The sequence below is a fragment of the Melanotaenia boesemani genome, chromosome 12 (assembly GCF_017639745.1).
Source record: "Melanotaenia boesemani isolate fMelBoe1 chromosome 12, fMelBoe1.pri, whole genome shotgun sequence".
Lineage (NCBI taxonomy): Eukaryota > Metazoa > Chordata > Actinopteri > Atheriniformes > Melanotaeniidae > Melanotaenia > Melanotaenia boesemani.
Genome location: NC_055693.1, coordinates 23,624,407 through 23,768,585, shown reverse-complemented (window position 1 = coordinate 23,768,585; position 144,179 = coordinate 23,624,407). Strand labels below are relative to the sequence as shown.

The 144,179-nt window shown below is 37.7% G+C and overlaps 3 protein-coding genes across 4 annotated transcripts in view; 2 read left to right on the top strand and 1 right to left on the bottom strand.

Moving 5' to 3' along the window:
• Nucleotides 1-24,183: 24,183 nt before the first annotated feature.
• asic4a (acid-sensing (proton-gated) ion channel family member 4a) lies at nucleotides 24,184-125,072 on the top strand. Of its 2 annotated transcripts, none has more exons than XM_042001963.1 (10): nucleotides 24,184-24,860; nucleotides 103,856-104,000; nucleotides 106,399-106,526; nucleotides 106,653-106,806; nucleotides 110,985-111,038; nucleotides 113,949-114,102; nucleotides 115,036-115,127; nucleotides 115,310-115,389; nucleotides 115,905-115,991; nucleotides 122,508-125,072. In XM_042001963.1, exons 1-10 carry the CDS (start codon nucleotides 24,285-24,287, stop codon nucleotides 122,661-122,663), a joined length of 1,626 nt encoding a protein of 541 aa, XP_041857897.1. In that variant the 5' UTR covers nucleotides 24,184-24,284; the 3' UTR covers nucleotides 122,664-125,072. The 2 variants fall into 2 exon arrangements, with proteins under 2 accessions (XP_041857897.1, XP_041857896.1); XM_042001962.1 differs by having other exon boundaries at nucleotides 115,905-116,018.
• A 3,584-nt stretch (nucleotides 125,073-128,656) lies between these two features.
• On the bottom strand, nucleotides 128,657-137,049 carry chpfa (chondroitin polymerizing factor a). Its single transcript, XM_042001961.1, has 4 exons — nucleotides 136,573-137,049; nucleotides 134,661-135,225; nucleotides 133,024-133,206; nucleotides 128,657-132,846 (listed from the first exon to the last, which is right to left on the bottom strand). Exons 1-4 carry the CDS (start codon nucleotides 136,857-136,859, stop codon nucleotides 131,584-131,586), a joined length of 2,298 nt encoding a protein of 765 aa, XP_041857895.1. The 5' UTR covers nucleotides 136,860-137,049; the 3' UTR covers nucleotides 128,657-131,583.
• A 2,868-nt stretch (nucleotides 137,050-139,917) lies between these two features.
• Nucleotides 139,918-144,179, top strand: part of LOC121649907 (pyridoxal kinase-like) — a 9,190-nt gene continuing 4,928 nt past the window's right edge. The window contains exons 1-2 of the mRNA XM_042001028.1: nucleotides 139,918-140,191; nucleotides 141,060-141,114. Of these exons, the coding sequence (XP_041856962.1) occupies nucleotides 140,111-140,191; nucleotides 141,060-141,114 (136 nt within the window). The 5' untranslated portion in view covers nucleotides 139,918-140,110. The remainder of the gene's footprint in view (nucleotides 140,192-141,059; nucleotides 141,115-144,179) is intronic.

Here is a 144,179-nt window from a genome sequence, read left to right as displayed (position 1 = left end):
AAACATAAAGATAGTGAAAATAAGCTGTTCATATGCTTTGATTTTAATCTGTTTATATAGAGACTAAAGGCTGGACATGAAAATGAATTTCAATAATAGCAAAACAAACCTGGATTATAAAGCCTCTGAATGGCTATGGCTCAAAATTTGAGCCTGCAGCTGCTTTTTTTTTTTTTTTTTTTTTTTTTTTTTTCCTTTTGGTGGGGTGGGGGGTTGTTTTTTTGTGTGTTCTTTCATGCTAGAATGGCTGCTAGAATGCTTTCAGTACCGCTCTGTGGTAAAAATCCAGCTGCAGTAAATTACATCAAAAGCAAAGCACACAAATTTCTCATAAATAATTTTCTTTTCATTACACTTGATAAAAACTGCAGATTACAACTATTGGAACATTGCAAATATTTTTCCTTTAAATATCAAACCATTTGATTTAATCTGATGAATATTCAAGAGCACAGTAAACTAATCAAAATCTGTTTCATAATTATGATTCAACAAAAAATAACCAGACATTGTTAAAGTAGCTTTAAATCATTTGGAGTAATGTGACATTAAATGGCCTCTGGCTGAATTCAGCACAGAAACTAATGTTTTGTTTTTGTTTTTTTGTTTTCCTTTGTTTTTTTAGTTTCATTTAGTGATTTATTCTAATTTAGATTCAGACTGCTTTGTTTATCCCAGACTAGCAACTAATTTTCTTAATATCAGTCTTATTGAAATGGAACAACACAATTAGCTCCGACATATAAACATCATGTCAGAGGTAACTCATTGGCAGCTTAACAAGACTTGAGACAGAATGAAAAGTAAAATGCTTCACGTAGTCAATAAATAGCAGCAACATTTTGCTCTCCTGGTCTGCCTATTATCAATTATTGCTGTGAGGAGCATTTAAACATCTAATGACAAAAAAAGATAAGAAATTTGAATATTCATATATAAATTTCTTCTACTGAAACTAAAATGCCTCTATCCCATCTTACCAAGAAGTCTGTGCTGTAAAGTTTGTTTTGTGTTTGGTCTGAACGTATACTGCTACAACTTTATGACCAGGATGATTCTGAAGAAAGATTTCATATTTTTCTGTTCTTTTCCCAACAGCTTTAAAGGGGTAGTGCACCCAAAAAAAATTTGAGCTGTAAACAACACAGTATTACTTAATTGTGATGAAAATCATATACTGTTAATAAAATTAGTATTTTTTGTAGTGTATTTTTAAAACATGATTTTGTGGGTAAAATACTGACTTATAACGCCCTAAACAGGGTAAAACCTGGTTATGTTTTTCGTGACATAGAGAGGGAGGTTATCTATGTCATGGGAAAATTTTAAAAACTCCACAACCCCTCCCTCCAGATACAAACAGTTGGGACCTCACCTGCAGACATAGAAAACCAATGCATATGAAGGCATGTGAGCTGAGCTGCTGTCTGTCAATCATTTCTTCCTGCATATTTTACTCTCCTCTCTCCAATCACCCAACACCTTCCCCAACCCTTGCAGTTGCAGGCATTTTTCAAATTAGGCAGTAGGTGGAGTTACGCAAAAAGTAGGAGCTGTAGTTACATTTTAATATAAGACTGTGTCAAATACAAGCGGCAACCTCCACCTGTGAAATGTGGAGCCTATGAAGAAGTGCAAAAAATTGTAGTTCCTCATCCGCGAGGGGCTGGCTCCAAAACAGAGTCAATCCCCATTGACTCCAATGTTTAAAAGACAAACTTCATAGCAGAAATAAACATGTTTAAAGCCTGGTACAAAAAACATTTCAGGATTAATAGGTCAAGTTTACCTTCATGACAACTGTGAGGGGGATGAATTTTTCTAACTCATCTGTTTGGATGTACACTACCGTTCAAAAGTTTGGGGTCACTTTGCCATGGGATTCAATAGGGAAGTGACCCCAAACAACGGTAGTGTAATTTAATCTTGAAATTCGGCATAATTAGGGGCGTGTCCTTTTGATTAACAGGTATCCAATATCCGCAGCAAGAAGGGAGGGTGCAGCACAATCACAGTTTTTAGCCAGCTAACAGCACGCTTAGCTTTAGCCCGCCTACCTCCGTTAGCTGGTTAGCTACCGTTAGCTCGGTTAGCTCTTGGCTACTAGCAGCTCAGAGTTTTATGGGTGTCAATCATCCACCCTCACCTTTACAGTCCTGCTTTACAGTGGGAACCGCCCAGTGAGCTTCAATTCAGCTCTTCAGAAACCTACGGGAGACGCTACTCTGACCATCTTCTATATAGTTACAGTCTATGGTCAAATCTGTGAACAATCAATAGAATGACTGGTGAATATGAGATTAAACTAAGCTTGACTGTTGATGTTTTTTTGTTTTTTTTGTTTTTTTTTTTTTTTAAACTTCAAATCCAGTAGTAGAATAGTTAATATTAATGAATAAGCTATATGGAGCGATGATTAATACACTGGATATTATCATGTAAACAGTTTTGTGAAAATCATAAGGAATGTTGAATAATACTGAGACAGAAGGTGCTGAGATAAAATGAGGTCTTTTTAAATCATCCACGGTTGTTAGACTAAATAAAAATAAAGACGATAAAAAAAAAAAAAAAACATCTTCATTTTTTATGAAACTCTGTCAGGAGTGCTGTTAAATGTTGTTGGTGCATCACGGTGGAATATTTGTTCCTTCATTGAAAATCAGTCTTAACCTTGGCAAGTAGTCAATTCTTATAATTACTTCAATCAGCATTCACTTTCTTGAAGACACATCTTCTAATTAAAAATAAGATTATAAATTGCATATTTCCAAGAAATGACCCAAATGTGAGAGCTGTGAGGCAAACTCTTTTATCCTTGTGTTCATGGTGGTAAGTGGTGTTAGCTGGGTTCCATAGTTTTGAAGGCCTGTGTGTTGTTGGTGTCTTCAGTGGTGTGTAAGCAATACCACAGCAGCTGCATTAATCTTTTATTCAAATTCTGACTAAGCAGTGTAATATGTGCAAAACACATATTAGTAATATGTTCACTACTGACCACCATTACTCATGTGTTTTAATATTAATAGAATTAATTATCTGTTATGTTTTATTTTATTAGTCTTATTCATTTAATGCTGGTATAAAGACAGTTAAAACTGGAACATACATTCATACAGGAATGCATTAAAATCTTTGTCAGTCCCATCCATGTTGGGTAAGTACCAGGTGAAAGAAAAGAAACAGGTAGTAGTTATTCTGGGCTCTCCATAACTGCAGCTTTGCATAAAATCAACGTCATTAAACACTTGTAAAAGTGTTTCACGTCAGTGTAAAGCTGCTTTGTTGTTGGTAAAAGTGTTTCAGCAAAATATTCAGTAGTGTTTGCTCGTGTTAGTTTGCATCACGAATTGTAAAACTATTTCACGTTTTGTACAGCAGTTTTTTTGCTGAAATTATAAAGTTCTTCAGACACCGTTCTCTGGCTGCTCTTTCTTATATTGCTCGGTGTCTCCTCCCTCTATCCCTGCACACCTGTCCCTCATCACCCCATCAAACTCTACAGTTTAAAAACCAGGGGTCTCATTTATAACCGTTGCGTACGCACAAAATGGGGCCTGAAACTGGCGTACGCCTCTTTTCACGCAAAGGTTGTGATTTATAAAAAACAAACTTGACGTGAAAATGTGCGGTCTTTCACGGCAGCTCTGACCCATGCGTACGCTGGTTTTGGAGGCTGGGGGAATTGGCGACACAGATGGAGAGGTGGGGAATTAACAACACACTGCATCCAGAGTCCTCTTGTGGCAGCGTGGGGTCCTGTCACCATGTCTCCAATTAATTTTGCGCTCTGGCTGTATGACCGCAGATGTGATTTCGGCTCACTGGTCAGCGTGCATGACTTCAACCCGGCAAGAGTTCATAACCCGTCTCCGCTGTCTATGCGTCCTGCTACACTCTTCCACATCTAATTTCCCTAAATATCAAATATTAATAGATAGAGAATAGATATACTTTAAAGTATAAGAAAGATTCATAACAGCAGTGTTATATGCTGCACAGGTGAGCTATAACCACACAGCCTAAGGACCTTCCAAATAAATAGAAAGCTAAGAAAAATAAATCTCCTATCAACATATAATCAATTTGCCCACCAACGCATTCTCCTCCCCAGTGATCACCAAGGCTCTGTCCCGCTCACAGAGTTAACTGAGGTAACTATGTGTTGCCACTCACGACACTTACTCTTATTTGTCACGCCACTACTGTGGCTACCAAACAAAATAATTTTTCGACTCTCCACCTCACTCACTAATGCATCGATTTCTGCCTCTGTGAAGTTGCGTTTTTTGGTTCGCTTCCCTGCGGTTGCCATTGTTCATGGATCACAACATGGATCAGCTGGCTCATTTTAATACACGCTGAGGTACTTTGCATTGACCATTTATGGTGGAAAGTGGGTGTGTAGTGGGCGGAACATGAGCCAAATTCACCTGCACAAACTTCAAGGACGAGTGTGATTTATAAAGGGGAAATTGCTTGCACCTGTGCGTACGCACGGTTTTATAAATCAGAATATTTTATGGCTTACGCCAACTTCCGGTTTTGGGCGTAAGTACACTTTTAGTAAGAATCCTATGCACAGTTTTATAAATGAGACCCCTGGTGTCTCATGTCACTCTTCACTAGTCTGTTGCAACTACTCTGCCTGTTGCCTCTTTTTTGGAATTTCCCTTTACCAAACCACACTCTTGTTAAATAAACATTTTTGTTTGTCTGAAGATCAGCCTTCAGGTACTTCTTCCATAAGAGTGTGACACGAATTTTAAGATAACTGAGCATGGATGAGTTTCTTGTAATGTAAAATGCAGGAATGGTAACAACTTTGACCACAGAAAGTGAAGTAATCAAACAATTTTGGAGCGTTTTTTGTTTTGTTATTTTTTTTACTTGTGAGCTGTGAACCATTGTTACTATTATACATTCTAGAATGAGACCGTGTTGGATGTGATTAGCAAATTACTGGTAGCTTTTTGATCTGATGGCTTCACTGTGATGTGGTGGTGAGCACTATTGACTCACAGCAAGAAGGTTCCAGTTTGTAGTCTCGATTGGACCTTTCTATGTGGAGTCTGCATGTTCTCCCTGAGACAGCTTTGTTTCCTTCCGGGTACTCCGGCTTCCTTCCATCTTTCCAGGGTGTATCCCAATGGTTGCTGGGATAGGATCCTGCTCCCATGAAACACTGCATAGGATAGAGCTAGTATGGAAATTCAATAAATGAATTTAATTAGTTGAAAAATCAAACTAAACAACATAAATCTCATCATCGTGTGCAAGAAATATGCATCATGTATTCAGCAAAAACACAATGACAGTTAAAATCTTCATGATGAAAAGTAAAGGAATAGGATTTTAGCAAGTCTGTCCCTGCTGTGGGCGTGTTTAATATGAGTTAATCAGCAACTAGTAGCCCTGTGTTATCTTACACACTGCTTTGACGAACTGAACGAGCCATGGCAATACTTTAATACAAAGCATTATTGCTTTCTTTATCTGTCCTCAGCAGAACAAAACAAGAATCAATGGACATTCATAACCTGACTGAACAATGTGGGGTGTTGTGAGATTGCTGCACAGCACACAGTGAATAGCCAGTTTTTGTTATTAACAACTGGACTAAAGAGTGAAATTGTTCAAAGAAAAAGCAAACATCACCGTCTTCAGGGCTGACACAGACTAGAAATCTACATGCTTGGCAAATAGTATAAAATTGATCTGCGTATATTTACAATTGCAAGAAATTCATTATTGGTTTGAGTGTTCTGCAGTATTAATGCTTTTCACCCCTCGTTGCCCTTGTTGTAACAGAACTCCTTTCCACCCCCGCTAAGCTTTTTGTCAGCCTATTATTCACCTGATGCTAATCACCAGATGCCAGCTCCACTGTCCCTCAGATATCATGCCTGAAGACTGACATATTGATCGGGCATGATTGATCAGAGCAGAGATGATACAGCAAGATCACATGATTTATTCAGTTCCTAATATCTTGTGTCAGGACTGCTCTCTGGGATTTGGCTGCCGAGGCCCAGTTTACTTTCATCTTCTGTCCAAGTATCACACTCTCTTTAAAGGCTGGATCTTCAGTCTCCAGCAGCTTGATATGTGAGATGGACTGTTTAGATAAATCCCAATGCACACACACTCTCTCGCATAGAAGTTTTTTTTTTTTTTTTTCTTTTGAATATGTTTTTTTATGGACTGCTTTTACTGTCTCTCATTTTACTTTACTGATTGACATTCTGCAGACAGACATAAAGAAAGAGACAAAAAAGAAGAAAGTGTATTTTCATTTTTGTAACAAGAGAAAAAAATAGCCTTAACCCAAACAAGAGCCTCTCAAAATAACACATTAGTATTCATCAGTTTGGAAAAGTAATTTGTGATGCATTAGACATACTTCCTTCACATGTGGATGCCTTACTTACACCATTTAAGGAAATCCCCCCCCCCCCAAAAAAAAAACACCAAATCCCAAACTGTCTCTGAGTGGCAAGCAGTGAATTTGTTAAGGTTTTAGCAGGGCAGCGACTTAGACTGGAAATGATTTCAGGGTTTGAAGTAAAAAGAAATCAAATCTAATCTGATTCAAAATTCTTTGTAATGAGCAAACAAAAAGGCAAACATTTATGTCTATAATTTTGTTTTGTGTTTCAGGATGCTGCTTTTATTTACCTTATACAACATGTTCACCGAAGCAGACACAACTTTTTTTATATTAAGCTCATAACAGGATAAAATATGAAATAATTATATTTGAACATTCATTTTTTATCTATGGTGTATGAGTAACTAAATCTACCCAATATGTTCAATAAATCACCAGCATAAAACTGCATTTAGACAAATCTGAGCAAACTGTCCTCATGCTGTCTATGAGCTTACAATCCTCACTAGCAGATCCTAAGACATGCAGCCTTTATCAAAAATGCGTTTTAATGCTAATACAGGAGGGTGCCTGGAAAACAAAAGGAAGGAGAGATATATTGTTTTTACATATGTGTGACTGGTATATAGTACAGTTCATTGAAAGTCCCAGCCCGGATGAATGAGAAGTATCCCAGTCATGAAGGGAGACTTTCTTTAGGTCTCAGTGGGCCAGTGGCACAGGCTGTTCAGCACAGGTGGCAGGAGAGCTCGCTCTGTTGTTGTCGATGCTGGAGGGCAGGTGAGCTTCTGTCCGAGGCGAGGATGGGTTGGATCCATGATGCGTGCCACGTGTTGTCGGTGTAGCTGACAGGGTCAGCAGTACTTCTTACGCTATCTGACTTCTCTATCTATCTTCCATCTGTTCTTTAGAATGAATGTATGTCAAATAATGAGTCAGCATCTGGCCAGTAATGAAGTACCCCTTTCAGGATAAAAATGTCAAATGCTAATAGATACATTAGATTTTTTTATTTATTTTTCTTTTGTATCAACCGAAGTAATTTAAGGACAATACAGTTTTAGCATGACACTTGCGTTTTTCTATAGCACACTGTACAAACAACCATCAAACGTAAATTTAAGTCATTAAAACTGAACTTTAAGCTTTTGATGCATGAATGATTTAAAAAAAAAATAATTTTTTCATATACTTCTACAGACATGTGCAGTGATGATGTTTGTTATTTTTTATATTGTTGAAGTTTTTATTTAGTTTATATATATATATATATATATATATATATATATATATATATATATATAAATTCTAAAATATGCTGCAATATCATAAAAAATAAAGCTCTATCATTTTTTGTTCCCTTTATCACAAATGTAAACTACGTCAATACAATGTCAGTGTGTATATTGAATTATTTACTATATGTATTTATCATACAGTAAGTAGGGGTGGATGACTATATACTAGCAAAGGGTTGAATTTAAGAAACTTAAACTAAACATGTATTCACCATTAGAAAATATCTTTAATAGAAATGTCTTTACAGAAACTATGAAAATACGTTCTGCACTTTGTAATTTGTTGGAAGAAAGCAATATTTGAAAAATTTAAATAAATAAAAAAATGATTTCGTCCATAACTTTTTGAATTATGTTACAGACAGGAAAGGCACCACTGAATACATGACCTCCACCTTGGCAGAGGTAACAAATGGTGTTTTTCTGGACCATCCTTATTACACTTACTGTATCACAGAAGTAAAGTTTGGGAAAAAGGTTTGGGAAATAGCATACACGTTAAAAAAGTTATTTGTCCTGTAATTGTACCAAAAATCCATCACCTCAAAAGTGAATCTCAACCATTCAGCACACTAGTACCTGTGAAGCCAGTTTAATCCAACTGTTGCCAGTCAGGACAAGAATTTAAAGCATTTTTTTCAGGCCTCTGTTTTCTTATTTTGGTTCTGTGCCAGTAATACTTCCCAGTTTTGATGTAAATAGAAAATTGAAGCACATGCTAACATCTGATAGATGCTGTATCTGTCCACACTCCAAAAATAACCCTGTGCAGGTCTGAGATACTTGCCCATAACCTGTCTTATAATCACAATCTTGTAATTCTGGTGAGAATACAGATGCCCTTCAAGGTTGTATGGCATGCAAGTCAAGTGAATATGGATTCAGATCTTAGTGTTACTGATATTTATTCACGTCTTGCAAAGTGTCATGTGAGCAATTTAATAGATTAAGACAACCCTCTGCTGGAAGTTTAATTTAAATTCAGCTCAGTTCAGTTTTATTTGTATAGCACCAATTTACAACAAAGTCCTTTACCTTTACATGTATAACTTTACATCAACACTTTACATACATTGTGATCCAATTAAAACAAATCCACATTAGTCCAAAATTATAATCAATGTCTTCATATTATGCAATTCATAAAGAAAATGATCGCCTAGCAAAGGAAAAAGCAGATTGTATTGAATCTTCTCTTAAATATGATGGGGTTAGCCTAGCTTAGACCTGGTAGCAGGTCAGTTCCACAGTGTTGCTTGGATCACAGGTTTATGGTATAAGCCCCTCAAGATATTGTAATCAAAGTTGAGGGTTTAGATTCCAACTACAAAATTAATCTGGATTAGCCATAACCTGAACAGTGCACAGTTTTGATTTGACATTAACTGCTTTCAAAATTTACACAACCAGAACTGATTGACACAAGATGTTCAGATATTAGAAGAAACTGAAGTCATGAGGAGAGATTTAAATTCTGAAGCCAGCTTGAGGTTGCTGCTATGATAATATTAGTACTAATACATTTTTTACAAAGCACTTTACAAGACACGCAGATGTTTTTACATAGAAACAAACAGGTAGTAAAAAAATGGAAAACTAAAATAAAACAATTAGATCAAATTCTATAAGAGTAAACAACAACATCCAAGTAAATGTCAAATATTAAGCAATAAAATAATGTTTTAAAAGATGAGCTTTGAGGAGTTCTGTGAATATTCTGATGAAAAGTATCAAAGAGTTCCAGAGAGAGGGGGCTGCAGTGGAGAAGGCTCTGTCTCCCCAGGTTCTGTGCTTGGTCCTGATAGGAGGATGAAGGAAGTTGGAGTCTGAGGACCAGCAGCTTCAGGATGGAATGTAGGGGTGGAGGTAGGAGGTAGCCTGGATATGGAGGGCCTAAAAAGACAATATGTCCATCTCTGTATGGCCCTGCCAATACTGGGATACACTTTCTTTTATTTATTTATTTATTTATATATATTTTTTTCAGATACTTTTCTCTTTGAGCACTTGATGTTAAAGATGGAAGAGCATCATCCTTCGCAAGATTTCTTACTATTAAATCCATTTTGTTAGTCAGCAAACAAAACAAAGTCCCTTGTGATTATCCTTTGCTGTTGATTACAGCAAAGGATAATCAAAATAATAAATTGTACATAATTCTTATTGTCCATACAGTCTTAGCTGCACAAGACTTTCTAAACATGAGGAAAAACTTACAAATAGCATTTAAAAAATAATGCTAACTGCACCCACTCATTAGTAAAACAGCATGAAAGCAACTGTTTCCTTCAGCCTCACAGAAAACCTAGAAACAAAACCAGGAGGAGGTGCAGAAATGTGTTCTGTTGTTATGAAATGCTGAAAGATTATTATGGATTTTTGTGCCAGTGATTACAAAAAATTGCTGCCTACCTCTGCCGTCCTTAAAAGACGAGCATCAGCCTTTATTTAAAAAAAAAAAAAAAACTAATCTGAAAATTAAAATCCTAAAGTTTTGCAATTAGCTGCATTTTGTATTTGCTTTGCATCAATGTGTGTGTGTGTTTTTATTGGTCAAATGATGTCGTCATTGGTTTAGAAAAGTAAACTTCTCTTTGATTTCTCTTGTTCTGCTTGGAGTCATTTGTCATTAAAGAAAAATCACAGAGAAAACAGCAGCCATAAAGAAGTTATGGCAAATAACACAGAGGTCAAATTAACTGTTTACATTTTCCTTTTATTCATCTTTTTTTTTTTTTTTTGCATAAAAATATTGGTGATGTTTGAGTTTTATGTTGCATTACTCCCTGGAACAGTTTGTCGTGTGTGTAGTTCAAGACAAGCAAGCCTGAGGGCTATAAAAAAATCACTGAACCCTGTTCTTTGCACTCATGTGCAAAGCATGGCAATTCCTCAGTCCACTGCACAAGCTTCCCATATTTCCCCTTCCCTTTGGGCAGTGTGTTCTTACATATACAGGAAAATGAGTACCCATATGGTCCTTCAGAAGATAGTACAACCTTAATAATGAGAGCTCTCATTAGGCGGTGGAACCTCTGACTTTCATCTACTGTTATAATATAGTAGCAGAATTTGTGCTCACAGAAGCTGAACTAAGCTAGTGAACCACACCATATCCAGTCTCAACATTAATGCAGGCTGATATGTTACCTAGCAAGCTACACCATTTATTTCAGCACTTTTCTAAAGATGAAAGTCTCAGTATAACTCAAGTGTTGTGGTTTTTCAAATAACAAAAGAGCCAGACTTTGTGAGTTCATATGAAAACATCTTTGGTTTTCTTATTTATTCTGCCACTGTACATGTAGCACTGACAAATCTCACCACATGATGAAAGTTTAAGGCAATTAAATGTAATTCTTGGTTAATTCATAGCAATAGATGTCAAACTAGCAGAAAGGTGCCCCTTGGATGTATTGACCCACTCCAAATGTAAAAAAATTAAAAAAATTGCAAATATTGTCAGTCCAACTGAAACATGTTTAAAAAAGATAAAAATCGTACTGAATCAATTTAGTCAAAGTCCGACTAGCATCCCCAGTTAATATTAGGAGTTGGATTTCTGTAGCATGTGAAGTTCTATGTCCTCGCTCTGCAGTTTATGCCCCAAGCTTTGACCAGGAGGTATCAAAAGAAGCTTATGCACAGATGAAGAAAAAGCCAATAACTAGAGAAAATAACCATAACAGCTAACACGCAATGGTCAGCACATAACAAAATTTATAAAGCTGTGGTGTCATCCAATCCAATGCTCAAAATGGTACTTATTAGCAAAGAGCATGTTTGGTCACTTGTTTTCATCTGACTTTTGTAATACATTACCATAAACATAGGGAAAAAATAAACAATAAAAGGCTTACCCTGCCTTATTATGCTCATTTCCATATCACTAAAATTCAACTTTTTAAACATTTTTTATATTTATTTACTAGAATTGTTGATGACTACATTGTTTGGCTTTAAAATGGGATATTTCAGAAAAAAACTTGCAGATCTGAACAAAGTTTGTGAAAAAGCATTCACTGCCAAACTGTGGTAAAAATTTATGGGAGCATTATTTCTAAAAAAAAAAAAAAAAAAAAAAAGTTTTAGTTTTCAAATAATGCAAAAGGTCTCAGAGCTACTGTATGTAGTGTATTTAAAAATGAGAGATATCACAGCAGCCCCCTTTGGCAGGAGTTGCTGCTGCTCCTTGTGTGGGCAGCTAGGATAGAAGTTGCTCTTCCGACGTCATCTGGCTGCAGAGCCACCGCTTTTCTGGTGTTCTGGCCCATGAAACCACGATGGGGCTTGGCAGCAGAACAAGCGTCCTGGAACTGCCACCTCAGCCCTTTTAGCCTTCCTCATTCAGCTCTGACCCCCTTCACCTTTGTCGGTCTGGTTCAGCCACTGCTTGATCCTCTTTAGCCACAGGTATCTGGATGCCGTCTCAGCCTGCTTTGAGATGTCGTTCACCAGGTTCTTACAGGTTGCCCTTCTGACCCCGAGCAGCCACAGTGTTTCCCAGAATGACTGTCCAGGAAAGCCCCTGCAACCAATCTCAACTGGTAGATTCCAGGTTCTCTAATCCCTCTGATGGCTCTCGAAGACGAGGGACTGATATTTCCCCAGTTTACGCTTATGCGCCTCCTCAATCCTCTCCTTCCAGGGTACCGTCAGCTCTACTAGGGCTACCTGCTTTGTTGCCTGGCACCAGATCACAATGTCTGGTCGGAGGCTGCTGACGGCAATCTTCTCTGGAAACTTAAGTTGCCTTCCAAGGTCAACTCTCATTTCCCAGTCCTTTGCTGTGCCGAGGATCCCTACACATCTGTCCTTCTTGCCTGCCTCCTACCCAGGCCTGGGGACTTCAGTTGTGTTACCTCTACTCATGGCTTTCAGTTACAAAATTTTGAGAAAAAAGAAGTTAATCAATCTTCTTACTAAAGATTTTAAGCAAAAATGAAAGAAATACCACATGACTTTGCACTAAATGTTATCAGTTCAGACAAATTCTTTGTAATTAGAGGCACATGTATTAGTATTAAATACTCAGTTGTACAGCAGGAGGGCATTCTTCAGTTTATGCACATTTCCAGTTTGGCAGACTAACAGGACACCTACATGGCAGCCTTAGTACAGACTAATTACTCAGTTACCTTCCTGTAGCAACCCAACGTGATATGTTAATAAACTCTCAACCTGATCAACCCCATCATGAAAAGTGATACTGCTTCAATAAAAGAAAAAAAAATAATAAATTATAATAAAGAGGCAGATGGCACAAGCAAATTGTGTAGGTGGAAGTATTTTCACTTCTCTGTGAATTGTTTTTTTTTTTTTTTTTTTTCAAGCTTATGATTATGCCAAAGTGTACCATCTGCATAAGAATTCAGACCCTCAGATCTACTTTATCCCACTTCTATCAGTGGACCTTGAGATGCTTCTGCAACTTGAGCAGAGTCACCTTCTTCCTATTGAAATTCATTGGCCAATATCTGTAAAGGCACAAATCCACATATCTAGTTTCACAGTAAATGTATGTCAGGGTGGAAACCAAATCATGAAACAAAAAAACTCAAAGAATACGGCGGTGTTCTAACTGAGACAAACTTATTACTACAAAATGTCAGGCAGTGAGACAGGTTATGCAATATGTGAGACAGTCAAATATGTGTCAACAGAAAATATAACCACCATCCAGCTCACCCCATTTCCTCATCCATTTATTCCAAACACCAGTGAGCCGACATTCCCACAGCACCACACTCACCACCCAGATGCTATGCTGCGCGTCACCTGTGCCACCTCATGAATATTCAAACATACCAGTATGGCTCCTACAAGCACCAAATGTGTCTAAACACAACAGCCGTCTTTCTAAAAGATTTTGGAACCATCAGCATTTCCAAGATTTGGTTGCTCAATCAAACCAAGTAATTAAGGACTAATGATTTTAGTCTGACAGGTAACAAAGCACCCAGTAGTCAATGTGATTGAAGTCTTTAATAAAATAAACCAAATCTCAGAGTTAAATTATTCTGAGACCAGAAAGTTTTCTCTGATATGATGGAACACAGCTTGAACCGTTTGGCTAAAAGTCCCCATAATCCTGCAAGGAGGAACCACCTTGTGTGCTTCACCTCATTATAGTCAAACACGGTGCTGGCAGCATCATTCTGTGGAGAGGTTTTTCTTCAAATTGCTCTGAGAGATAAGTCAGCATGAAGAGAAAGATGGATGCAGAAAACAACATAGAGCTATCAAGGGTAAAAAGGAAAAAAAAAAAAAATGGTTCAGGTTCTTAGGCTCTGGTGAAAATTTACATTTCAACAGGGCAACGACCCAGATCATGCTGCCAAAAAAACACAATTGGCTTCAGGAAAATTCTTTGAAATTCCAAGAGTGACCTAGACAGAGTCTGGGCCTGAGCCCAGCCGAAGATCACTTAAGAGACCAGACAGTGGCTGTGCACCAGTTCTTTCCAACCTGGTTGAACTTCAACAACTCTGCCAAAAAGAATGGAAGAAATGTCCAAATCAAAGGTGTGCCAAGTTTGTACTCTCATTACAGAGAAGACTTCAGGCTTCAGACTGCCATTGTCAGAAGGTGTTGACATGTAGACTTCTAAGTTAAGCATATGAACATGTATGTTAAATATAATTGTAGTCAGATTTAAAATGTGATTTCCATGTAGGATGCAATACGTTACGTTTTCTCTAAATGTTAAGAGCTTTTTTCTTCATTGCTTCTCACGTTTCCATATTTAAACATGAAAATACTTTTTCCAAATAAAGATACATATCAAATTAGCCCCTGTCATCAATTTCATATTACCTCAATGTGACATTACCAGGAGAGTGAAATGACCTATTCTGCAAACTGTGCTACCACTGTGCAGGTGCACATCAAATAGAGTTGCTACTGCAACCAGAACAACAACCCTCTGAGGTTTACCACCTGCAAATGGATCATTACATTCATTTACAACAGAGAGCATGCACATTAAATTGTATTGGAGCTTTCCACATAAACCATTATATAGCAATAGCCTCTGCATAGACATCATAAACATCAACATGCACATTTGCACACCAGGAGTTCACAAAGCAACAGACTAGCAGTACTTTAAATGGGCTATTTCACTTATGTACATGAGTTATATTAAATAAAAAGTGCTGTACAGTGCATTTTTAGGAGAGGGGCAAAGCAAGTCCTCTGTGACCTGATATTCAGCTGGAGGGAAGGAGAAAAACACTGTGGTCAGTCTTTAACAAACATACATAACTCTCCTGTGAAATTGTACTGTTTTGGTTACTGTGTTAAAGCAAATATATGGTGCAATTTGGGGGCGTTCAAATGTTTTTATCCAGCATGCTGAATGTCATAAAGTTGTGAATATTTTAAAACGACAGGTTTTTCCAAAATATAATTAAATGGTTGAGGCTAGTATTTAAAAAAAACAAGCGAGAAAAAATGGCCGTGTTAGCTTTAACTTGAGTCTTGGTTTTCTAAGACGTGTGACTTACTGTGACTTTCTTTCTAGCTAATTTTTTAGGACATCGTTGCCTATATGTAATTGTCTGTTATGTTATATATCAAGCTGTAAGAGCTGAACCAGCCCTCTGAAATGTTTGTGTCACGTCTGCGGCTGACCGAGCAGCAGCCGGTTACCTTGGCAACGCGTCACAATGAAATAGTCCACTCAGCCACTTCTTGTGAAAAAGTACGATTTTACCAGTAAAAACCAACATTAACACATAAATAATTAATTTAATTTTTTTCTTTCTTAATGAACCATGGTATAAGCGGGATAATGCCCTCTGAGGTGGCCCTTCACGTCAGGTCGGACGGTTCACGCCTCAGTGTCGTCCATTAATTTATGATAATAGCCACCTCGTCGGGTATTATCGGGCATTATCCCTTACATATATATATATGTATATGTGTGTATATATGTATATGTATATATGTATATATATATATATATATATACATATATATATATGTCCGCTCTCTCGCTCGCTCTCTACAATATAGACAAGTTCTTAGTTTGGAAATGTCTTCCATTTCTCAACTTGTATTTCCATGTTTCTGGCATGCATTAAAGACAAAGTCATGGCAAAAGAATATAATATGCATAGATTTTCTTTAATTAACATTACATTTTATGCAATGTAGAGTTTAATTTAAAACAGGTTTTTCGAAATTAATGGTCAGTCTAGGCAGGAAATGGAGGAAAAAAGTACCATGTGAAGATGCAGGGAAAGAATTCCAATAAGAAGCTTTGTGGATACAGACATTAATGACTTAATTCACTCTGGTAACCTTCAGTACATTTCCTCATTAGACTGAAACAGTTCAATCGAAATCTTCCCTCAATGAGCTGATCTCTGCTGTTTGCTCAAGGAAGAGAGGACAAATATCAGCCCGCTGTCTGCAGCCTCTTCAATTCCACTCCTTCAAATATGAAACATGTAGAAAAACAAGAAATACAATATTTTGTGGCTTTTATGCAAATTTGACATTTCTGGTTCCATAAGAGCCAGGTTTTCTGTTGACCACAGATACCTGCCTGTGTTACTGCTGAGGCAGTAGTAGCCCCCCTTGTATTGGGTCTTCATTATTTGTTATCGTGACATTCAAAGCATGTCAATTTAAAACTATATGCATGCAAGTCTAAAAGCTGGATTGTATCTGTATTTTAATCTGAACAGGTGGAGTAAAAAGGAATATCTTTTGGATGCACCTTGGGAATTTGATCGGATGTTTTTTATTTCACTCAGTTATATGGAGAAAAGGGCTTAATATTCCACTTTGCCCTATAACAAAGTAACCAACGATTCCAACCTGTATCAACTTGCTCTTTGAGTGTAAAACATTTTCTCGTTTGATCCGGGATCATTTGCTGAAAATAAATACAAAGCTATCAATAACATTTACTAATTCATGTGCTATTTACACTGAAAAAGGAAACTGCTGTGTTCAGCAAACCAATGATGTGAAATATTCTTCCCAACAGCTTTTTGAATGGCATTTACAAGTTTCCCATAAATTAAACCATAGCTGTTTCATAGCTTATATTATATGTCCTCATATTTTCCAGCATTTTATCATTGAGAGACATCACAGTACAACAGTGGAGTCACTCCAGGCAGTCATTATCAGTGGATCATCAATAAATCATAATTAAGGCTGCATTTTTTATGTCTCTCTTATGTTAAAAGCTGTTTCTAAATCTGTATTTTTATTTGTTGATCCAGAGCCACAAAAATGCCTCAAGCGGCTCATACATTTCAAAAGAAGATCAAGGAGAGAAATACTGTAAAGCTTCTGCTTTAGTTGTGGTAAATGGCCATGTTGATTAATTTGTCCACAGGTCCACACCATACCGTGGGATTTAAAAATTCCCAAAGGTTCATTTCATGCATTCATACAATTAATATTCATACCTGCACAAACTGGCAAGAGAAAAAAAGAGTGTTTTTTTTTTTTTTTTTTAATCAATAATCTGTAGCTATTAATGCTCCATGTGATTTGCATTTTATTTGACATTAAAGTTAAATATGTTTTAAATTGAGTAACGAACATATCAGGTAACCATACTATGAGTTCATCTAAATTTATTCTGTTCTCTCATAATTAACTTAAAAGACCCCAGTACACCACGATAAGCCATAACTATCAAATATTAGTTACTTTGCAAAACACTCTGTTCCCTTTTCTTTTCTTTCTTTTTCAGCCTGCAGCATTATAATTTATGAATTTGTTTTTGCCTGCATAAGAAAATAGTCCCATGGTCAGGAGACTAGGAGACATGACTGCAATTAAAACTGAAAATGAATACATTTGAAAAAAAGTCTAATTTACAAAGTTTAAACAGGAAGTAAGCGATGTGTGGGTTTGCACTGTTAAAGAAATTTCACATTGCGAGCTACAGTATAATGCTTTAAAAACCTTTTAATCTTTGTAAGCCTTGCTCTGGTAGCTTACCTTATACTGCGCTGTATGCTGCTACAATGTCATATAAGCTTTTTTCTGAAGCTTTCACTCTTTGTTCCTCCACTGAGGCTGCTCAGATACCTATGAAAACACCCCCAAAAAAAAGCCATGAGAACCATCTGTTTTGCTGTTTCCTTGCTGTATGATTAACTAAATGATATGATAGAAACTGCCACTTTTCTAACAGTAAATCAGTCCAGCTGAAAAAAAAATTCTAAATCAGTAAAGGTGAAGAAATTGAATTAACAATGCTGTAAAACAGGGGGGAAAGAGAATTTGAGTTGAAAGACTATGTAAATAAAAATAGGAGTAAATGCACTTAGTATGTAATCGTCACTAAATCACAAAAAGCCTACTCATTTTTATTAATACACTGGAAACTTTTCTGATCTAAAACATTAACATGGCGTTAACATTAGCATTATGTAAACATGTTTTTTGTTTGCTTTTTCTTTTTCTTACAACCATTTATTTTGTTTAGAAGATAAATACTTTTGATTTTAAAGACCTTTTTATGGGTTCAATTAACGCTTTAGCCTCCAGGGAAAGCTAGTGAGGCTTTATAGGTCTGGGAAAATTTGCTGTCTGATCATTAGTGGGATCATTCACTGTGTGGAAAAGCTGCATTTTTAATCACTTGAGGAAAATTCTCTTTGTCCAACAGTTTCCACAAACACATCCAAATGCTGCTAAATTTATTTTTATATTTAGCTTCTCTCTCAATTTAACCAGTTTTTGCACAATGTTTTTAATAATGCTAAATACTTTCCTTTACCCTACAGAATTAGGAAAAACAATAATAATATGGAAATTATTGTCATTCCATCAATGTCTGATTAATTTTCTGCTTCCCCAAAAGCTTTCTGCCAACAAGTGTATCAGCTCATACAGGTGTGTGGTGCTTAGTTAATTAGCATTCTTCTCTGGAAATGCATGCTTATGCAAAGCCAACAGCTCAGTTGTTAGCTCCTGCTGAAAGTCAAGAGCACATTTAAACTGTTATTCATGTTGGCTGGCAAAGATCATGTGACATACCCTTTACTGAGGGTCTGGTCTCACATTTGTCACTGGTAGAATTTAGCAGTGCAGGACATGGAGGGAAACTAATAGCCTGCAGACATTTTCTACAACTCTGTTGGATCCTGTTACGACCACTGAGATACCTGAAGTTAAAACCGAAAATAGCTACAACTCCAGTTAATTAAAATGTAAATATTTATTTTATGACGCTTAGTTTTCTGTTAATAGTCTGTTTTTAGTTTCAGGCTCAGCACATTTTCTTTTTCTTTTTTTTTTTTTTTTTTTCAAGCTCCATTCTGTTCAGTCTTTATTCAACCAGTGTGTGTATCTGCTGTATCAGGCTGGAAATCTCAACTGTTGATGACATCATCTCTAAGGTAACAGGTATAAACACAGTTTCTGTGACGTTACCAAGCTAAAGTGGTGACTTAAGCCCTAATCAACCTTGAAACCTTGACTTCAGATTGCTAATTTTAACAACAAAACTGCACTTTAAGCTGTTTTTACTCAGACTTCAGCAAAATATTTATTGTACAGATGGAATAAGTGCTGAAGAAGTAATTGCAATCTTTTCTACAACTCATTGCAGAACTTAATGGGGTAATCAGATATATATTTTTTTTCTTTTAAATGGGGTTGTGCAAAGCATCTGTAAGTGTCTTGGGAACAGTGGACACTGCTCACACACCTCTCTGTTTAGAGAAGCTGGCAGCTTAATCAAATCAAATCAAATTTTATTAATAGAGCACTTACTTAAGCAATGATAAACAATTCAAAACTTGGATATTTGAAGTATTTTAAAGGTGAAATAAGTAGCATTGACACCTAGTGTTTCAAATCAGAACTGCAGTCGAAAGAAAAAAAACAGAGAGCATTAATCCTCCCGTACCCCTTCCCCTCAGAGAGTTTCGTGCAGGTTGCCAGTTTGTGAGAGGACGGCTCTTTTATATACAGTCTATGGAGGATGGAGAACATAACACCAGCAAACAGCATTATTTTTTAGCAGAATGCCGAGGCTTTTTAGGTTTTTCTGAAACTATTTCTGGTCCGCATCTTTTATTAGCTTCGATACCTGCAGGCTGTTGCTCTTTTGCCGACATAAAAAACCAAACGATGCATTGTTGTTTGGCAACCGTGGGGAGTCGCATATGATTGGTTAAGGAACCAGGAAGTAAGGAAAGAGCAACGCAGTGCACCAAAGTTATTCCATCATGTAACTCTTACTTTGAAGGGAGAAAAGTTTGACAAAGACATTGTTGATGTAGAGAGGCAGATTGTTTATAGGGAAGCTTCCTTTTATCTCTGGCATCAAATGAGAACATTTTAAATTATTTTTAAAAGCAAAATGTTATTTAGCCTTTAAGCTAACTATTAGGGGTTAAAGTATGAAAACAGGAAAAATACAGTGAGCTTGCAACCTTTTTAAACCTTCAGCCCCATCCACACCGACCTCCATATTGTACCCAATGCTTTGCACCTTTTTCAAGCTGAATCCATATTACTCCATTTATTGATACATAAATGGAGGAGTGCAGGAGGTGGTATGCTAATAGAGCAGCACACTGAGTAAGGTCATCAGTCACCGATACACATCAAGGATGTTTAACTTGCATATTATATTCACCCTATACTATACTATAGCCTTCAACCAACACTTAATAGGTTACAGCTGTATCACTGTCCTGCAAAGTTATAATCAAACCTGGCCTCTATTTTGATCAGGACTCACCCAAATACCCTGATGATGAATACAAAGTCAAACTGTGGCAATCTCTTGTCACCACATGATTCGATTTGATTACGACTCTGGGCTGAAGTATTATTTATAAACCAGTTTTTGATGCACATTGATGCCTCATTATGTGACATCAAGGTACTTTAAAAACAAAGTATTTGTAACAATCGATATTTAAGTCCAATATCTTTTTTTTATATGAAAAATGGAAGAAATGTTTGCACTTTCCTGGAAGATAACATTTACCAACATTTTTTAAAGCACTGAAAATGATTACCAGAAAAAGAAAAGCTTGCAGTGGATTCAGACAGAATACTCAGTCACTAACATAAAAATCTGAATTGTAACCAACATCCCTTTGTCAGGTGCAGTGAGCAATATAATCACTCATTCATTGCTCTTGTTTGGAGGACATGAGAAACTATCTGCCAACCATCTGTGATAAAGTAAAGACAAAAGATTCTGTGGCAATGACACACACATCACAGGTTATAGATGTGCCAGCTGTTTCTTTACGTAATTATGACAACGGTTTTGGTCTTGTTGTAGTGTAGGGATAGTGTAGTGGGGTGTATCTTAGCTCCAATGTATGAAACATAGAGCCATATCCCTGGTTCTCAAACTCTATGTGAAAAAGTATCTCTGGTCTTAGTCTTTCCAAGCTGGGATAAAGAATTGCTTCCAGGACGAATCTCTGGTTGGCAGCAACTACTACGGGTTGTATTCATCCTCCTGTGGCCAACATGCTTCTACATGTTAACTCTTCATGCAGAAGGTGCTGTTGGTTGTATTTGTCTCTCTGCCATCATGTGCACAGTATTGACGGTATGAGCGTTTTACTTCCACTTTTCCAACTTTTTTATATTTAGTCAACATTACCCCAACACTCAAATATGTCAACCTGATTTTTTTTAATTTGTTAATCAATTCAGAATCTTTTATATTTATATATGAATGTTTAAAATTTTAGATTTGTTCCACTCCCACGCTACATTACAGCATTATACACTGCTTCACTTTGACCTTGGATATGTATTTAAATGGGGATGACCAAGCAATCATGTTGCATCAATACCCCGCTGCCACTATGTATGCAATCATTGCTACGTGTGATCTGAGCAACACAGATGTTCTTGTTTTGAGGAAAATATTTTGCCAAAGAAAATAACTGAGATGCAAAAGTTCACTGATGTTAAATAAATAAATAAATAAATAAATACAATTTAGTGTTTGCTCAAAATGCTGTTTGAATAGTTTCAAAAGACAAAAAAAAAAAAAAAAGAAAAAAAAAACATAGAAAACAGAAACTATCAACTAAATTTAAGCTAAAGCACATTGTGGACCAGCAGTTGTGATGGAATATTGGTATATGGCAGCGTACACAAGACCTACGGCTCTGATTCTTTCAGAGTAGCATAACCCCACCAAATAAAACCATCTCTTGTCAAAGAATTCACGACAGCACACCTCGTCAGGTAACTCACACATTCAGTGTGACGGTATAGATAGTTGCAGAGACGAGTGAAAAACAGACATTCACATATTCACTAGTCTCATGACTCATAAATACATTTAACATTTTAGTTGAAAAACCTTCTTTAGACAAAGAGAGCCAGTTCATGATCTCATGTGACGATGACCTCCCCTGACTTTCGGTTAGTGCCTCAAAATAAAATGCTGCAGCTGAAATGAAAGCAAGCATTGACTACGCACACATCCAATAGATGGAGCTTTTGGACAAGATGATAAAACTGCCAGGATTTTATTCTAAAGGAAAACATCACTGATCCACATCTTTGAGCTAATTTTATTTCTCAAAGAGACCAAAAGGAGCAATTTTCAACCAATCTTCTTTGACACATTTTAATTTTCCATTCTCATCTACGCCTTGAAAAAGAAAAAAAAAGCGCCTACTTACTGTATGCGACCATGAGGCCCTACAGTTCAAAGAGCCCCAGCTAATGCACTTACAAAATGAGACATTATTCATAGTGTCAAAAATAACTTGAAGGTCAGTGACATTTAATTCATAGTATTTCGTTTTTAGGGCATCAAACACAAGGCGGCCCCTGCATTGAGTGTAATTGGCTCTGACAAACTAATACAATGCTATCCACTCCTTGAGCAGTTTTCATCTGCCGGATGTGTCTGCATGTTTTTTATTCACATTTGGTATTTAGTCATGGCGTGGACTGTGAGCTTTCAGTCCCTCTCTGAGACTGTAAATAAGCCCAGTATCCTCTGGGGATGACTACATAAAACACTGTGGTTAGCAGACCACAGAGCCTGCCAGAGGCATAGCTAAACCAAGGATGCTTCACTTCTATCAAGCAAAAGCAATATCCTATATGTCTCTGTTTATCTAGCTCGAAAACACCATCAAAAGACGAACCTGCTATAAAAATATAAAAAGCATTTCTGAAGCACTGCAATGTACAGTTAGAAGGATTTTATTGTCTTTATATTTATTTTTCTTTTAAGGAGATGTGTTCTATAACTAAGTTTACATCCTAACATTGAGATTTTGTGCAAAATGCTCCCTTATTTATTGAAAAAAATATTCCTTTCCTCAGGTGTTCATCAGGGAAACCATTTAGAACAGTTAACAGAAAATCCTGTCTTTTGATCCCTTAATTTACTCTCCATTTTTAAGCCATGTCACATTTCGGATGCTCTCTCTGACTTGGCTTGCCACGTGTGTTTAGGGTGGTTGAATTTGCTTTTAAATATGCCTTTTCTCTAGAGGTCCCAGCCCCTTGTGATGTGACCCGCATGACTAATTCCATTTAAAGGGAAATAACATGCATTAGGGCTCTCACTTTCCTGCCTTTCATTTGCATAATTTTGTTTGGTAACTTGGAAAAGGGCCATTAACAGCACTAAGACACACACTGTAAAGGATAGGGACAGAGGCAGATCAATACTATATTTCAACATCTTTAGCAGCATCGGGGTCCAGATCAGGATACATTAAATGATTCAAACTCATGCAGAAGCCCTGTGATGCTACCGTTAGTTTCTGATAAAGAAACACCTTTTGTACCACCTCACTTAATCTCTAACAGACACATTTGCTCGATCAATAGTCTTTTACTTTTTTTTGTAGCAAAGAAAAGATTGATTGCCAGCAGTTGGCTTGTACTCAGTCCCACTTCTTGTACTCCTCATTATTGTTTCAATTAGGTATTCTCCTGAGAGCTTATTCAGGGGGGCAGCAAAATGCAGTGACCTCTTGTGATTCACACCAAATGTTTGGCAGAATAACCTCTGACACCAACTCTATTCAGGTCAACAAGAAGAAAACACCAGTCAAACAAGTGGATTAAGCAGGATGGGAGGGGGTCTGTCAGCAGGACGCAGTGGGATGACCGGGGGAAGTTGTGACTCACGCCAGTGAGGAGGAAATAATCACAATGTTACCTTCTCATGAAATATTAATTACCCTGTTCTTATTTTAGCCTGCTTCAAAATACTAAGGGCAGTGCGGGAGGGTTTTTTCTTTCTTTTGCTGTTATTTTCTTTTTTCTCTTTTTTCCTCTTTTTATTTTTGACAGCTGTATTACTGGTGATAAGCGAGGCTGTGTGAGCTGATCAAGTAGGGAGACAAGCGTTCAGAGCAGTAGCAGCGCAGCAGCAGTGCTGTAGTCACTAGGAGCCGTGGCAGCAGAGGCAGCAGCACTATCAGTCAGAGCACAGGCAGCAGCGACAGCAGCAGCAACAAACTCTCTCCTGTCTTTCTCTCTTCTTTCTGGAGTTGTTTCCTGCTCAGAGGACAAAAGCCGGGGAAGTGGGAAGGAAGTGATCCAGGGCTGATAGCTGCCACTGAAAACAAAACCAAAACGCAGACCTGGCTGCCCCCATGCCTATCGAATTTGTTTGCAAAATCAAATTTGCAGAGGAGGATGAGAAGCAGAAAAGCAAGCAGGATGGGGACAAGGAGAGCCTGATTGAGGAGAGCTGCACGCCTCCGGCCAAAGACTTGGCTGGGTTTGCCAACTCCTGCTCCCTCCATGGGATTAACCACATCTTTGTCTCTGGTCGCCTGGGTATCCGGCAGACTCTCTGGGCTCTTGCCTTTTTGACTTCACTAGCGCTGTTTCTGTACCAAGCAGCTAAGTGTGCCATCTCTTACCTGGAGCACCCTCATGTCACAGCTTTGAATGAGGAGGCGACCCCAGAGATGGTTTTCCCTGCTGTGACCATCTGCAACATCAACCGCTTTCGCTTCTCCGCACTCACTGATGCTGACATCTATCACCTGGCTAACTTGACAGGTCTGCCTCCCAAAAATAGAGACGGGCACAAACCTACCGATTTAATGTATCCTGCTCCTGACATGCAGGACATCTTCAACAGAACAGGACATCAGTTAGAAGAGATGCTGATGAGCTGCAATTTCAGTGGACAGAACTGCTCAGTGGACGACTTCTCTGTGGTGAGTGCAAAAGTTTCTTCAAGTTCTGCTTTTGCCCGACTCTTTCTTGTGATGTTTTGGCTCCATCAAATATCGTTTTAATTTTTTTCTGTTTTCTTTTTTTTAATTAAATTAAAACTTTCATGATTTGTAATTAAGTGTAAGAATCTAACTTTACAACAATATCCCTTTTCAAGCTCACAAAAGCAAAATGAACACTTTCAGAGAAGAGGCATAGCAGTTGTCTTTGTCTTTAAGCTCATCTCCAGGGGGCATGCAGTTCCCACGGTACAATTCTCCATGCAAGATTCATGGCGTTGGCTCAATCATTGAGCTGTATCTCCGCTCACTGAGTTCTGAGCAGCAACAGTGTTTCTCTTCATCCGTGCCTGTACCACAATCTGTTATGTCAAAGAACAAAGTCTGCTCCCACAGAAGAAAAACAGAGCGCTGTCATATGTGGTTGTGTACTTTTCTAAGGCAAACTGTGCTTTAATGCTGCCTCCAAGCCCAGCAGCTGAGAGTGCATGGCAACAAAATTGTCAAAGAAAATAGCCGAGTCTCTTATTCCTCCCCTTTCCATCGCTCTCCGTTGCTTCCACTCTCCCCGCCTGACATTGCAGCGCGCCTGCCTCTCTCTTGCTCTCTGAGCTCTTGTACCTTTCAGAAGGGAAGGAGTAATGCTTCTTCAATGTTGTATTTCAATCTTGCTGCTGTTAGGATTAAATATTTAAAGACTGACATACATGATTTTTGCATTAGCTAGATTGACTAAAAGGAATGAAACAATTTCCATGAGAGGAAAAGTGTGTGTATGGGTGTTTGAGTCTGAGACAGAGAGAGGGGATGAAGGGATCAGGTGAAAGACGAGGAGTTTGTGCTGTGTTCTGTTTACTATTTATTAAAGGCACTGTCCTTGCAGGAGATGGATTCCCCCATCTCTCCTGCAGGAAAAGGAATATGCAATTGCTTTAGTGATGATAAAGTGCAGGTGTCAGGGCTTAATAGGATATGTTGAACACTGATATGCTCACCTTCCTGAGACCCAGAGATTTGTTCCTATCATAGACATGGCAAAATATTAAGTCTGATGTGCCAAATTACACCAAAGAAAAAGTGACATTTCACTGCTTCTCTTTTAATTCCTACAACACTGCGTGCAGCAAGATAGTTATCTTTCTTTGTTGTCATGGCAGTGTCTCTTAAGTAGTTGTAAAATTACCTGTGACATTAGAGCAGATTCCCCTTCAGGAAAATTTTCAGTCGCTCAATAAAAAGAAAGAAAATGTCATGCTCCTCAGGGGAGCTGAAAAGTTTGATAGAATTTTATCTGGAGCAACAACATGATACAGAAAGTTTAAAATATGCTTCCAGCATGCTTGATGACAACACCCTGTGACACTTTGACACTCACCCCTTCCAGAGTACATTAATTAGCAGACAATTCAGACATCCGGGAAATGTCTGTCCAGTGTCAGTCAATGAAACGTCTTGTAGCGCTCTTTGGACACTGGCTGACTTCATCACAGATTAAGATCCTGTTGAAAGTTCCCTTAGCTGCTGTTTCCTCTCTGTCAGCTATGTGATCTGCATTTTCTTGGGCTGTCAGTTAGATTTGTTACAGGCTGCTTGCTGCCTCTACGCATGACAAATCACTCACTCTTGAGTCCTGGTGGGGGAACACAAAAGGGAGCATGTGCAGAAGGACCGGGAGTTGCAGTACCGGGCCTGAGAGCTACATGAAGCTCACACACACATACATCCCTTCTCATATGTGTATGTGGTTTTGTTTGTAACCGAAACTCGTGTGTCATTTGTTACAGCAAAAAAAAACATTATTACAGGTGATGTGTTATTAATCACATGCACACATGTTCAAACACACAAAAGACTACTGTACAAATCGGTCATTATTCCTGCTCTCGCGGGGCCCTCCTTCAGCATTGGCTCCTTGTAATGTTTCCTTTGACTGATCATACTGGGAGCAGCAGATGTTTTTTGTTGGGAATGGCCACATGGATGTGAGGCTCTTGGGAAAGAGGTATGATGAAATATAATTACAATATTTTCTGACATTTTAGCTTTCTTGTGATCTGTGCAGAGGACCGCTGCTTTGCATTTCTTTTATTTCATACAGAATCCTTTTTGTTAGATGCATTAAGGATGCAGATCAGGATCTCTTGTTCCCAATACTGATCTGAGTAATTTGCATTTTCTACACACCATTAATGTTACTCAAACCATTTAACACAAACAACCTTATACAATTTGTATTGAAATGTTTTGGAAAGAACACTTTTCATGCAGCTTGAAGGTTTAATGTAAAACAAAATACCTGTAACAAAATTCTACTGTGAATTAAATAAATGTTCTTCCTAGATAATCATTAAGTTTGGTACTGATTGCAGAAGTAAAACTTTAAACATATACAAACAAAAAAATCAAACCATAGAAAAATATCAGTATATATAAATTGGTATTTTTTGTGATGACATTGAATGCAGCCTTTTGTACCGTGACTCAGGCCAGTGAATATAACACAGTTGGGCTACTGGGACATGCTTGTCTCCCATTTATTCAGCGATACTGGTGAGCTGCAACAATTTCATTAATAAATATGTGTTAGCATACTGAAAAATATCTTTTAAAAAATTCTTTTTTACAGTACAGAGACAACATATCAGTGTCTGTATTGATATTAGGGCTGAACGATTAATAATTTCTAAATAGAAATTATAATTTAGAGCATTGCAATTAGCAAATCACAAATGAGCAAACTTAATTTTCATGTTACACAAACCCTGAGCCAAGTTTCAAACCTGCAGCATCCACGGTTTTACAAATCCACTCTCTTCAGACGTAATTCATGTCGTCTTTGTGTAAAAACTACATCATGTAACTGAAATACGGCTCAGAAATTACAACAGCATCGACAGATTCGGTTGTGTTTTCACGATAGAAATGAAGTTCTCAGCAAAACACAATTATTTCCATCTTTGCATCTCTGGGGGAGTTTGATTTTCTTTTTTTTCAATATTATTTAGGCTAAATTGATATGTTATTAGCCATGTGTTGGTCACCAGAAGTTGGCCACTGTAACTTGACTTAAACAAATCTCTTAACAGAAACCAGGAGCTGGGCTATATTCAGTTAACCAGCTACGAAATCATTTCCAATTCTGAGCCTGAGCCAATACTTGAGATGGAATTGGGACATCCCTACTATTTATAATTGAGCCACTGTAAATGCCCTGATTTGATTAGTCATTGTATATAAATATTAATGCAGTGCCTCAAATGCGTGTTGTAAAATACTAAAGTCTTTTTTAAATTATTGTTTTATCACAGAAAATCTTATATTGGCATGTGTGCATTTGCTGCTCATAAACACGAGTCTTAAGGCCAGAGCACAACAATCTGACTGCTCTAATTAATGACAGGAAAATACATAGTCATAATGGAGAAATTTGTTTTCCTCTTCCAGCATCGTGGACCCGGCGTGATTATTTGACGTAGATAATAAGGCCATTCTTTATAATTAAAGATTACATTATTGACTTGGATTAATCACAGAAGATAAAGCTGATTCAACAAGCCATGAATGAATAGATTAATATTTTTCTCCCGGTCTAACTCTGAATGATTGTTCATCTATTGTGTGGTGCTGTGACAGAGATGAGCAGCAAGCCCTTTGGCTTTTTTTAAACAGAGCTATGAATTGGTTTGCTCTGACTCTCAGCTGTGTTTGCTGCTGCATTATCAGATTTTGCTCTCAGCAAGGACAGATCCCCTCTGCATATATTCATGGCGATAACTAAACAGCTATAGGGTGGCATGTGAAGTGATCTATAAAAACCTGGGTTAACGGGGACACTGAAGAGCTCTTCGCCTTCAATTTGTCATTTCACTGACTGAAGCCTCTGTTGTGTATTTTATAGATAATTGAATGTTTAATGGTGTTACCCAACAGCAATGTTTACCCCCCCTTATTCTATTCTATTCCTCATAGAGGGAGGTAATCGTGAACCCCATGATTGTGGTTTCATATTATAGGAAAAATGCACAAAAGAGGCTATCTCAATAAGTGCATTCCTTGTACGTGGTTCATCAGGAAAAAGAAGATGAACAAAGGAAAACCACAGTTCAGTGTAAAGAGAAAAGGCTATGTCAAGTCTCAATGGTAGCAATTTAAGGAATTGCGGTACATTCCTCTGGTACAATCCAGAGTTTGTAACAGCAGTATACATCATGGGACTCATAGGTGCAATCACATAAACATGAGTAACAAAAATATCTGATACAGAGCTCTGGCTTCACAACAATCTCGAAGGGTACCATGCTGAAGCCACACACACAGTTTGTTTTCAATTTTCAGGCACAAGATGCAGGATCAGACCTCTACGTTTGGCCTGACAGGGTGTGTTAGAAGTGTTAGATGTAGTTTTGGCATTGCTGCATGTGTAGACAGACACATTTGGCAGAAGTGTTGCTTGTCCATGTTACAACAAGAAAGACATCCCCAACCTTTGACAGTGTTTGTGAGTCTTGTGAAAACGCAGGTCCAAGCTTTCATTTTCAGTGTGCTTGTGTGTGAAAATGCGTTGTGCTCATGTGTAGATGACTGTGAGAGTGACATCCACTTCCCTAGTGGGTCCAATGTCTGTACTCCACTTAGCAGCACACCCACGCATCTACCCACATGTACACACACACACACATACACTTGTCTCCCCCAGCTACCACCCTTCCCCCTGGTGGAGAGCACAGAGTGTGGGAGCGTGAAAGTGACTGGCTATCTGGACTGGCTTCGTCTCCAGCATCCTGTCAATTAAGCATCTACAGTTCCACTGCTGTGGGAGTCCCTGCAGCTTAACATGCTGTCTGATATCTGATCCATACACACCCAACCCTGGAGGCCACGCTGAGTGTTATTACACCCCTCACAACCCATAAACAAGCAAACACACAAAGCCTTTTCTGGTCTTTTTTCCTTATGTTTTACTCATACTGCAAATTGCAAAAGAAAAAAAAAACTTTAAGCCAATCTCATCTGTTTTGGAGGTTGGATCCCACCTCCTCCTGCTTCTCCTCGAGTGCAACAGCAAAAGATAAATAGCAGTACAGTACAACTGGTCAGCTACCCCTTCTGATATGCATCACTACCTTCTAATCAGATGAAATCCACCTGTGACCAGCTGCTGGATAACACCAATATGCAGACAGTTTAGGTTTGGAATGGTTTACCTTTTCTATCACTCCCTCACCGCGCCTCAGCTTGATGAGGAGAATCTGCAGCTTGGGGATGGCTTTTAACTCTGCAATAAAGGCTTCCGATGTTGTGCTGCTGCTAAACCCCCTTCTCTAACCCCTGGGAGTCTTTTACTCACACAGACATTTGTCTCTCTCTGACAAGTCATACACCAAGCTGCTGGTACTGTTAATGTGGCTGCACACACACACATAGCAGCACAAACCTGTCTTCAGAGTGTATAGTGTAGGTAGAATGCTTCCCCGTACAAACGCACAGGTCTCATCACAGATTGAGAGAGTTGGCCTGGAAGATTGATCATGACTACTGACTGGGTGCCCCTCCCTCTCTGGAGGATCAATACATCCTTCAGTCAGATTGCTTCCCTGCCCTTCCTACCCCAAGCCTGCTGTGACTAATTATCTTGTGCCTATGTTTTGGGTCCAGTCTCAGCTACATTTGTGAATGCTGCCAGAGCTTGGTGAAGCATTTTAACTTTAGAACAAAATATCTGTTTTAGCGTATTACCAACCCAAATCAATCAATATACACTGTCTACCTTTTCCCCAAAGGGTGCTGAAATTATTGAGCAATATGAGATGACTCACAGTTTGTGTTGTGCAGGAAAGTGGAGGAAAGAGCATTTGGGAAAAGTGAAATACGATTCAAAGTCGGATCCAAATGTCAGACTAGAAGTCATTTGTTCAGTTTTGTTGTTCCCCAAGCAAATAAATATGTTTCCTCTTCAGGCTTGATTATAGTCAAACAAAACTTCACTTGTCAGAAATTAATTTGAGTAAAGCTAAAAGAGGATTTCACATCCAAGTTTTTTTCACTCAAACTGGTATTCTTCACTCTTTTTACACATTTGTCACAAAGTTATTTTTCTTACACCTTGCAGCAATGATGAATGGCACCGACTGCACAGAAAACTATGATTATGAAAGTCTTTGGCCAAGCATACTATAAATACATGTCTTCTTAGCTGCCAAAGTGAGCTTTCTATTTGTCATGTTTCCCTGTCTCTGAATGCATTAGTGAAAATTCCTCTGAAAAATTAACCAAGCTTGCTCTTAGGCCGCCACATAATGGGTTCGTGCTTCTTTATTCGCCTTCACACGTAAGATTTAATTAGTTTGTGACAGATAGCATATTGCAGATATTTTTTTTTTTTTTAAATTGCGACAACTTCTAAACTAATATTGCCCTTAAACCTTTCCTATTGTAACCTTAGTGTAGGACTGCAGTCAAATCAAACATGTAAGACATGTAATTTTACTAAAAGAAAAAAGAGTGAAGTATAGACTAGAAAGTATTTAGTGTAACTTTTTAATGTAATCTTGCAGTTGTTTGTTTATTTAAAGTCAAAGCAGTCCACCCTTAATAAAAAGAAATACACAACTGAGCTTCTACAATAAAAGAAAAATACATAAGCTAGCATAAGAAAGAGGAAAGCTGTCAGCCAACTGAGTATCCTGCCTTAGTAGAGCTGCTGTGTCCAGAGAAGTCTGTTGAATACAAGATAAAAAGCTGTTGTGGTGTTTATGTATGTTAAGTCATGTCAACCAAATTATGTGTAGCACTGACCTTCAAATGCTATTCTAAACCAGCCTTTACCCAAAATGTATTTAATCCCCAGTAGCATGTAGTTGTCTTTGTTTACTGCAGTTGGGGTAAAACTGGGGAGAAATGCATTTCTAAATAATGGATTAGCACAAAAAAAAAAAAAATGGTGATGAGACTATGCCAGACATGTTAAATCCCTTCAGTAAATATTTCGGAGACCCAGAACATCATACAATCAATTGTTAGGTGGTCTCGGTCAGTGTTGTCAAACTCAGTATATCTAGAATGGCAATGCAAAAACATGGCCAGTGTGACTTGGATGAAAATGTCAGTCGGCTACAATTCAGCCGATAGAGATTGCATACAGCACAAATGTCATAGTGAATATTTACCCATGGCACAGTCTGAACATGAGGGGTTTGTCTGTCTGCTTGGCTGGACGTTTGGCCCTTATTCTGAATCATGTCTAATGTCACACACTTGGCTTTGCACTGCTGCTTTTTTTTAGTTAATTACCACATTTTCAAAGTTGATGAACGATGAGCAATCTTTTAATCATCCCTCTGTTGCTTTTCTCCCCCTGTATTCTGTTGTTCTGTATCACTGTTAGCTGTTCTTAACACTAGCAAGGTTAGAGGTCTAAACACTAAGATATCATGACAGGTGTGATATTTGTCTGGATACATCTGACTTGGTTGTGTGAGGCGCTGAACAGCTGCATGATGATGTTTGACTCTCAGCTTTCTCTTGGGATGTGCACACAATGATTGGCCAAATGACATCTAGGCCTGCTTACTAGCAGATGCACTATATGCATTTTTCCCTGGTGTGTTTATTTGTTGCATTCTATATTGTTTAATAATGTACACCACACTTATAAAACAATAAGAGATGATAGAAAATTTTAAATAATTCAAGCTAACACTTTCCTAATGCGTGTAGCTCTTTCTGGCTATTGAGGCTATGTGGTGTGCAGGGACTTGTGCTACGACTTCAGACTATTATATAAAGCCTTTTTGAATCAATGCCTGAGTACAATTTTTTCCCAAAATGACATTTTACTATTGCTGGTTAAACAGCCAGCGCTATTTCATTCACTCAATAGCAAATGCCCGTTTTCCTGAAAAAAGTGCCCGTTCAGCTGGCTAAAGGTCTTCTAGGGCTTAATAGAGAAATGTTTAACTACAATTAGAATGTCATGTCTACACATACTATCAAATAATGGATAAGACAAATATAACTATAGTATATAACCATATATAGTATATAGTATATTTATATAACCATAGTAGCAACTACTTTCACGGTCCTCGTATATATTACAGTAAGAAAGGCCATTTTTCTGTAAACACATTCATATGTAGCAGCAGATCGCTACAGTCTCCTTTTATGTAGTAGGTTAATGACAAACTGCTGGTGAGTCACAATAAAAAATGTTTTGATTTTGGCTGAGACAAAATTTTAGCAACTGTGCACTATAGCAGCCTAAGCTAAAACTTTGATTTAAAACATAATGTTTCTCTATTACAATATATGAACAATTCTTCAAATTTTGCCGTTCATGTGGAAGAGCAGACTATAGCCACATCGTTTAGACAGCTAAGAACAGGTAAAGGTAAGGAAATGAGAGGCAGATGTTTACGTTAGCATGAAACACTGGTTTTGCTGGCTCCAGTTTGCAATGGATGATGGTATTTACTGAGAGGGAAACCATGAAGGATGTCTTACACGGATTGTTTCTGCAGCCAGAACACAAATGTGCTAGCTGCAATAAAATGGCTTAGAAAACACAGTATATGCTTTATGCAAACCAGCTGCTAGCAGCTCATCCAAAGTCTGCGTGAGGCTGGTACCGGGATTGTTTATGGACTATAAAGTTAACAGTAAAATATGGTTCTTTCCACATTTACCTCATTGTAAGAACCATAAGTATAGCTTACAGTTCTCAAATTATGTTTTGTAATGGTCACTTCTGGCAAAGTTTTATTAATACCAGGTACAAGCAAACAGAACAGAAATACTTGCTAAGCAAGATTTCCTTTTTTTGTAGTTTTGCAAAGCCAGCACTAATTCCCACTATGAGATACTGCAGTCCAGAGTCAAGTTATGATTAAAATAAAAAAATCAGTGTCAAGTTCAGTGTCAAATTACTGTTTGAAAATAGTAAAAAAAAAAAAAAAAAGTAATGACATTATTGTTGCATCCTGTTTTTCCAAGAAACAAATTTGTATCTTTGAACTGCACACATTCTCTGCACATTTGCATATTTAGTCTACCTCCACCTTGCAATATAGCTACATTTGCTCTCCTTTTCCCACTCAAGCTGCAATCACCTGCCATCCTTCAGGATTTCCCTCCCCCTCCGATGTGATGTGTTCATGTCTTGTTTGGGTAATATGTGGACATTAAATCTTTCACCTGATGTTGGCAGCCTTGTCATCCGGCTTTGTCCTTGTTGACAAAACACTTGACCTTCAGGTGCAGTGAAATGTCATGTGATTTAATGTTCGCTGTATAAATTGCTCGTTTCTCTTTTTTTTTTTTTCTTTTTTCTTTTTTAATCCAAGCATTGCATTTTGATGTGGAAGATCTAAAGCAAACACATTAGAGTGTGATGAGTCTTCTTCTTCTTCTCTTTAATAGGGCGGTGTCTCTCACACATCTGTATTTCTTCTGTTATTGCATCCTAGTATTTTCACAGCAGCCGTATTTATATGTTCATGTCTCCATGTAATGATACAGGAGAATGTGTTTAAGAAAAGTGATGCTACTCCTGAGCTTTGATCAGTTTCAAGTCAAACAAATGTGAAAAATCTCGACCTTTTTTGCCCTGCATGACAAAGAAACTAAATTTATGCACTACAAATCTTTGAAGTGGCATTCATGCTGAAAACCATGATTTTATCCAAAATGACAGTGAGGGTAGTTATGATTCACTGAGGTCTTGAAAGATTAAAGACATTATCATGGATTGTTTTATGATGCATCGTTTCATTTATATTTAGAAAACTGGCTACTGTTTGCATTTTTTCTTTTGTCCCCATCTGAAAATTTCTTCTGTTAGTACAATATCTTTTTTGCTCTATGTCTTGCAAGCCTCATTTACCCACATCCCCCATTTCTTCTCCACACATCAGCAATAAGTCACTGTTAGGTATGTTTGCTTAAACAAGCATGTAACTGCAGTCATGTTCCCAACTGGTGTTGTCAAGATTAATTTGGTGTTTTCCTAATGCATGCTAATGAGAAAGTTGTGTGCATTTGATTGTCAATAACATGAAATACGGCTCTGCTCCCTAAATGCTGGCTTCGTTCAATATCCTATTAAAGTTGAATCACAGATAACTTGGCGCGCATCAGGAAAGCAATCTGAAATTTGTGCTGACATTGATCCAGCAGGAAGGAGACCTATTGCTCCGATTAACGCCATTGCCCCAGGAGAGGAGTCCCTTGGCCATTAATAGCCCACTGTCCCAGATTTTAGACCATCTAAAATGCTTTTATTTATGAGATACACAGTAGCAAAGCAACATGGACACAGAACAGTACCAACCCTTTTAACCATCCCTAGGAGCTGTGCTGTTTATCACAATGTGTTCCCCAGTAATACTCCAGCCCATATTATTATTCTTATCTGTCAACATAACGTATAAGCTTATTGTATAACGCTTCTTCAAAAAATGAGTAAAAAAAATTGTAAAATATAAGCATAAACTAGGTGAAATGATTTGAGGGTAATTTAAACCACTTATTTAATATTTATTTGACAGTAGATAATAACTTCCACATTGTTTGCAATTTTATGTAGAAACACATGACTTGTTTTCCCTCTTGAGTGTTGTTGTGAACACCTCTCCATCCTTACCTCTGAAAACCTCTGGATGCTCTTTTTTTCTGGCGACTTATTTACTGACCTGATGACAATTAAATTTATTAGTCCAGAGCAACCCACTTTAACTCCCAGGGTATCAAATAGTGCCACTTTAATAGATTCGGTAGTGTCTTCTGCCTTGACATATCGGTCTCAGCACCATGGACCTCACACCTCACTGAAATCTGATGAAGTCCATATTTCAGGGAATATTTTTGTTTATCAGTCGAGTTGTTGTTTTTTTTTTGTTTGTTTGTTTTTTGTTTTTTTTTTTGATCTGACCAGCTAACTTTTTTTTTTTCTTTATATACAAAACTGCTTGTGTAGGGCAAGTTAACCTGGGGAAGTACGTTAACCTGCACTGCATCTCTTCACATCTAACTAACCAGACATATGGTTGGTAAATTCAAAATGTTTTGCTGCAGTAATACACAGTTCCTTGTGACAGAAATTTTAAAAGGGTGCTGTTTTTGATTGGCCTTTGTTTCATAAAAGGAAGAATTTGGGCCAAGTAATGCGAACCCAAAAGCCATGTATTTATTAATATTTAAGCTTGACTATGTATTTTTTGTATACCTACCTGAAGAAACATCAACTGACAGCATAGTAGAAAAGGTAAAACTGTTGTAAAATATCAAGTTAGATGTGACTCAACTTTGCTTATGTCAGTAGTGTATATACTTCCAATCCTCTAATAAATGTTTTGAACATTTAGTAATTGTGCAGTATCACGTTTGTGACAGTTTCCAGTAATGCCAAATGTCAAAGAAAATGTAGGCATTTAATGCTTTCCAAGCCTTAAAAATATGACATTTTCATCATTTTGAGCATGGATGTCAGTTTCAGATCATGTAAAACGTAGACATGTTATGGTTTTGAAATGCAGGAAGAAGAGACAAACTGAAAAGATGTAGGGAAAATACATTGATGTAGAAGAGTGCATTTGAATTTTGTTTGAAGATTGGACTCTGATGCTTCATCTCTGTGCGGTGACATGAACAAAGGCAGAGGATCGGAAAAGACCCCCCAGAGTCTAGACACTGTTGGTGGATGAGCAGAATAGGAGGTAGCAGGTACTTTAGATGAACATCCTCTGGGATGAGGAAGAGGTGTAGATAGGAAGGAGTCAGGTTACACGAAAGTGAGCCTGGAAGAGGAATGACAACACCATTTTAAAGTACGGGGTCAAACTGGCTAAAAAAAAATAGGTAGCAGGCAAAAAGACCAAATGTGATAACAGAATTAACTGTATGGAAATCTCAAACACAACAGGATGTGCAGACCTGAGGGAAAAGACCTTCCTTGCTGAACTTACAAATAAGTTTAATATGCAATTTTGTAGCTCAGAAAGTAGTCATAAGGTCACGTGGTTTATAAAAATGCAACATGACAGACCGAGTGATCTGTTTCTTAGAGTATTTTTATCATCCATCTTTTCAGTTGTGTCATTTTGGTAGATGAACAGATTTTCAAACAAATTTCTATCAGACTTCAACATATGACATTTAGAGCATCAGATTCAGCATTTGATTAGAAAGATTATTAAATTCCTTGTTACAGTCTTACTCATTTGGTAATCACCTGAGAACCAGCTAATGGGTGCCTTGACATATTTTAAACAGTGCACATGAACATCTGTAAAATGCCATGGACCCATTCTAAGTGTGCCAATTACTTCAGTACCAGATGTCCGTGTGCTGTAGTTTAGCTCCAGCTCACGGGAGGCTGCTGTGATTACACCCACTCAAAATGTGATTGTCTGATCTTACAGTGCAATGAAACGTACAGTATGTAATATGCATCATGAAAAGACAAGTAGCTCATCTATTAAGCAGCCCCCAGGAGCTGGGAGAAAGCAAATGACAGATCTTAGATTTCGGTTTTTTTCTTTCTTTTTTTTTTTTTTTTTAAGCTGGTTTCACCCATTTGATTATAAACACTATGATAAGGGCATCTCCTTAGAATAAATATGTCCAGTAATGAGCTATGGCATCACTGTTTATGCATGTCCTTGACATTCACTTTGAGAAAGGGTTAATAGCATCCTTCCAAACAGATCTTAAAAGTCCACTGAAAGGGATAAATGTCAGTGGGCCTCCCTGAGAAATCACTATGCTTTTTTTTTTTCTTCACTGACCTTCAGTATGTCTACCCTAAAGAGAATTAGCGGGATATTAATAAATAATCAGTATGTATACTATGATGAAAGTGATCCCTAGAGACAGATTGGATATGTCTTCCACAAAAGCAGGCCCTTAAACTGACAATTAATTAGCGCATTTAGGTAATGATAAATAATTAATTAGCATGACATTGAGCAACTTCTGGGACAGTACGACAATTGGATAAATAATCAAGCTTCAGCATTAGCTAAATAAACCTGAGACTAGAGCCTGCACTACATAAATCCATTATGTATTTGAATATCAGTTTCATCTAATAGGTGTGAACATGTCTCTCTTGGCAAGTTCTTTTTCTCAGGATGCTGTTTGGCTCCTTTAGTGGAGGTGCAGATCGATAAATGTTGTGCACACGATTATGATACGATTATACAATGAGAGAGAGAAAGGTGATTCAAACAGAGGGGCCACACCTCTTGGCGCAGCTCCTTTGGCTGAAAAAAGCTCAGTGGGAGGCAGAGTGGTCAGCGGGCCTGGCTGCAGCCCTGCTTTAGTACCAGCTGGCTTTAGAACAAAATTAGAGCCTCCCTCCTTGTTTCCACCTGCCGTATGCTGCTCAAGTGTTCCAAATCAGGCCATTATCTGCTTCATTTCCTTGCTGTCCAACTCAGCTTGCAAGTAAGTCAGCTGCTCACCCCTACAGCATGACATCTCACGGCTCAAAAGAACCAGTGAGAGAAGAAATATTTATTCGACCAGCACATTTTAAATTATTAGTATCAGAATTCATTCTTACTGGCACAGCAGTAAGAGTGAAACGTCAACATGAATTTTTCTCTTTCACTATTTCTTTTTATAACAGAGCTTGTTTGCATCCTCATGCCTCTAGATAAGTGAACTTACCACACTTTGAATTCAGTTATGATGAGGAAAATAAATGAGAAATGATCGTAACAGAGCTCATAATGATTCTCAGAAGAGGTCACCTTTAACCCAGCCTCTTTCTAATGCATGCTATGAAAGACTAGGTCCTGATCTCACCAGACATTGGCTATGTGAGAAATACATAGATGCCACTGAATAAATCAAACTCCTCATCCTTCCAAAAACAATTGTGAGATGACTGGCTTAGCATCTCATTACCAACACTGGTGCTTCTGCAATGTAAACAGACACAGAGGGGCCTGTGCACACTTTGATCTACTTTTTTGTTCTTATGAGCTTCTTACAACATTCACAAACTTTTTTTACACCATCTGAACAATAAAACGTTGGTAATTTTTCTAAAATGTTATTTGATCATTTGCATAACCCTTAATTTAAAAACAAGTACAAAGGAAATAATTATCAGTGTCTTCATTGACCAGCTTTATGTATTTAAAAAGATATAAACTAGAATCTGATGCCACCAAACCATTTAAAAAGAAAGAAAAGAACTACAGATGAGCGTATTGATACTCTAGAATAGTTACTAATATACGACACAAGTAACAGCTTCGTGGAACATTTTTTTTTTACAATGAGCAGATTATTGTTAACTGGTGAGGGTGTCAGGATTGGATATAGAAGGAGACGCTATTTCATCTCTATGCAAAAATGCAGTTCTTTGGATACCAGCTCATCTAAAATAAAAATTTAAGCACATCTTCTGTGGTCAAATAAGTCCTCGATTTAGCTGCTTTAGTAAAAAACTGATGCCTGGTTTCACATTCCAACAATTAGGAAAACCAGCCAGATTGCTATCAGCAAAAAATTAAAACACCAGCATAGGTGATGGTATGTTGGTGCATCAGTCTTTAGTCCATGGGTGACATACATATATGTTGGGGTTCCATCAAGGTAGAACTAATTCTGAGTCCCAAGGGCCACTGTCCTGCAGATTTTAGATGTTTTCCTGCTTACACTTGCCAAGATTATTAGGTGAGAACTTGAGGACAAGCTGTTGAGGAGGTCCATTTCCTTTGACTCAGGTGTCTAAGAGCAGGGGAACAGATAAGTCAGATCTGTCTCCTACTGAGAATTTGACAAAGATGTCCTCAAACTGTTGAGCTGTTAACATCTTTTACTGATACTGATCTTCAACACTTAGCAAGGACACAGATTCTTCTATTAAAATTCAGATTTTCTGAATAGATAAATACTTTATAATCCCAAAGGAAGATTGGAGTATATCCTCAATGTTCAAATTAAAAAGGAAATAAAAGGAAAGGTTGTGTAACACAATGAAGAACAGGCCAAACATCCACATTTCTTTTTTTTTGAGCATGTATCATATTCTAGATTTGTGGTGATCCCTTTATGGTCTCGAATATAAAGGCACTCAAATCATTTCTTTTGTACTTGTGTGTGTTCAATGACGATTCAAACAATAGAGATCTTTTTTTTTTTTTTTTTTTTTTTTGCATTGTAGAAAACTTCCCAGCTTTACTGAAAATGTGGTTTGTTTGATGGTTGTATTTATAGAAACAAAATCTACCCTTGTGCGGGAATATTGCTTAAAGCATGCACCCAGGGAGAGAATGCTTGCAATGAAAAACTTGGTGACAGTTTGCTTCTGAGATAAATTGGCCTCAGCAAAAGTGTCTCCTGCTGGTGGCCAGTCCGTGTTATCTGTGCCATGAACATGCAATTTCCCCTTGATTGTGCTCCCCACAGATAAGTAAACACATTCAGCAGAGCAGTAAACTATAAAAGACAAGCCCAAAAAGACAGTGGTAATAATGTGCATGAAAAGACATATCCAAAACACAATTTAGAGATGCACAAGATTTTAGATATTCAGTATAAAAAAATAACAGTGATTTCCTAGTTGTCTCGCAGAGAAACGCTTTACCCGTCTATGCCTGGATTTGCCAGGGAGGCATACCCTTCACCACCATCTCAATTTAGCTGCACAAACAGAGCTTTGTAGCTTTTAGATGTCAAGATTAAAGTTGCAGACTCACATTAAACAAAGTTGAAATGGTTTTTCAGGAGTGTTTTTATTCTCATATGCAATGTGAAACATACATTTCAACATGTGCGATAAAAGGATTTTTACCACATTCTGAAAATAGAATCTGCATTATGTACTTTGAAATGGTAGCGATGTTTACTTGATGCAGGCAGAGTCTGAAATTACCTTTTTTAGCTCACTGCTGAGGGCTGTAAACTGAAAAAGAAATTACCTGCCAAGAATACCACCTCTTATCAGCCAAAATAATGATTTATTCTACTTTTATTGAAATACATCACTCTGAAAGTTTTTTCTTTTTAAAAAAAAATGTAATTTTTCTTTTATTACAATCATGCATAACTGCTCGTATTCTCATTATTTTTTTGCCATAACTGCTGTGTGTCCTGTGCACAGGAATCATGGTGTTATGCTAGAGGTGACATTAATTTAATAACGTGACATTTGTTCTTAATGCTTCACTGAACGGTTGGCTTTCGGTTGTTTTGATTTACTCAAATGTCTCACTAGTATATTTCACTGTGAGAAATATAAAGCCCGTCCTTCTGCTGACAGGTTAGAAAGGGTTTTCTTTAAGCACACACAGAGAAGTCCATTAAAGATTTTTGAGGCAGATATAAAAGGGCAAACAAAGCTCAGAAACAGGCAGAAACACAAAGTAACTGTTGTTATGCTGTTTGGACTGCTGTATGCACCATTAAGTAGGCTGATGAAAATGGTTATTTTAGAAACTAAATTTCATTTCATACAAGCAAAAGGAAATATAAAGCTAAAACTGACTTGTGACCAGTTAAACTTTGATTTAGTTCCATTAAAGAGGAAAACCAGCACCACAGACACCTCCTGTCACTTTGTTCAAGTCTACAAGAAGCAAACAAGAGTAACAAACACTTAACAATGAGAATACGTAGGTCCTGGTCTGCTTTGGGGTCAGAGTGACACTTTGGAAACTAAATGGGCTGAACATGAACTTAAACGGACTAACAGGTTACTCTTATATTGGACATTTTTGGCAACTTGCCCTGCACCATGAGCACCACTCTGACCTGCAAGAGAAGATCAAAACAAGCTTCATTTTGGTGACCAACAGGAAGCCTTTGCTGTGAGGTTTTATTCATCTTCTCTGTTGTTCACCATATAGCTCACAAAAGCAGTAGTTGGTCGTGGGCGTTACAAATGGTAGATGCATCTGTCAGGAATAATGAGGAACACGCACGGCATGGAACCTTTACATGAAACTGCAGGTTGTATCTTGTGTCTCAAATATTCTAGGTTCAGTATGTGTGTATGGATGTGTTTTTGGGACCGATTTGTGCATTTTTGTTTAAGTTTATGTGAGGGAAAATATCAAATCCAGTTGTTATTGTTAAAAAATATTGATTGCATATAAAGCAGAATGTCCCATTTTATTTTTGCTACGGAATCAACACACATGATTTTATCTTCTGTTCATTTCAGAAAACTAGTTAGCTTTCCTATTCAAGTCAATGTTTTGTGATTTTTAAGTTAAGATTTTCTGCTTGAGAATACATGACTCATATCTGTTGACAAAAAAAGGTTGATCAAAGACAAAATTAAAACTGTGCTGTTAACCATACAAAGTTCAGACTTATGGGAAAATGTTTTTTTTTTCTCATACATGTTTTACAATTTCCATTTGGAGATAAAGACATGAGGATGATGGTGAAATTTGTCTTTATCTATATGGTCAGCACTAGTGAGGATGTTGTTAGCAGAAACCATTTTTATTGTCATGATGGAAAAGGAAAGGGTGAGAGCATGATCATTTGATGGAAAAATAGTTTGAGACAGCATCACCCTTTCCTGACCCCAGACATGTAATTTCTTTTCTAGATTCACAGACATAGAAAAATCTTATCAAACAGAAATGAAACCAAAAGGGCTTCACTTGCTTAACACCAGCATGCAGTGTAAAAACACAAGCTTAAATGTTAAAGCTCAGTATAGGCTGAATAATCGAAAACTACATTATCTAGCTATGATGTAACTTAAAGACTGTGTGAAGCTTAAAATATTGTTGAAATGACTGGGGTAATTCCACTAGATTACATGTTTCAGGGTCGTGATTGACTATAATTGTTTCTTATATTTTAAAAAGCATAATTTTATATATATATATATATATATATATATATATATATATATATATATATATATATAGGTAGGATATATATGCAGGAACTGCTCCATCAGATTTGTTTTGTGGCGCATGTGAGTATCTTTCAAACAATTTTTAAAACTGGGAGCTCCTCTTATGAAATATTGACAAGCATGTGTGGGAGCTGGTTTTCTAGCACCGTGCCCATGCAGCAAAGTTAAGACCATTTGATCATCCACCTCTCACACATCTATATCAGTGATTTACTCCCTGTGTTCTATCTAATAATTTCATCTAGCTATTCATCTATCTTGGCCTGGCACATGTAGTCTGGATTTGCCCTCTGTATTCTGTCAACCAGACTACAACAGGCTCCACAGCCTGTCTGCCGCCCACTACTCATCTGAAGCTTTCTGCGGGGCCTTTGGGACATGGCCTGGTGCCGATGATTCTGAGATGTTGCTGTAGGTTTAATCCCCACTCTGTGAGAAATGAGGTTCTCCTGCTCTAACTCTTGCTCTTGCAACTTTGATCAAGCCCTAATGTGATTAGGCAGTGACCCTGACATGACTGGCCCAGGAACTTGTAAAAAAAAAAAGCCTAGAGAGAAAGACGGGAGGTGGGGGGTGGGCGAGCGAGCGAGCGTCTGATCTGACCAGTAAACTAAGAGAAGAAAGGTATTATTCCGAAGGTGTCTTTTCTTGCTGCTCTGCCTTGTGGGTAATAAAGGTTTCATGTATTCACTTTACCCTGGCAAAAAATGCGATCTATAATGACCTGACATTTCTTTTTTTTTTTTCAAACTATCCAAGAGGTTCATGATTTGAATGGTAACTAAGGCTTTTCTTGACGTAAGGTGCAGTCCACTGGGAGGAAGCTCTCTTTGAATTCTACTGGATCTAAGGGCCTTTCAGTTGAGTCTTCATGGTAAATTAATGTAAATCATCCCATGCCTGTATTACAGGGCAAAATAATTGTAAATACATACTGCAGTGCAGCTGTAAAAAAAAAAAAAAAAAAAAAAACATTACAGCATACTTGAGTTATTATCACGAGGCCCAGGCTGCGATATAACCTCCTCACAGATATGTCTTGTCAAAAATCATGAACTGAGCCTGTTTTCTGTGTCGTGTGCTGGACTGCTCCCATATGCCCCCTGCATTCTTCTTGCTGTCAACTTGCTTATGATTTACGGGGTAAAATGTGGGGCCTTTAACTAAAGAGGCCAAATGTGTTAAGTCTCGATATATTAACTTCACTCTTATAGACTTTATCAGCCAAAGTGCAGAAAGTCTTGAAGATTACAAGAGGAGAGGATGCTTGATTATTTTTATATTCTGTTTGGTTCCTCATACTGCGCCAGCAGCCCTGTGAGGACACTTAAAATTCCTGTTGGGAGCAGCTGAATATGACATTACCTGCATTTCATGTGTTTACACAGAGGCTTACTGCCACCTCCACTTGTAACCTGTTCATTGTCATTTAAGGCTACTTTTACTTTTTTCTATGGTAGTGACCAAAGATTTTTTCAAATATGGTGCTTTTAAGGTGTTAACAAACAGCAGGCCTAAAAAAGTTAAGAAACATTTATGAACTACTGTTAAATAAGTATTCCAGTCAGTGACTCCAGCTTGCAGATTCACCTATATTGTGTATTCGTTCCTTGTTTTGGCAGTCCTAAAGGGACAACGTCAAAGAAGAGACAGAAAGTGAAAGATGTCCTGTACAATTGGCAGTGAGATGGAAAAAGATGCTGCACCACTAGGGATCTTTTGCTATTAGACTAGAATGGGGGACCTGGTGTAGAATTGAAAAAGGCTGATTTACAGAAACAGCGATGCTTTAGATCAAGAATTAGCTGTGGAGTCGCTCACACTGACGATCGCTTGCAATGTTTGGTTTTGAACAAACATTGAGATGCATCACACCTCACCGTTTTTTTTAGTATGGATGTCATTGTAACAAAGTAAGTTTACATAATTACAATGTGAAACTAATATAACAGGTTACCACAAAGAGCATGTGGCAAACATAAGGTAGGTCATTACCATTTAAATCTAACTATCAACTATTTACTGTAAGTCTTTGGCATATAACAGGGCTAAGAATTGAAAAAACACTCAGCTCAATTCTGCAAATGTAAATCGCAATTCCCTCACGTGCAAAGCTTTATCCTTAGACAGAGCACACTGCCAGAATAGGAATGAGTAAAATATCCAATTAGGGGAAAAAAAGTGTAGAACAGAAATATATTTGTTGGATCTGTTCTGTCAACATTTACAGGCACTAGACGGTACTGTTACACTGAACTAAGGGTCAACAATGACTCTACAACTGACTACTGAATTATTCCATCTGTGTATAAGTTTTACAAAAGTGAGCTCAACTTAAAATAGGATTGTGATCATTAATTGGAACATTAAATGATTTGGAGTAAGTTAAGCAGGTTGTTTATGTTTTTGTGTTTATTATATTAACAATATATATCACATGAAGGCTTTTTCTAACACACCCAATTTAAATGATGCAATTATCTTTTTTCTTTTACACATAAACTCAAATCATCCTTTACACTGAAGGATCTTAGTTAATTTTTAACAACACCCAGTGGCAAACTTGCATATTGCAACCGACCAAATACCTTTAAACCTCAGCCTCCACCTCTAAGCTCGCAAAAGCTTTAAAAACACAAAGGCTCTCTGCAGAGCAACTATTTGATTTGCTCATTCTGGGCTACTGTAGAAACATAACACATCCATCACAGCTACACCTACAAGAGTGAAAAGTAAAACCAGGAGGAGCAGACTCAGTCTCAAAAGCACATTTGAACAACAGCTACATGTATTTACTATTCCAGCAAAGCAAAATCACAATAAAAATGGCAAAACCCAAATAAATGTTAGCTTGCTTGGTTGAATCCAGCACGCTAATTGAGTAAATAAAGTTTATGACAGAAAAATGCCTATTTACAGAGAAAGAAATACTTTTGCAACATTAAAAAACAAATTAAAGTTCCCATTCAAGTTACATACGCATTTAAATGGCTGAGACCTGAAGTAATAAGTTTCCATCAGCAAATGACAAGTACAGTTAAAATATTCATCCATGAACAACAACAGTAGCAGCGACTGGAACGGTAAGACCACTAAATGTCAACCCAGGTTCACAATCCCCTAGATGCATGAGATGACTAAATGGACATATTTGGTAGGTATCATATTCAGAACATACAGTATATTAACACAAAGTGGCTGCTGCACTTACATGGCTTTCATTTGCCTACAACAGAACACCCACTGACCACCAGCTCAACATAAAAGTCGACATAAGGAATAAACACACATACTCACAACCATCCAAGCAGGAATAACTGAAGGAAACCTACAAAAGCATAAATAGCTACAATAAGCTAATGATATATGTTTAAAATGCATCAACAGGTGATTGATGGCAATAAACTCTGAATAGAGAAAACAGGACTGCAGTTCAATTCTGCTACACAATGGTTCCTAATTTCATGTGATTTGATACCAATCAAGAATCATTATGAATATTTTAATTCATTTCTACCCGCTGAATGTTACACTCAAGACATTTAGTGAGCCTTAACAACAAATCACCATAGTCATGTTTTCAATAAAGCATTGTAATGAATTAATAAAGAAATCACAGGAAAGATATTTCATATGTGGTGACATTGGTGCAATCTGTGCCTCAAAATCCCTGTTTCCCTTATCTGTTTGCTTCATAAAATCTCACCATCTTACAACAGAGCATTTACAGTCCAGGACACGGGTAGTCCAAAGACCCTGATGGCCTCGTTACATAACCATCCCTCTGCATTCAGTAGCGTTATTAGAGGCCGGGTGGAGCCAGACAGGAACATAAACTAATACAGATGTCTGTTTGGTTTCCTTGATAGGTCAAGCAATAAATACATCATTTGAGCAATTTATTTGCCTCACCCAGTTTAGGATTGTTTTGCATGCTTGGTAAATGTAAAGGATCATGGATTGAGTCAATTACACTGAGTTATCTCTCGTGGTAAGTACTCACGGTGCTGTGACACCATTGCACGCTTTCCAGATTTCACTTGTTGGTTGTTTTTAGATTAAACAGGGTGCTGAGTGGAATAAGTGGAAATGAGTGGGTACACCTTCAGTACAGAAGCAAGCGGAGCTAATTCGAATTCTTGTTGACATTTTGTGTGTGTGTGTGTGTGTGTGTGTGTGTGTGTGTGTGTGTGTGTGTGTGTGTGTGTGTGTGTATGTGTGTGTGTGTGTGTATTTGCGAGCTTTAACAACCTATATTACAACTGGAAATATGAAGGAATAAAGTGTGGTGGCAAAATGAATGAAAGGGTTGAAATGGCTGTGGCTGTGGTCTCCTTTATTTCTTCAAATGTTGTTTCACATGCTTATTTGTTTAGAAAAATTAATCCACATTTACATGCCTATTTTTTTTTTTATCTTCAAAGATCAGAAAAAAGAAATGACAGATAGTACCATGTCAGTGAGGAGAGCCTAACCTTGAAGTACCATCATGAATTCAGGTCTCTACATGCATCAGAAGATGGTCAAAAAAATGGAAAAAAGCTAAGTGAGCAGTTTGTCCTCAGGTAATTTAGGTAATTTCTTTTAATTTAATTGAGCTGACTGCTGGTCAAAGGATTACATTAAAAAAACATGGATTTCCCATGCCAAAGAACATTCTGCCTTGCAGCTAGTATTTCTGAAGCCACACACTGCACATCCCACCCCACCTTCACCCTTAGTCATAATTTAAAATTTACTGCCACAACTTAGAAAATAAACATAACAATTTGCACACACCTTTAAACTAATGCCAGCCAGGATGGAGTAAATACCATGAGACTTCTAAAAGCTTAGTTTGGTGTTATTAAGCAATCTCAGTGATTCACAGTATACTAAATTACAACAATCCATATTATAGAACTAGACATCTAGGGTAAAATATATATAGTTGCACAAAACCTTAAAACCTGATGATATTTATCTTCTAAGCTTTAATTTTTTTGCAGTGAACATTTACTCTTAAACATTTACTGAGTCTAAAGCAACTTGTGTCCAGTCACAGGACTAGTATCAAAGATAATTTGTGTCAATTTGGCCCAAAATGACTCCCTCTGTAAGCCATCTTTGACCCAGCTCCAACTGATGACCATTTTGATAAGCAACCTAAATCACCAAACAGCTATGACATCCAACTACCTTGTTTTCAGACTGCTGGTAGCCCCCTTTTGTAATTAATTTGATTCATTTCCCCTCGCCATGTCTCCAACTCTCTGCTCTCATGGATCATATAGCCTCAGTGTGAAAACCCCTTTACTTTAATATCACCAGGTGTATTAGTTTGAATAAATGATAAGCTAACATTTTGTTTTTAGAGATGAGTTTTAGACTTGGATATTACATTTTGTTCATATGTTGGTATTCAGCTCTTGTTCAAGTTTGAGATGTGGCCTCAGAAACTGTATAGAAGGCAGCTTTCAAATCCGCCCAGAATAGAAACCACTCTTGTTTACATCCTACGCAGAGTGGGCCAGACATCCCACCTTCTCATGTGTTGGCCTTTTGTTACTCTTGTTCTTCAACATTACAACAAAGACTAGCACAAACTTGCACCTGTTTCAGCTACATTTTGGACTAGTGCATCAACAAAATGCGTAGCGTCCTCCCTGAGGGAAGTCAATCAAAGCCTCCCAGCGGTGAGCCATTCCTTCAAGTCTAGCTGATCATTTTCCCTCTAATATCCTCAGTCCCAGCAGCTCAGAGGCTGATCAATGTTGTTGAAAACAGAAAACTGTCTATTCTGTCAGGGAGCAGAGGGCCAAGTGAAAAACACACTGAATTGATGACTTTGTAAATGGAAGCTGGGGTAAACTTTGTGACATCCACGGCTTCCCCCTGAAAACATGTTCCCCATCGCCTTCATCACAAACAAATTAGCAATTCAGAGTGTGCCCCTGGGGTTGCCAAGTGTTTATGTGGATGCCTGGTGCGATGAAGGCTCACATTTGTTTCTTGTCGCTGACCTGTCACTCATTCAGCCATTAGAGCTAAAGGCAACACCGATTTTTAACCCCAAATGGTTGGGCAGATGTTAGCTGCGACCAAAGAGGGAAGTGCGGAGAAAAAGAAATAAAGGAGAGTAAAAAAGAAACGTTTGCCAACCTCATCCACTCCCCCCAAATCACCCCCTTACACTCAAACAAAGCCGGCATTATATCATCAAGGCTTTCAGGGAGAAATGCCCTTCACAAAAGTGGTGAGCTGGCACACTTCCTCTGCAGGATACATGGTGGGAGACTAGCTCCTTGTGTTTAAACATTGTTGTATGGAATCAATATCCCTAATTAGCACTTCTAAAACAGTCTAAAGTACTTGCCAGATTTTTAGATTATATTTTCCTACAAGGGGATCAATTAAGGGTTTGAAGTGTCAACTCACTTGTACTCAAATAATTCTCACACTGTGCACAGTTGTCTTAAAAGGAGACTTGTGGCAACTTCACTTTACTGAAAAATGTGACTCAGCTAGGAAGCAGACCAGACTGTGTTTAGTGCTGATAAGATATATTTATCATGACATTTAATGCTGTTCATCAAACTCATCCATATACCATAAACAGGTGTTAAATGAGATTCAGTGTGAGGAGCGTTTGTGGGTTGATGAGGGGGAAGTAACGCCTTGTGTCATGCAGGATTTCTTTATATATTCAGAATATAGTTTCTGATTTCAGCCTTACAGTATATCTAAAATACAAGTTGGCTTTTACGCACTCAAATAAATTTAAATAAGACACTTTTGTTTACTGTGTGACAGTTGCGTCCTTCTCTAAATTTATCATTTGTTAAGTGGGCTCTTTGTAAAAAAGCAGAAAAATATCTCCACAAACTGGCATCTCCTAGTTAGATTTTAGAACAGTCATGTTTCCACTTGGCTTAATATCAACAGGTTAACATTTTTATGAACAGAACAACCAATTTCCTTCATACAATAAAAAAAAAGCACCCAACAGCAGTGGGTGATATTTCCATAAAAGTTATATCATAAGAATTTTCTAAAATGTCTTGATAATGATATCACAGACAATATTGATGTTTTGGCCACATAGTGAAATGAGTTGAGGACAAAACATAAGAATGATCAATGGAAATCAAAATCATTCACCCCTGGAGGTTTGGATTCAGTCATACTCAAAATAAAAGTAGGAAGATCAGATCACACGTTGGCCCTACTTGTGTAAAAGTTTCTCAAGACAATTCAAAATGAGTTTCAGCTCCTGAGGGATCTCGACCCAGACCAGTCAACCCCTGAGCCGAACTTGGTGCTTAGGACACGCAAACCCCTCCACCGCCATAAGGTGTAGGGAAGAAGATCATATGGATATATAAATTCATACTATATAGAGAACACTCAATATAACCCATTGTTGACAAAGAATAAGCTTAAGAAAAAACACAACAGTTTTTGTGTCTTGGAACCATGGACTGTATCAAGGAGGCAATTAAAATTGCACTCTACAACAACTCTCTTTTAAAAATTGGGCTTTATGCTATTTTCCTCTCTGTAACCATGGTGTTACACATTGTTTAAAGTGCAAATCCATTATGTTTTTTTCTCCACATCCTCTGCCCTAGAAGACCTTTTTTTTGTTCTTTTTTAAAGGTAGCACTCCTCTGGTAGCGATGGCCTGACTCACCTGCTCAAAACGCAACTGCTTCTGATGATGACAACACAGCTGGATCAGCTCTGTCTGCAGGCGTTAACAGCGTTGCATGCTATGGTGTTTGTATTAGCATGAATAGTTCAATGTGCTTCCCAGATAATAATGAGTGTGCATACTTATTACTTCCAACACTGCTGTGTGTGTGTGCTTTAACATGACAGAAATTAATAAGAGCATGTCTCCCACTTCACAGTAAATAAGCATCTGCATTAAAACCTTTATATTTATGTCATGAACTGATCAAACAGAAGAGTTTTTAAAAATATTGCCCAAACACCAAAAGCATTTAAACAACAAAAACTGAATTAATGTGTTTGATGCATTTATATTCTCTTTGTAAATACATGCATTGATCCAAGTTATGATGAGAATTTTTCACTTATAAAAATGTACTTAATTAAAATATTTGTACTGCTGAAAGGCAATAGACTTATTTTCTCCCTGAGACTAGGATTATCCGTGATGCTAGTTCAAATGAAAAAATAGCTTATCATAAAAGTAAAATCCAGTCTGATTTTCGTCAATGTCACTTTTGTCCCCGAATTTTTTATGAAGACATGCATCTCTAAAGTATTGCAGAGGGTGATCTCTTGTATACTAATGTAAACCTCTACTGGGAAGCCTCCTCTCACAAGCAACTGGGAATTGAGTCATCCTTCACCAGATTGATTTTCAAGCCACCTGTGGAGTAAAGAAACATGAAATAAGGCAAATGAGGGAAACCAATTGTTTACATCCATGTTTGCATGTTATCCACCCTCTTTTTCCGCACCCTTGTATGGTACATTACCATCACCAACCCCCAGCAGAGTGAAACCATCAGCAAGATCCTGCCATGTTAGACTGACATCGTTTGAATGTGTGATTTACAAACAGTTCTGCTCAAACAAAGGGCATCTTTTAAGTCTCCTTTTTTGTTAACTTAGTTGCAACATGAAAAACCTTAAACTTTTTATCATTTTTGCTATTATTTCCAATTATATTTGAAATTCCTTATTTGATGTTCACCAAACACCTTGACAGCTTATGGCTGTCCCAGCTGGCCTAGCCACAGATGCTCATGTCTAGCTAGCAGCAACAACTGCTAGCAATTGTGACAGCTAACAGGCCAGAGCCACAGCTACTAATAGCTGCACATTTGCTTAACTGGCCAGCTCTGTGTCTTATTACAAGTTTAATACTGATTTAAAAACAATAGAACAAGAATAAATTTCCACTCTGGCACACAGTCTCTGTTTTTTCTGAATGTGTGTTTACAGTTACTGCTAGCAACATTTAGGGCTTGCCCTTGCATGCATTTTATCGGTTTTCACAATGCATGCAAAAGTAGTTAAAGTGTAACTACACCCCCTACTTTTTGCGTAACTCCACCCACTGCCAAATTTAAAAAATGCCTGAAACTGCAAGGGTTGGGGTGGGAGGAGTGGGGTGATTAGGGAGCAGCAAGTGGGCGGGTCCGGATACACAGGCAGAAATGATTGACAGACAGCAGCTCAGCGGCCGCTAGATAGATGGAAAGCAAGATTCACAAAGCACCTACGCCACAGAGCAGTCTTTGAGGTGGAAGACTTTTCCCCTCCTGAATCTCCTCAGCTACACATGAACAAGGTGGTCCTAAACCACATCATTCTGAGCCGTTAGCGCTGTTATGCTGGCCTGTCAGGAGACTCACAGAAGGTTGTGGCAGCTGCAGGAAGCGCTACTGTAAGATGTTGCTGCTACGATTTGAGTTGCTGTCTGTCGCCAGATGAGGAACAGCAGGTAAAGAATAAAGTCCAGTGTTACTTTTACACCCTTAAAAGAACAAATCAGTCCCATTGCAGAAATATTTAATCAGAAACTATGAAAGAATAGAAGTCTGAAACTAGCAAATCTACACCATTTCACCATTCATATGCATTGGTGGGCGTGGTTTTCTCTGCTTGTAAGACTAGGACCCACCTATCTGCATCTGGAGGGACAGAGGTGTGAGGTTTTTAAAATTTTCTTGTGACATAGAGAAGCATCAATATGTCTCTACATCACAAAAAACTAAACCTGGTTTTACCTTGCAGAGGGCGCTATCAGCCTCTTTTCACCCACAAAATCCAGTTTTTTTAAATAAATTTAAAAAGTACAAATTTTATCAAGGTGGTTTCCATAGTAAATAAATAAGACTGTGTTGTTTACAGCTCAAAAAACACATTTTTGCGTGCACTACCCCTTTAAGGTTAGTTCAACATTGAACACGCAGCTTTCTGACCACAGCCATTTTTTTCTCAGGTGCACTGCAGATTCAGAGTAGAAATCCTTAAAGATAGCCCTAAAGAGTGATTTTACTTTTGTTAATGTAACATAAATGTAACATAAAAACATCTTACAGATGTGTTAATAGTAAATAAAACATGGACTTTAAGAGCCAAAAAATAGTGTCCGAAATATACGTTTTAATAATGCACTTTTTACTGATTGTATTGACTTTTCTTTTTACTGTACAGTCTGGAAAAATGGTGCTTCTGATATTATTCCAACAATGACCAGTGTGTGTGTCAAAACTATGCGAAAAGTTTAAAATGCATAGAAATGTTTTAAAAAGTGAACCTGATGTGGCTTATTGTTTTTATGTCTTACTGTCTTTGCATTTAATTCAGTTCATATTGTTTAGTGCCAATTGACGATACTCATCTCAGGGCACTAAACAAATATGATCCACATTAGCCCAGTTTTATTTAACTGTGTTCATACAGCTATTTTTTTTTATATATAAAGCCTCGCAAATAAAACCAACAGATTGTATCAAATTTTTTTCTTTTTATTCAGTCCCCCAAAGTGAGCATGCATTGGGTGACAGTGGAAAGGAGAAAAAAAAACTTCTCTTTACCAGGAAGGAAAACCTTCAGCAGAACCTTACTCAGGAATTAGAAGGGCAGTCATCTGCCTCGATCTGTTGGGGGTGACATAATAAAATATGTAGATACAATGAATTAGTTAGCCAAACATTGTCTGTTTAAAATCCTAAATACACTTGTACCTCTTGAGGCCCGTTTTTATCTTAGTAGGAAGCAAATACTTTCCTTTATAATTATTAAATTCTGGACTTATTTGACAGGTGGACCAACTTTTTTCTTTTTGTTTGCCAATGGAAAATGCTATTTTTAATTCAATCCATTATTTAGGCTACAACAATTGCATAAGAACTAAAATAGGTTTAGTCAGCTTTTTGCATTTTTCAATTGTGTTTCTTAATGTTGTATTCATCAGGGGTGATATTAATTGTTAATAAATTGGGGATGTCATGATCATAGATTTCTTGGTCCAATTATTAATCATGATTTTACAGTTATCACGATTATTCTGCGTTAATCTCCAAACACTATAAATTTGTAAAACCACCTGAACATTCCTTGTAGGTCTTTAAGTTTTATTTATTAATATATTTTGATGCCAACACAATGAAATATAACAAAAAAGTAACCAAGAAGTCTCATTGCAACTACATCCTCTCTACTGTATAAAGAGTAAATAAATCCCATATGTTTGACAAATAAATAATCCTGAAACATTTCAAAAAAAGGAACAAGACCAGATATCTGGAATTAAATACACTTTCCTCTACAGACTATGACTATTGCACACTGATGACTAAAAGTCATGGACCTCATGCCAGGTTGTTTGAACTATTCGTCACAGAAGACGTAAGCAGCACAAGTTACACGACTTGTTGTTGTGTAGCTTATTCTGTGCAGAAGTTGCACTCATCTGCTGTTATGGCCCAGTTATGGTTAATAATTTTTTCTAGAAAGTGGCAATGTTTAGGGGTCAATACAATTAATTAGTCATAGCCTTTAATACTGTGATTAATTGTAAAATTTTGTAATTGTGACATCCCTACAATAGATCAGTTATGTGGGGAACAATTCCCATCTTGTCCTATTTATTGTAATAATGTTTAATAATGCCTTTGCTTAGGCGTACTTACTTATAAATCTAAATGGCACATATAGGATTACTTTTGAAAAGCTGCCAACTATTGTATTAAAGATTGTTTTCATTTGTAACATGGTTTGTGTATAAATACCATTCAGTTTATATGGATTGTGATAAAACATAATGACACTTGCTGCATAAAACAGTCAAATCACCACATTATTTCCTACCATGTTTCTATCCACCACTTCCATATTGGATGACAGCTCATTGTGGCTGCAGGTCTTATTAAATTCAATAACAGTCATGTCAGCTCAGGTTTTATATATGTGGTGTTTGTCCATTGCTGACCCTAATTATTTAAATGTAGCATTAATCCTCAGAATCCGGGGGATTGTGAAACTAAATTAGGGTCAGCCAGAGGTTAATGATGGTCAAAATTACCTGGGTGGTTTTCAACACGGTCTTTTTAAAAAGCTTCCTTTAATGTGGCTGCTGTGTGGTGAATAAGGCTTATGACCTGACTTTGTAGATGTGTCCTTTTTGTTGTCCGGGTTTGGAAATGTGGAACTTGTACTAGCAACCTATCAGCTATTTATGTGAGCCTGCTGTCACAGGATTCTTTTATTTGACTTTTGTGTTTGTCAAATGTCATGAACAATACAAATACCCCAACAAAAGGGCTCTTTAATTATACAGATCCCAGTAGGTGAGCTGTCAAAGTTTCACTGCTTTTTATTTTTGACAAAAGATTGTGAGTGTCTGATCTTTTAGTGGGTTACAGCCTAATCGATAAGAACTTGGGTGGCCACTTACATGTTCTGCATGAAAGCATTTACTTCCCTGAAAACAAAGAACCAAGGAAATTGAATGAAGTTTTGTGGAAATACCAGCTGAGGTACTATGAGTGTAAAATGTGAATGCTGATTCAATACCACCTGAAAGCCTGTTGATGTTATTTTTACTTTAGTTTCCCTGCAGGCTGCATCACAGTCTGCCCAACCAACACTGTCAAGTGTTGCTTGAAGGTAAGTAGTGATATAAGGTATTATAAAATATTGTTATAAATAATCGTGGGTGACCTTGCAAGCATTTTTCCATAAATTTCCAGCTAGATAAGCTTTAGCCTTTTGGTTCTTGGGGCTAGACTCTGGGGATATGTCCCTGCATGTTGGTTAAATTACTACAAGATATATTTATGTTATTGCTGAAGTATTATTACTATATTATGAATTTTAATGTGCCCAGACTGTGCTGCCTAACTTTACGCCACTAACCCGGTTCTGTCATGATCTTGTGACAGAACCTGGAGTAGCTCTGTTAGATTTTCTCTACTCTTTACTGTTGTCTGCATCCACTTTCTACATGGTCCTACAGGTGGTTTGGCTACAAACACACATAAGGTGGAAGTAGGGTATCTTGGAAGGTGCTAATATGCGGACTGCTCTGTAAGAGATTGCTAGTTTGAAAACAGTCTTGCTCAGTGTTTTTTGCAGTCATTGCCATTTTACACTTTTTTTCCCTATCACAGCTATTTACAGCATAATTCACAAAATAAAAATAAATCTTATTAAATGTAACTGGTAAAAAAGGTAAATTAATAATTATAAAGACCGCTCCAGTTTTTAGCATCATCATGAAAAACCTAAAGAAAAACAAAAAAAAAACTCTGCACTTTCAAATCAAATCCACTTCTTTTATCTCTGCCGCAATGACATTTTCAGAAAACTGAATGTGCTCTTATTGCAATCATTAAGCTGTAAAAAAGTGGAGGAGCTTGAAGCTTCACCTGTTTGTGATCTAACAAGGAGATCAGACAACCTGTCAAGAAGGGCTTTAATGTAATTAGTAACGTGTCATGACTTGGCTTGCACACATGTTGTGTTAAATGCCCCCAATCAAGTCTAACTTGATGCCACTGGTAGTCCGTGACTTGGCATAAGCAGTATTTAAGGAAGAGTGCGTGGGGCCCAGGGGTGCACTTGATTTGGTCATCAACATAATGAGGTAATTTTAAACAGATTGCCGCTGAGACAGATAATAGGCACATCATCAATGTGCCAGCCTGACCTTTACTAACAAAGCATAAAAGTGTCTTGCTCAGACGCGGCGTTCGTGTTCTCAGGGCAGCACTGCATTAAGCTTTGAATCATAGTGATGAAGTTTTCAGACTTCTTTCATCAGAAGGAAGAAAGAGGAAAATTCTTACTATAATATAAATATATAAACTAGCATATCCTCACACTAAATGTGTAATCTTTGACTATTAAAAATGCAAACTCAAACTATGGCAAAAATTTAAAACTCCAACATAAACTCATTAAAATACAAGTAAACTAAATTCTTTTATTTAATCTGTGAACAGATTTATTTTGAGTATTGTTTGCCTAAATGATTAGTGAATGAAACAACCTATTTACATAATAGAAAACATATCCGTGACATGCATTATCATTTAAATATCTATTTAATGTTGAAAATTTGCATTACAACATACACAAATTCAATAGTCATAAAACAGAAGCCACAGGAAATAATGTAAATATTGAGAAAATTTATGCAATTAAAAACATAAAGTTCATACCAGCAAAACCTTGTACTCCAACACAAATTGAACAAATTGAAATTGAATATTATGATACATGTTTAGATATAGTCATGATACTAAATAAATAAATTAACTCTATATCAGCTTAACTTGGGAATCTTTTATTTCTGTGTAAAGGCTTCTGTGTTGAACACAGAAGAGGATCCACCCTGTGCAACTGCAGAGCATTAAATGGAGGAGCGGGCTGCGTGAGCCGGTTATTTACTTTGAACAAATTGACAACCTCAAACAGAATCTCTGCTCTGACTGATGTTCTCATCTCACCCCGCTGCTCAGTGGAAGATGCACGCTTTATCTCTGGTCAGTGAGAAATTGTGATGTGCTTTTGCGTAGATATGACAACTTGTATGCACCGTCAAGCCTCAGTAGGGCTCAGACTGATCTGGTGGAGCGACTGTATACGATTCCATGCTCTATATTTACTTTTTATTTATTTCACCCAATGCACTGTGCTCACTTTCCTGGTGGGAACACAAGGTTTTCACAACCTAAATGTCTGTTTTAAGAGGCAAAATGTCACACTGAGACAACACAGCGACATTAGCAAGTGGGATGAATGAATCACAGTCTGTCATTAATCTGCCAATGAAATGGATCTTTGTGGCCTTTTGCCTCTATGGTTAATCTCAGCATTGACTTCTGGCTTTTGATAATAACAATCAACATTATATTGTCTTGTAAAAGAATTTTCAAATGCATCACAAAACAAATTAAATTGCCTGAAGAGCAAATGTAATAATAGTCTGTAATAGTCCCATGCATCATGGATTGTTATGATGCCTGTTATCAACATCCTAGGCATTAGTCATCATAGACAAATGCTTTCCACTGCTGGCAACAGACATTACAAAGATGGAAAGCACCAATGTGACAAAGAATAGATCATCCATATTACATTTATATTTATATATATATATATATATATATATATATATATATATATATATATATATATATATATATATATATATATATATATATATATATATATATATATATTATTTTGTTTATTTATTTATTTATTTATTTATTTTTTTCAAAACTCTGAGTGATTTGTTTTACTGTCTTTGCCCAGTCTAATCTTTTGGGCGAATAAAAACTTCCATTTAAATTATGACTGCTTGTTTATCAATCTTCTTTGATGTGTTTTGTTGTTTATTCATTTTATTATTTTATTCTTTGTTATATTGTCACTTTTATATGGATGCTATGAATTCTATATTTTTCCCCAAGTCATATATTCATGGAGAAAATAACAGAAAAGATGCAACACATTTTTAAAAGATGTGTTTCTCAGATTAACGCCTGTCCCACCTCTCGGTCGTCGTTGATGGTATGGCAGATCACATCATGGAGAGAAGCAGCGCAGATTAAAAATGTCGGTTTCAAACATCACCGTCTCGCACTCTCTGATACACAGCCCGCGGTTGGGAACACACATGAATTTGAATTGAATCTTCACTTGAAAATCACACAGCAAAGGCCGACCGCCGCCACATTCATCTGCACGCACACACAGGACGTGACTGCCTTGACTACTCGTGACATGACTATACTCTAATCTCCATCACGGTTCACCCAGTGTGCTATGAGCCTCAGCCTGAATAATGTTTCTCCGTCCTCTGCCTCCTAAGCCACGCTGGCCTTTGACTTGTTTACACAGATTAAATATATGATGTTGAAACATGCGCTGGATCAAACAGCGGCTCTGCCGAGGCGTGACAAATGTCAGCATGATGAAGGTGAGGACTCTAATGCTGTATTATCTCTGCTACGTTGGGAAGCAGGTGTGATGAATGTCCAGCAGAGACAGACACAAATTTCTACCTGCCTCTATCTGACTGCTGAAGGGGAGGGAGGCTAATGTGTTTAGCCAAGGGCTGAGGGGGTGGGTGGTGGGGATGGGTCAGGCAGTCCAATCTGAAGATGTTTGCTGGTTGACAGGGTGGAAGCAGTGAATGGACATGGCACGGTTAGGCCCTGGGAGATTTCTTCCTGACACTGCCTGGGAGGATAGACGGGAGTAGGTCGAGGACAAAATAGGAGGGTCAGCACAGGACAGGCAGGTGTCACCTGATGTATTGTGGGTTAACAGCCTCAGAATAATGTTGCTGCTAGCTTAGCTCACAGGAGAGACATCTGTGAAACAAAGACTTTCCTCCTCTGTTCTGCATTGTTCAGTTCAACAGTTTTTTTTTGGTGTGTAAAATATCAAAATAAGGCTCCCAATGCTGTAAGATTACAAGAAACAATTACAATGATGGTAGATCTCGAGGACCAAACTTGGGCACCCCTGCATTAAGGTCTTGACACCTGACAGAAAAACACAAGCAGCTTTGGTGTGACAGGAAAGACCTGCTTCTACAGGACAGAAACAATCCAGTCTGGTCTTACTAACTGATGTGATATAGACAGATTTCTCCATATGTCCAAAACATGGTGTCATGGTTAATAATTACCAGGTAGCAACATATTGTTAGGACGTCTCTTGAGTTTTCTTGGTAGAAGTTACTGCGATGGACTGGAAACCTGTACAGGACGCACCCTGCCTCTCACCTGCAAATTGCTGGGATAGGCTCCATCTTCCCCACAACCCTGAACTGGAATAAGCAGTGTAGAAAATGGTAAAGGTTAGCAACTATGTGACATAAAGAGAATCTCAATCTTCTTTTGACAAATTAAGCGTGTACTAACTCCTGTTGGGAATGAAGAAGAAAAGTAAGGAATTGCTTCAAGGAGGAGACATAGAGAAGTGAAATGACTCTGACACCAGTCACAATAACAAACACTTGAACCAACCTCAAAGCCGTGGTGCCTCCTTAGAGGAGTGGTTTAACATATTAGGAATTATGTTTCCTTGCATCAGTTGGTTGCCTCTAACCTTTGATACGCCAGTTTTCAGTCCTGAAATAGTCTTATTTTAACCTTCATTAAAACCTGAATCCGTCATCAACTGGGTTTTTATTCCTGTTTTATATGGATTTAGAATATATGAATAATAATTCATGAAAACAGCACAAACGTGAAAAGTTTTCACTAATGCACACACACACAAAAAAAAAACAAAAAAATCTGAAAAATACATCTTCTCAAGATGATCTTTTCAGCTGTGTTGAAGAATGAAAAATATCTAACTAATATTTGACTGGTATCTGAGCAGGAAAAGATTAAAATGACGTGGCTGACAATCTGTTTCTGCTCTGAAGTGGCAAACAAACTTGCATCATCCCTAGATGATACAGTTTCCAATTTATTCCTTGAGACAAAGGTAATTCCTGAAGATGAGCTCTCTCCATTTTTGTCTTATAGCTAAATGCTGAGTTTTGTTTTGGAGCCTTCCTAACTGAGAAAGTAGCTCGGGAAGTATCAAAATGGCAGCCATGATAATAGTGTTCACATTTTCCAAATGCTAAGGAAATAAGCTCCATTGCCTCCTGTATTATCTCCCTAGCTCAGTAAACACTATTCAAGTTTATTTATATAGCACATTTTTTGCAACAGCAGTTGCCCAAAGTGCTGAACAATAGAACAACAAACACTCCACAGTTGAAAATAAAACACCACACAATAAAACAATAAAAATCAATAAAAATAAAATCAAATCAATAAAAATAAAATGATAAAACTGGAATAAAAAGTAAAAACATGCAAATGTCAGTGTGAAGAAGTGGGTTAAGTAGAGAAACCAGAGATAGACTGAGCAGCTCTGATGTGAAGCTGCTCCACAGCTTTGGAGCGGCAACCGAGAAAGCTCTGTTACCCCTGGACCTTCAGAAAGAGCTGTGAAGAGGACCTCAGATTCCTGGAGCATGCTGGTGTAGCAACTCCAACAAATACGGGGGAGCTAAACCGTTTAAGGCTTTAAAAACAAGTAATAAAATCTTGTACTGGGTCCTAAAACTAACAGGAAGCCAGAGCAAGGAGGTAAGCACAGGGGTGAAGTGACCACGCCGCCTTGTCCCTGTAAGCAACCGAGCAGCAGCGTTTTGAGCAAGCTGCAATCGGTGCAAAGATGACTGGTCAATGCCATAATACAGAGAGTTGCAATAATCTATGCAGGACATGATGAGCAGGTGGAGGACTTTTTCTAGGTCATGCTTGGGCAAATACGGCTTTAACTTGCCGAGCAGCCTCAAATGAAGAAAAAACGCTTTTGACTACAGAACTGACATTGAACACTGGATCATATGTTATTAAAGAGAGGAGATAATCATGATGAGCGCAGCTTTCGAATCGTTGCTTGATTATTTTTATTCATTTGTACCAACTGTGATTTTTGTATGGATAAACATGAGGACAGTGAGTGAAATATTGTCTATATCTTATTATACATATATAATTTTGACTCTGTGTAACTTTGTGATAAGATTGCATTAGATGAAGTATTTAAAGCATGTTTTTAGTTCCAGTGCTGCAGACCTGCATCACAAATTAACGTAAGTGTAGTTGGAATTTTATTGCAGCAGGGTCGTCTTACCCAAAGTCCTTCTGAATTTTTCTGACCACTTTTACCCTGTGATGTTTTACAATGAGGTCAAGGAAAAGAGCTTTGGAAAAAACTAGGAGATCTTTTGACGATTCATCCACACTCCTAGTGGTTTTACCAAGAAAACTACTACTTCTACTGAATTACAATACTAGCAACACTAATACTGCCATCCTCTGCTGAAACTATGTTTATTTGCTTCCAATTATGAAAACATGTCTGATTTCTGGACAGTTTTTAAAAGACTGCTTCAGATTAGCTCTGATGATGAGTTAAACTCACCATTTTTGTTCTTTTGCCCCTTTGTGTGAAGCATCATAACATTAAGGCATTTGAACAGTAATGTTTCTAAAGATGGTTATTTTTTTCTAAAATAATAATCTAACCCCTAACCCTTTTTAACCAACTTTGAGTATCTTGGTTGCCTAACCTTTACCATAATTTACTTAAGTAATTGTTTATTTTCCACATTCACAATCTTCCCTTAATATGAATGTTGTCTGAGCTGCTCTCTCTGTCGTTGCACCACCTATTCCTGTCTGCTCATACCTGCCTGAACCCTGCAAGGATTTGTAGCTCTTCAAAAATGCCTTAGCTGCATATTGAAAGAGGTCATGCTTCAAGTGGCAGCTGGAGGTCATTGTCAGGTTAAAGCAAACATGTGTCAGAACAGGCTTTGAACAAATGCTATATGTTGTTGTGAATATTAATTTCCATGGGTAAATAGCTACTGTGTTTTGCATAGGACCTCTGTAAAAAAAAAGACACACACTTTATATGTTAATATAATGACTCTGAGAGCTTTTGTAACAGTGAATACAGGTGAAGCTTCTTTTGTATGAGATCATGCTGGTATCAGATTTTTGTAGTAAGGAGGAAAAAAGAAACAAGCTCTGGTTTAAAGATGTAGAATAATTATAAAATAGCACACTGACCTTTTTCTCTGACCCCTTTTTTAAAAGGCTGCTCTGCTGACAGGCTCTAATTAACATCAGACTCCAGAAGCTGACTGCTGTCTTTTGGGAAACAGAGAACAATCCTGGCCTGACTGTAGCCCTGTAAAACACAGCAAAAGGCCACCAGTTCAGCTGTTCAACACCCCTCCCAACTCCCCCTTCTTCTGCCCTCTCTCCCCCCTCACGCTACCCACCTCCTTCTTGTCTCCCACTCAATACAAAAAAAGCAAAACACACACACACACACACACACACACACACACAAACATCTGGGAAAGCACACATAGATTCTGCTATTAAAGATGTTTTCACTCTATTTTTACATTTGATCTTCTCCCCCCATATTTTCTGTTAAGCAGCCGACTAGCAGCTCACACTGAACAACATGTAGGAGGTTCAAACAGGTGAAGATGGAAAAAACATCATGCTGATTGTTTTACATCCTGATAAGATAACTTCACATATAGGTTGGTACCTACTTTCAGGATACTTATTAGGATTCATAATTGGAGAAATTGTTCATAGAGCACACGGAACCTGTTGCTAATGAATTAAATATATATATATATATATATATATATATATATATATATATATATATATATATATATATATATATATATATATATATATATATATATGCGATGAGCACAAAATATGTATTTCCTTTATATTAAGTCTATCATTTTCCCCATTTGTATTTTCTTCTTAACTCAATAATAAAATAATCTACTCATAAATCAAAGTTTTGATACAGACTTGCAGAAGATATAATCAGATTATATATCTTGGTGATTTTACCAGTTATGTCCATGTTGATTATGTGTTTGCTGTGCAGTGCACAGTGTTAGTCAGTTCAAATTGCACTTTATAACCCGCAACAGGAATAATCAGCTGTTGTACAAGACATCTCAAACATTTATTGTCAAGAAATGTTGGAATAAAAAAATATTGTCTGCATATTTGATTCAACCTTCCTATCTTCCATCTATCCATTACGCTTTATCCCAGCATTTCCTTCCTATCTTATTGCTATTTAAAGTATAGCTAAACTTCGACTAGTCCTGGTGCAAGCTAACAATATAATCAGTTTCAGCCACTTTTTGCAGATTGGGCTAGCTGCCGTAATTATGTGACCTGATAGTGATACACATCATTAAGAATGTCAATGAGCGTTTTTATAAAAGTCTGAATTTGAGAGAATCTCTCTGTAGTTTTATGAGATTAGTTTTGTGACACAGAATCGGAGGTATGTATTCTGAAACACAAAGTGGACACCACAGAGACTTTGCTGCTTTTAGGACTCACAGGACTGGCCTGGATCCACACTTAGCTCCTGTCAAAGGGTTGTGAACCCTTTTTGAGGTCTTTTTTAGAGCGATTGTTGAAGTCAACTGCTCTGTCATCTCAGTTTCATTGCATGGCTCTGCAAAACAAACCAGCGTAAACACTGCTTTTTGCCTCCATGTTGCACATGCACCTCTGATGATGCTGCAAAGAAATCAGTATAGATCCTCCATTATTTTGTCTTCATTTGAGCCTCTATTTTCCATGTGCATTTTAGGAAATGAGACTTCCCTTATAGGTGTAAACAATTTCCAAGCTGCAAATGGAATGATGGAAGAGACAGAGTCTATAATTATACAAATGAGATGAACATAATTGTGTAATAACCAAACACTGCTTTGTTTATTTATTTTTTTTGTTTTTGTTTGTGTGTGTGTGTGTGTGTGTGTGTGTGTGTGTGTGTGTGTGTGTGTGTGTGTGTGTGTGTGTGTGTGTGTGTGTGTTTGTGTCATTTCAGGTTACCTCATTGAATTCATACAGTCCTCTACTGTTCTGCAAAGTTATATCTTCTGTCACGGGGTTTGTGGTATAAATAATAACCCTGATTTGAGGAAAACAGCAGGAAGCCCTTCTGATGCTGCTGGTTCTTAGTGTCTGTTTGGTATAAGAGTTTTTAAAGCTTTGGGTTGATGCACTCTAAAACATCACAATATGACCCCTTTGTCTGGTTACTGAAGCTCCAGAAACATAACAGATAAATTACCTTGACCCCTGTGGATTAACAAATTCACTTTTCCCACAGGAAATGCAATATAGCATCCTCTGTGGAGGTTTTTTGCAAAATTCTAAAGATTTTTTTTCCTTGATGCAGAGACCTTTCTAAATGTGAGGTGTGGGAACAGAATGAGCATTTTTGTTGGCAAAGATGGGTGTTGAGTTGCAGTAAAATGATTTTTTATATATCTCAGATCTGTGCAATATGAAGTCTTTTAAAGTTAAAGGACTTTTTTTATATAGTCCTTGAACTTTCTGAGAATTTAAAACTAAACAGCCTAAAGGATATTTTAGCCTTTGCATGGTGTGTCTGATGTGTCATGTTCAGATATGGAATGAAGCAACAATATGCAACACATTCAGCATTTGTTGTCAAGTAGGCTCAACTAAAGGAAACTAAATTAAATATTTTCTTCTTGCATTCATTGCATTTTGAGTGTTATGAAGACTTGGAGCCAAAGTAAATTAATTTGCTTTGGTTCCTTTTTTCCCCTCTTCTGAAGTTTTCTGATTTCAGGTGCAGAAACTGCACTTTGCACAAAACACCTCTCTTCACCTTGTGGTGTTAACTAAGGTTTAGGCCCCGATATGTTCAAATCCTGCATATGGCAGGTCTGATGACATCCTCGCTGTGCTGATTTTTGGGCTGTATGAACTCAAGTGCCTGTTAACCCTCAATCAGGGGGCTGTAACAATATTAATACATTTCTCACCTATGAAGCTGTCAGCTGAATCACTTTGAACTCCCCCATCTTTTTGCTTTAAGTTCATTTTCTCTGATACATCACACACAAAAAAAGAAAAACAAATCAGGTATTTTTACCTCCGTGGATGGATAATCCGTGGATGCGGTTCAGAATTTTCTGTCAAGGTCAGCCCACCTTTGAATCTCTTGGCTTATCGTCTCCCCTCATTCTCCATGACAGAATCAGATAACATGAGAATACCAAGTGAAAACGATTCCCCATACCTTCTGCGATTTGTGTAGTGCTGTCAAGTAGTCCCTACACACCTGCCATTTTTCTCAGAAAAAAATCAATCAGCTGCATCAGGGAGCCTCATTTTCATCATCACTTCATTGACTTTTTCCCCAGCCAAATTTTCTTTACAACTATCTTGTGACACAGCTGGAGGCCAGAGAGATCATAGCATGTCTTAATGAGCTTGCAAGTGTGTGTGCTTCTTTTTTTTTCTTTTCTTTTCTTTAGCCTTGTTAGCTGACATTTAGTGAAGGTGCTCATGTTGCTGACAAAAGCATTCCCAGTAATGCTCTTGCTAGGTGAGGCACGTATGGCTCTGTGTTTGATCTTGACAGCTAAAAGGTGCGATCATCACACAAATCGTTAGAAGAACAAATCAGGTGACACACAAGCTCCCCTACTGGGGGTTTATGTTGATTTACAGTATTCTGCGAGTTAATGGAAACTGGAAAGTGTTAGAAAGTACTGCATTTGAGTGTTTTTAATTAATGTAAAAGCACTTTGAGCATAAATACTGTTCATATACAAGTAAACATTATGCATAGAAATTGAGTTTAGTTTGATCCATCTCGAGCACATAAAAGGATCAGTCAGCTATATTGAATGTTTTAACTGTTGTCTCTCATAATACATTGGATGCACAGTATTGACAGATAAATTGTGGGTCATTATATTCTCATTTTTGTTAACTATGTTAGAACCAGCTATAACTGCTGCAAATGTAACATGCTGCATAGCTATGGCCTCGGCTACAACTGACCCTCCAAAACTAATCAACAAAAAACCTTAGATACCCCAAAATCACACTAAGCATCAACCAAATGACCCAAAACTTGAAATGGATTCACTCTGGTCGCCAGCACCACATTCAGAAAATTTGAAGCAGATCTGTTGAACCATGTTTACATGATTATCCTTAAAATTATCCTTTTTTCCCCCCAATATTGATTAAAACTACAGCTGTATAAATAAGACTCCTCTGAAGTCAATATAATGTTTAGTTATTGCTATTAAATCAGCAATCACAAATATGTTGCTCTTTGTGAGGCAACAAGCACAAGCATGCACAATGATATGATGCCAAAAAGATCAATATTTTTCATTTATAACCCCTCGTAGACCTTTCTCTTTTACTTTACTGCAAATCTTTATCTTGTATTCTAAAGTAAACACCAGGTTATCCAGCAATTGATCTGATTGATCCAATTTAAACTCAGCTCAGGCTGTTTGCTGTTGCCATTGAGATGATTGGGAGAGGAAAAATACATTTGAATGCAGATCTAACAGTTTACAGGAATTTGTGGAATAAACATCCTTTTTTTGGTTTTACGTGCTGACAGTAAGCGGACTATTGAAGCACAGAAATGTCTCATTATGGCCATCTTTGGGAGGCTGCTGTGCCTGTCTAACAATTCCTCATCTTGACTCAGCTCCATCCTTGTAGCCATTCAGTTTTTTCCACTCCCTTCACTGCTGACCTTAGTGCCAAGATATGTGATGTGATCCAACATGACATTCAAGTATGTCCCCTGAACCATTGAATAGCTTGTTGTGCTGTGTGCCTTCAAAGGAGGTCCGGCTCAGTGGTTCCCACCACAGATCAACAGGGAATGGGACCATCGCCTCCCGTTTTCCAGCAGGAGCACCAAGAGTGGCTCTTCAAGCAGGTGGAAAGGTGTGAATAAATGTCACTGAGGGGAACAAATACATGTCATGGACTGGAAATTTTTTTCTTCCTTCAGATGAACTGTACATATACCTCATTCCTTGAAGAAAAGAACACTGAAGTACACCATGGAACAATGTGCTCCCACTCATCTCAAAAACCACTGAAGTGTGTTAAACAATCCCAACATTCAAACATCCTAACCAACACGACCGCATCCTCACCCAAGGGATGTGAACTGTGTTAATGGAAATCAATGAAACCACTAGTTTTTCAAATGCAGCTTGATGAGATGTGTGAAGTTAGTGAGAGAAACACACCGATCCAATGATTACATCCATGCGGTTTGAGCTTACAGATGTCGCCCGTTGGCGTTGTATAATGCTGGACTGAGTAACCTGAAGCATACTACCATCCAGGCATGCTGTCGAAACCCATTGTTGAATATTAACATAGAGGATTGCAGCCAAAAGCTCACAGAGGACCTATCCAGCAAGGGCTTTCGTACCACTGGGAAGAACAGACAAATATAGTGTGAAATTTTGGTCTGTGATACCACTAGCAGAAGAACTGATCTCAAATTATAGTTATGTGGGTGTTGGATGTGTTTTAGATGGTTCCCCATGAGAGTCACGGTGAGAAATGATCTTTGCCGGAAGGCGAGGGAGAAAGAAACTGCATTCCTGCCTCTTTTCTCTAAGATGCACAGTTCAAAGGTGAACCGCTAGCCTCCTCAGCTCATCTCCTCATTATTTTAGAACAAACAGCTTCCTTGTCAAGCACCAAAAATCCAACATCTTACCACTCATTTCCTATATGTTTGTCTAGTATAAACCCAGTGATCTGAAAACAATGCAAATACTGCAGTACATGTCCACCTGTTTATTTGTCAGAGGAATGTTTGCCAAAGGCATGCTTGCATCAAATTCTGTTTGAGTTTTCAGCTAGAAATATTAAAATGAAAGCAGGAGTAACGCGTAGAATGGTAATATTTTCTTCTGCTCTAATAAACCTGTAGTCATTTTAAATGTAAAGAGTGATGGCTGATTAAATTTGTAGTCTCTCATAATCATTAAGAGCTCCTCTTATCAGCAGATTGTGAGTAAATAATATGACGCTTGATGTGAACAAAAGGGAGGATTAATGGATTTTGATTTCATTAGCTTAATGTGCATTGTGCTTCTTGGCTGTGTGTTATAAACATGTCAGCAAGAGCCCTACTGTCTATTCAGTGACAGCTCATAAACGGATGATCATCAAGCAGAAGAAAAATTACAGATGAACGGATGTTCTTTAGATATTCCTCTTTAAAAGAAAAACAGGAACATTGTTGCATGTGATGAGGAGAACAAAGGCCAAAGCCAGCTCTGAGCAGAGAGCTGTCGGTTTGGCAGACAGGGAGGTGCTGCAGCAGCTCCCAGCAGCTTTCAGTACACTCTGCCTTTGACAGTCGGGGGATAAGTGCTCATTAAAATCCCATGATCACTTAATACACCTGTCATTAACCATCAACTGTGCATTAACACTGCTGTTAGCCAGGGTTTACAATGGAAGAGAATTAGTTTAGCCTCCATTAAAAAACTAAAAAATCATCCTATACAAGTTTTTTTCAGTTTATCTTGACATTAATGTGCGCTGCATTTACCTGCATGAAGAAAAGGGAAAGAGAAAACTAAATTAAGTAAATGGAATATGTGTTTAACATCCTACCTACATGGCAGCAGAATTTCAAGTATAAAGTGAGTTGAGGGCTATTGTGAGTTCAAAATGACATATTGTTATAATAAAAGGGGGCAGATGAAGAGGCATTCAAAACAAGATGTTTTTCTCAAATCTCTCGTGTAAAATGATTCATTTATTTTAAAAATGTTGCAAAAAGTCTGTTTTTTCTATATTTTTTTTATCAAGGGATAGCTTGTTTTCACTTTGAATAAACATCACACTACAGATACCTCTGGAATACAAAGAAAACCACATGCAGATATTAGTGGGGAGTTGCAGCAGTATGATCTGCCCTATTGTGTTCTGCTGCACAGTAAATAGCATTTGAATTGCCAGCAGACGCAGCCAGTGGTTTCCTTTCATCTGGCCTCTGCAGCACTGTTTCTGGAGTTATCACAGAAGTTATCGCCTCATCCAGATCAGTATTTTTCTAAACAGGTCCCACTCACTGGGTTATGTTTTCAGTGCCTAGAATACAGAATAATTATGATTCTTTAATTAAAATTACTATCAATTTCCTATGGGTAAATCCAAGTAGAAAAGTAACCTGAAATTCATTTGGGTCTTCCACTGCAAGTAAAATTGTATCTGCAAATTAAATATAATTTAAAAATATTCTTGTAAATGTATGGCCTTTAAAGAGCAATACTGTTTTTTCTTTTTCTTTTTTCTTGGGGTCCACTTTCTTATATTTTAGATCTTAAAATTGAATTTTACTTTTCACTGTCTAGATATCTAGGAAGCCTTCCAAGTAAACAGTAAGAAAGTCAACAAGTTTACAGATCAGATTTATAGACCATCCACCTCGAGTTCCTTCCCTTTTATTTATTCTGTCAATCTTAAGTTTTCGACTTCTCTTGAGGACATCTTGATGATTGTTATTGTGGCAGAGGTCTCATTTGCACTCATGTTCGCTTTATTTTAAAGACATTGGAGGTGGAAAAGTGCTTCTAGCTCCAAAGAACTTAAATTTTATGAACAAAAGTGAAGACGTTTTTTTTTTCTTTTTAACTGTAGGCATTTTAATATCCCTAAATATTGTTTTTATTTTAAAAATGCCTTAGTAACGCTGCTCCGAATAAATTCCCTTAACCATCATTGCCAGTGAATCACCTTCAGCACAGTTTAATACAAGTGCAAGTACTCAGTTCTTTTGATTCTGGCACAGACAACTTGTGTGAGTGCAAACACAAGCAGCTGACTTGAGCTGTCCAAAATCTCAACTATTCAGATGCAAAACTATGTTTTTTATTGTAGAAATCCCCTGTAAACACACAAAGCAGTGTTATCCCTACTTTTCAGAGGAAAATCAACAAAATGGACGACAAAGTTTGGACCTTGGCCAGTCAATGAAATGTTTTCATTAATAGAGTCATTAGAAGAATAGGAAGCTGTCTATGTATAAATGGATTTTCTGGTAATTGTTTTTGTAGCCTGAGGCTTGGGATGCAGATTTGTTTTGTTGGTCTGTTTGTTTCTGTCAGTATCATAGCTGAGGGTTGCCCATTTTCTGCATGAATATAAGATTTGAAAAGGGTGAATGCCGGGCCATTTTAATTAGCTCCAAATGTCCAAAGCAGGCCATCTTTCCTGCCAGCGTTTTTAACACTGCCTCTCTTCATGAAGAGGAAGTCAGAAATTGATATGCAAAGTTGGATTGTGTTAGAACCTGCTCATTTATTACTGAGTCTTTTAAAATGTATCAGGAGTACAACAAAAACAAGATTGTTGAAAGGAGTAACAGAATTCTAATAGCTCCAGGCTGTTATTAAAGTTTTACTAGCTTCCATTTTAAACTGACAAAACACAATTACCAGCTGAGTAACTTGGTGGTTTATATTTAGATTTTAAAACCTATTTATGTGCACTTCCATGTACTTCGGTAGGCCTTTTGTAAGATAGTAACAAAGTAACAAAGGGTCAAAATCAAATTAAATGTAGAAAAAGAGAAAAATGAGAAAACAACGTAATTAAAATGTAAGTTTTATTGAGTCAAACAATGAACAAAAAACAGAAAATGCTGTCAGCTGGGTGTTTTTATTTTTTTTTTTTGTCATTACAGTTGAAATTAATTACAGACTTTTACCATATTTTCAGTGACTGTAAATAAAATACAGATAACAGTAGGTTTTATGTTATTCTAGCGCCACATATGTGCGTACCACTAGTTGTTATCACGCTTCCTCTAATGGTACTGCTAATGGTAATGCTGAATAACTTTTTTTTAATATTAACCAATTAACAAATTATACTGAATAATCTGTACATTATGGATAATATAATCTAATTAAAACAATATTATCTCTGGTTTTGCTTGGTCCCTCAAGGCCAAACAAAAGTTTCAGATCTGCTGGTTTGAGAAAAACTGACCATAGTTTTCCTGTTACAGAGTTGTGAATGTGTCACATGATCAAATCAAATCGGTGTGATCACAGATCCAAGGATAATGTATCTCTGTATTTGCACCCTGCATAATCTATAAATCACTTGCTGTCTAATAAAAACGGAACAGAAGGACAGATGAAGAGTTAAATCTGAGGCTAACAGTTGCTAACACTGAGGATCATTGGTAACAGCTTCTTCCACTTTCTAACTCGCTAGTCAACTTCAACATGTGTTTTAAGTAACTAGATTATTTTCAATTAAATTAGTATAGCATGCTTTCAATACTGTGCACTGTAAGAGGACAGAGGCAGCATGTTTGGCTCACATGGCTGTTTTACAAAAGTCACCCCGAGCGCTGCGTTCAGCTTCACTGAAAAGTTCTGAGCTGAAAATCTCTGTTTGTGTTTGGTGTTGATGGACCATAAAAAACCAGAGCTATCATACTTTCAATTTGATTAAACAAAAATACTTATCTGAGTATAAAACTGGGATGGGATGGGATTGTTTATAGCTTTTAATTGTAATAATTACTACTTTGTCAGTTTGGATAAAGACTAAAAGATAATTAGCAGATCATTTAGACAAGGTTGGGCTGTGGGGAAAAGATACTAAACATTACATTTTTATGTGATATAGAGGCCAAATCAAAAGTATTCAAATGACCAAAATAGTCTCAGACCCCTCAGGGTTTTAAGCACTTCAGTTCTGGTGATAAAGCCCATTTACAATCATAGCTGCTAGCCCTCAGTCATAAGAGATATTTTAACTCTACTGTGTGCCTGATGGAAAAGTGTAGGTATCTTCTGTTTATTTTAATGTCAGTCAGAAAGGTGGTACTTTGAGGTGGTGCAATGGCGACCAATACATTTGCCGGTCTTTTTCTTGTAGTAGTTATAACTGAATTTATTTTGTCTCTAACAAACTTCTGCTTCCCTCTTCAGCCCAGCAGTTCTCAGTAATGTACAAATTAGCTGCTGGTTTACCGACTCAAACTAACTTCCATACAAGAAACGGAGACGAACACCAAAGAAGAAGAAGACAGCCAATGTGCGTGTGAGGGACAAACGACCACTGTGATTGGCTTATGTGTGGAAAGAGGCAGGTGTTGGGGGAATTTATTACCAACTTAGCGACTTTGTCGCTATATTTAGTGAGTTTTCAGACCCCTGTAGCGGCTTTTTTTTTTTTTTTTAAAGCGACTAACGACAAATCTAATGACTTTTTCTGGTATTATTGGAGACTTTTGGAGACTGACTTGAATGAAGGTAGTTTATGTGATGAGGAGCAGGTACTACCTCCCAGTACACAGAGGAGTTCTCAGCTGCATTCAGAGCAGATGACATTCATCTCTGTTTCATGACCAGGCTGAACATGAAACGTACAAAACTTCTGCTGGATGATCCTGCGCTGGCTTACCGTCAGAGTAATGTCTATTAATGAAGAGTCTGGACAAAAATATTTAAAAAGTTAAATGTGTTGTGAAATGTTAAAGACACTTAATTAAAAACAAAATACACTTAAAAAAACTGAACTAAAAAAATAAAGAAAATATGATGTAATAATAATATGTTATAATGACAGAATTATTATTTTATTTTATTTTATTTTATTTTTATTTATTTATTTTGTTGTTCAAAACGATTTCCGGTTGTCTTTTTATCAATTTTTGCCTTTCCCACTACATCCCTCTTTATGGCAGCATCCATTACAGCTATGTGTACTAGGCTGGTTATACTAATTAGCGACTTTTAGGACAGCCAATAGCTACTTTTCTTACTGAAGAGTTGGGAACAGTGGCTGGGGAGGAGGATCAGTCCCTGAAGCTGCTTATTGCCAGGAACTACATGGACAAGTCATACCATGCCCTGTGGGGGATGACGGTGACAAAGTTGCCGTTCTGCTTCAACTACAAAGTGAAAATCAGATCAAATCATCAAATCTGATTTGATTTGATTCAACAAGTTCTATGTCTGCTTGTTTTGTATTCGTGCGGCCAGTAAGATGTTTTTTTTTTTATGTAGTGTTAACTGACCTTCTCTTGGGTAAACGTCAGGTGTCCAAGGGTCAGTAAATGCAGCATGAAATGTACTTCTGTGTGTTCTTTTAAATCACCTCTACCATCTTCTAGATCATAATTCAGAATTCATGTATCATCATCTCACCAACCATCTCCATGGTCATAATATCTGTCATAAAACCAGCAGATGTGAAGACTGAAGTTAAACAGCCAACATTGATAAAGAAACTCTGATAAAACTAATGATATGGATACAAACACGTTTTTCCTTTTATCATTGAAGTGTATGTGTTTGTGCAGCAGTGATAAAAGTCCTACAGCAGCATCACCCAAAGTAAACACCTGTTGATAAAATAGATCATTGGCTGTTTGTTTTACAAGCTTTCTTCTTTCCTTTCTTTTTTACATTAGATGATCACTTTAATTGTAACAATCAGTTCAATATTGCATAAAATCTAAACCTAAAAATGGTCTCATTTGTGCTCCCTTTTCCTGGTCAGTGTTCTGCCTGGCCCCCTATCAAAACTTTTCTAGACCTCGATAAAGCCCCTAATATCTAAGAGTGCACAGCAGGTTATTTCTGAATTTCTTTGAAAGCACCCTCAGCAAATTAAACTGAGTAGTCTGTGCAACAATGTTCCAGAAGTCCACTACACTCATGAGCTTTGAAGTTTGAAGCTAATAAAAACGTATCAACTGTTATTGCTCATTAACAGTTTAAACTGTATGTATTCATTCCAGAAATATCAGTTTAATGGAAACTACAACTAAAATTGTAATTTCACTTTGAATTTAAAGCCAGACCTTACAGAAAACATGCAGAAAGTGCATGTCAAAAAACAAATAAATAAGCAAGTCGTTCATAGTTGTCTGTGATGTCAACTCTCATAACCCACTTCTCCTCTGAGCTGAATACCGTAAAGTAAGACAAATAACAATCATCAAGGCTCCTGGTGTTACGCTGAGCCCTACAGCAAGGTGTGTTGGATCCGAGGCTGCAACCTAAATGGTGGTTGTAAGGTCAAGTGGAAGTCATCAAGAATTGTACATCTGTGCTCTTTTCAGTCTTGCTGGAGGCAAGTTGGTTTTCCTGTGCTTTTGTTTTGCTGTTGAGTCCAGCTTCAGGTTTTCATGCTAGCTGCACTCATGAGTGTTCCACTGTCATCTATAAATCTATTTCTGTGTATGAATTTAATAGTGGTGCGATGTGGATTTTTGACAAATCTGAGTATCTATGTTGCAGTATTCCAAACATGCACACAAGGAAAAATGCCCATGTGGGGTTCATCTTAATTTCCTTGCTCCCTGCAGGTTGACAGATGTTTGGTTTGCCAACAGCCCTGTCAGACGGCAAGCTAATAAGTCCCAACATTTCTTTGCAGGTCTCTTCCGACAACAGTTTCCCAAAAACAAACATAGAAAAAGAGGTTGTCGGCACTCAGGCTTATGAGATGCTGAACCGAATCTGTAGCATCTGACTCTCTTTGGTCGTCATTGCGCCAAATGACACAGCATGTGGGAGGTACTGCGTATGCCTGGGGTAGTGCTGGCACTTAATGGAGCTGCAGCTAGCTTGTCTTCCCTTTCCTTTCCCCCCTTCACCCCAGAAAACTTCCCCCACCACCCAACACTGACTGATGTCAGACAGTCAGGGATGCAGGATGCTGGGGAAGAGCACAGCGGCAGCAGGCAGCAGAGATAAGGCCCCCCATACCTCCACAGATTAAACAGCAGGATTAACCTCTCTACTCCACCACTGCCACCACGGTGTCTTTCACCCCCTTATCTACCCCCACCTCCTACTTTTCTCCTCCAACATTTGCCACCGTACATTTGTACAGTTGTCATGATGTGGGAAATTGCTTTTTAACCCCTATGTGACTTTGCTCTGTGCTTAGCAATTGAAACATAACCAAAATGGAGCAGGCCCTGTCAGGGCAAAAGAAAAAAAAAAAAGTAAAGCAAAATAACTATTTGGCCCCAAGAATGTTCTCTACTCTCATCTGAATATAGACTTGAAAGAGTATGTCTGCAGAAATGAAAAGGCAAGATTTGAATAATTTTAACATTTTTCAGTCAATCTCAGTCTTTTTTCTTGCATCAGATTTAATAACTTGAAGATTCGATTGCAACATTTTATTCATGTTCAAAGAAAGAAAGAAGCAAAGACACTTAGTCCAAGAGAAAATGTCCTAGGCTGTGGCACCCTGAAGCTACATTACAAAAATGATTCGGAGATACTTTATTTGTCTCATGCTCCATGCAATTACTGTCCAGTTCTCAGGTTTCATGGTTTTTAAAGAACAATCAAAAAGGAATACAGTATATGTATAACAAGGAAATGGAAAAGTGTGTATTTAAATTCAGTGCTTCACTCTGGATATATTCAAAGATTAAACCATTTTAACTACCTTTGCCCAGACAGGGTCATAGTTGAGTTATTCTTATTTCTAATATATTTTATACCTCTTAGAAATATTGTAATCTATCTGTTTCAGCACATAGAAGCCAAATTGATTTGAAAAAAAAAACATTTCACATAACAAAATATAATAAAAAGTAAATGCAACAATTAATAAAAGATAAATACAACATTTCAGAAAACAAACTTACAACAAAAAATGCCATAAATTGTGAAAAATGTAAACAAAACAAGAAAATACAAAATCATTTTAAAGAAAAAACATTTCTGACAAAACAAGGGAAAGAAAAAGCTTGTAAAACATTTCAGAAAACACTGAAAATGCTGAAAATTTTTACTTTTTAGGTGGGAAAATGTCATCATTAGTCCAGCAACTTCAGTGTGGATGTACAATGTTTCTTTTCACCCTGAAAGCACATCTAAGGATGAAACCACCTTGATCAGAAAGGAAGCAGACCTCCTACACACAGGATATAGAAACACAGAGATGTTGACCTTTTAAAACACCAATACGGAAGACCATTTCTTCTTCTTTTCTAAAATAAAACTTTTTCCTTTTTGTGTTGTTTTGTGGCAATATTTTATGAAATTTATTTGTTTTTTTCTTTGTTTAGCTTGTTTGTTTTGAGCGTTTTAGCCCTTGTGTGTGTGTGTGTGTTTGTGTCTATTTTGTTTGTTAGGCTTTTTATTTATTTTATTTATTTATTTTTTATTTTTTTTGTATTACAGGACCTCCATGCAAACACTCATTTTGTATTCCCCTGCCATTTGCATGAACAGGTTGTAATCATAGTGCACGGCTATTCTTTGAAAGAGTAATTCAGTGTAATAACAGAAAACAACATGTTAACATTTTGACTTTGCACTTTTAGGCTTTTATTTGGTGGCTGACAACTGTAATTAGTTATCTCAAACCTTTAGTTGTGTTCCCGCTAAGATGGAGGAAATGTTGCCCCCCAGCCCTACAAACCCGGCAATTAGCATAGCATCCCCTTGTGTTGGTACCTGCGATAAGAGGGCTAGTGACCGAGTGAGCTATGACATTCCATTGATCCAGAAAATTGCTGCAGAGCCAGCCTTGAAATTAGTTTAAATTGCTGAATCAAAAAATGTTATCCTGGATTCTGGCAAGGCCAGCGTAAACCTTATGCCTCTAATCCCCAGACTGATGTGAAAAGTTGTCAGGGATCGTGTCGCCCACCATAACGATTGATGAGGGAGTTTGGATTCAGTGTGACAGAAAGAGACACACACTCAAGCAACTGGGATTTGATTTGGCTTCCACTTATGGCTACAGGGGTTGTGACTTGTTTTTAAATCTGCAGGCTTTGGGAATTTCCAATGCGATCTACTACTGGCTTTGTGCTTTTCAATTCAATTACACGCCAACTCTTTACTCTGTGACAATGTCAGATCTCAAGCTCTCTTAGATGTGAGTTGAGTCATAAATCTAAGCTTTGACATGCAGTTCAAGGATTGGGGAGGGGAATAATTTACCATCAGTCAGGTGCCTCATTTCATCCTCTTTGGAAATATCTCAAAATAGCTACAAACAACAGCTTTGGAGTTGCAGATTGATGGAAGGAGGGAGTAGGCAGGGACATGTCAACTCTAAACACCCTTAATGTGGAATAAGTTCTGGTAAGAGGATCACTGGAGCACATACAGGAGAGGATTAAAGTCAGATATATTCTGTACCACATATAATCATAAGTCAGTCTAAAGGCAGTGCTTGACCAAGGACGGTAGTGCTGGAAATTGGGGAGATCACATTTTCACCATCTGGACAAGAAAAAGAAAGCTGATCGCACACAATGACGCAAATAGTGGCATGTCAGACTCCAGCTGAAGTTGTAATTTGAACTGTAAGAACACAGCAGCTCATTTGTTGGCACACTGTACTTTCCACACAGCAGTTAAACTGGCCATAAACATAGTTCACGAAACCAATTTGCACTTCGTGATTGGCTGCAGTGTGCCGCTGCCCCAGTGAGCTGAGACTGCTCGACTAATGAACGGCCCAAATGTGGTCTGAGCATCAGTGCACAGCAGTAGCCACTGTCAGAGCTGCAGGTGCTATTTCAGTCAGTTTTTACAGTGTAGCTGTATAGTTGGAATACAGCCCCAAACACTCTGCTGCCTCTACCTAATGTTGCCAAACTGGTCTTCCATAACTGAAATGCTGTGGGTTTAGTTTTCCATAAAAGGTTCCCTGTTCAGTTTAGAAAACACAAACAATTAAAGACCAATGTATTTTATCTGCAGTTTCTATGAATGTATATATTAAGTTTTGGAAAGTTCCACAAAATAAAATAAATATAAAAGTGGTGCATTTTAACTTTCCCTTTTTGACTCATGGAAAAAAAGTTAAACTCTTAGTGAGTCAAGCTTTAAGTATTGTACTTAATCCCTCTCGCTTCTGACAGGAATAAGAATCTTGCCCTAAAGACCGTTCATCGGATTTTTAAGTTAGTGTGTGAAAATCCAGCCGGATAAGAGAATGCCCCACTGGATACACCAGGATTAGTATATCTATTGATTTGTGTCATCATGAGGAACACGCAGTATATTACAAGCACATTAGAAGACAGTATCTCTCTAGCAAAAGCGAAAGGTAGCAAACTAGGGCACTTCAAACAACTGCTTAGCAGCTTACTGATTTGCTGAGTGTGTTTCTTCCCGACAGGTATATAATAACATGATCTCATTAGAACTCTAACATCAAAGCCCCCCCATAAAAAAAAACTCCTTATCTACTAGCAAGGGCGGGACAGTTCTGCTATCAGTAAAAAAACCTCATAAAGCTCCTGATCACAAAATCTAATGTAACATAGAAACAGTATGCGGGCTGAAGGAACTGGCATTGCAGTGACCACTGCTCCACCTGAGTGGTCCTCACTGCTTCCTCTGCCTAAAGTCACCCACTGGGGAGCCAAAACCACGAGGCCTGACAGTGTGTTGACTCTGCAGAGTGTCGACACTGTCCTGCATGTCACACCAGCACAGATGCTGAAGTGGAATAAATATAGCCGACCATAGCATTGTCAGTGTCCAGCAAAGCTAAATCACTTCCAACCCTCTGCCAGCAGTCCATTCACATTACACCAAGAGGCTTCTGCTAGCTTCTCGTATGATTTGCAACACTGTCGCTGTAAACTGTCAGCACATCTTATGAGTCCAGATGCTAATGTTGATTGATACAAACTGTTCCAACTCACTTAATTCATACAAACTGTCTTGCACACGTGCCAGTATTTTGTTTTGCAGTGAATTCTATAAAACATGCAGATGAGAGGTAAATCTGGTAAAAAGCCAGTCATTCAGTTCAAACCCATGAATCACAGACTGATTTTACATCTTTGATGAGACAATTGATAAGAGCTGCTCATCAGCGGCTGCTTCGTCAGGTAAATGTCAGACACTGAAAAGCACAGAAAAGATTTTTCTAAATGAGCACCTGATGATGTTGAGTACCCACTGTGGACCGCATAGCAGTGTTACTGATGCAATTACCAAACTGCATTTACTGCATCATCACAAGGTCAGCAGTTGCTATGGCTGGGCATAAAAGAGGAGGCATTAAAATGGAAAGGTTAGCTGTTTCTTCCTGGGTAATGCCAGCGGACTTTGTCAGACAGAGCCCCTGTGGAGAAAATCTACAAAGTGAAGTCATATTTGTGAGATTGTGAGAGAGTTGCTTTCAGTGGGAGTGAGAGTAGCAGCTACCAGGTAGTCACCAGGAACAGATGATGGATGTGTTTTCAGACTGTTGGCTAAAGATAAAACTGACAGAAAAGACACTGTCACAATATCCAGACATTAATGAACTCCTTATCCTTTGGAACAATCTTGTTGCATTAATGTTTTCCTCTACTTTACATCAAATTAAAGTAAAAGTGAGGAAAGAAAAGATCCCAACCATTCTTTTACCCTTCCAAAGTCATCCTACAACCGTTCAGTCTGTTACAAGGGCATAGCATGCTCAGGTAGTGTGAGTGTGTGTGTGTGTGTGTGTGTATTTAAAGCAGCTAGTGACCAAGTCTTGGCTGACAGGGACAAATATTTCAAATATGAACATGTTTAAAATTTGTTTGTTTGTTTGTTTGTTTTTGTTTTTGTTTTGTTTTTTTGCACTGGTGCATTCGCCTGCAGTCACGTGCAATCTGAACCTGAATCAAGCAAGGTCCCAGATGTTGTCCCAGTGCAGTCAATGACATTAAAAGAGGAGCCGGAAAATGCAAAGTTCCTTTGCCAGATTCCCCTTAATTTTAACTTTTTTTGGCGATCCTGATGTTTAGTGTTGCTTTACATATACATTTTTAACGTGAAGAACAGACAGACAAACAGGCAGAAATCACCTGAGTCTTTTAAGAGCTGTTGCAAATCACTTTGACACGACCTCGACCTGCTTATGGGGTAATTAAAAGACAGATAAAAAAGAGAATGCATTATTTCAGCGATAAACGGCATTGTAGTTTAATACAGAGACCCCCTCTAGTACTCGTCCCAGTGGCAGGAAAATAAATAATACACCTCTGAAGGGGAATATGTGAGGACCATGCAGATAGGCAGAGTGTTTCATGTCTTGTTGGGGTCAGTCATAATGACAAAATTAAAAACAAAAAAGCATACTTTTGAATTTTCTTTCAGCAAAGCTGCTCCTCCATTAAATAGTTGCTGTGCAAAGACCTCCAGGGAAATTAAAAGCATATTGTGCCACAATTTCCCTGTGACCCGGGGCATCCCTGGGGAGGGTGCTTTTAAAATTTCTAATAAAGGAGACTTCAAATTACAGAAGGGGGACCTGGCATTAATTAAACTGGGGATTTCAGTAGGGTCATCCCCTCATATTTATCTGTTTATACCAATGGTTTGGTCTTCTGTAAAGACTACTTGGTATATTGAGGTCACAGCTCATGGGTAAAACAAACACATGGATGTTCTTATGTATAAGACAGAAGTGATTTATCGGTCACAATATACTAAAAAGAAAAAAAGAAGTTGCGATGGACTGGCGACTTGTCCAGGGTGTACCCTGCCTCTCGCCTGGTAATTGTTGGGATGGACTCCAGCTTCCCTGCGACCCGTATCGGACTAAGTGGTGTAGAAAATTAAATTAATGACATAAGTTGCAGTCAAGTTTGGAAAATGTAACAATTTTTGTTCAAATTCTTCTGATATTTATTAGCTTTCGTAGCGCAACTGCTCCATAATTATCCATTTTTAAAACGATCACCTCATCTGTCAGTTTAACTTCTTGTGCTGAAAGTTGCTCTAACTAGACTTGTAACATGCCGTGAAACTGCCATTATTTATGTTTTCCTTTAATGATCATTAACTACCTGCAGCTTCGGAAGAATAAGAGAAGCTGTAGCAGACTTCTGTGGTTCTTTTTCTGTAGCTGCTTGCATAAAAAAATATAAATACATTTTTATTCTTTGTGGGTCAATTTGAAGCAGAACAGATGTCAAGCATGACTAAAATTAAACTTAACTGTTTCAAGAAACGCTTGCAAACATTTACATGCAACCTAATCGTGAGTAACTGCATGTAAAAAAAAAAAGATAAAAATGGTGTCCATAGTCTTGTTGGTAAAATAATTTATTTTAGTTATAACCATCATAATTTTCTAATTCTACCTAGACGTTTTTATCTGTAACTCTAACCATACAACGTTACAACCAGGGACTTTCTTTGGAATGTGTTGTGTCTATGTGTAACCAAGGCAACCAGCAGCAGATCTCATGTAAAAAAGCCTGTGGTTGAAGGTGCAGCGTGTCACTGCCCCATCCAACCACCCCTTTTTGCTCCTGATGAAGACTTTGTTACTTCTTAAATGATAGACTTAAAAAGACCTCTGCTGTGTTATGGAAACTCTCTCTCTAGTTTTATATTTTTGCTGCCACTTGTAGGAGCGATACTTTACGGGATGCCATAACGAACAATTAATGTAGCTATTTCAATTGGAGAACTAACGTCATGCTGTTAAGTAGCTGACACATTTCTCACTTTCCGGTCGATACACAGCTACCAACTAAGGGCATGGGTTGGAAATGGAACAGAGTTCAGGATTTACCAAACCAAACTGTCCCATTTCAACTCGGGCCCGTTGGTAGAAACATGGCTTTTGTCGACCACAGCTGCTAAAGGAGCTAACAGGGCTAACGGTTATAAAATAAAAAAGAAAGAGGCTGAAACCAAATGCCATGTCAATGATATTCTTTCACAAAACACCTAATCACCTTGGGCTAGTGGGCAAAAACACAAGGAGAAACGTATGAGTCTGGATGTCCTTCTCTGAAATGTGAACAACCCACTCCCCCGTCACAGTCTCTCACTATGGGATACGACCCTGGACAAAGAGGCACCTGACGATACCCAAGTCTAAGAGATGACAGCACATCAGATGCAGCAGTACTAAATGATAACTAGGTTTTGTTATGTTAGGGATATTTGTTGGCACAATTCAAACATTATCAACTTGTTTATGTGATTTAACCATGTTTAGAATTGTTATAGAATTCATAGCAGTGTACTGTAGAATACATTTGATCTTGAACTCGGAGTTGATATTGGTAAGCAGCTGATGAACAAGCAAATTTTTGGCCTATTCTTCAATTATCTGTTTGCCCTCATCTTCAAGAGTATTCAGTCATTTCTTCACCATTGTTCTCTCTGTCTATGAACTCAGCTTCAAACTGAAAAGGCTGAATAAGGCACACTGAGCCAATTTACTGTCAAATGGGGCTGAGATTGTAGCAACCGGTTGACATCATTACCCTGAACGCATTGCAATGTGAATAATGGCAGCATATTAATTAAATAAATAGCTTATAAAAACCTAAGCAGAGTAGCGCATTCTTAAAACCACGTTTTCATAGCTGAAGCAAATGCTTATCTAACAAGGTCTATTGATTCCCTTGAAGCTTAGCCAAGCACTTTTTGTTTGTGTGTTAGTCATTTGTAATCTCTAATTAACTATGGTTTTTACTAATATCTTAAAATGTTAGAATTTTAAATCCAGATGCAGGCACATAAAAAAATTGTGGCTCAGATAGAAATTATACCATTTTTGAGTCTTAAGAAGATCCTTTTGGTCATTTTGCTGGCTGGTTTTCATAATATTGACATTTTTCCTCTTACAAAAAAAGGCTAAGGTTTATAAATCCTTTGCAGTTAATTAAAATCATGAGAAGTTAAAATCACAACACGTTGCATTTTCCAGCCTCTCCTCAAGGATCACCATCTTATTTAACATTTTCGTAGCTTGCCATTCTCATTCCTCTTTGAATCTGTTTGTGTTTATCGTCGGCCTAAATGCCAAGGAGAGCATTGATATTGGACTATTCTGTAAAACCCTGATTTACATTTAGTGACATTTTTAAAGCTGCTGTTGTCAGTGTTTTTATATTAACAGTGGAACAAATAAATATCAGTATAGTGAAAGGTGACATTTGTGGTGAAAAACCACTGAGTATTATCAAGCCGCTCTGCAGGTCAGCTCAGCTTGAAGGAGTATTCCAGCTCCTTTTAACTCACCGTTGTCGTTTTCTGCCCCACAACTCGCCCTATTGGCTTCACTTTCAATGCTCTCATCACAGTTACCAGTCACAGCGGGGACTTCTTTTCAGGTAAATAACGCAATAAAAAAAATTATTTACTGATTGTACTGGGATGACACAGTATGGTCTATAAGAAGAATTAATAAGGTAAGAAAAAGAAATTGTCTTTAGGAGCTGGCTGAGAGGGGGAAAAAAGAAGACCTTAAAGAGAGTGAACACTGGCCTTATCCAGATGTCTGGCAAGCTGGGGGCCCATCAGCTATTATCTGCTGATGCAACAAGTGGAGGCAAAAATCATCCACATTGAGGATAACAAATATCTTGGACAAGACTTTCTGTTACATACTGTATATCATTATCATTTAAAACAGTGGTTTTTCAAACTTCAACTTTCAGACTTTCAAAGCTACGACCCCCAAGATAAAATGCACTGGTGATCGCGACCCCCACCCACACGCGACGACTTAGTGATTAATTATCTGATATATTAAATGGGTCATCTTGCAGCCATCCTCTAAATGTAAGGCTGTAAAACTGTCAGAATCGTCATAAGTGAGGAAGATAAAGTGTTTTTTGCCGGTTTACTGCTGTGACAAGGCACCTACATGCCAAAATCAGCTTTTCTCCCTGAGATAATGTCAAATTCAAATTTTTAATATGACGCATGTACAAAAATTGTTGCTTATGAGTTAATTTGTTCACAAATTGAGGTGGTAATTTTAAAGGTTTAGCTCTTCATTAATGGTTTATTTTGACAGCCCTGGTAAAAAATGCCATATTTTTGATGAATGTAGGCTATATATATTTTTTTTTAATTATCTGAAGTTATCTTGTGATCCCCATGGGGGTCCCCACCCCAAATTTAAAAACCACTGATTTAAATTAAGATGCCCTTTTAAAAGGTGATCAAAATGTGTTTAACTGCATGTTGACATACAGTAGGTGAGTCATTAATAATACTTGGAATACAAATGAGGGGGATAAACAAAAAACATTAACTTTCCACTTCCAGAATCTTATTCCTTTTATTTTACTCCTCCATATCCAGATATCTATTTATAGAAATTAGGTAGCCTAAATAAAAATACTAAAATTACAGTAAATTGGGTGCATAAATAATTATCTGCTCCTATTAAATGAATGAATGCTTGGATGTGGTTGTACAGGTTTCCCAATACAATGGAGAACTCACACATCTTAAACTTCAAATTACCCGAGAAGTTACATTACAGCTAAAAAAGAAATTTAAAAAATTAGCTGGCTGGTAATATTGTAAAAACAGATTTTTTTTGTAGGAATAGGACACAGTTATCTTGAAGCTGCAACTGGCTTCTTGTAAAAGTCAAACCCTTCAGAATATTGCATCAGAGCCATCAGTAGAACCTGAGAAGGATATGGCTGCATGTGCCTCAGTCATGGTACACATCATGGTTGCATGACTTTAATTACATTGTGTGTTTGACAGAGCAGTGGCACATCAATCTTATCTGCTCAGCTACATGCAACAATCCCAAACCTCAACAAAAATCTGTCAGCTGATGCTTAAGCGCAACAGATATCCTTCTCTCAGTTTTTTGTTTGATTCTTCTTTCAGTTCAAAGTCAAAATCTCATTCACTGAATGATTTTGGTATCTCTCCGTTAGCTTCGTTACCTTAAAATTAATCTTTTTTCATATACTCGGCTTAGAAAAGAAAAAGATGAGGCAAGATGAAACAAACCAGGTAGCAGTGATAATATGATAATGTTAAAGATGTGAATGCAGTTTCACAGTCAAATACTAAAACTAATTGTCTGTATTATTTGTATAGTACTTCTGTTTATCTCCCTGTTTTCATTTTATCTATCTTGATTCATAATAATGTGGATTTTTTTTTCTTCTTTAATTTCACAGTTGAAATGCCTTGTGTATCTAGCGAGCCTCTGTTTGTTTTCTCTCACATTCCAGACCTGGGCCATAGCAATGTTTTATCAAGCTTAATTGAGGATAAGACCAACTTTATCTCCTGCTCGGCAAACAGCGAGGTAAAGCCAAGTAGGAGTGATGGATAGCCCCTCCTAGCTTCTCTTGTTGTTTGTTTCATCCCTCGCTGTGTTTAAAAATGACCCTTCAAAACAGTACCAAGGGTGGAAACTAGTGTTCTCGCCTGCTCTGAAGGAGGACAAGCTTGCTTGGGTAATCCTTTACCATGTCTTTTACAAGGGCCTTTCTTGGCACCACGGCAACCCTTCAAACATCAATATCAGCTATGTGCTATCCCCTTCGGGTAGGTTCTGATGGCCTTCCATCCTTGTATGAGGGTTTTCTGGCAGAGATGGACGCGTCCTGGGAATGGACTGACATTGATTTCTTCATCCCAATGCACACGCTGATGTATCGACTTCAGGGCTGATCAGTTAGAAACATTCTGTTTGTCACTGTTTGGTGGAGCTGAAAGCTGTATTCATGTTGTTTTTTACTCAAGCACCTTCTCTCTCTTTTTAGTTTCTGCCAGAAAACAATTCCACTTTTCTGTTTTTCTCTTTGGGATGTTGTCAGAGTCCGTTTTAATAAAAGAAGTTTAATTCCTCTTAGCATTGCGGTTGTCTTAGAAGAAAAAGTCTCCTCTTTTAGCTGCACAGGCATCATTTCAGATCAGCTGATTATGCTGAAAATATCCCAAAAATTTTCTGAAGGGTTAAACAACTCTGACAGGGAAAGCCTGTGATGGGTTGGCCTTGCCTCTTTTGTAACAGCAAAGAGCTGCTGATTTATGGGGCCTTGTAATCATAAGTCAGTCATGTCAATGGTATCATTGTGCACAAATGATGAAGTCATGCGCAGCACAGAAGTTACCTATTGCATGATGTTTAAGCCTCCGATGTCTTCAGAAGTAAATTTTGTAGCGTGTTGTCACATTGTAGCCAAAATAAACATTCTTTGTTTCTGACATCTGTCAAAGTGAATTATAAATCTGGAGGAGTTGCAAAAGTCACAGCTCTTCTTCTTGGTTTGCAGCTTTGTAGTCTGTTATAGAAAGTCAGGCGTTTTTTGGGCCTAACTCAAATGTGACAGATAACACATGCTCCAGAGGCAGAATACAAGAGAACACAGTGCAGCTGCTTCCCTGCCTTCAGGTAATGAAGCTGATTGTGTGTGTGTTTGGGTGTGTGTAAGTGTGTCTATTTGTGTGTGTATTTATTTGTGTTGAAAAAGTTCAAATGACCTAGGAAAGAAATAATTCAGAATGGTTATTAACCTAATATGGAGATGAAAGCCACCGATTAATTTTATGTCTTAATTCACCTTCAATTATTCAAAAAATGGTCTGATTCCTAGATAAAGTAGATATTTTAAAACTATTCATGCCACATTATAAGAGTCCTGCCAGGAAAGGTACTCATCGCCAAAGGCGTTCATGCTGGATTTGTGTCTGTTAAATGCAATGAAATTGCTTGGAGTTGCATTAATGGAATTCTGTCACAATTTGAGCAGCTTGGGACAAGGTCAAAGATGCACCTAGCACCCTTGAAATTGATTTGACACAGATTCATCTGTATGGAGCAAATGAGTGATAAAAAATGCATACCTCTTGATATTTTGAAATGACAAATGTTAAAGCAATATTCACCTGTGACACAGATAAAATTCATTCATTTCCTCTCCTGAAGTTGAGAAATTTCACATTAATGTCTCAATTTGTATTATAAGTGACACATGAAATTGTTTATATTTCTGTTCAATAGTTCATCTGTTATATGTTTTAAGAAAATAAACTTATGGTTTTGCATTAGCCATTTTATACTAATGTTTATGTAAATAAAAGATAATTCTTAATGTAAATGAAGCAGCTGGTGAGAAATTGTGGTGTAATGCAGTACTGTTTTAACACACGATGTCCTCACAATATATGATCAAGATCCAGTGCCAGTCGAAGGTGACGTGCAGCCCTAGGCAAACCTCAGTTGTGGCGCCCCTAAAAACATAATATGAAAAACAGTGGTTCCCAACCTGGGGTCCGGGACCCTCCAAGGGGGTCCTTCAAAGAATACAGGGGGTCCCAAGGCTTTGAACTTTCAGAACAATTGTGATTATTATTATTGATTACTGAATACTGAATACATTATTTATGTTGAGAAAGTCACTTTTGAAAGCATGGTTTCAGCCCCAGGTGGGGAAGGGGGTCTATTTTAGTATTTACATGAAGGGGGTCCCCACGGAAGATAGGTTGGGAACCACCACTAAAAAATGCACACGTTGTTTTAACCTGAAATTCCAGCAGCAACACGGAGGAATCAGCATTTGGCTCTTCATTAGGTTTTTGTACTGAACTGACATACTTTAAAAGTGCATTTAAAATGTTAGAATATATCTAAATGCTCTCACAGTTCAGTTTTATCACATGAACTAATTATTTAGCACACACAACAAAATAATTAAATCTTTGTAGTTGAATTACTTAAAATCTTCATTATAAAAATATTGTATTTAAATTTATTTAATATGGTCCACATTCAGTTCCTTTGTAGGACTAATCCCCTTGTCTAGGGCAGGGGTTCTTAACCTCTTTTACTCTGGGGCTCAACTTTTCCAGTACAACGTGGTTTGGGGCCCATTGCCATATTAACAATGTTCTGTTTGATCTCACTCTTGCTTTAATTTGTATTCAATAACTAAACCAAATACACTTGTTGTTTAACAACTAAAACCTTGTGAAATACAGTATCACATGATGAAAAAATATGACATGATACAATGAGATCATCACAAAGACATTTATATATCATCCGTATATGACACTGCACACAACAAGACACACAATAGGATAATAAGTCATTTGGCAAATTCAGGTGCCTCCAAAAACTCATTTGAAAGCTCAAGTCAGACTTATAGACACAAAATCTTGTAAATATGATATTAACAGCTTATAAAAAATACTTGAAAAAAATGCAGGGACTTAAAAAAAATGGAAATTTTATCAATAAAATGATGCAGTGATAAAAATGCATTTAAAAAAAGGTTCAAATGAAATAAAATAAAATTATAGTTTATATATATTTAAATACAAAGCATTTAATCAAACTATTTATTTAATAAATTTTTCTTAGCATGCTTTTAAGAGTTGACAGAAATGACAGATGTTTTCTACTTCTGTAGCCTATTTTCTCTTTTTTGTCTTCTTCTTCTTCTTCTTCTTCTTCTTCTTCTTCTTCTTCTTCTTCTTCGTCTTCTTTTTGTTAAAAATTCTACCTTCTTTCCCACGAGTGTTGATGTTTAGTAGCTAAAAGCTGCTTTAGGGCTGGGATAGACTCGCTGTGAGCACAAGAGTACATGTCAACGTTCCTCTACATTTGTGTATATACTTGCTGCAAACAACCGAAGCACAGCTCGGCAAAACACTCAATACTGGAGATCACCACAAGGGGGAGTACACAGCCCTTGGACTTTGGAATAGTGAAGAGGTCAATCTACTAGTCACATTGTATTTCTGGGGCCTAAAAGGCTTCTAATTTGTTACCAACTGTTAAGGCACAAGTGTTGTGAGTAGGAAAAATTATACAGATGCTGGTAGCTGCGAACAAGATCCGAGGGATGGTCTTAAAAACTATCCACCATTGTGTTTACCTCGGACCTGTCATGTTCATGCTCATGTTAGCAAAGCGCCACTAACATTCAAGTCAATATTGCAAATCAGGCACATGACACGTTTTCTAGCATCAATGCAAGCAGCCTATATGCTAGGAGAATGCTAGAAATGCATGGCAGCCACAATACGTACAAGGACACATCGCTAACAGTAAGTATATCCCAGCCCTTACTGTTGAAGGTTTCAGTGCTGAATAGTAATAGCTAACATTAGCTAATGCTCCATATGCACCTCTCGGCTCTGTTTCGTTATCTCTGTTTACAAAACCGTACTTAATGGATTGGACTGTTTTTGCACAATATTTTTGTGTTTTGGGGGTTTGCCACCATTTTTGTCTTAGTTTTTCATGTTAAATATTTCTTCATAACTTTTGCTACAGGCTAACAGCTAGCTGAGTCTTCTTCTGCTTATTGGAGTTAGTTAAACAACTAAGCTGCATTGCAACTGAGCTTCTAATAATAATGATAAAGTATATCTTGTGTTGATAAGACGGCTACTACATATAACTACCAACAGTTTGTGCCTGTTCATTTTGATGACTATTAACTACATTAATTGAACGTAACCTGCAGTGTGAACGCAGCTTTGTGTGCACCTGTGTGCTGATGGTGCCCTAGGTGACCACCTGTGTTGCCTATAGGAAAGACCAGCACTGCCCAGAGCTGTCTTTTCAAATATACAGCACATTTTAGAACATTAACGGCATTATTAGCTCCCCTGCTAGTAGAAATATTTTGCTTGGTATAAAGAGGCGAAGCCTGGAAAGAGCATGCAGGAGATGAGTAAAACTGCACTACTTAACTTTCCACCCTTAAAACTCTGTGCTTTTGACTTATTTTGATCTAACATTGACATTTATTATGCACATCCCTGGAATTGTCATTGCTCTGCAGCATCTGGGGCTGAGATACAACACTTCACAACTTTTTTTCTCACAGTCTGGAGAATCATGTGATAGATGCATTTTCATTTACAGCACTGTGTCACATGCAAGAAACTGGATATCAACACAATAGTTCTGTTGGACTCGCACTTTGGCTGAATCAACAAAGAAATTGTTGAAGGAAGCAAGAAAAAGACAAAGATAGCGACAGAGCAAGCAATAAGACAGGACTTAACATTGGAATTTTACAGGCTGAAGAGAGCTCAGAGAAGAAATAGGATGCAAGAAGGATGCCAAATTTGCCTACATTAGGGGAGGTAAGTTAAAAAAGTTTTTAGTAGTACATGTTGTTTGGATGAAACAAGATTTCTCAGAGAACTTTGAGTTGTGGTAGGCAGTCCAGCCACACTTTTATTTCACTGTATGTAAATCCCTGCTGTCAAGAGCAGAGCGGGAAGACTTCCAGAATTTCATCCACTTAATAAACCATGTTCTTTGGCAAAAAAAAGCTTCCCACAGTTGGATAAGACCAAAGTCAACAATGCTCTGGTTTTCCCTAAGATGTTTCTGAGTCCAAGTTTAGTTTGGGTTTGTTTTAGTTTGTTGTAGGCTGTCATTTAGCTCCTTTAGTACAAGACCCAGTGGCTTTCTGTGATCATATATTGCACCCATATCGGACAAGACTGTCGTGTTGAAATATGTGTGGTAATATATTTGTCTGAGGGCAGTGTAAGCAGGAATGCTACTCTTTTTTATTTCAAACTATTGATAGATGAAGGATGAAGGAAACTGGCAATGTTTAGTAAAGTACTAGTAGTCATATGAGCAGAGTTTCAGCAGTGCTTCATAATGTTATCATTGTGTTTATGTAGTTAATAGGCTAGTTGCTGATAAGCACAAAAATACTTTTTGAAGGCTTCTCAAAGAGATGGATATACGCTAGTAACAAACTGCTGTTTTTTTCTAAATCTAGTAGAGGTAATAATTTCTTGACTGAAGGGAATCACTCTTTTTGGTTGTTTGGGTGTAAAGCATTAGCATAACCTCTGCTCCCTCTGCTACAGAGCAAAATGATTTACTTAACATTACTAGCTTATTAATTAAATTCTTCTTTACTTTTGAGATTTTGCTTTGGAGGAAATGCTCAATAAATGTATAGCATTTAGTTTATTTAACAATTAATGGCTTTCACAAAGGATGCGCTGGGGGCAAGGGTGTATTTGCATAAATCCTGTCCAAGTTTGGTGCCAGTTATGTAGCAAATAACCAGGAATTAGTTAATTTTTCTTGCGGCAGACTTGGATGCAAGATGGGTCTGTGAAACTGAGGAGGTTGCTGGAAAAAAGTGAGGAAGAGGAGAAGCTGTTCAGCCATTACTTCATGTTTTGTCTGGCACTTTGTGTGAAGTGGGTGATTGCTGAGATCTTCCAGTTTACCTCCAACTGGATATGCCAACATGTCATGTTGTCACTGCGTCCAGGTTGAAATTATTTTAATATCAGTGCAGCGTTCACAGACAGCACACTTGTCCTTGCGCTGCACCACACCAGATGCACAGACAGACATAGTGTCCATAGTGTCTTTAACTAAATCCTTCAAGCAGCAATATAACATATATGTGGCTAAAAATAGCATTAATGTTGCATCAGTATTACTTGGCAGTTTTTAAATTGCCTGCATATTCACAGGTTCATGGGTTACCTCACCCAACCTCATACTGTAAAAGGAGTTACTTGTTAAAATCTGACATTTGCCAAACTCCATTGGGACAGGAGTGAGAACATATTTTCCATTGAGAAAACCCTTAAGTGCTGTCCATTGCTCTTCTTTCCATGAATAAATCATCTGTTATTCAGGCATGACTGATTATATAACCAATTATGCTTATATCTCTCAGGGCGCATAATCACTGGCACTGTTTGGTCTGTTTCCATATATAGTATGTTACATTTGGAGTAGTGTAAACACATATTCACACTCTGGTGCAAACCAAAGAAGTGAACTCTAGTCTGCTTGAAAACCTTGGGTCTTTTCAGTTGCAAGTGAACCCTGATGCCGTATACTTACAGTGTGAAAGCAAACTGACCATCCCATGAACCAAAGAGAGAAAGTGATGGAGGATACCTCATAGTGCAACATGCTGGATAACTCCTTGCTTCTCCTGCTGCTCAGGTTCTTGTAAAAATTAAAATAAAAAAGAAACCCCAGACTGCATGAACTTGTTGTTCCACTGTTAACTTACAGTAAATGAGCCATTTTCACTCCTGGCCGATTTGATTAACTGGATTTTTTTTTTTTTCTTCTTCTTCTTCATTTTTTTTTCCTTCTTGGTAAGTGATGGTTTTAGGGAATATCACCCCTAACGAGCAGTTGTAGTAACTGTGAAACGTTGTCCAGGTGTTTCAGTCCACTGGTCTAAAGATCAGTGTGAATGCAAACCAAATGTAGGGAGGAATTCCCTGGACAATTCCGTCCCTCTCCTGTGTAAATTATGTGGGTAATTTGTGCTTTTTCTGGGGCACTGCGAATCTGTCGCTTGACTCAGCAAACTGAGCAATATCACCTGAAACCACGGGGTCAGTGTTGAACAGTATAGCTGACATGCAACTAGCAAAAGGAACAAACCAGAGAAGAAGAAGAAAAACAGAAGGAAGAAGACAACAGCGAGGACAACAACTGTAGAGTTGGCGGAAGCTTTTTAACAGGCAGTTGCCAACAACTTCATAGCGGTGCATTACCGCCGCCAGCTGGTGTCCGAAACTGATGTCAGAACGCAGGAGTGAACTCTGAACTCAGCACTGCCCATTAATGGATGAACTGACTTCACAACCATGGCAACGTAAATGACACATGGAAGTATAAAGGGCAGCGACGTATGACTTGAAATGGTCATACCTATTACGTACATAAGGGAGCATAAATGAGCCTTTTTATTCACCACAACAGCTGATTTGGCCACAAATACTGAAACCTGGCAAGAGTCTCCATTAACAGAAAACCTACGTGTCTTGCAAGATAGAGGGTGGAAGAAAGTTTTCCTTCTCAAGAGCTGTAATGTGATACCACAGTGCAAACGCTCATGATTCAACTTATTTATGTCTATTTTGAACTTTATTTTAATTTTCTTGGTTTTCCCAAAAGGAGTAATATTTTGTAATAGTTCTTATCTAAAATTATCATTTTGTTTCTAGGCTGAATTCAAAAACTCTGAATACAGAACAATGAACTTAAGCCAGAGAAATGGCCACCTGTTTGCTTTATGTGTGGTTTATTGTAGCAACTCTTTTGGTGTTCACTGTAATTTTGACAGTAATGTGTTTCTGTAACAGACCCCATAATTGCAACAATCACTTCCACAGCACCTTGACTGAATGTAAAATACCACAGACCCACTCAAAGGCTTTTGGCTGTACATTACAACAAACAACTTCAGTGTGAATAAAATCTGAAGAGATCAAATGCACATTGACAGACAGGGCTGTAACCACAGGACGCCATCCAACATTTTGAGGCCCAATCACAGACGGATTTTTTTCACTGACAGTCAAAGCCAAGGAAACAGGTTTTGTATTGTCACAACTATGCGACATACAGAGCCACACATCAACTAGGTCTAATCCACACTGAACTCTGGGGCTTCAAAAGGAAAATTTCAAAAGTGCCTTTTATGCTCATAGCTAATTAAATTGCATATGTGAGGCAGCCGTGTTATTTACCTCTAAAGGTGTTTGGAGCAAATTCAACAACCTCGTCAGCAAGATGCAAAAATTATGTTTTCAAAAATGTCACAAAAAACTGCTAAACATTCAATGAACTGGATGAACACAGCACAGTAATTAAATCATATAAAATAGCTGTCAGTTTCTACAAAAGCAAGTAACATTTTCTTCAAGCAGGCTTGTCCTTGTCGTGTGGGAGCTTTAGATGCTTCCTGGAGGACTTCCGGTAGTCTCATGATACCAACTTGGCAGAACTGGCGTCCACATGCCAAACATCTGGACAGATGGCATGTAGCCACCCCACTAATAGCAGGCCAGATTTCTCGCCTGTCTTTGATGTGCAGGCAGGGATTACAATGGTCCTCTGCTCTCACGCTTAATAACCTGGTATTACAGGGGCATCAAATCATCCATAATCTTTATTGACCTCCATTGGCAAATGGTAGGTGTTGCAACAACAGTGATAGATCAGGCACAGAAAAGAGGGAGAGAAAGGGAATGAATCAATGAAAGATTGAACAGAAATGTCAGATGAAGAAGTGGTGAAAACCAGAATAATTAGACCATGGAGTAATATTAGTGATTTATTTCTGAGAATATTTAGTATTCATAATGTCAGTGTGATGTCAGTCGCTCATTTGTGCAACGGTTCTGCCCTGTCTGTGCATGTGGGTGGTTAAATGGTCTTGCAGAGTTTTTGTTTCTTATTCCAGGATAGAACAAGTACAAGAACATTCGTTTATAAATGTCACCACCTCAGCTGTAATCATTAATTCACAGAAATTAATCATCAAGTCTTTCAGTCTCCTGCAGGTCCACTGTGGTCCTTTTTGTCCTGTAATTTTTTTCTTTTCATTTTCATCAGATTAAGTCAAGGACAGAAGCAGTGGTCCAAGGTTTTCCATTCCTGTTTGATCTCGCCTGCCCTTTGTTCCATTGCTGCATTACTTGCTTCTTTAACTTCAGAGGCCAAATTAAACGGGGTGTATTTAGGTGTGCAGTTAAAGCCTCTGTGTCTGCCAGACTTCCTTTTCCCGGGCTCTGGCTTTAGATCCAGCTTAGACTCATGAACTGTGAGATCTGCTTTTGACTTGAAACAAACTCTTTTCTATGAACAAAAACACTAATCAGACTTGTTTACTTGAATGATTTATGTAGCATGAAAAACAAGAATTCCCACACCTATAAATGTTGTACTCCTGAGAGGCAAATATTGTTTCATTGAGAGGGGATGGTTTAGGAAAGTAAGTAGGTAAGTAAGTGCACTTATTGCACCATCTTGTGAATAAAGCAAGTGTTACAAGTCGTTACAAGTCTCAGGACAATGGGCACATCACACTGGAGAAAAAACATGTATTTAATATCAACTTATCTGTAAGTCACGTCTTAGGAAATGCATGCAATCAAAAACATTTCTATGCACTAACACATTTTTCAAGTTATGAATAGCTTGTCACAAAGTGACATGAGCTAGCAGCTGATATTTATTTGCATCAGCATCACTCTTAGAAACCTGAAGGGACCCCATATTTGAAATTGATGATTCATGTCAAGAGATAGTAGATCCTGCTTTTCCTTTCTGGAAGTTTCATCAAACCCAACATATGGCTCCAGTCCAACAGATATCATTTCCCCAGAGTCCCTGCAAAAGAAAAACAACCCAGCAGGTGTCTTAGTTATGATGAATACTAAATAAAAGGGTGGCCAGGGAGCTTTGCTGGCATTTCTTTAGCAGCAGTTGGGTGGGATTGTTTGTGCTCCGGAGTGGGTGCCGATATCTGGGAGGAGCAGAGAGGGGTGTGAGATTGAACACTTAGGAAATGAGATCATGTGTTAACGACAAAGGTTGCTTAATTAAACCTGAAAATCTAAATGACTGCAGAAAAACAAAGTCAACAGTCAAACAAATGCCTGAGGCATGGCTGCTTGTCGGTGCATGGCATGGGCAGATTTCTCCTTGGTTATATCAGTGTGTAACGTACTGAATGACTTATCAGAACTGTGGGCACAATAAGGGGGTGGAAAAATAAAGCACATTTGGCTCATGTATTGCAGAGCAATGTCCTCTCTTTGCAATCTTGAGAGCAGCATTACGCCTCACTTATGGCATGACTATTCTGTATCCCCCTCCCTTCAGCATTAACCTCTAGCCTCGCAGTAGGATAAATAGTTTAAGATTCCTAAAACACTCATTTTAATAGAATAAACTTAATCATAGGTGCTGCTGGAGGTTAACAGAGAGGATCCAGAGATAATGAGATGACCCAGATTTTAACAGGACCCATCAAACATGCCAGTTTCTACAATCTTAATTAAAACTACATCTAATTTTATCATTTTCAATATTAATAAATGGTTTATGGCAACTTGTTCCTAAGGGAGCACAATTAATAGGTACTGTTCAATTTTAAAGGTTATGAACTGCTTACCTGTTTTACTTGCACCCAGGTACAAGGTCTGGCTCTGGGAAATGATTAATCTCAATTACACATAAAGACTGATTAGGGACCTGTCTCACTGTGGTGATCCAAATAGATTATCCCCATTATGACAGTAGTTTCTAATCACATTTATAAAATAGCGTCATTGTGGGCCCTTGGCTGTGATGTTAGTGCAGACGGTACTTACAGGAAGCTTTCACATCGCTGAGAGGGCTGTATGTAGTGGACTCTTGTGTTTGTGAGTTGCTGGATTGTGTTAGAGAGCATGTCCATTTTCAGCCGTTGTTTCAAGAGCATCCCTCACTGCTCCATTAGTTGAGTATGCTTGGATATGTGGGGAATAGCAGAAAGGGGAGCGAGGGTTGATGGGCCTCTGAATATACTGCTTAGGTGCTCAGAGCTGAGAGGACTGCAAAGGAAGCAAAGAGATTAGTCAGAACTCCTACACTGTTACCTGAAACAAACCTGCAGTCTCAGTCTTCATGTATTAAACATGGTTAAACATGAGAAAATGTATAGACAAACTACTTTAAATGATCTAGAAAGGCCATCTGCATCAGCGACGATCCAAAAATCAGTTAAAATTAGAGGTATTCTTTTTCATCAATAAGATTTGACTTAATTTTCTGTAGAGGGAAATTATGACAATTGAAATAAATCATTTTATATGATTTAACCTCAGAGTATGCATGGTATTTACCTCACTGGAATGACTGTATTAAACACCCACTGGGGAGCTGATACTCAGTCGTGTAATGAAGGTTGGAATTGATATAGTGATGTTTTGAATTGCAATCTAGTGCTGCGTCCCTGTGTTTAGAGACCGGCACTGAGATGGAGGTTAATGGTGTAAAAACTTGTGAGCCTCACATACCACTGCAATATCTGGGCTTCATGTCTATGCCTCATCTCTGTGACTCTCATATACATTCAACATGGGGGATTATGATAGGTCCAGATTTGACATCTCAAATCTCTGACCCATGATTAAAGTCACCTATCTGACATTTAGTTGAGGATTATTTATGAATCAGGCAGCTTAACCACTGTACATTTGAAGAAGAAAGGTTTGGCACCAAGGGCTTATCGCTTTGTGTCAGTTTTGCAAACATGTTCTCTTAGTTTGCTATCATTTTTCTATCCTAATCTTTAGCCAAATATTTGGGAGAATTCTCAGTTACCATGCCTTTTTGTTGACTTCTGAAGGATGTCACAGTGGTGAGATGATCACATGCTCTGATAATGGTAGATATTTTGGTGTTGGGTTTGAGATAAATGGAGAAAATAGTCATTTTTTAAGTATATATCAAATGTAACACAATACTTCTGTAATATATAATTAAAAAGAAAAAAAGACGAATCATTCATTATCTCATTATCAGTGTCCTCTCATACTTGACAAAATTGTGGGAGACCAGATATGGAGTAAAAAGCCAGCTGCAGGAAAGCTCTGATAGAAAAGTACTAATAAAAGCGTTAAAGGTATGTGGTCCATCTTTTCCTGCTGCCTTTGTGTCATTTAGTGGAATAGATCACATCCACTATGAAGATGTGTGACTACCCATGACCATGCTTTTTCATCAGCTGTTTGCAAGACATTACAGACAGTCCGGTGTGGCAGTGAGAGATACAGTTTGCTGCAAATGTGGGAGAGAAATGGTGACTTCACAGACCAAAGTTTTGTATGGGAGCCCAAATGGATGTTTTCAGTGCAAACCTGAAAGGAAGAAATTGGTTAAAAATGTGTTCACAGACCCTTCTCTGAGAAGGGATTGCCCTTCTCTTAAACACCATAAATGTGTTTTCTTTTCTTCTTCTACTTTCAAAACTCATTCCTCACAATCATTGCTGCTCTGTGTTCAGAAGGCAAAAGAGGCTTCATTTTTATACTTCCTTCTAAAGCCTGTTTCAACAATGGTTTAGAGAGATATAAATGGTCTCCCTGAGGTCTTTTCAAGGCAGTCTTGTAGCTTTACCCTTTGACCGTCAGAAAACATGAGAACATTTGTATGAAGATTAAAAAAAATGGGTGCATTTTTTAATTGTTTGTTTTTTAATCATGTTTCCACAAGCACTCTTGCATTGTTCAACATAAAAAAATGCTGTGGGTATTTTCTTACTGTTAATTTAGTCTTACATATCATACATGAAACCTCAAGAGACTGGAAAACCATTCAAACAGGAGATAATGTGTATTATGATGTGGTACATCAAGGTCCAGTGAATATGGTTTGGAATGAAATGGCTTAGTATGATAACAGTACATAGCTAATGCTATGCTATTATTTAATTTGATTTATTTAACCTTTATTTATACAGGTGATCCCATTGACTCACAATGTCACAAGAGGGACCTGTTTCAGGTAAAGATATGATACATGATGTAACATGTTACAATATAAACGAACATGAGATGATATTGTATTTTACTAAATGTTATATTTGGGAATTATACAATATCAAATAATACAGTACAATATAAAATTGTATTATACAACATGATTCAGTACAATACATCATAGCATGTAATTTCACAGAAGAAAATAACAATATGATACAATAACACATGATATAACACCATACAATGCGATGCGATACGATACGATGCAATATGATATAATAATATCTGATACTATGAAATACAATGCCTGATACACAATACAATACAACACAATATGATTTTTCTAGTTGCAGTGTCATATGATACAAATGAGATGATGTGAAATGATGCAATATGAAAAATTATTACAATAAAATTGAATGCAATAAAATTTAATTATCCACAAAAATATTTTTGCTTTCCTTCACAGTTCCAATTATGAAGCTGACAGGCACATTTAACACAGTTACATTTACAACACTGTCCGTTGCCTGACATGAACGTGAATGACATTAGCATCACCACATTCTCTGTCTGGATCTAATCAGGCTGATAACTTATTAAATCAGTGGGGATGAGGCAGGTTTTGCAGTGCAGTATTTTGACTGGCAGCTCTGTTTCACATTGGTCCTGGCAAAACATTTAAAAATATCATGTAAATATTCAGTTTATGTTGGATTGTGATTCAAGTCTGTCTGCTGGGAAGTTGTAATGAAGCCATTAAATCAAGGAACACTCTGTGTCAACCTTAAACCTTCATGAGGCAGCCTTAATGGTTTTCATCTGCCAATCAGTGCTTTTGCACTTTCTACCACCCTGTGTAAATGAATTCAAATCCTCCCTTCTCATACTCAGAGAGGCACCCGATGACATGCAGTCTGCCTGGAAATGGATGTCCTCTGGTGAAGCACTGAAGTGATCCCTGCAGGTTATTTAAAAGGGAAAGTTAGGACTGTCAGATCAGAGCCATAAAGAGGGTGTTTAAAGGTTTAGCCCACCAGGGCTTATGAATTACATGGTGAGGGCTTGGTCTCTTAATGCATTTAGCATGAAGAGATGGTGAATGAAACAAGGCACTTTGGAAGGAAAAAGATTCATAATGAATTGAGATTTAAGGCAGTTGCATTATAATTGGCAAGATGGGATGCAAACGTTATAATTTCAGGCGTCCTTACAAAAGTGTGCTGCCTATAGAGCAAGACTTCGTTTTGTTGTATTTATGCTTACAGTCTGGTCTAGTCAGTTTTTGTCAGCTGTATTTGTGTTACTCAGTGCTAAATTAGTTTGAAATAGTTTATAGTATGAACATACACAGTCTACTTTTGAAACAAAGGGGGGAAAGCACAGAAAACAAGAGAGTGCTTAGAAAGAAATGCATCCCTCCTGCAGGAAGGAAAAAAATCAGTGTACAAAGGGCAGATGAAGAAGAAGATATAGAGGGTAAAATATGCAAGTGTCCAATTTCTTGCAATATGTAAACATATAAAATATTGAGTACTCATCATTCACAGTGCACACAGCAAACTGCACACGGCTTCATCAATTTTAGAGACATAGAAATCAGTTGCTACAGATATGTGCTGGTATTTGAATAAAAACAAAACTTTTGGGAATAGATCATGTAAGATACTGAGGTTTCTCCATAAGCAATACAATTTTGAGCATTTAAATTTTTATGCTAAATTGATTACTCCTTTTTCTAGTTGGAAAATATCATTTTTAATCTATTTCTCTGTAGAAAATTGGTTATAAAATACAATTACAGTGACCACATTACCAATAAAGATTAGAACATATGGCATACAGCAAAAGGCTTGTGAAAGAGACTGTGTGTTCAGATAATGTAAAAATGTTTTGTTTTATTCAGTGTTTCATTACAATCTAAAAATCTGCCACTCAGATTCATGTTGTTTCAGGCCTCCAAATAACAACAATTTGAACAATGCTCCATTAAGTGCTGCAACAGTTTGTTCTTGAATTGCTCAAAGGAATACAATATATCCTTTCTCTAGTACGAGACTACCATGCTCCTGCTCTGTTTCAGCTTGTCTACAGTGGTGCCAAGTACTCCCATGGGATTAACTCAAGTCAGTCCTGGTGCCTTTGCTAAATTTGCTGCAGGAAGTAACAAGAGAAAAATGCTCCGTCAATCACATTGTAGATGCAGAGAGAAAAGACAGAGGAGGGTTTAGTAGCTGAGAAATAAACCAGTGGAAGCTTTGCCAACAACCATGTCCTGGGTGAGATGATGGGAAATTTTCCCCCCACTCCTTAGGGATATCATTTGTGAACATACCGGCGTCCTTCAAAACCAGGAGTTTTAGAGCGGAACCCAGGCACTTGGTTAGGGTATTTTGAGCATTTCAGAAGTGAAATCCTCCTTTGCCTCAGTTGCTTGCTTCATCAGATAAAGACTGCCAGTTGAGGCTTAAGTGTGTCAATGAACCCGGGTGGAGGTGGTGAATCAATGATAAGTGCAGCTTACCTCCTCAGCACCAGCCAAATAGAGATTAAACCATTTCAACCTAATAGCACATGTCAGTCAAAAGTCACACTTGAGTATTTGAACCCTGTCTCTTTTGCCATCTCCTATTTTCTTATCACATCCCCTGAAAAGATGCTGCAGTTTAGAAAAATGCAAAGTGGTTATCAGGACTAACTGAGAACCCAAGCGATCCACATCAGAGTCTGGGTTCAGATCTGTAATTGTCAGTAATTTCTCTGAATACTCAAACAAGACTCACTTTGAGGGTTAGCTTTGCAATTTACTCAAAAACACACACTCATACACAGCACACAGAAACACCCAGATCAAAGGCCTATTACTGCATAAAAGCTGTCTGTCTGAACAGCAGCTTGTGTAAACTATGCTCATTTCTTGCTCTAATCACTGTTGTGGATGTTACTAAATTGCTCACTGTTCCATAGAATTACTTGGCTGAGCCAATAACATTGGCTTTGATTTGCTGTTTAGCCATCTCAGATGTGGATATACCCTGTGGTCTATAAATGAGAGCTTGTGTTGTTCCACCAGTGTCCCTTATTTAGACATCATAGCGCTTATTATGTGGATCAAACTGATATCAAAGTCAGAGGCAAACATCTGTGTTTTTGTGAACGCTGGTACAGTTAGAGTCCCTTTAATGATCTGTCTGCAGAGTATTCATCTCGTTTGTTAAGTCGCTGTCGTTTTTCTAGTTGACCTCTCCTGCCTTCTGATTTGCACTTTTAATGCTTTCATCGCTGCCCCCTTTTATGTGATGTTTGGATGAAATGGCTCCATTAGATTACTTGTCTGTGCAGTGTGAAAATTGTATAATAAGTGTCTTAGGGAAGGGAAGGGAAGGGAAGGATCTCTCAGGACAGTTTTTTTAAAGGATCACCATGTTATAGGAGCTACATTTGGTAAGATAACTGATAGAACTGCAGCTATAAAGGTTGGTTAAAAGGGCTCTTTTTAGATTTTGAAAGCTTCTTGATGACTTTCTTTAAATTAAATTACTTTAAAGTGTGTTTTCATTATGTTTCAGGAAAAAGTCATCAGTCAATCTGTTGACTTGCCCTATGGGAGAAGAGTCTGTCCTCCAATCAAATGCGACCCTATGTGGCGATTGTTCGTGCAGGCTGAAACAGCTAATATTTACAACCTCTAGTGGTCATGAAAGCAGCTGCATGTAAATGGTAAAGTTAGAAATCATTAAGGCAATGGTCCAAGAATTTAAATTTTTTAACATTAAGCTAATTCAGTTTTTGGCTAAACCTAACCGGGAAGTGACAACATTATGTAATAACATTCTGCACTTGCATATAACCACTGCAACCAGCAATAACACATACCTGTTGCTATATGATGGCATCCACTTACCACATCTTCCTAGTGTTAAACTGACCATATTTACAAGAAACCTCTTGTGTGTGAGCATGGAAATGACAAAATCCTGCAGGATAGTAGAGTTTGACACCGGTGCATTAGCCTATATGACATATATATAACGGTCATCAGTGAGGGTTCAAAAAGGAGCCTTTCTCTGTGGAGTCAGCATGTTCTCTCCGTGTATGTTCGGGTTCTCTCTGATTACTCCCACTTCCTCCCACAAGACACGTATGTTAAATTAGTTGGCGACTTTAAATTCTCTTTAGGAGTTGTCTGTCTTTCCAGTTAACCCTGTGATGGACTGGTGACCTGTCCTAGGCGTGCCCTGCCTCTTGCCTATAGTAGCTGCTGGGATAGGCTCCAGCCCCTACGTGAATCTGCACTGGAATAAGCAGTTATACGAAATGGATGCATGGATTAATTGAACTGAACTGAACTAAATGACACAAGTGACCAAACTGGACTGTGAAACTATTATGCAGTGGACAAAGGTACGTATTACACGTATTATCAGTGTAACTGAGCTGAAATGTGATCTGCAATTTCTGCTGTCCACTTAATGTTCATAACATACTAAAACTCACACAAACATGACTTGTAAATAAGACTCAGAACACAGGCACAATTTCAACCAAAACTAGAAAGCTTCTTGCGCGTAAAAAGCTTATGTCTTCCCTTCAGACTCAGACTTGCATATGCGTAATCATAAGCAAATACATAGATTAGCACCCACATTGCCTGATGAACAATCTGCCAGATTTATAATCAATCAGAAAGTTCTGTATGCTGTACACAGGAGCAGACTGGCTACGGTTAACATGTAGCATACCTGTCAGCCCAGAGATACACAATTTAGATAGCTCTTTATACTTCTGCTTGTGTTTTTCTGTTTGATCAGCCAAAGAAAACACATACCCTTCCACGCTTTTCAAAAGCAAATCTTGCTCTCGTTAGAGCCTGATGCTCACAGCCTCAGTGTGCAGAGAAATCCAAAGCTGGACACCTGAAGGTATGATTGTACCTTTATAGTTCAGTGAAGGAGTTGTACAAATGCTCATAGAAGTCCTGTACAACAAACCATTGGAGTCAAACTTTAATATAAAAATAAAACCCACACAGCTTAGATTTGGTTGTTTTCGAGGGCTCTGCTCTGTGTTTAGGTGTGATTTCTGCTTCCCATTCTGCAAAACATCCTTTTGTTAACATGTGAATTGAGGGTTTTGCTAAAACCCTGAGGAGATAACAGTAAAATAGCTTGTAACTTGATATTTCCTGCAGCATGGTGCTTCAATTGAGAGGGATAAACAAAAAGATGATGTGTCCCAGCTCCTCTGATAGGTGGAGGTGTGATAGCTTATTCAAAGCAGCCCTTCTTTTGTTTTCTTTTGAAGAAAGGTTAAAGAATCTCTCATGGCTTTTGATAAGGGTGTTGGTGATACTATTAAACAGCACTGTAAAGAGTTTGTGCAGCGATTGTTAGAAACTGATTCAAATAAAGTTTATCTGAAGTCTGGAGGGATTGAGCATGCAGAAGTTTGTGTGTAATTTTTAAGAAACTCATCCAGTCAGGGCCTCAGTTTGTTCATTTTTTGCTTCATATCTGCAGTCATTTCAATGCACTGCTTGTCACAACCAGCACATGGACTTTGTTCTGTTTATGGTGATGTTCACAATATGAATCTGTCTTCTCCCAGGTTTACACCAGATATGGGAAATGCTACACTTTTAATGGAAACAAGACTACATCCAGAAAAGCCAAGCAAGGTGGAATGGGAAATGGTCTAGAGATCATGTTGGATATCCAGCAGGATGAGTATCTGCCCATCTGGAGAGAGACAAGTAAGCCTCACAAACATTTGTTTATTGTAATTCTGTTCTATGCTACCGCATGAGGTACTGTTGTTCCAATTAAAAAAAAAACCTGCTTTCACTGAAGCATATACCAGGCAGTCATGTGAAAATGAAAGTACACCCTATTCCAGTTGTATGATTTTGTGTCAACATAATAGAAGATAATCTGCTTCCCATCAGGTCCTAAAATTAGACAAATAGAAATTCAGATAAAAGACATAATACATGACATTTTACAAAGTGTAACCTATTTTATATAAACTAAGTCAAAATTCAAAAGCAATGTGTTTAAAACAAGAAAAGAGTAAACGCTTTCATTTAAAAGCTTGTTTAACCGCCTTCAGAAGCAATAATTTAAGCAGCATTTGTGGAGAAAGTTTGGCCAACTCAGGTTCATGGAGGTTTGCAGATTTTCATTCATGCAGAGCTCTCTTAAAGCCCCATATTATTTCAATCAGATAGAGGACTGGACATTAGGCTACTGAAAAAACTTGATTTTTTTTATTTCCATTTATTCTGTTGTAGATTTACTGCTGTGCTTGGAATCACCATCCTGTTGCATGACCCAATTTCAGCCAAGGATTAGCTGTTTGACAGATGGCCTCAGATTTAGCTATAAAATACTTTAATATACAAAGGAGTTTGTGCGCAACTTAGTTTATGCAATGTTTTCAAGTATTGTAGTTGCAAAGCAATCCCAAATCATCACCCTTCCACCACCGTGCTTGAAGCTGGTATATGGTGTTTGTTTTGCATCATGCAGTGTTTAGTTTTCACCAAACATGTAAGTATGTGAACATCTCGGCTTTAGTCATGCCTGGCCAAAAGACGTGGGGCCTCATTCATCAATATCTTCTTACGAATCTTCCTTTATTTGATGTTAAGTTGTACTTAAGGAATCACAAAATTGTCTGTATCTTTCCTCTCAGACTGGTAAATGCCATCCCCCATAAATTAAAAGGACGGATCAGCCGGTGTTACTTTGCATAGGTAACGCCAAAAAATGGCCATAAAAGGTCCAGATTTACAGGCCATGTGCAAACAAACCCAGCCAGCGGTAAGACAGACAAGAAAAACTAATAAACAATAAACCTCACATCCTTGTGGTGCCGTCAGCAAAGGGGGAAAAGCTACACAGTAGAATAAATTTTTATTACATAACCTACTGTACCTTCTACAGTTTTATAAATAAATTACCACTTGAAGTGAGATCATTTTAAAATGCAGTGAATGGTGAGTGGTGCATCTAATGAAATTAAACCTCCAGGTGAGTATGATAGTTGGTCAGTGTCATGGCATAACCTTGATTTCCTCACAAAACTCATCATTATAATAAAAAGACACTGTTGTAGTAAATTTGAATTATTAAATAACACACTCGACTTAAACCTGTATGGAGTAATTTTCTTGTGGTTGAAGAAACGATCTGATAAGAGAACTTTATTGTAGCAGCAGTCCATTGTACCGAAAGGTTTAAGGAAGACCAGCGACAGAATTAAATTCAAGTGAACAAGTCGTACAACTTGTTCTTGAATTAATCAAATTATTGAAAAATAGTTTAATTTGCCCCTGAGGGAAATAATAATAATGTTATAACACAATATGCTGTATCTTTATTTCAAAATAACTAAATATTTTGTAATTTACCAAAAGCTATTTAAAAGAAATCTGACTAAAACATTATATTATTGTATTTTAATTAACTAAACAGCAGAATGCAATATTAAACTGATTCTGTTCAAACATGTCGGCACTCAAACACATGAGTACTCATGTGTTTGTAGAATTTGTTCTTAGCTAAGCACAAATCCAAGATGCTAAGATTTTTGTGGAATCATATAGTATGATGGGCTCTAAATTGCTTGGAAATGGCCTTATAACCCTTATAACCCTTCCCTGATCTATGTGCACCAACATTTCTTTTTCTCAGATCATTGTTGATGTCTTTCAGCAATGATCTGATCAGTAAATCAAGCATTACTACCCCCCTTAATCCCTTTGAAGTAGTAAAGGTGTATTTAGTTTTTTAATCCATTTTTTATTATGTCCTGATGCATAAAACTTTTAAATTGAAAAGTGTACTTTTCTATTTCACCTGATTGTAAATGGTGTGTTTTCTGATTTACTTGCTGCACCTTAAAAAGAAATGTAATTTTGAAAAAGGGAACTCCTGAATAAATTCCCTCTTTCAGATCTTTGTTTGCACTGTTGCTGCCAGGTAATGTTAATCCCTGTGGGCTTATTTTTCAAACATGACTGAAATATGGTTTGCAGTTAGCATCAAACTAAGTCCAAACTGTCAGAGGACGAAGACATCTGAAATCCCCTTGTATTTTCCCTTTGCTTTTTTTCTGTGCTTGTGCTCTATTTCATCCCGACAAAAAAGATGAGACGTCTCTGGAGGCCGGCATCCGAGTTCAGATCCACAGTCAGGATGAGCCTCCATACATCCACCAGCTGGGCTTCGGCGTCTCCCCGGGCTTCCAGACCTTTGTTTCATGTCAGGAGCAGAGAGTAGGTTTTCTTTATCACACACCTCCCCTGCCCTCAGACCACCAACACCACTATTTTACTATGCTCTCTGCAACTGTTTGCCCCTGGTGGCTCAGACTGGTGTTTAATAAATCTCTATGTGCCCAGCTGACCTATCTGCCCCAGCCCTGGGGGAACTGCCGCTCCACCAGCAAGGAGAAATTCCCAGGATACGAGACTTACAGCATCAGCGGCTGTCGTTTGCTCTGTGAGACCAACGAGGTCCTGAGGGTGTGCAATTGCAGAATGGTACACATGCCTGGTAAGATCACTGCCTACACTGTCTTTAGTGGACAGCAGTGAACAGCTGTGTATGAATTAAAAAGTAGTAGTAATTTGTTCTTTCTCATCTCTGCAGTATTATAACTTTAAGATTTACATCAATTCTTCAGCTTCAGCTGTAGTCAAGGTCATGACACTTCATAAATAAAGTGAACAAGCATAAAACATGTGGGAAAATATGCACCAGTAGAGATTAATATGAACTACTACATTCTGTTTGACAACTTATTATAGCTGAAAACCGGCCAGTCAGGAATGTATTTGTTTGACAAATGCAAAACAATGAATTGGTTTTAGCCCATGCAAATCATTCCTGCACAGATATAACTGACCTTGATGCTTGATGTCTGAAGTGGGATGCTCTTCAGCAGTGCTGCCAGCTCTCTGACCACTGACCCATTGGATTAAAGTATCAATGAGTTTTGGATCCTGGAGCTCAGCTATATAAATCTCCCAGGAATGGCTTTTTGTTCCCCCCTCCCGTGGGAATCGTCATATTTTATGATTGATTATCATTACAGAGCTTGGTTGTTCTTTCATTTGGTTTCCACAGGCAGATGGGTTGTTAAAATGCACTATATTTTTATTCTGCTGCTCATATTGGATTATTTGGGCTTTTCCCAACATAACATCTTTAAATTAGACCCAGCCTTGACTTTCATGAAGTACAGTACAAGTCTATTGATACTTTAACAAAAATAAAGCTTTCTTAAATGCAGCTCATTGCAATGAAATCTAATATTATCATTATCATTGCTGTAATGATTAGCTGAGATGTGTTTTGATGATTTTTATCCATGAAAAGAGTCTGAAGCCATCTTTCTGTTTCTTTTACAGTATATGCTGCATTATAGGGATGTTTGACGGCTTCATTGTGTAACCATAATTATCAATCTAGTCTGCATGTTGCAATATATATTTCTTAGGAGTATACACAAAGCATAGCTGAGGTTGAATACCATTGGTTTTTACTCATGTGGTCATAAACAATACATGACATGATGATGACACTATATGAAAAGTAAAAGCATTGTGAAAGCTACCTTAATTCATCTTAATGAGAACACTGTGCATCCACTTCACTTCACTTTACTCACTGGATGGTGGTGTATTAAAAGTCAAAGGGTCAACAAAATCAGTGTGTTATGTCCTGCAGAAAGAATGAATATTACTGCAAAATTTTCATGCTAATAAATCTTATAGTTGCAGACACACAATGCAAATTTATGTCTGTGGAGATGATCATCTTTCTGTGATAGCACTGACTGCTGTTGTAACACCATTCAAGCAGCCCCAAGCAGCTCAGCTTGGGGATATGTTGCAGAGTTTAGTCTGAAACATTCACTCAGTGTGTGCGTCAACACAGCTAGAGTGCAGGAAGTCAGAGAGCTGAGTCACTGAATGCAAGCTGTTTGACTGATGTGGCTAACAGGCATCTTGAGAATGCAGAGTTTAGAATTAAGGAAGGAGATTCAGTGGGCATGCATTTACAGAGTGCAGCTGACTCTCAACAAATAAATAAATAAGAATGACGTATTTAATTGGCAGTAGCAAGTTTTAATACAAATTTAACCCCATAATGTTTCTGTAGATAAAACTGTTGTAAGGTCACACAGGCAACTGCCGTTGTCTTCCCAAACAAGCTGGTTATGTTCTTTTCTAATATTGGCTTTATTTATCTCGTACAACTTGCAGTTGTATGAGATAAATAAAAGTAAAAGCATAGAAATTGTTGGGGGGTTTTTTTTTTTTTTTGGCATTTTATTCTTTTCAAAGCAGTTTCTGTCAGTTAGAAAAATTAGCGTGACCTCTGACGTCATACCCCCTCTTTAAGCTGAAATGCTCTTGTTGTGTGGATAACTGTTCACCTTTGTCTGACACATATACATTTTTTACCTGTCTTTCATGTAAAATTCTGTCCTGTGCAAGATAATTATTGTTTTCTTGCATATTTCAAGTTCACTCCTATAAAGTTTAAAAATCAGGCTTTCAAAGTGAACTACAGACCTTTTGCAGATTTTGTAGGAGGATTTTCTCCTCTATTGACGGCTAATTCGGCCTCCATCTTACATCCTGTCTGTACTGAGAGCTCTTATCTTGACTCTTGTCTTATTTCTTGCTCTGTCCCTTTCTCGCTTTCTTTTCCTTTCTTCCTCCGATATTGTCTTCTTGCGTGTCTTTGCTGAGTCAGCCAGTTTTTTTTACAGCTTTGATGTGACCAGACGTAGCTGTACCACATGACGTTCATGCCCTCCATGTTTTACACTCAGTCCTTTCTCCAGCATTCCTCCCTGTCCAGTGTTACAGTTTACTGCTACTGATTTGTGTGGCTTGGATTAATTATGTGAAAAATTGTTCTTGAGTTGTGGCGGGGGTTTCAATTTCCTTTTAGTCATTTTCTTTGTGAGGTTGCAAAAGGAAAGATCTCAGACTTACCCATTTGAGCACACGTTCACTAAAAAGTGGAGCAAGCAAGTGAGAGAGGAGAGAATTTTCTCATTTTTGGGCCTCGTATAGGTTATGAGGACACATATGACTGTTAAAAATCCTTTAGAAAGTGAATTTTACATAATATGGAACCTTTCAACAAACTAACACTCCAAAATATTGTCGTTCCTGAGAAACTTTGGTATACCTTTGTTAATTTATGTGACTGGAAAAAGCTGAAAAAGTCATGTCATTTAAAATGTGCCATCAGATTTTCCAACATTGTTCTGATTATGATTTAGTCTGTATTGTTTTAACAGCTGAATAAGTAAATAACGGTGAATGAACTTGTATGTTCACTGTAGGATTTTCAGCATGTAATTTTATGAATGTGTCAGAAAATAATTATATTAGCAAATAAACTGATATAATTTTCTTTTTTTCAAATATCTGCATCACCATCAGTCCTCAATCCACTCCATCTCTGCTCGGGTTAGGGTCCTCTCTGGGTTTGTCTCTTGTCTCGTTGGCCTAACAAATGACATTCTTTGCTTTTTTTTTTTTTTCCTGTTTCACATCCACCAGGCAAACTGCTTTCACATTTATTTTTTCATCTTCAGCAGATATATTGAACAGGCTGCATCAGCTCTGGCAAAAGACAACTTCAGCTCCACGCTGTCTCCAACTAACAGAACCAGAAGCAACATTTCATCTGAACATCCTTTAACTCAACTCTGTAGTTACTCAGAAATGCACCTACCAAGTTTAGAAACAAACTTAAATGTGGAAAGATTAATTTATTTATTAGGAAAATGCATTCTGATCATTTGTTACCAGAGTTTTATTAAAAAAGAATAATAATAACTTCAGAATTCTACAATTTAGCTGAAAAAGTCCAGTTAAGCTTGAATGTTGTTTAGAAGGGTCATAACTCTCAAACCGCGATGGGTAGAAGGTAAATTGTGTTTTTGCAGATTTGTCTGGCCAAAGATGAATATTTTAGTGCTTCAGTCTATTTCTATTTGGGTGACTACCCAAAAAAGCTATTAAGTTGTTCTTGTTCCTGATGTGTGGACAGCATACTGAGACCAGCTTTTGCCCAACACTCAGACTTTCTAAAAGTAAAAGAGACTGAGGACATTTAAATAATTATTTTAAATGATGATTAAAGTTTAATGAGGACTTCCTCAAATCACAGCAGGCTGGTTCTACTTCTTGAAAAAAAGTTATAACCTCAAAACTCTCACTCAGAATCACCTGAAAGTGGCTGAACATTGACTTCTCCGGTGATCGACATGATTTCTTTTTTAGTATTTCTTCGAGACTGGGAAGTAGACTTCCACAAAACATTAGCACCATGAACATTTTACAGAAAGACAAACACACCTCTGCTAATTAATTGTGCTGCTGATGAATACCTGTCATTAATGGCCTGGGCAGTATGTTTGTCTGCAAGGGGAAGTGCCTCATTGATTGGTTTTTAAAGACTTTCTAAATATGCCTGGCGGGTGGGGCCAGCATGCTCCATTTCTCAGTGCAATCAAGGACAGACGGCCAAGATGGCCCACGTTATGTGGCTGGAAGTCACCCTCTGCCCGCCTGCCTTCATGTGGAGATGAATGATAAGCTGCGGTGTGTTGTTTACAGTCGCACTTCCTCGTCACAGCAGACACAGGTCACTGATCATTTTCTTTCTGATTGATCAGACTCATATTGTGCTCTCCTTTCTAGGAACTGCAGATATCTGCCCTCCCAGTAAAATCAGCTGTGTTGACAAAGCACTCGGTAAGGAACAATTTCCCTTCATTTCTTTTCTCATTACAACAGACTCCCCCAGAGGGAAATGGAAACACAATCAGTAAATATGATAAGGATCCCCCCCTTCCCCCGCTCTGTTATAGAGATACCTGGAGGCAGACTGGATATTTTTAAATTACTTTTTTTTTTTTCTTTCATTGTGATTTACTCACTTTAGAGTTTGATGGCTGTCCTTCTTCCATTGTTATAATGTTAATATTTAACCTGTGCTTCGTTCCATCATATCTTCATCCTCCATCCTCAGCCTCAGCTCTGACCTCAACCTCCTCTCTGTGCAGAAACCTTGGTTTCAAAGAAATTCCAATAACAAAAGAAAGGACCATTTTTATTAGTGTAGCAGTACAATTATCATTTCTCATCCAAATAAGCCAGAAATTCAATTATGTCTCTCTTTGCTGAAAAGCCCTGTTTAAAGTAAGGCTGAATGAGATCTAAGATATATCTTACATGAATGGACCACATTCATGTAGGCCATATTCCTGAATCTAATATGAATACATTCAACCTCCATCAGAGGTAACACATTAAAATATCATTTCTGTATTTATATTGTAAAAGGTGTTTTGTTCCCACATCAGACAGACTATACGACACCATGCTGCTGCATACAAATAACCTTATTGTTAGTGTTATAAAATACAGAAATCATCCAATTATAATTACTGCTTTCAGTTCTCCTGCCACCCGTTTTTGTCTGGACTCAATGCATTTTGAATTTTAAAAGATAGAGTAGGAAAAAGCCATTCACTCTCTGGGTAGCGTTGTTTTGTTTTAGAGTTAGGATCATAAATATGGATTTGTTAAAATGAGAGTGACTTCTCTGGGTGAAATGTACCATGAAAAAAAGTCCTCAGTGGCATTTACTGTACTTCATTATTTTCATTTCCAAGTCATAATTATTACAGCATTATTGTAAACAGATGACAGTTGTGTGTTAGATAATATGGCAATTCCATCACGTTATTTATATGCTGTGCACATCATTGGTGAGTATATTCATTTGTTTTGTGTCTAATATCTAAACATGAACTAGTCTGGAAAATTAATTTTCTGGGTTGTTTTTCTTACTTTGTTTTTGTGAGCCTTAAAACAGATAAACAACACAGAGGAACACAGTGTTACCACCTTTCTACTAATACTTATTACATGACCGTTGCATCATATTTAAAGGTTGACAGAGTTTTCATTTGGGGTTGAGTGAGTTTGAGTCCCATCCCAAACAGCTGATGTGTTAAAGTTAATTTTTTCATTAAAATGGACTCAGTCTGGGTATTTTGCACATTAAAAATATCTTGATTCAATGTAGGGAAACATCATGACTTGCGTTCAAACTGTAACTATATAATAATTTATTGCATCAAAATATTTGTATTTGTATGTATATGATGGGCACACAAACCATTAATCAGACTGAAATACATGATGCTGAATGTTGTGCTGCATGCCACAAAGAAAGGGATATAGCATGGACACAAAGTTTTATATTCTTGTTTTCCCATGAACCCACACTTTGCCAATAATTCTGCTGGAGAAGTTCAAAGAATTTGACATGAACAACTATTCCACTGCTCAGTGTTTCATTTAAATGATTTTTTAAAGTTGTTAATTCAAGATTTAATGGAGAAGTTGTACTGAATCTATTACATTGAAAGTGTTTTTACCACATGGAAAGAAATGGAAGATTAAGGCATTTTTATTGCAAAAATGCAAAAAACTTTCTTTTTTTAAAAAAAAATTTGAAACACTTTAGTGGATTTTGCATCCCAACAAAGGATCTTTTCCACCCCCTTAGAAGAAGGTTGGTGTTGGATGTAATTCATTATTTTTGCCACTGTAGGGCACTACATCCTGCACACTAGACTTTTAAAGGCACAGCACAGAAGAATTACTGACACCTAATAGTAAAGATGGGCATAAAAATGTCTTTAGATACCAAGTACGGTTGAGAAAGTATGGTGGTCATCAGTGGCAAAAATTTTTCCAGACATAATCTTGTTTTTTGTCTGTGAGTGGGTTTAGTAGCCTCAGGTACAACAATGACTGCACTACAGGTAAACTTCCTGTGGTGCCTTTTAAGGCTATACTTATCCCAAACTGTGCTCTGGCGCCTGTCAAACAAAGCTGGTACTGCAGTTTTAAAGGTCAGAAGGTTTTCACTTCATGCACTTCGTGAGTTATTTGTCCATTAAGAGATACCGTAGTAACACAAATATAGCAGCTGCCATGTATGTGGACCCACAGCAAGTAGATATAAATGCCTCATTCTAAGAGAATAAAAACACAACAGTTATTATAGTAAAGTGATTAGACACCAAAAGAAACATTTTTAAACATGTATGAATTTTATGTAATTGGCCTTTGATTTTGTTACAAACTGCCCCTTTAAGAGAAATGACATGACGGTAACATCACTTAATACTGAGTGTTTGAGTCTCTTGTATAAAAATTCTTAGCTTGGTATGTTGTTTTTTTACTACTTTAGTACACAGTTGTACTTTTATAAATACACCATGGTCATTTAGTAAAGGAAATATGTTTAGTTTGTCACAAGTATTAACATGTAACATAATGTGCTCTAAAGAACTGTTGTTTGACATTTATTTAAAGTGGTTAAATGAACTATAGCTGAAAGTATCCTGATGTTAAACCAGAGTAAAGAGCATTTTCATTTTCACATAAATCATATGTGTATGCACGATATATATATAACAGATTTACCTGTTAATAATTGTTCCTTGATCGTACTATTGCACTTGTTTTGTTTGCATTAGATTTGCAGCATCATGCATCCTGTTTTTTTCTGTTAAGGCAACCACCCTGCACTGAAAGAGACTCCGTCTAAAATCTGTCCAATTCCTGTTGCCACTGTATCTGCAGCACAGCTACAGAAGAACAGCGGGGATATCTGTCCATGCGAGACACCCTGTAATCTCACCCGCTACGGTAAAGAGCTCTCCATGGTCAAAATCCCCAGCAAGGGCTCGGCTCGCTACCTCTCCAGGAAATACGACAAGTCGGAGGACTACATCAGGTACGGCTGGGAACTTTCAACAACACTTAGTTCACCTACGAGCAGCAAAGTGTTGTTCAGTTAAAGGGCCATAGATTATGACATTCAGTCTGTAATAACTACCATAAATATAAGCAAAATCAATTATATTTTGATGAAATCATCAATTTATGAGGTATGAGGATGCTGATTATTGATGCTGTGTGTGCATATTATTCTGATTTAATCTGACAGTGGTAAATATTTACTGCACTGTGTTATTTTGAGTTTATTGATGATATTTAGAAAGTGGACAAATTACTGATCTTTAGCCAGTCTGATAGTTTATCTCTCAGATGGAACACTGCATGCAAAATTAAACATGTTGACAACAATTAAATCGGCCCAAGATGGAGGAAAGGATGCAATTTTTGTCAGAGTTCTTGAAAAAGCTGGGAAGCCGTGTTTGGATTATCTAGTCGATTGTCATTAGATCATTTCTACTGGTGTAATGAAAGAGGCTTTAATTTTTAATGTGGTTCTACAATAAGCGTTATGGAACACTGGCTGATATTTTGAACGAATTCAGTGCGGCAGCAGTCTGTAATTCCTCTCAGTGCCTAATCATCAGGGACATGGTGGAGGGTAAACACGCCTAAACCGAAGAGTGCATGATGGCTCACAACATTTAATATTACCCGACTTTATAAATCCAGGCAGAACAGAGGAGTGGCAGTGATTAAGCATGCTGTCGTTCATGTCCTGCTCATCCCAGTTAAACCCTGAAAGACCTCATTATCTTGCAATAGCTGGTTGGATCTATTCAAAGCACTGTAGGCCTAGCAAACTCATCATGAACTAACGTTGAGCATAAAGATGATTTATTTGTTCAAATTATGCTTTATTGAGAGTGAATTATTTTAAAAGAAATTCTTGCTGTTTTTTCTGTCTTTTATGCTTCACTTCTTTTTTCAGGGACAACTTCTTGGTGTTGGATGTCTTCTTTGAAGCTCTGAATTATGAAACAATTGAGCAAAAGAAGGCGTACGATGTTGCAGGTTTATTAGGTGAGATTTCTGTCTGTTTTCTTCTGTTAAATGAATATTAGATAGGTCTGTTGCAGCAGAGTGAAAAGTGTTTTTACAGCAGTGCTGTTTAGGTTTTTAGAAGCATAGCAGCAAATAGCAACAGCCTTCTTATTGTGTCCATTATGCTTCTGGTAGTGGGTGTTTAATTAATTTCTTTTTAGGTGACATCGGTGGACAGATGGGCTTATTCATTGGAGCCAGCATCCTGACATTCTTAGAAATACTGGATTACATCTATGAGGTGCAGTGTGCACGCAAACTCACACACACTGACCAATCACAACATGACATCAGACCTGCAGTAGCTGCAGTATAATCACCAATAATTAACAGCTGCTGTTTACAAAATGCATTAGTGTTTCAATGATTGCTCCAGACATTTTCCTTAATGTTAAAACTGACGGTCTCACACAGAATCGTGTGAAAATCTAAGGAAGTGGCTGGCTGCAAATTTTATAACTTCACTTATTATGCATGTGAGAAGTTGTATTTGATTCCCAGGCAGGACAACCTAATATCCGTTAAGGTCTGTGCTCATGAAATGAGCTCCGGTTTCATCTGTATCCCTCTAAGCTTCGCAGCCAGCTGCTTTCTGACTGCCAATCATGAATGAGTAAAGTAAAATCAAGGGGAAGGAATGTAACACGCACATCATGTGTGATGCTCTCATCTCACCGCTGTATTTTTTTTCTCTCTCCCCCTCCCCTCTTTTCTGCTCTTTAACCCTCCCTGCTGCTGTGGTGTCGGTAAAACCAGGTCATCAAGCACCGGCTACAGCGTCTGCTGAGGCCGCAGAAAGAGGAGGACAAAAAGAGCAAGCAGCCGGCCAGTACGGTTGCAACAGTGAGTTTAGAGGAAATGAAAGCAAAGGTATCGTATATGTTGCACAGTAACAAATTACACTTACTCTGTTTTCATGCTGACTGTACAACTTAGCCTGCAGCATTTTACTGCATTACAAAACAACAAAGAGGATAAGAGAGAAGCAAATTAATAGTTTTTCCACCCTTAAAAGAATGAAGAGTGTAATATTTTTAATTAGTCTTAACCACTGTGTAAAGCACAACATCACCTGCAGCTCAGACTTTTTTTTGTTTTTTATTATTATTATTGTTATTTTTATTATTGCGCAACTTCCTTCTAAAGTTGGTTAATGCTGAACAATAGAGTTTTTATTCTTGCATCTAACCACAACTGTGTCATAATTTTACTCTTCATACTGTAACTATGACAGATGATGAGATGGCGTAGCAGTTATAGATACCAAAGGATAGTTTCCAAAGTGAGAGGCGTGGGGGGGGCTTTGTTGTCACATAAGTTACCCAAAGCCAGTCACACAGAATAGCCTGTCTGTGAGCTATTTTATTAAAGAGATACTTCAAGAGATAACATTGTTTGGGGGAATTTTGTTGTTGCTTTCGGGGTCTAATTAATATTGTAGTGTTTTCTTAAAAGTACATGGTGGGGAAAAGATAAATTAGTCACATTTTTTCAAATGATGTCCCGCAGTATAGTAGAGTAGATGTCTCAGGCTTAAAGGCCAAACCTCGACATAAGCATCATGAAAATCAAATCACACTCTTCAGTGGAGACAAATGAAGGGAGACTGGAAACTGAAATTCTTTTTTTGGTGGTGGTGGCGCGGGGGGGATTCAATCTTTGCTTTGCAGAATATGACACACTTATGTGTTAAACTACAGTACATGTCCTCCACAAAAATTGAACATTTCTATTAACAGAATGCTGAAAATCCATTTGGGCTAACCTGGAAGTGGATTATGGGGTGAATAACAGTGCTGAATAGTCATTTAGACATGGAACATTTCTAAACCTTCCTCTTTGGCTTTGTGTTTTATTCACCAGATATTAATTTGGTCTTCTTGCTAGACTAATAATACTTATTTAGTTTATGTATGGATTAAACATATAGCTTTACTGCTTTACCAGCTTTGAATTACTAAATTCTTTGTAATAAAACTACTTCAAAATTTGGAACTGTTTCCTTTTTGACTGTGAGTGTGGATAGCTTAGATCAGGGATCACCAACTCTGAATCTCATGGGCTAGTGCCCTGCAGGTTTTACATGGTTCCTGCTGCAACACATCTGACTCAAATTAATGCAACATAAAAAAAAAAAAAAAAACAGTGCAGAGCTTATCAACAAGCTCTTGATTAATCTAAAACAGGTGTGTTGCAGCAGGGAAACATTTAAAACTTGCAGGGCCCTGGACTAAGAGATCTTGGGTTGGTGATCCCTGGATGAAATTAACATTAACACAGAAAAAAAGGAAGCTACAGCTAAAAAGTGTGAAGCTGTTTACTTATCACATTTTATTAACTTTTTTTTTTAATCCCAACTTAATACTGAAGTTCAGTAACTGGTTTTAAAGGGAGTGCCAGTGAGCAAAGTAGTGATGACAGATCTACTGTAGCTCTTTTGGCTCGGCTCCCATAGAAGAGCCAGTTCTTATGGCTCCCAAAATCTCTTCATTTAGAATCACCTTGAGCCTTCTGTTTCAGACTTTAGGTTTGTAGTTGGCCCTACTCATTTTACAAATTCTGCACTCAGGTTTACTGGTCTCCAGTATCGCCAAAATGCAACCAGATGCTGCTCCTTTTTCAGTTTTCTTTAATTTCTTAATTTTTTTTTCAGCATGTTTCTATTTAAATCCTGCTGCTCTGTGTAGTTGCTCTGTACCACTACACCCCCTGTTTTGGAGAATCTGCCCTCCATTTTTTTATATAGTGGTATGATCCTAGTCTGTCCTTGCATGTGATTGGCTGTATGGTGTGCACATCAAAACAAAGTCCCACTGAAGATTTTAGTTGTCTCTTGACAGGTATTATTTTGCAAAACAATAAATCACTGATGCAAAGATGCTGGTTGCACTCCAAACATAAACTTTGCATCAGTGCGTATTGCACTATGACTGTGAGCTGTACTGTGCTACATAAAAGCTCTTTTTTAAACATAGACGATAAAAGATTAATGACTTCATCAGTCTGTTAAAGCAACATTCATTCAGTCACAGAGACATAGGTTGCTTTTACATACATGTACCTCAGAACTTTATGCAGACAGAGCATGTGCAGAATTTGTGGCTTACCTGCAAGACTGGACAGTGTATCAACTGAAAGATCATGAAAAAGTTACAGTCAGTTGTACCACAATCTCTCAATTTCACGACGTATTAGCTCAAAATTAAAACCATGCATGCATAAAACACACTGGCAGTGGACGGTAGCGGCTGAAAATCTTTCTTTTCTACATGTTTATGTTTTTTGACTCGGCTACATGAGAAAGACTATTAATGCTTTTTTTTCATTTAAAATATTACTGCAATTAAGACAAGTGTAAAAAAATTGTTTCACTTTGTCTAAATTGACTGTCTCCGCCTCTGCCCTATTTACTTTCTAGTATGTGTGTGTCAAACAAACCAAAACAGTTTGAAAAATAAATCTTTTTTTTTTTTTAAATGTTGAAAACATATCATTTTTACAAGGTTTATTCAGGCTGTCATTTGAACTTTTCTGGAAAGTAACAAGTGTTCTCATTCAAACATGACACTGGTACTTTCAGCTGCCATTAAATTAATGGAAAGAAGTGCATGTCTTACAAGGGCTGCAGACTGCTCTCTTTACAGAGTGACAGGCAGCAGCTGACAGGGACATAAATGAGATGTTCACATGCAAGTACTGTTATCAGATGGAAGCTGCGTACTTCATGCAAGAAAAATTAAAACATTGTCCACTCTGACTTTTCTCTGTCGAAACATTTTGTGTATATATAAAGCTAAAATCAGCACAGCTGTTTTCTTTAACTTCTATGTGAAACATGTTAAAGTAACTTAACATTTATGCTGTTATTTACTGTCCAGGAGAAGAGCTAGCTTCGAGTCAAATTGTAGCTTCTGTAGCTCTCGCAGTGCTTTCCTCTTTGAAAATACAAGGCCAATGTTATTCCAGGTAATGTCCATTCTTTGCCAATGACCGTTGTTTTTTTTTCGAGGGAATGTCGGTTCCTGGTCGCCTTCTGGTCAATAGGTGTGTTTCCATTACCCCTAGAATTAGGCAAAAGCTAAATATCGCAATAAAAAACCAGTAATGGAAACACTTACATTTAAAAAAAAAAACTCTCAAATATCGCTTAAAACTTTGTACGCGCTCATGAGGTGGTTTGTTGGAGGAAACTCTGTGGTTTTCCTTCCACGCATGTTCTTTGATTTGGTCAGTGAGAACAAACAACTTCTTTCAAAGTCAAGATATTTATTCTTACAATTAATTGGAAATGTTACAGAATTTTGGGTTCTAAGACTATCTCACCCTCTCTGGTTACAGAGGAAGGAGTTCTGCTGCCGATAGCCAAAATCAGAACCCCGCTGCTTTACCCAGTAATTAAACCTTGTCTAAACTAAACAGTGATTGGATGCTATAACTAACTAATCAACTGTTGCGAGGCATTTTTTCTGCATCTTCTGCTGTCAGCCTCATCTGTCTGCTTCAGCTCCCTCTGAGGTTCCTGTTTCTGCAAAAACAGAAGTACGGCTAAAAGCATCCACATGTCGCAGGCCAGACATTTCCCTAATACCAGTTTGAATCTTTAAATGTCAGCTTCTCTTTTTCTTCACTTAGAAACCGAAAGCAACACATGTTAATCCAAGATTACACGGTGTACTTGTTAAGTGTGTGTGTGTGTTATTCTTTCCAACTTGCAAATCTGCAATTAAATATTTTCATTAATGCCATGCACAAGTTATACATTCAAAGACAAATTTAAAATAATATCTAACAGTTTTTCAGACGTGTCGATATAAATGTACATCGCAAAAGTGTAATGGAATCACTTTTCTCACATTTATGCTTCACCGGACGTGACGTAGCAGGTCCAGTGACCAGTTCATTTTAAATAGAGATAGCGCAGTCTGAGTAGACGCAGATGGAAATCTTTTTACAATTAAAGAAAAAAATATAATCGTTATCCCTGATAGCAAACAACGGCGAAATGCAAGAGTTTTACAAAGATTTAGAAATCTCTATCCTCCTCAAAACGGAGTCGCGCAGGACGAGATTTTACGGGAATAACGGCTAATGTGCTAAACACCATTCGAAGGAAACACCCGCAAATCGCACTTGCACTTTATCGAAATCTTAGAAACATCGCTTTTATTTTGTGAAATACTGTAATGGAAACGCAGCAAATGTTTCATTTCACTCGCCGCCATTTTGCTTCGAAAATATGCACTGCCATTGCTCGCTGGCTGAAGCCTTTTATTGGGAGGGAGGGCCAAGGGCTCCAAGAGAAGGGAGGAGGCAGTGATTCACATGAACATACATGAACACGAGGCCGGACCGTCTGGTAAACACAGGGCTGGAGATCAACACAGAGAGACAGCATGTGACGTCATGCTATACTCCAGGTGAATGTGCACCTCTAGTTCTGGGCTGCCAACTCTCATACACTGTCCGTGAGATTCACAGTTTGAGTGGCTTCACATGCTCTCATGCTACACATCCGATTTCTGAAATATACATCACAAGCAATGCGGCTGATTGGGAGGTTTGGAAGGATCCCCAGTGGGACACTGGCCCATTACTCTTGGACTAGTGTCCCGGTGAAGAATAAATAGTAGTGATGTGCGGATCAATACTGAAATGTAAATTCCTCCTATACCAACATTTATATTACTAAACGTTCAGGACAGGTAGGAACTACTTATTCTTATGCTTGCCATAGGCAAATGCGAAAACAAGACGCAGCGTTGCGTGGCAGCAGCGCAGTTCATCCACTGCTCAGTGATCAGTCAGACATGCAGTGATGAGTAGAGATATTTCAGCTCCACAAACAGCAATGATGTGCAGTTTGATATGTGTGTGTTCGAAGACCACAAACCTCCTTAAACGTCTGAGAATCCATCGTAACACAGAAGCAGAGGTGAACTAAAGAGGAGCGGAGGAGGACAAGTGCAGCTAGGGTGGAGACAGATGTTACTCCGAGTCCTTTGGCGCTGCAGGCAGGTATCAGGTACTATCAGAGGGATAAAATGTGTAGCACTGACTGTCACTGGTTTTTAGAGAAGTGATTTACGTCTGCCTGCTGCTGGGTTTAAGTTTTTGTGTTGATGTTTTGTTCAGATGTGCAAACTGTGACGTCAGTGAGGATGGTCTATAGAAAATAGATGAATGTATGGATGAATCAGAAAGCTGACCAACCTGCATCTTTTAAGAGTAGAGTAAGTTCATAGTAAGACAGGAGGTACAATACAAAACACGACTCATGAGCAGTGTTGGGAGTAACACGTTACAGTAACAATATTACTTTTTTGAGAAATTCCCTGTGTCTTGTCTTAGTGTCACTTCCTTTGTGTAGTTGAGTTGTTTCCTGTTTTATTTTGAAGTTTCTGTTGGTACTTTTAATAAACTATTTCTAAACCTTTTTTTTTACATTTTGTTACTCTTGAGTGCTGTTTTTATGATTAAACCTGCACAAAATGAGAAAAAATTATTCTTAGGTCTTGCTGCGGTGTATGCGACAAAATTTTGACAAAATTTTGGTTGGTTCCACCAAATCTCACTCCAAGGATCATTGAAAAGTTGGTAGCCCTGCTTCACATAGCCATTTTTTAATTCCACCAATCTAGAAATGATTAGTTTCCACTTATTGCCCCTTTAAGTAGCTGAGTATGTTTAAAGTGTTTTTCCCCAGTGTTTTTGCAGAGTTTAGCATGTCATGATGGTGTTGGCTAAACAAAAATCACTTAACAAGCGTTTCTTATTGAATATATCCAAACGTTTTTGTAAAAGTCCAGCTAATCGCACCATAGGATACTGCCTCATGATTTTTCGATTGAAATTATAACAAGACAAAAAAGAGAAAAATCATATCTGTGGGATATACTGAACACATTTCCTCTTGAGATGCCATTAGTGTCAAGCTGTTTATCTGTCCAGAGTTCATCAAATGCTTTTTATTAAGTTTAAGGCATAAAAGGGCTTTTATACTGTTTCTATGTATTTATTGCACACAGTCTGGCTCGTTCTAACTAATTCTAATCATTTAGCTAAGCTAAGCTAACTGCAGCTCCATGCCACATTACAGAAATTTGATTTTCAATGTGTTCAATGTTAACCTAACAAGCACACACGCATTTAATTATTTTATTCTATTTAAGCTACAATATTAAAGCCCCACATCAAAAAGGCCATCTAAATCAACAGAGTATTGATCACTGCTTTACTGAAGGGGATTTTAGTGACCCCGTTAAACTGATCGTTTGTGTGTGTATTTTGCTGCACTTTTTAAAGTAAACATAAGTTCTGGCATGCTCATGATGTTGACTTTGTTTACTCTGCCTTCAACAGGAGCCCAATGACACAACAAGGAGTCACCCAGAGGGCGCGTACGCCAACACAATTCTCCCCAACCACCACCAACCTCATCCTCACCCTCACCCGCATCCTCACCCTCAGCTTCATCGGCCTGGACATCATGGGGTGTTTGAGGACTTCGCCTGCTAAACCCAACCAGTGTTCAGTCCTGGTGACAACAAAAGAGAATGTCTGCGTTGAGCTCAATAACAGACCCCTCTGCTTTTCTGTCATTTCTTTGCTGTCACCAGTGAAAAGCTACGGCCAAAGTCAAACACCAAACTTGTGCTGCTAACAAACCACTTGTACGTACAGTGTGTAGGCACAAATCAGACACAGCTTTTTGTCTTTTTTTCTCTCTTTCTCTTGCTTTGGATGGGATCCCTGCTCAACTTTGCCCCGCTTCACTTTGACTCCAGACACTTTGTGACTACAGGACCGATTTTTTTTTGGTACATGATCACTACGAAAGGATTAAGAAGAGGAGTGCATGTCACCTTGATTCAGATTGTTCTCCGTAAAAGAAAAAAATAGGACTTCTTTGCTTAGTTGGTATCTTTCTTTTTTTCTTTCTCTCTCTCTCTTCAAAGTATTCCTCTTACATCATAGAGCCATACCATGTCAAGTCATTACTGGATAAATTATGTAATTATTTAAAGAGAAACTGTTATCTATATGTTCTATATTGTATACAAAATAACTTCAGTAAGCAAACCTTATTCGTGTCATGCCATCCAAAGTGTAAAGGGATTTATTTAGGCTGAAATATACATATGACCTTGGTCAAACCACACTTTGTCTGGTTTGTGGTTAAGGTGTTAGAGAATAGCAGTGTACTTGTACATAAAATCCAACTGAAAATCAGAGTCCTAAAAGTTCTGTTTTAATGGTTGTTGTTTATATTTAGTTAATATATAACTTATGTAATATTAACTTTAGTTATTTATACATTTTAGAGAAGTTTTTATATGAGAATAGCAAACACGATTGTAGCAATTACTGTACACTTACACTCTGCAGATACAACAGACTGCCAAACATTAGCACATTTATCCAGCTAAACAAGAATGGACTGTATGGTCATGACTGTCTTCTCCATTGTCTCATATTTTTTAAATGTCCTACTTTTTATTAGACAAGATGCAAATCTTTGCATTAGATTATGTAGTTGTAAGACAGTTGGACTGGAAGTATTTTTATTCTCATTTCTGCCCACCATTCACCCTTCATTTCATCTAGCATCACAACTTTCAGCTGACATAAGCAATAAGAGTTTTTTTTCATTTTTTGCCTCATCATCTCCTTCTAATGTGGGCCAGAACCACTGCGAAAGCACAGCAGCTATTTACAGTGCGAGCCTGGCACCAGTGAGTGCGCGTGTGGGTTTGCGTTTGCATGTGCACTTGAACATTTTGCACATCTGACTGAGCACATAAGAGTGACAGAGCTCAGCGAAGTCAATTCATGAAAAAATGTGAGGGATTAGGATCAGAGCGGTTAGCAAGAAATGGTGGTGAGTATGAATGCAGTGGGGAGGGTTTTATCCACGAAAGCCAGCTCTGGGGAGGCAAAGAAAGTAAGGTAAACATTGTTTCAGAGGCTGGTGTATTTTTTATTGGTTTAAGTGAGACAAGGACATGACAAATTTTAAGAGCACAAGTGTGGGAATGAGAATGAATAATTAAGACTCTTACATGGATTCACTCATATTTCCATTTGTCGCTGTCATAGCAGGTCAGATTAGTCACTGTCAGCCTTTTCCGCCGCAGAAACACTCCTAGAATAACGCAACCAGGGCTTTTAAGAAATTAGACATAATTGGATTTGAAGTTCTTTCTTTTAGTTTCAATGAAATTCAGGGACTAACACAAGCAAAAATGTGTCCTTAACTATATGGTCTACTTCACAGTCCCAACTCTAAAAAGTATACATGCTACAGAATGAATCCTTTTATTTGCTGATTTAACACTTGTTTTTAAAAACAAGTGGTTTTTATCTCTCTTTTTTTTTTACATTTTCCCTTTCTGTGTTTGGCCATTTGTGGCTATGGCCTTTCATATTAAGTTGTTTTAAACGTCCAATATTTCAGACATAATTCTAAAAGGAAAAAAAAAACTTTTGGTTTCATCTTTTGTTGCTGTTCATTATCTGTAGATACAGCAGTAAAATGGTCAACGTAGCCACCAGGGTAAACAGCTGCCATTTAACGATTCTTAAATGTACTGTTATGCCCCGTTTCCACCAACGGGTGCAGGTCAGGTCATTTTTTTGTGTTTCCACATGCAAAAACTAGAAAGGGTACCCTAATATCCAATCTGACCCAAGACCCAGGCAGCGAGATTACAGTTCACAAATATCCACACCTTCACCGTCCTGACACGCACCCATTGGTGAAAATGAGGCTTTATTTAAAGACTAAATGTTCTGGCAGCCTGGGCAAATGTGTGCAGAAGTGGTGGTGAGGGAGTACGTTTTCAAAGCTTTATTCAGGAGAGGCTTGTTTGACTCCAGCCAGAACTTTGTTTGGAAAACAACTTGCAACAAAAACTTAAATCTCTAATTTGTTACAGAGTTCAGAAGAGCTGAATTTCAGTGTTTTAGCTTACCAACTTCATTATATGTAGAAAATATAACTAAATCCAGAATTTGATGCCGGCAGCAGCCTCAGAAGGTTTGGAAGTTGTATTTAAAACTGTATCACAGAACATTCTTTTACATTACACTTTTTAACCATTTGGGAACTGATGATACTAATGTTTTAGATTTGCAATACGCATCCACTCTTGCATACAAGATTTTAACTCAGCTGTTTGTCATCGCCATCTGAGTCTCTTGATAATGCTCCATGAATTTTCAACAGCAGACAGAGCTGGACTGCAGGCAGGTCAGGCAAGGACACACACTCTGTGTCTATGAAGCACTCTTGTAAGTTGTACAGAAAAAGGTTTGGTATTGTCATGATGAAATCATTTCTTACCAGACCTGATTTGTGACTTAACAGTGTTAAACTGTTCAGTGGCAAAGGTCTTCAAAGGTACTGCCTAACGGACATGTCCAACAGTGGTTCCTGACAATGGTTTTACACACTGAGATTCCTGCAGGCTCCTTTAATCTTTTCTCTGTATTATTTACTGTAGTAGCTGTAAAATTAAAAAAAAAAAAAAGTGGAGTTGGCAGAAAATGCTGAGCCAAAACTCATCTTTGCTCAGTAAGACTAAGTTCTTGTAGGAATTTTTTTTATACCCAATCTTGGCACCCCCGTCACCATCTGCTGATTGTAAAATCTTACTCTGTTACTTTTATATTTTCTCTTTTATTCTTTGCCTAATTCCTAACATGCTCCTGGCATCAAATTTTAGATTTGTATATACCTTAGAAATACAATACAGTTGGTCAGTGAAGACCTGTTTTATTTGTACTTGTGTCTCCTTAATAAAGATTTGAATAAATTAACAATCTATAAATTTAAGCTTTTGCTGGTTTTTAGAAAAATTTTACAACAATACTATAAAATGGTTTGGCCGTGCATCCAAAAGTAAATACATGAACAGTCTCATTGCATTTAATGAAACTGTTACAAAACTGTTACAGTTACAAATTCCAATCAAACTTACCTCCACAAAGCCTTGAAGCTACCTTTAAACCACTCTGCACAGTCTAAATTTGCTCTTTGAGCCACAAGGTCAAAACATTGGTAGGTGAGGTGGGCTACATTATGCTTTCTTTGTTGAGTACTATAAATTCTTGCAGTGGAAATTACTATACAAAAGGCTAAAACTGATTATCAGTTATTGATATGCTAACAAGATAAACAATCTAACCTAGCAGGACTGACATCAGTGTTTCTGTAAGTTTATTTGCCCTCATTCTTGACTTTTATTTGAATTACTCCTGCCTTTGGCTACTAAGGGTATTGTACTTAGTAATGAATTGCACAAATTATTGTGGTTGGTTTGATGATGCTCATTTATGATAAGAACTTGTGCTCCGTGTTTTATCAGTGTATTAATAGCTTAAGGCTAAATATTGGATGAAGTGCAGCAGGTCCCAGCTCAGCATGATCTAACATGAGAAAACAATGTGGCATTTCACAATGCAAATTCTTTCATCTTGATGAGGATTTCCAGTATACCACACTTAATGTGCTGTCATGTTGTGGTTTAACTTTTATGAGTCAAAAGATATATTGTGTGAGAACAAAGGTTGCCTGGGCTAAACTCTGTGGTGGTGAGCAATTCACAACTAACATTTCTGAGAAATTTATGAAATACTTCTCAAGCTTTCATGTTAGGCAACAACAGAATACAGTTCTTCATTGGTATATTCTCATGTTGCAATTTTTCCATATATTACTTTAGCTCGCAAGGAGATTCCACAGTCTCCATCTGTCAAATCCCCTCCCCCTTTCAAGTAATCATGGGCTATACATGGCTGTTTAATATTCATAATCATGTGTCACTTTGACATTTTCAAAAGGTTCCCAATCACAGTCTCTGATGGCATCCTGTACAGGCTATGCATAACAATCTTCTCCTCTGTCATCAATAATTGTAGCTATCCTCAGAAGTCACACAGGGGCCGGTGTGTTGAGCTGAATACAGGGCTGAATTATCTTTGTAGAGTTTTTTGAATAGCAGAGCCTGGAATTGATGTGCAAAGACCCTTTATCCTGACAATGGTGTGTTCAGAAGCACTATAAAACACAACTTAGCTTATTCTGTGTCCAAAAGCTTTAAAAAAAGACAGCTTAATCAACTATAAAGAGCAGTCTGTGTGACATGCCACAGGGCTGTGACGTGGGCAGCAAGTCTGGACTGTAGCAGATGGGACACCTTCCCTACTCACATTGCTGGAATTCCTCAAGCCACTTATCTGAGCTCTCATTTTGCACAGCTCTTGGGATCTACCTTTTTATAGCCCCTTAGCATTGCATTGAGCTCGTATGACCTTATAATCCATAAAATTAATATAAGCCAATCAGCCACAGATTTAGCATTTTGAGTCCTTTTTTTCCCCCCATTCTTTTTTTTTATTTTTAAGCTGAGGACTGTGAGAATATAAGTTAATGTAATGCAAGCTGCTGTGCAGAGATCATATGAAATCACACCTCATATGTGAAAGAAATGGAAATGGGCCGTCCTGGTAGAAATGCAACATGCTTACATTTTGTACATAGTGTGATCTTGTGATTATTTCTTCTGTTAGAACACATTTTATAAATGTTACATATGGGAAATACTATGACTATTAAACTTTAGATATAAAAAAATCGTGCCTCTTAAATGCAAAGCTCAATTCGCTTTTTGTTGTCTACATTTTTCTTTGCAACACACAAATTGGAAAAGAAAGAAAAAAAAAACTTGCATTCCTTCTAATTAAAGCATGTCCTGGCTGAGACAGGGTTTTTAAAAGAAGAACATGAGGTTGAAAAAAAAATACCCAAGTTCCTCTTTAAGTATAATTCTAGGAAAGCTATGTGGGACAACTGTTAAAGAAGACGCATGGAGACTTAAAGAGGAATTCTAATCATTCTCATGTCACAAATTTGTGTAATTTTGTTTTTTAAAAATAGGAAAGTAAAAAAAGCAGGTGAACCCATTAAAAAGAGAGAAATGGGCAAAAATGAAAACAGACTTTTACAGTGCCAATGTTTGCGGGACTTGAAACAACTGTGCCCCCACGAGGGAGGAGAAAGTCCTGGGATTGAGCATAAAACAAAGTACAAAATGATGACTTACAATTAAATCCCAGCTGCTCTGTAGTTATGTGGTTTTACATCATGCCTAAGGGTACTGCACATAGACCCTGAAAATAACTAAAGCTGTAATTAAGGTCGCAACATTTTCCCTGTTTTTACCCAACCCAGACATCAGGAATACCTCGGGTCTGACATGAGCAGGAATGTCGACAGCAGTGTTACTGAAAACATACATGCATGTCTGAATGAGACCGAATCAGAACTACAAGGTTCTTTGTATTGGACATGTGAGTTCATGACAAGATCAGTCTGCAACATGTGGTGCAGAAAGAAAACATGTTCTTGTGCTGACACCTAAAGGACAAACTTGATTTTGTAGGTGCAATACAGAAAATAACATTTATAGCTGATTATTAAGTATGCACACAAAAAAAGGTGGACAATATATAATCAAATATCCTTTATTTAAAAATTACAACAATTCACAGTTTACTGATTACAGCAATCAATCCCATGTCATGTGCATGAACTACGATGTTCTGCTTTGGTTTTATAAGTACCCATGTGCATAAAACAATGTAAACCGGTGGGTTTAAACATGAATGGAAATTTTTCAAATATATGCTTTTTATAATGATCTTATTTGATTTAATATAAACACAAAATGCACAAAACATATAACATAAATTTTGGGACCACAACATATAAAATAAGATAAAGAATGTGTCTGATTTTGTCACAAAAAATTATAAAATACAACTTGCCGTGTAAAACTATAAAAGAATTTAAAAATGGAGTGCCTACAAAATATTTATATATGTACAAAGAAGGTCACAAAAGCCTCTGATAGTGCAGAAGTATTGAAAATCTGCGTAATTCAGGAGATCTGACAGGTAAATAAATTATGAGCAAAATATCTGGAGCCTTTGCTCGGCGATGGAGGCTGTGTTAACAACACAGGATAATTATTCTGCCTTCTCCCTGAACTTTAGGCCTCTTGTGTCGACAGAAGGCAAAGACATCTCATCTAAATAACTTCATATCATAATCTCAGCCCTCCCTCTTTCACAGTGATTTTTTCCTCCTTTTTTTTCGTAAGACTCACCTTGAATATTAAACATTTTTAACATTACACCCTTCAAAAGAACATTCATACTAGGTAAACTGGTGAGGTCATGGTAAAAAAAAAAAAATGCTCTCATTAAAAGAAAAATAAAAGTAAAAATCCGTCAAAATTGACCTGAATGCTCTGTGCTCACCAGGCCCCAAGAAAACAGCAAAAACACTGCTGAGGACCACCACTGTAGATGTAGTGTTTCCAACATATATATTAAATCCAATTACAGTTAAATAAAAGGACTCGCCTCAGTTTTATGCATTTCAAAGTGAAATTGAAGACCAAAAGTGTCTAGTGAGAGTATAATACATAAAAAGGTCCTTTCAAAGAAATTACAGTGTATTTACTTTGCATCAAACAGACAGCATGAGACATGAACAGTACTGTGATACATACACACTGCTGTATTTGAAGCAAATATCTTTGAAAAGAATCGTACCGTCCTCAGAGTTGCCTGTCCAGCTGTATCATCTGTAATATTGCACATTATATCGAACTAATAACTTAATTATGTTCAGTACCGCTACATCCGTTACTACTCAGTGACAGAAAAAAAAAAAAAACTCACTGCATTTCCCAACCACTGAGCTCACAAAACGGAGGACAAGGACACCGAAATATTTCAACAATACAATCCAAAGCAATTTAGAACAGCTACATTGTTTATGTGGGAAAATATTTCTGACCTAAATATTTTCTAATCTGAAGTACTTTGCTTCAATTAAAAGTCTCAGCAACGCTTCAGACATTCACCACAATGACATTCCCACAATTTTTCCATTAGTCTGTTTTGCTTCTGGCTTATAAAGTTTCTTATGATATTAAAAGGTTTCCAAAGAGAAACAAACTAAAGTCTTCATGTATTACATGTGGAAAACCAAGAGATACTTCCCAGAGAAGCCTTTCGTGCTTTGATGCACATGCACAGCCTATAGATGGTTGGAACTGTCACATGTCCAAGTTTGTTATATATATAAAAAATATAACCAAGAACCCACATCGGTCTCCCAGCTGGAACAGGCGTCATCCACAGTGAAAGTTTACATCTCCCATCCTTTCAAAATGGTTATACATGTTTCTAATATAAAAATAATAATAATCATCTGGTGTGCTTCACCTGAAGCGGTGAAATGCAAAACTGGACATAAAAATCTTTTCAAAAACAGCCAACATATGAAAAGTCTGTGAAGGCACATTATACAAATTCACACTTTTGTAAATACTCAAACCAGTTAAGTATCAAAAGTGCAATACTCAAATGAATGCCCTTAACATCAGGGCACACAAACAGTGGTGCAATATCTCGATCTAAGTCTTATAGAGCTCAAAGGGAAGCTCTCGTTTAAAAGAACCTCTGGAAATCGTGTTAAAGGACATTTCCCTACATGTGAAGGAGTCGCTGCTTCTACATCTGATCCCACAGAAAAGCAGCAACCCACTAAAGCTTTTTATCTCTAGCCACTGATTTTTTTTTTTTTTTTTTTTGGTTTACTGGTTTAACTGCCCACCCCCAAACAATTCATGAGCCGTTGTAGCCGGTACATTAGCTCACATAAGTCTATTACACGCAAAATTACAGAGAGCAAAGTATTTCTTCAGCAGCTCATGAACCAAACTTGTGATCAAACCTGAGTAAATACTTGCTCTAATGACTTGTGTATGTAGTCCTTCTTTTTTATGGATTTGTGACAGATGTGAATTTTCTTTTTGTAGCGTGGAAAAGCCATGACCCGCCATACTTTGCCTCTGACTGGCTAACCCTGACATTTTCCTCCTGACTGTAAGCAGTCCCGGATATTAACCCTAACCCTAACTAATCACAGTTCTTAGCAGCCAATCTAATGCCAGGCTCCTCATGAATGCTCACAGATTTTCTCCAAAAATATTGTTTTAGAGAATACTTCAACTATTTTTTAAAAGATCAAATGAAAAAGCAATAAAAAAAAATCTATTGCTGAGTTTCTGCCTTCAAGTGGTCAAAAATTGCTTGATGCAATTTCTAAATATGTCAGCGTAGCAAAAACGTTTAGATTCAGCAACTTATCCGTGAGAAGAAGTATCATATAAAACAGTTTTGTTATTCATCAAAACTCGCTAAGAACTTAGGTAAACCAATTAGCCCTCAATGCACACAGGACGGCAGCAAACATGGACTTAATGAGGGGAAATGTAGGGTTTAGCTCATAGGTGATAGTAAACTTTTCACCAACAGACATATCCACTTAAAAACAAGCAGGGTCAGAAGTTTGATACTTTCAAGTACTGTTTCCTTGCTCTTGCTCAAACAACAACATGGCAAGCTGAGATCGAGACCCAAGGCCTTCCACGTTGCTCTGAACACATCTGTGATAGATGTCTTCACTGAGTTTTGGGTTGCAGGACTGGTAGTGGTATTGCTGGTGTAGTGCCGGCTCTACTGCCCTAAAAATGTGTAGTCCTGAATACTTTACAAACATGTCATAGATATCCAGACTTTCGAGAATATCTTCATTCTCTTGGACGTCAGTTACCATTCGAGAGCGCGTTGCCATGTAGTCTGAGTTGTAAAAGCATGCTTCATCAAAAGACCTGCGGTCGAAATGTCCTGCATCCTTGACCAGGTCGACTGTGGCCGGGCGTGGCTGGTTGTGATAGGCCACGTCGGGGTTGTACTCCTGGAAGTGGATGGGAAAGAACACCTGCCAGTTGTTTATGGAGTTCATGCGGCAGCGGTTTAGAAATTCGGCATTGATGTTCGTGTTGATGTGAGCCAGAAAGAACAAAGTGTCCACTGGGTGCTTCTTTGAGATTATGTCCATGAATTTGATCTGGGATGGTATTTCCGTCTTGACGCTTATCCACGGGATTTTTACGGTTGGGTATTTGCGTTCATATGCATTTATCTGAGTTTTGACTCCGGCAAATATATCGTTCTGGTTAACGTGTTGAGCCTCCACAGGGTCATAAATAAACAAAAACGTGAGGATTGCATTTTCACTGGTCTCAAAGGCATTTGAAGCAAAGACTTCCAGGAAATGGTTGACATAACTCCGGTCTTCCAGCATAAGCGGTATAATGATGTGAACCCTTGTTGCTTCGGTGACATAGGGCATAGGAATTATCTCTATGAGGCTTAAAGGTCGTACCAGATGAACCCTCTTGGTTATGGAACGGCTGTGGCCTTTCTGATTAACGACCTCGAGCTGAAGGTCTAAGGTGTACTCCATGCCCCTGGTAGGGTCGAAGCGCCGGTAACCATTAATCAGCTGCTGTTTCTTAAGGTGCAACACTGGCATGTACTTCTTATTCAGCTCCTCAACGGCTGTGTCTATGACATCTGCTACGTCCATTTTGTCAATGCCGCGCAGCTCACACTTGGGAGCTCCGTCTATGCATGAATAAATTTCCTCCTCTGTAAAGTATTCCCACTTCAGAACCTCAAACCGAGATTTGGGCTCAAACGGCGGATTGACGCCCACTGGCCACTGAGCGCTTCGGTTTCCCTCAAAAGCAACCACGCTCACATTTTTAATCTCTGCCTGCAGAAACACAAGAAGCAATGAAAACTTTACATTTCTCAACCTGCAGCGAATGCAACGAATACTGTGCTAAAATTTGGGGAAATTGGTGTCAAAAATGATGGTTACTCAGAAAAAGAAAAGATTTGACTTCTGAACGATCCACTAGTGTTTTGTGACTCTTGGCAATTTGCTTACCTGCAGTTTAGTAATCTCATCATAAGTCTTCTGGAGTTCAATCTCAGAGAAGTATCTGTGCAGCTGGTACATTTGTTCAGGTTCAGACACTGGATGGACGGTCAGCGCTTTCTTAAACTGTTCATTCTGTTCTTTATTGGGATCAGAATTTTTTCCCAGCTCATAATGGTGGTACTCAAGTCCCTGAAAAAGAAACAGAGAAGGCTTTTCATGAGGCGTGATGGCATGACAGAAACATGCCAAATGTAATTCCAAGCTCAGTTGTTATGCTGCATTACTTCCTCTCTGACATACAGTACATGCCATATCGGGAGCATCTTGGGTCATGGCTACTGAAAACAAGCTGGTTTGTACATTTGCAGAATGAAAAGAAGCCTCAAGAATTAAATATGATCTTTATAAATGGTTATAAAAATACAAACATCGTAGCTTTATTTGTTTCTTCCTGGGAAAAGGTACTTAAGTAACAATTTTACAAAAAATGAAGGTAACACTAGAGGAAGACACTAACAATGGCCTCAGATTCTCACTTTCAGGCAGCTGAAAACAGAGTAGTCACCTCAAGAGCTTAAGCTATAAAAAAGGTAACCCAATCTGATCATGCTATTAAAAGAACAATGAGTGGAGACACTGCTTAACAAAGCATTGAGGCCACTCCATTACAAATGTTTGCCAACAGCTTATAGCCTGTAGCTGTACATTTAGTGAAGCATTGTCCGTGCCTAATTGCCATCAGTGTTCTCTTAACAGAAAAAACTTATGTCTGGTTGTGTGTTCAAGCTGTTTCCTGTTACCATTCTAGATGTGTTAACTCCCCCCTGCTTCTCTCCTTTATCTAAGGGGCTCTACTGGAGCTACTCAGACTCAGGGCACTTCAGATAGACAAGGAACTCACTTTCAGTAATGCAGAAAGATGGTTTCCTGTACTGGTTTGAAGCCAAGGCGGTTAAAATGGGGGCAAGAAACATTTAAACATCTAAGGAATGAGTCAACAACTAAATCTAAACTTATGTAGAGTCATTTTTTTCTCTGAAAATATATTTTCCATGTGTTTAAATGGCTACACACTTTAATATGATGAAAGCAAACTGAGCTGAAAGACTAACAATCCCTTGAAAAACACTCGGACAGAGCTTGTTTGACCTTAAATGCTAATGACATTATAAGAGCAAAGCATGTTGACCCACAGGGGATTTTCACACCATTGAACCTAAGCTGAACTCTCAGCTGTGCTCTCCGTGCCTGTTTACCTATTCCATATTGCCCCTGGTGCTGTAGAAAGTTAAAGGGCATTAGCCCTCTACTCTGTCATATGAATACCATCTCTTTGCTAGCATGGTAATTACAGTTCTATATAGCTGTCTGTCAGTTTTAAGTGCTGCCCCACAGGCAAAGCATAATTTCTACAGGGACAATTTTGTTTTTCTACTGAGGAGGAGAACCCCTGCTGTTAACTGCCACACAGCTGTTCTGGATGACAGTCTTCCAGCATTTTTTCTTTGTGGCTCAACATCCATTTAAACTATGAGCTGCTTCATTTCTGAAACAGCTAGACTCTAAAGAGAGACGTTTTATGCATTAAAATGAAGCTGTTTGCAGGATTGACAAGACAGGCAGGTGGTGATTGCTTAGCCTACCTCATATTCACCAACACAGTTTGTGCTAGTGTAATCAATGATGCATCTTCCTAGCCACTCATCAGGCCTCGAGCTCAGGATGTCATTCCTACAGTTTTCCAGGAAGGGCTGAAGTCTCACGAGCAGGCTCCGTGACAGCAGGTAGCCAAACCCTCCGTAGCAGTACTTCCCTTCCATCTCCCCACCTATGAACTCCTCAGGGCTGCCCATGTAAAGCTCTCGGTCCATACTCAAGTGCTCCACCAAGGCTTTGATCCGGTCGGCTTCTGTGTAGGCATCGTCTTGGACAAAGTAGAACCAGTCATATTCATTGATGTAATGTTCAAAAATGTATCTGATGGTCTGAAACATATTCCATATCAGTCTCTCATCTCCGTGAGAAACCACAAACATGCCATGAGGGACTTTGCGGTTGCGCGAACCAGTGAAGAAGACCACAGTGTCCAAGTGGTGGCTAATGGTGCGGTTAACAGCCACGGCCAAAGTGTTGATGGTGTTTTTGGATGTCAGAACCCCGACAAACAGGCGCTCTCGCATCCCCAACTCTGTGCTGATGTATTTAGCCCTTAAAAAAAATAAATAAATTACAAAAGCTGTTAAATTATTTCTGCTCTGATGAAAACTGACACCAAATAACACCAGAAAAAAAATTCCAAATTGCACCAAAAGACTTCAGTGTTCAGTTTCATGGGTGAACTTAAAATTACCAGGGAAACAGTCGCATTTATTCCACTGAAAGCAGAGACGTTTTAAATATTCTGACACTGACTGAATGAAAAACCATAACTAGGAAAAATAAACATGAATTGACTTGCACTGTGATTGAGCACAACCCACAAACCAACCCAACTTTCCTTTCCCTCTTACGAAACACATGGCATTATTAACGGCTTTATTTACGTAGCTATGAGTCAACAAGAAGAAAACTTTTCAACAAAAAGGCTGTAAAAATGCATCCAGATTGCATCATATACTGTTTCTCAATCCAGGACCTCATGACCTACTGCCCTGCATGTTTTAGAGGTAACCCTACTGTAACACAACTGAATTAAATAATGGCTCATTTACAAGCTTGCAAAGAACTTGATAAAGAAATTCATTTATCTGAATCAGGTGTGTTGGAGAAGGAACATGCCTAAGACATGCAGGGCAATGGGTCCTAAGGACCAGGATTGAGAAACACTGATATAGACAGTATGAATTAAGGCATTTATTAAATATAACAGGATTTCAGACTGTTTGGATCATGTAAGCATGTAAGCAATCCATTATGAGACTCCTATATAGCACTCATATATATTCTGTAAACTAAGTAATTAAGAAAACAGATGGTAGACTCTTCAATATGCAAACAGTCCCTACTAATTATGAATGCACAAACCTCTGGATATCAAAACCTCTCCAGAAGGTAAACTGAAGCTAAATTCAGCCACTTTGCGTGCAGGAGGTCACATTCAAACAAGGTTTCTAACCAGAAATTTTAGGACATGTTTTGTCATTTATGAAGAATAAGTTAGACATTCTTCAGTGTGTAGGCATACACTAACATCTAGTCAGCATCTGTACTACTCTGTTCAGAATTAGCAAACAGAAACCAGTTGAGGACTAAACTTTATAATCAGACTTCATGAAGACATTTGATTGGGGAAAATAACTTTAGAAGGGTTAAGTACTACTAATTTGTTGCATTTATTATGTTTTAATTTATTTATTATGTGGCACCTGTACACCTGTTTTCTGTGAGGAAACAATGATTGATTCCATCATCATCATCATCATCCATCAGTCATTATTAGTGAGGATTACACTGCCGCCCGCTGTGCTGTAACAGCGGGGTATAATAACGTGACCTTTATTGTCAGCTTAAAGAATGTGCTCACAAGATAGAGTGAAAAACTAGCTCAGAACTTACCGGAAAACTTTCTTTGGTGAACTTTGGACTTGTTTGTATGGGACTATTCTTGGCTGAAAATCCTCTTCGGACTCCACATCATTGACAGTCGAAATAGAGTTTGGTTTTCTGGCTCCTTTAAGCAGTCCATCCTGACCTGAAGCCACATCTTCACCCTCTTTACCGTCAAGAGGGCACGCTTCTTCGGTCCAGCTTACACTCAGTAAACTCAACGTGAACCCTAAAGAAATGCCGATTACCACCGGGCCGAGAGACCGCAGGACAGAAATAAACACTGAAAATCTCATTTTAAGCGTCGGCTCTCTCTGTCTAACGGTCCTGCGCTTCGGGTCGCTTCCGAGACGCTCTAACAGGGCTTCTCGTACGGGACAGCTCAACTATTCATCAAGTCTGAGGTGAGGCAGTTGTATCCAATTTCAGCTCATGGAAAAGATGCAGCTTCTTCCTTAAATTTTACGCAGGGATCTTACGTGTCAGTCTAGCCGCTACCTGGCTCCTCCCCGCCTAGCGTTAGCATCAGAGGCGGGGCTTAGGGCTGGCTGCAATGGGCGGAAGGATATCCGGCGTGAGCAGGCCACTGACGACAGGTAACGGGGATCTGAAGAAAGGCCGCTCAGTCCCGCGTCGGGTTTAGCTTAAGGTGATAACCTGTCACTGAAAACCAGTGTTACTTAATTTCTTTACCGGTTTATCTTCTCTAGTTTAACCGTCGTGGAAAATTAACCGCATTTTGTTTTTGAAACTTTATTATATTGCCAACTTACATTATTGTAAATATTGTCATTAACTGTCGTTCAAAGTAGTGTAAAAATTAGACCATGTTGCTCTATTTTTTCCCCTCAAAGAAAATGCACATTTCCCAAATCTTTTCTGTACAGACCTAGGGTGGTTTAAAATGTAACTAATAGGTTTAAGATACACTTATTAAAACACTGGCAATGGATAGCGTTGTAGTTGCACTGGCGTCTGATAGCAGTATGTTTTTGTTTCTCAGACAAAGCAGTCATTTTATGAAAAAAAAAAAAACTGTAGCTTTGTTCTCCTTAATTGTCTGTGGTATTATTTGTACTCTTAATAACAATACATGCAATGTTCCTATATCTTTCATATACTTGTGTTTTGTACCTTTATGCCTTTACAAACACAGGAACACCTTGATGGACTGATGTACCACTAAATGCATTTCCCCCTACTGACTGTCATCTGTAGCTTTAATAGCCCAAGACTAACTGCTCAACACTGACAAGGATTACTATCCTGTGCTGTCATCATAAACCTTAAATGCAAGCCTCCAATCCTCTTGAACTGTGATACAGAATCCCTAAATACATTTTAGCACTGTCAAACTGGTTGCAGTTTAGAGCCAAATCTAATCTTGTTTGTAAATAGCCACACAATATTTGGAGGGTTTATCCAGACTTTGAGATAATTACAGAAGTGCACTGACACACATCAGTTCTCTACTTATGTCTAGAGCAAAGTTAATAATGAGCCGCAAGAATAGTAGTCTGCAGCTGCTTCAGGTGCTTTAACTGATGATTAGCTTCCGGCTCATCCACCTGGTTGGCGCTTGTCTCTGTGCTCCTCTATGCTCCTCGCCCAGGTGCTTTGTGGTCTGCCCAGCTGACCCCTCAGCTTACAGACCGTCCATTCTCTCCTCGAGCCCCAGAACCAACTGCAGAATGAGAGAACTCATTAATGTTTGGTTCCAGGTCATCAGATTGCTTCATTTTGAGGCCCAGCTTGTTTTGAATTAAAGAAACATATTCTGTGGGTAGCTGGGTAGTAAACTAAAAAGCCTGATGTAAACCAGGGTTGTCTCAGCGCTGGTGAGATTGTGCAAAGCACCATGAACTGGGAAACTATTTCCTTTGTACACAATCATCTAATGAAATCCCAGCTGTGCACATAAAAGTGTTTGAGTTATAGACAAAGACCTATAAGGACACACATATTACTTTAAACTTTAAAGCAAAATGTGTGTCCTTACAGGTCTTTGTCTGTATTAAGCCAATTTTATGTGGATATAACTGTTGTTTTTTTCACATCATGACTAATCTTCCTCCTTTATGAAGGAGTATACATAAACAAATATATAAAGTTTCTCTTCTGTACAAGTGTGCTTTTTGAGATTAGCTCACAGTGAATCTTGACTCTCTTCTGCTCTCTGGTGGTAACCAAAATTCATGCAACAACTGAGTCAACATAAAATATTCATAAAGGGAGCAGATATGATCAAGTAGTAGAGAGGCCATCATTCACATTTATCATTTGTTTTTCAAATGTACATTAAATTGAAGTAATTTAACTATAAAGTATTTTTCAATTGTTTTACTAGCACTGTTACCCAGTCTTTTCTAATAAATTAATAAATAAATACAAATCAAGAGTGGCATTGTAGCAGGGTAGACTTGTAAACAGAAAGCAGAGTAAAAGAAGGACTCAGAAGTTTAAATTATTATTTATTTTTCGTAGTTCCCATACCACCATGTTGTCCTCTAAACTTGGTCAACAGAAACACTCACTCTGAAGCAGATGTAATCATAACACCACAGTAACTGTGGCAATTCAACCGCATCAACATCACATAAACAGTGATCAGAAGATAAAAGCTACTGTATATATTACTCCAGTCTAAACAGACAAAAATGTCATAAGACCAGAATTAAGCGAACAATAAGACATGCATAAAAACATTAGTAAATGTTACCAGATACATGAACATATTAATGAACAATAAAAAAAAAATGCATAAAATTGACACAGAAACATTAAAAGAGTCCAGTTTCAGTAAAATACAATTTCTGTTGACTTATTTGAAAATACAGACTAAATGCTTACATCACATTTCAGTTTAGAATCAGCAGGCATTTATACGACTCAACGACTTTAATATCCAGGTATCCAGCCAAAAATTAATTAAAGCATGTTCAGATTCAGAACCAACGAGCAGAGACAGGAGGGTGGTGTCATCATAGAATTTAACTAGATATTTGTTTTCCTACGACGATCTGCAGCTGTATGTGAACACAATAAAATGAAGCGATGAAAACACCTGTGGGGAACCAGTGTTTGACAGTTTTTCTGCACGAGACCATCAACAGACCTGTTGAGCCCTACCAGTGAGCAAGTGTGTAGTGTTCTTTCTTACTAAGGAACTACATTTCAAGAGAAAAATCATTTTGTTAAATAATACCTTGATTATATCCAATACAATGTCCACACTTCCATCTTACTGAAGCGTAAAACGCTCTTTTAAATAGTTATAACGTACAGCTATCTCTTTTTCTCTGGTAGAGAGCTCATTTTTTCCATTTTCTGTCTATCCTTTGAATGCAGCATACCGGGTGTCCTTTTAGGTGCCTGAAGAAAAGCTATAAATGTCCCAATCAGCAACGCCGCTTATGCCCTTCAGTGCTAGACTTACTTCTCATTTGCTAAGTTTCAGGGTGTCAGAACGTGTACACATTTTAATGCAGGTTTTAGGCTAAATTCCGATTACGGTCTCTGTTGAGTGTTTTTAACGCAAACTGCGGTAATGGAGTGTCGCGTGCTGTCCATTCAGAGTCATGTTGTCAGGGGATACGTAGGGAACAAGTCGGCAACATTCCCACTGCAGGTGAGTAGAAATGGACTTTATATTTTGGTGGCTAGTTTACAGTAGGCCAGTGTTGTGTGAAAAGGGAGGAAATGGGGGTAGAAATCACAATGAAAACCACGGGAAAGATCTGTAGGGGTTTGAACGAGACTTCCTGATCTGTCAATTTAAATTGTTCTCTATAACAACTCATTATTATTATTATTATTATTATTATAGATAAACCTCTAAACTTGATACCTTAATCTAAAAACAGTGCTTAACGTGCTGTGAATGCAATTAAAATGTCACTGACATTCTGCACGAAGTCGCGTGACATGACTGTCTCTAGTTATTCTCAACTAGACTCCATTTAGCTACAGATATGAAACACTTCTATGAAAGTTGTACGTATTTCTGAAATGCTTCTTAATTTCCTTAAAACGAGTCACTAAAATTTCTGCGCTTCTGTGTGTTGACATTTTTAGATGTATTATTTTGCAATAAGTGTATGTTGTCATTTTAGTTATTGAAATTGCACAGTGCAAACATGATGCGTTTAATGGTTTGCAGAGATAACATTTGAAACAAAACACGATTATGTCACATTTCCTAACTTGGTTACCTAACCAGAAAACAGTGCCCCATTCAGATGGATTAAAGGGTCACTGATTGGTTTGATGAGTGTGAACATTATTTCAAGGTGGAACAACTTCCTGAGACACTTTTGCACTTTTCGTTTTAGTTTTTTTCCTTTATTTAGTTTCTTTACTACATGTCATGTTGTGAAATTGACTCGAAAATTAGAGAACAATTTAAAAATTAAGTGAAATTCATAAGCTTATTCTGACTTGGTTTTACATAGATGCTGTAGTTTGTTTTCACAGCTGCCTCGGTTCTCTGTTCTCAGGTGCTGGGCTTTGAAGTGGACTCCATCAACTCTGTGCAGTTCTCCAATCACACAGGTTGGCTGAGGGCTGTTTTTAATTCATATTCACAAAGTAGATTGGCTCACTTTCCATCTTATAATTTCAACATGTAAGATTTAAGGCAATCTACTGACAGAAATTCAGTTCACTGTTCTTTAAAATTTTATACAAAAATAACTGTTAGAGCAAACCTTCATTCAAATGAGCAGAGTCCTTCTACCTGCCTGTGTATAATGTACTAGCATGTTACTATAGTAGCCCAGATGTTCATTCTATTTTTTATTTTTTTTTATTTTTTCTTACTTACATTTTAAGAATATTAAGTTTGTTGCAATTTGCCATTTATACCAATAGCTGTATCCATATTTATTAAACTGGACCATTTAAAGTGCACTTTAGAGCTTATAGGTCGAAGTGATGATCGGTCTCAATGCTGTTTTGTGCTCCTTTTTCTTATTAGGCCATGGGTCAAAGTCCAAAATTTCACTTATTGGTACCACTCAAGGTGGCAAAATCTGGCAACAATTTTTGAAAAGGTACATGTCTATAGATTATATTTTGGTATATTAACTCTTCTACCTTAGCTTAACTCTTCTACTCAACAGAATGAGTTAGAAAGATTTGTCCAGCTCTTTGGCTCAACCAAGAACTGAATAGGTAGTGTGCACTTATGCCCAAATTGATATTGTTTGATGGAATCGTGATCTTGTATTTAAACAAAATGACTTACCAATATATATATATATATATATATATATATATATATATTATATGCACTGCCTCTAGCACTACATGACAGCACCTGGGTCCAACTGGACTCACAGGAATCTGACTACCACTTAATTATGATGTCCCATCTTTGATGTTTGAATTCTTGCTTTTGTTGTTCTTACTCTCAAATGTAAGTTGCTTTGGATAAAAGTGTCTGCTAAATAGAATAGAATGGTATGATAACCTGTCCAAAGTGGTAGCTTTGTCACAGTTATCAGCACATGAAGTTAATCACTCCCTACAAGAAAATGGATTCTAGGCGCTGGTGCATATTCTGCTTAATACTCATTTTCCAGACCCTTACTCATCTTTCAAGAGGACATCTTTGGTAGTATTTTAAAGAGTAGTGTCAGAGCTTTCATTTAAACTCAGTTTTGCATCTGTCTAATCAACACAGAAGTCACATGGAGTCTTCAAACTATCAACAAATATTATTTTTCCTCAATTTTCGCCTAAACTGTAGTCTTTATTTGAGCATTGTGAGAAGGAGGAACAATACTGGCACAAATAACAAAAACTGAAATACTCACAGGTACCTTTTCAAAAATTGTTGCCAGATTTTGCCACCTTGAGTGGTACCGAAATCTAGTCTGGCCCATGGACTATATAAAGAATGTATTATATAAAAAACAAAAGATTATTCTGATGTTGAATCAGCCTTGAATATCTCACATAAAAACAACACTTATAGTGTGTATATGTTCCCATATATTATTAGGCAATGTTTATTATTATTTTTTTTATAATTTAACAACACTGAGGCAAACAGAGAAAAGTCATTCCCTCGGACTGGAAATGTCTACACAATCCCACCTGTTGTCCTTGGCTAAAACCCACTGAGTTCCCAGAAATCAGAAGGTCCAAACTGTGGTTCAGTAAACAAAAGGAGCTGAGTCGGAGAAAAAAACACACTGAGCATCGTATTCAGAGCTTCCTCTCCCACCATACTTGTGAAACGTAAACAAATGTGAACATCAATATGAAGCAAGTCACCACATGTTTATATTGGGTAAATATACCTTTCACTCCCAAGTCAAACTCCTCATCCTCATGTTGAAGAAAAAGATCATTTACTTTTTTCGCTTTTTAGTAAGAAACCTTTAATTATACTCTATATGTATGTTTTATCTGACTTAGTGAAATACATTTCTCTTTCCGTCAGGTCCAAACACGTGGACTCAGATACTGTTTTAAAGAAAACCTGAAGTTAATCTTCTTCACCTCTCAAGTTTAACTCGCAGCAAGGGGTTGGACTCTGACACTAGACTTTGTCACATGATGCAAAGACTTTATTGCACAGTAAATGCTTACATAATTTAAATAAAAATTAGCTACGAAAACATAAAAATCAACCAGAGATTAATTTTAAATCCATCAAGAACTTTATTTAAATAAAGTATGTTCCAAAATAAAGAGAACTTGACCCAGATTTTTAATATAAATGACATAAGATTCCTGATTTGGGAACTTTTCCCAAAGAGACAGTGCAGATTGCCTGGTGATGTAAAATGGCTACGTAAAAAAAGACTTAAATGAATAACTGGAGGTGGTTAACATTTCTGTTTATGACTCTGATTAAGACAATCATTGAAAAGGTGACACCTGCAGTGTATCCTGCTGCTGATCATCATGGGTCCATTAGGAGTTGTGTAGTAACATGGATGTTCTTGAGTTGAGGAGAAATTGTGACATTAACCGTTCTGATGCAAAAGTGGAGCAGTCTGCAAAGATTTATGGTAACTTCTTAGATTTAGCTTGCCCATCAGGAAAACTTTTGATTCGCCCAACTGAGAGCACTCTTGACATCTGTATACTGCAAGTAGGACACTAACCATTCCTAAATACTATTCAACCCCACTTAAAAAAAAAAAAAAACTAATCTCTCTAAGGTTTCTGCGCCATAATGACCACATGTATTTAACCATTAAAAGTTTGCTGAGCTCCAGCTGATACATTCTTTACTATTTTATTCATTTTTTTATTATTCGTTATTTTTTTTCATCATTAACTTACTTTTTTTGTTCTAAATTACATGTTCAGATCATCTAAATCATACTTAAAACTTAGAGATTTCAATAACAGATATTGCCTTCAATTTTTTTATGCCAATATTTTCCTTCTTTCTGCTTGTATATATCTTATCAGTTATTATGACAAGTTACTAAAGATATTAGTGATCACAATCTTTCCTGGAGGAAGAAAAAAAGAGAAAAACCCTGTTATATGGGGACCCTTAATGTCTCTCTAAAGTATTATTGCACCATTAAATACCATTCTGTAATTAATGCATGTTATTGTGCATTAGACTCATAAAGTCCTCTGTGGAGTCA

Excerpts from the sequence above, each read along its gene's own strand:
- asic4a (XM_042001962.1), top strand. The coding sequence starts at position 24,285 with ATGCCTATCGAATTTGTTTGCAAAATCAAATTTGCAGAGGAGGATGAG. Across the intron at positions 106,807-110,984 it reads CAGAATGGTACACATGCCTG|GAACTGCAGATATCTGCCCT; the intron begins GTAAGATCACTG and ends TCTCCTTTCTAG. Across the intron at positions 116,019-122,507 it reads TAGAGGAAATGAAAGCAAAG|GAGCCCAATGACACAACAAG; the intron begins GTATCGTATATG and ends TGCCTTCAACAG.
- chpfa (XM_042001961.1), bottom strand. The coding sequence starts at position 136,859 with ATGAGATTTTCAGTGTTTATTTCTGTCCTGCGGTCTCTCGGCCCGGTG. Across the intron at positions 133,207-134,660 it reads ACTGTGTTGGTGAATATGAG|GGACTTGAGTACCACCATTA; the intron begins GTAGGCTAAGCA and ends TTTCTTTTTCAG. Across the intron at positions 132,847-133,023 it reads ATGAGATTACTAAACTGCAG|GCAGAGATTAAAAATGTGAG; the intron begins GTAAGCAAATTG and ends GTGTTTCTGCAG.